We start from the raw sequence: 144,179 nt of genomic DNA on the forward strand, positions 1-144,179 counted from the left end.
GATTGTAAGCCACTCTGAGTCTCTGATTCAGAGAGAAGGGCAGGGTATAACTCTGCAGTCTTCTTCTTACTGTGTCATAACACTGTAGCAATCTACTTAATTTTGATTAAAAAAAAAACATGCAAAAGCCTTCTGGTAAAGGTAGGGGTGGCGGGCACAAGGGGATAGGGAGGAAATTGTGGCAGATACATGGACACTTCTTTGCCACAACAGAGAATAATCTCCATGTGGACACAGGCTTAGTAAAGTGGGCATTCCCATACAGAAAAAGGATGTTCATGCAGAGATGCCCTTTCTCTCTCCTTGAAATGGATAAGAAATGAATAAGAGAATAAGAACATATATGAATCAGAGTACATGTGTAGCTCTAAACTGGAGTACTGCCTGCAATTATAAGAACTGTGTGTCATTTCCCACAGCTGGCTACAGGAAATGGATGGCCTTGGCTACCTTTGGATTGCTCCCATTACAATGTAATAACACTTCCTATGTGTTTAAAATTGAATGTTGGATTGTAAGCTTACTGTCTGAGCACTGTGATCTGACGTACAGTCAGAGAAAGCATGTGGTATAGTTCTCCTGTGACTGTGCTTATTCAGAATGAAGGCAAGGTTGCTTATTTAAATGTGCCTCCATATTAAAACAAACAAACCCTAACACATTAGGGAGTAGGTTGAGTAGGAATCCCTTCCTAGTGTTCTAACTTTCCACATGAAGAAATTTCTTGATGATGAATTGAGAGAATTCAGAAACACATGAACCACACCTTTATCTGACACAGTACAGGTCTAAGGTAACTAAAACATGCACTTTTATAAACATGTAGACTCGCTTAGTGTCCTTTCTGTAATCTGCCCATACTTTCCATACCTCTGATTAAAAAGTCATAGATGAGGCTGGAGGAAGAAGATTGAAGATTTGTGTGTCTGGAATCATTATTTGAAGCACCTCTCTCAGCCTTTAGGCTGGATTAGATTCTAGCCTGCTCAGTATAAAATAGTACATTTCTTAGGTGGTGCAGTAGAACTATCCGCTTCTACAAATTGATTGCTTTAATGATGGCATATACTTCTAGACCAATATTGTATTGTAACTGCATTTTTAAAGAAAAGTGGTTTAATTTTGTAGTTTTACTTGTGACTTGACAATAAGCAGCTAGTATTTGAAGCCAGTGTGTGTAAACACAGTTCCCTTTTTTTCAGAATCCTCCATACATAAAAGCAGGGCGTTTTTGTAGGAAAAGCCCAGCAGGAACTCATTTGCATGAGGCCACACACCCTGACACCAAGTCAGCTGGAACTGCATTCCTGTGCATTCCTGCTCAAAAAAAAGCCCTGTGTAAAAGGATTATAATATCTTCAACTTAATTTTGTAGTATATATGTTCTATTTAATGTTTAAACAGCCCTGCTGGCTGGCAGGAAATGATACTTTTTCCCATTAAACTAAGTCTTCTGTATGACCAGCATTGAAGGTTTGTGTTTTCATTTCCATGCTGGTGGCTTGCAGTCCATAATTCGATATCTGGCAGGGTTAGTCTAAGGAACAGATTTAACTCTTCCCTATATTAAGGCTCCATCTAATGCAAAGGTTTCCTTATTTGGTTTTTAATAACCATTGTTGATGTTCTCCAGGGGGAACTAGCATAACAGTTATGTGAGAAAATAAAAAGCTTAAAGGCTACAGGTTTTATATATTGTTTACCCCTAAAGGGGAAAATTGTATGTGTCTGTTTGGTGCACATGGTCAGTATACAGGTTGAAAAGCTTGGCTCATCAGGAAATTACCAAATTGCTTTTCTGAAATAAAAAAATCCAGATTTGTTTAATTGTTTTTCCATCCCTTTCATATTTTTCACTCTTCATCCCTGATTGGCTTTTACTTTGCGTGCTCCTGCAATGAGCATGCATGCTCCTGATTGACTTTTACCATGCATACTCCTGCAATGTGTTTATTTCTGACATTCACGATTCATATCTGCTTGCAGCCCTGAGATTGCAGTCCTGAGTAGAGTATTACGATGTGGGGCTTCTCAGACTCTTGTCCTCACTCCTGCCCTCTGCCTCTGCTCAGATAAAATAGATACCTATAACTTTCCCTCTGCAGAGGACATTTGAGTGCAAACCACCTGAGGAGTAAGATTAACCCATCTCTTCTCTCTGTCAATCCTGTGTTCAAAACTGCAGCCCGCTGACTAAGCTGTTTGTTTTGGTTGGCAAGGTAAAGATATTCATAACCTAAAATAAGGACAATCCTACCCGATTTAAGTTGTTTCTTTAAAATTTCCATTGATTTCATTGGAAGAATCAAGCATATACCTAAATCTTTTATCTTAAAGTCAGTGTGATTTGACATTGGCTAGATTGTGCATAGTTCTAAGTTTTTGTTCTTTAAAGTCCTTTTCAAAAGTTTTTTAAAAAAACTTTTCCCCTTCTACTTGGAAAGGAAAGATTCTAATACCATTCTGCATACTTCACTTATTTTCAGAAGTCTTCTCGCCCAGCTATGCGTCTGTTTCTCTATGGAAGCGGTAGTTCAAGACAGGAAGCCAGATAACATTCTGCTCTGATAAGGGTGCACATTGTCTCATGGAGGCGGCTGGAGGCACTCAGTAAGGTTTAATAGATACAAAATCAGGAGTGATACAAGTAGTGCACAGGATCATGTGGGCGCAAAAGTTTTCATCGTGGAAACTTCATAGATCAGATTATTTCTGCTGTGTGGTAGATGGAGAACACATTTAATAAATAACACATTTAATAAAGTTAATTGATTCGCTGTCCAGGAATATATGATCCTGCCTACCCCCAAATATGTGGGCAGGTGCATTGCATTCATAACGTTGCTCTACTAGTTCAGGTTATAAGTTGCTCTCTATCAAACAAAACAGCCAACTTGTGATTACTGTATCAAACATTTCCTGTTTCCTAGTTGCATCCTAGCAAATCTGAGTAATTATTCCAGGACCTCTTCATTCATGCATACTAAAATGTTTCCTGTGTTTTGATGGTTTTCATAGCTTTCTTCTAGGGCTGTAATTTTTAATTAGCTACAGCTTTAGTTGATTAATCAGTGGCAATGAAAAACTAAACATTGGGACCAAGAATTAAGGGCATCCTTATTTTTGAGGGTAGGAAAAGTAGCTAAGAATAAATAGTACCTAAGGATGTATAGTAGCTTTTGGTGTTATTTTTGTTTGCTTGTTTATTGACTCTCACTTTACACAGCCTTCAGGATATCACAAAGGCTTGTAGTATTGTTCTGAACTTTAAGAAGTTTGTTGTATCTAGTCTCCCAAAGAGCAAATACCGTATTTTGGATACTCACTGTGATCAGTTGGCTAAGATACTTTGTGAACAAAAGCATATAACATATCACATGATCTGACTTGGCCACTGCATTAACTAGAGAAGTTTTGTATGTTTCTTGTTGGCCAGATTTTATGGATTCTTTTTAGTTTGTACAACCTGAGGATGTAGATGGAATACTTGGAACATTATTAAAGTCTGCCACATGGTTTTTTGGACCACTGTCTCTCATGGTTAATTAATTCTGCAAGAGGAGTTATGTGAAAGGTACCATCAATGCATTCTTGGTTGGAAGAGACAATTCATCCATCTCTTGAAGAGGCAGACTTTTATTGGGGGGGGATCAATTCTAGATCCATCTGATTTGAATAACTATAGGGCATTATCAGGTCTGCACCTTTTGAGCAAAGTCTTGGAGAAGATAGCGGCCATGTAGATCCAGGCATTTCCAGAGGATCCCTTTCAGTCTGGCTTTCAACCAGATCATGGCACAAAATAGCTATGATCACCTTGCCTTAATGGATGATCTCTGCTGGTCCTCTAATGAGGAATGTGTCCCTGTTGGGTTTCCTGGAATTTGCTGAGTTTCGATACCATAGACTCAGCATCCTTTTTTACTGCCTGGCAGAGATGGACATGACTGTGCTATATTGGTTTTGGTCCTTTTAGGAATGTACGTTTCAGAAGGTGGTGCTGGGGATGATCCCTTAGCCATTGGCCTATGAGGTTCCTGTGCTTTTTAACATCTGCATGAAACAACTGGGAGAGATCATCCAGTAATTTGGTTTGCCACCAGCATGCAGATGACACTTGATATTTTCTTTCTCTCTTACCTTCCTTTCCTTCAAGATTCTGTGAACATTTAAACAAGTGCCTGGATATTGTGCAAGACAGTTAACAAACTGAAATGAGATCTAGAAGAGCTGGGGGTAGGGAGTAAAAACTGGTCTGAGAATAAATGTTCAACTTGCATCGTGTTTGAGGTTGTAGTGCTTCCTTAGAAAAAGAGCAAGCTCACATTTTGGGCATGCTGTTGGATGCTCAGGTGATAGAAATAGTTAGGTGTGCACTTTTCCTGGCTTAGGTCAGTTAGCCTGCTGTGGCCTCCTTTGGAAAAGGTGGACACGGCCATTGCCAAATGTCCTGCTTAATGTCCAGGTTGAAAGACTGTAATGCACTGTATGAGGAGATGCCTTTTAGGACCATCTAGAACTTTCAGCCAGCTCAGTAAGCAGTGGCTAGAGCACTTACAGGGACTGGCTGAATTGAGCATATTACTGTCTTCTATCTTGTCCCAATTCTATAGGCTGTCAGTCTGATTCCAGGGCCAATATAAACTGCTGGTGTTAACTTTTAAAGCTTTAAATGGCTTGAGTTCAGGGTGTCTGATGGGTCCCCTTCATCCATGCATAATGGCTCTCACTCTGAAGTCAGCTGAGGAAGCCTTAATGTAGGAACCCAGTCTGAGAAACTGCAGTAGAAACCAACATGGCGGTTTTCTTTACAACTGTCCCTGTTCTTTGGAACTTGCTCTTCTCTGCTCTGTGAACATCAGATGAAAACTTGTTTAACCCACAGGGGCTTTGTCAGTTAAATTTGTCCCTAATGCTTGTAAGTTTTTAATGGCTGCTATTTATCTTAACTTTGTGTAGATTTTAGTATTGTAGCTTTGAAAATTTATTTTTATAACATTAGTAAGCCACTTTCTATTTAATAAAGGAATGGATAATGTGGACTTTGAGGCACTATCATACCAAATTGCATCCAGCAACTTTCACATTGAAATCTCTAGGATTTAAAAGGATTAATCTGTCCCTAATGCTTGTAAGTTTTTAATGGCTGCTATCTGGCAGGGGCAGATTGGTCGTTAAAGCCACCAGAAAATTCCTGGTGGGCTGATGACCTTGGAGGGAACTCCCACTCTAGTCTCAGGGTGGCCCCCATGATCTTGCTGCCACAAGATGGTGGCCCCCTGCCACCTGTAAGGTGAGAGTGGGCTGCAACCTCAGGCCATCATCCCCTCTCTAGGTAAAGTGCCCCCGGAGTTGCCACCGTTACTTTCACTGTAAGCCAGGGGCATCAGCCTCATGCAAGGTGGCAAGAGAGCCTGTCTTCCTCCTCCTCCCCCTGTTTGAGGGGGCAGAGCCATTTTGGCCTCCCAGTCTGCTCCTGAACATTGGCTCGATTCTCTTCCAACACTTGCTGTAGAAATCAAAGGCAGTAAATATATTTTACTTTCATTTTTGTTCCCCAGCTTCTCCCCATCCCCCATTTCTTTCTTCTCTACCAGCTTACAGTTGGATAGATGCCTTGGGACTTTGCTTGGACTTTACCTTTGCACCTGTCCTTATTTGCATGCAAAAACCCCAGTTGCTTCACTTGCCTTGTCAAAGTACAGGGTGTGAGCACAACCTTATCAAAAGCTGTGTCCTGTTCGGACAAGTTGCCTTGCCTTGGCAAAAATCCACAGGGTGGAGTGGTTGGGAGGAGACAGAAAAGTAAAACCTTGAGGCTTGTTAATGCAGAGAGAGGGTGGAATGTTTGCTTACTGGATCATGGGTAATTATTTAGCTTCAGATTACATACAGCCTAAATAGTTTTTCTACCTATATAAAAGCATCTGATTCAAAATAATTTATCTGAAAATGTGGTCTCATAATTTCTCATCTTTCTCCATTTTCTGAGTTGCTGTTATTAATTTAATCTTACCCTTGTTGAATTACATAAATCCCATTCTAAGAATGAGAGTAGGTGCTAAGGTGAGGGCCAAAATCTATCACTGGGATATCACATATCCATTGATTTCTTGCTTCCAGTTGCTTTTACAGCTTCTTGGATCAGTACTTGTTTCTTTTTATTTACTGTCAAAGTATATGAATTCCCCACCACCACCACCAAATATTCACTTGGAAGGAGACAACAGATTTTGAACTTGAGGTTCGCTTATATTTTAATATGATGCAGGAAAGAAAGCAGATCTAAGGAGCTGACATTTGGGTAGGGGATAAGAAAAGAGCATTGGTGGTTGACTTCATTTTAAAAACTGTTTTTACATGACAGCCATAATGGGTAAGAGCTGTTAGTAGTGGAGTTGGAGTTCTTTATATACTATATATACAGAAATCAGGAACAGAAGCTTAATCTGCTTAATAAACACTTAAATACTCATTAGGAAATCTGTTCAGGCCGGAGTGCATTCCAAATAAGAATCCCCCCTTTGGATAATAGTCTTCATAAAATCCCTCCCAATAGGTTGCCAGCTGCAGTTTGGGAAATACCTGGAGATTTGGAGGGGTGGGGCCTGAGGAGGGAAGGATTTGGGGAGGAGATACTTCAATGGGATATAATGCCATAGAGTCTACCTAGGGGAGGGACGGTGGCTCAGTGGTAGAGCATCTGCTTGGGAAGCTGAAGGTCCCAGGTTCAATCCCTGGCATCTCCAAAAAAGGGTCCAGGCAAATAGGTGTGAAAAACCTCAGCTTGAGACCCTGGAGAGCTGCTGCCAGTCTGAGAAGACAATACTGACTTTGATGGACCAAGGGTCTGATTCAGTATAAGGCAGCTTCATATGTTCCAAAGTGACCCTCTTCTCCAGGGGAACAGATCTCTTTTGCATGGAGATCAGTAGTAATCCCAGGAGATCTCCAGCCACCACCTGAGATTCCTAATAAACCCTGTGAACTCTGTGTCACATATTAGAAATATAGAAATTGGGTTCCTCTTATGCAGCCATTTGAACTGAAGGAAAATATATTGAAATGCTCTCCAGAAAAGGCAATTTTGACTGGTCAGCCTCCTCTTGTGGAATGTTACAAAACCTATGGACTTCACTTATGAACATTTAGTACTTTTTGTTGGGAACACAGTGGGATTTGTTACTAGTATTTGCATATTCTTATGTACTTAACTTTGTATTTGTGAGCATATTTCAGCATTATTCTATTAAATCAGATTGTTTTGCCACCAACCTGATTTCTAATTTGATTGTACCTTTAAATATAGTGTTTGTTATGATATTACTTGTGATGGTTTCTGCTTGGTGGTTTTTCTTATCTTTGTATCACCTAGAAGTTGGCACTGGCAGCCGTATCTCCCAGATACCCATAGATGTAAGGAGTAGTGTTTTGTTCAAACTGGCATTCTATAGATATAATCCTATTTCCATAGCCACAGAGTTAGTCTTTGTAGCTGGCCTGATTATGGAAATCTCAAAGGGAGGATATTCATGGAGTATCAGTTCAGCCAATATACTCTTCCACATAATGTTTGCATGCAAGTAAAGTCAGGTGGGATCACCTGTTAGTCTTTTGCTTGTGTGAACCAGCCCCAAGCCGAGAGAATATGCCTGATTAGTAAAACAGAAAACCAAAGCTGAGGTGCAAGACTTACTCCAGCTCAAGTGGTTAAAACTCAAAGACCAGAAGTGCAAAAGTTCAGAATTCTCTTCGGCAGTGAAATATGGCTAGTCATTTGTTTGGCTGGCTAGTCGTTAGAAAATCTTCTGTGCCAAAGCAAAACATCAGCCATCCACATGGTAAAGTTTTGATCAGCACTGGAAATCTTGAAAAGTATCAGAGCTTTTTTTGTAGCAGGAACTCCTTCGCATATTAGGCCACACGCCCCTGATGTCGCCAATCCTCCTGGAGTTTATAGGAGGCCCTACACTAACAGGCTTGTAAACTCTTGGAAGATTGGCTATATCAGGGGTGCGGGGCCTAATATGCAAAAGAGTTCCTGCTAAAAAAAAAAAAAAGCCCTGAAAAGTATTAACATTGTGGAGTCAGTAGGAAAGAAATGAAAGTCACATTCTGTCGATATCTGTTCTAGTTCTTCCCTTTGCTGTATCCCTCACATACATTCCTTACTTTTGGCTGCGTCTCTCAAGAGATTATTTCTTACACAGATGAGGAGGTGATACATGTTTTAACAAGATACATCCTTTGACAAGAGATGGGAACTTGTGTATATGCAGAGCCTGCATCATGCATATATATGCATGAGTTACCATCTGTATAAGTTCCCATATGTATATACGGTAAGTTTCCATCTCTTAGTAAAAGATATTAGAAAACAGAAAATTAGGAAACAAACAGAATTAGGAAAATAATTCCTTGAGTTTCTGGAGAGCTGGTGTCAATCACTGTACTCATTGCTACGCTAGATGGACAGCTGACGCCCGATTCATGTGCGGCATTGCATGCTCAGTGCCTGCTGAACTGAAAAGATCAGACAAAGCATAAATTGATAATGAAACGTCTGACTTCATGTGCTAAGATGTAACAGATTTCAGAGATACCTTGTGATACAAGGGTTCTTTTTCACATTTATTGAGAATTGAACAGATTTTCTGATTTTCCATTTAAGCAAAGATGGTAAAAGGTAAAGGTAGTCTCACTGGGCAAGTGCCAAGTCATTACTGACCCATGGGATGACATTACATCACAATGTTTTATTAGCAGACTTTTTGTTACATAGTGGTTTGCCATTGCCTTTTCCAGTCATCTACACTTTCTCCCCAGCAAGCTGGGTACTCATTTTACCAACCTTGGAAGGATGGAAGGCTGAGTCAACCTTGAACCACGTACCTGAACCTGACTTCTGTCAGGATCAAATTCAGGTCATGAGCAGAGCTTGGACTACAATACTGCAGTTTACCATTCTGAGCCACGAGGCTCAAAAAGATGGTAAACTTCTCTTGGTGTACTTGAAGTAGTTTTACTGCAGCTGTCTATACTAGATCATGTGATAAGGTCCTTCTGGAGAAGAATCTGAGCAACATTATTGCCATCAGAATTTCAATTGTATGTTATTTTACGGTAAAACCTTGAAATATGTTTATATTATTGTAACATTTCCATCTCTCACCTTGCAAATCCACTCATGCATCCTCCAATCTGATAGGGACTGGGTTGCTATTTTACTAGTGTTACATAATGTAGCACGGCGCTCAGCATTGGTGTTATGCTTGCAACCTACATGGCACTTGCGGATATTGAGTGAAAATGAAAAGAATCAAAAAGCAGTGTTACTGCTGAAGTCATTTGTTCATAGTGAAATCTACTGGCAAGGCAAGTACAATTGTTTTTTTTAGATATATTACTGGCGCCATCTATGGATAGAAATGGAATGTGTCCGTTTTAGCTGTTAACATTGTTTAGGACAGGATTGTTTAAACTTCAGCACTTGGGAGCCCTGCAAAAAGATATCATGAATCAGAACACCGCATCAGAATTTCTTATTGAGTTGCATGTTTTGGAACTTAACTTGAATTCGATATTTAAGAACGAGCTGATCTGTTCGTTCTGGAAAATGTCACTTTCAGTTTGAAAAGCCTTGGTCTTGGCTTTTTATAATTCAGTAAGTTGGTTCAGAGGTCTTAGATTTCCAGCTTCTTTTAAATTGTCTTTGTTTCTAAGACTTTAGCATTTATTGCCATTGTGTCTTCATACTTAATAAGAGTCAGGCTCAAAAGTATACCTAAAAACAGGGCTTTCTTTAAAAAAAAAAAAAGCAGGAACTCCTTTGTATATTAGGCCACACGCCCTGATGTAGTCAATCTCCAAGTTTACAGGGCTGTTATTACAGGGCCTACTGTAAGCTCTTGGAGGATTGGCTACATCAGGGGTGTGTGGCTAATATGTAAAGGAGTTCCTGCTACGAAAAAAGCCCTGCTTAAAAATAAAACCAAGAGGTTTTAGATGTTAAAAAGAGCGATGGGCCACAAAGCCATAGTTCTCTGACTTGTATGCAAGCTGTAGGTCAAATGTTGCTAACGTCTGGCCTAACATATGCAAAACATTCACTGGCACTCCAACAGTGAATCCATGGCTAAATATTGCATGTTTCCATGACTGCATATAGCTATGTAACGCAGATGAAAAAGAACATTGGTAGCAAGTGTTTACATAACCAATTTCCACTGTTACTTCATAATAGGTGTTACTTCCAGGAGCTTTTTGGGACTGGAAGATAATCCACGTTCTAGAACTGAGCCTTTGTCTGAACTGAACCATGGAGGGCTGTCCTTTGCTTCTTAACAGAGCATCTCCCTAAAGAATTCTTTCACTTTTGCACACTGTGAAGGAAGCACTCTATAGCAAGTTCCTCCCACCGCAACCTTTTTCCTACGACTGGAAGCCCCTGTTTACAAGTATCTCACCATTGTTATGTATGTAAATACTTGACTTATGGCAACCCTAACAATGGACATTCAAGGAAGGGGAGAAGCAGAAGTTAGTTTGCCATTGCCTTTCTATGCAGAGTCTTCCTTAGTGGTCTCCCATCCAAGCGCTGACCCTGCTTAGCTTCTGAAATCTGATGAGATGGAGCTGTAGCATGTAGTTTTCCCTCCTTCTCACCACTGTTGCCAGAGAGTAAACAGAGTAGGCAGCATGGAGAGGATGAGTGCTAGGAATCCTCACAAGTACTCTGGTTCTGTTTGTTTGTTTGCTTGCTTAGATACTACTTTGGAGTGACATTTACATAATGCATATTGTTGGAACTCTTTGTCTAGGGCAGTGATGTTCTGTATTTTTGGTGCTTGGGGGGCACAGTGGAAAGGCTTCTAGTGTCCTGGCCCCACTGGTGGACCTCCTGATGGCACTTGGGTTTTTTTGCCACACTCACAGAATGTTGAACTGGACCATTGGCCTGATCCAGCATGGCTTCTCTTATGTTCTTAATTCATAAAGACAAACACCCACCGGTATACTGTCATTAGGATTGCTATGTGTACTTTAGGGCTAAACCAGACATGACTCTCTGAGTTTTGTGAAGGGAAGTCCCCATGTTATTCCCCTTTTAAATAAGATTGGGCTTCTGGGTATGGGGGAAAGGGCAGTTTAAGTGTCCGCCACCATTTCCCCTACCTGAATTTAAAGGCATATGCTAAAGACATTTGTCTCTCTTCTCTAACAAGTATAATTGTGTAGATACCACCCAATGTCAGTTTAGTGTCCAGAAGTGTTAAGGAACGCATCTCGGATATGGGTAAAGTTTTCTATTGGCAATGCATTAGTAGTAGTAGTAATAATGGTAATACATCACTATCATGAAAGCCTCTATAAAATGGCCCTATGGCCCTCCATAGAGTCATTTCAGGTCAGTGAAATGGTGGGTGGGTGGGGAGAGCAAGCCTTTTTCTCACTTGCAGTCCCAATCTGAATAAGGCTTGTGTGTGGGCTGTTTAAAGGTGGGGAAACCATACAATGTCGCATCTGCTTTTGCTTGGAGACTTCCATCTATCTCAAATTTGGGGTCTCCTCATGATCCTGTGACACAGATGAAACTTTTCTTCAGCAATCATCTGTTTTAAAAAAGCATTGAGAGAATCTAGCTAGGTAATGGCTGAAAATCTTCCAACATTCAGACTTCACAAGAATTTACAGGGCCCTATCTATTTAACAAGATTTGACATGTGAATAAAAATCCTTCTGACTTCCAATATATTTGTAAAGTAGTAGAATTAGCCTCCCCAAATAAATAAGAATATTGTAATAAGGCACTATACTAAACCAAAGGTTCCTGTTGCTTTGGAACACCATTCCGTTTTCCTTGGGTATTTTTTACCCTTTCACTCTTGACAGGTATGGCAACTGTTCTGAGATATTTACAAGACTTCAGTTTTATATTACAAATTAGCTTTTGCTGGGCAACATATAAAAGCAGCTTTTCCCTTGTGAACTAAATTGGAAGGCTGATGGCACAGTTGCTACAAACACCATTGCAGAGTTGTTCTACATAATTAAATATTTTGAGAAATAATTGCAACATCCGTTTTGGGGACTGATTAGCATTCTGTTTACTGATACTTTCCTAATGAGTTCCTGTTCAACTTACTTTTTTTTAAAAGAGACATATTCTAATTTTTATTAGGAATAAATGTTACTGATAATTGTACTTCCGTCACCTCCTGAACCCAACTCACTTTGTTTGTTTGTTCGTTCGTTGTATTTGATTTATAGCCCATCCCAAATGGGCTCTGAGCAGGTAACAACAATCAATAATACAAAATTAAAATCAGATTCATAAATAAAACAATATAACGCTCTAAAAACAAACTCTAATTCTGCAGTTCGTGGTATCAGTTGCCTCCACATTTCTGTATATCAGAGTCAGTAAAGCAATGTGTAAACTACAGATTTGTAAGATTTGTCACTTAACATGAACAATGTCCTGGTTCTTTAAGGTTTATGTATCATAGCAGCCCTTAATAGAGCATGAACTGTATAGGGAATCCTTTCTTTTTTCATGCACTGCACTGTAAAAATAAATATAATTAGGCCTAAGATGTCTATTGAAGTAGTGAGGTTGTGCCAAGGGAGTCAGGTTAAACTATCAAGTATATGATTTAATTGGCATGTTAGGATTTTTTTTAATGAAACAAAAGACCAGTGGCACATTATTTAGCCTGTCTTTTATAACAGGCAGCTATTCTTTTGAACAATCTCTATATTTGTGTCCAAAATGCATTGTGATAATTTCATCTTGTCTGTATTCATGCTCATTTTACTTTTTTGGAATTGAGTCGCAGAGTTCTCCAAGTGAGTTCCTTGCTCAAGTGTATCATAGAATACAGACTTCTAATAAAACTTCTATTACACAGATAATTTTAGATGCCTCTTATATCGTGTTCCAGGTTAGGGGCTCTATCTGAGAAGCATGTCAGACATAAATAAAGGATGCAGAGGCTTTCATGATAGTGATGTATTACTATTATTACTACTACTAATGCATTGCCAACAGAAAACTTTACCCATATCCAAGATGTGTTCCTCAACACTTCTGGACACTAAACTGACACTTGGGTGGTATCTGCACAATTATACTTGTTAGAGAAGAGAGACAAATGTCTTTAGCATATGCCTTTAAATGCAAATAGTAACATCTGAAGAGGGTCAGCTTAAAAAAATTGGAGAGATTTAACATATTGGTGGAGGAGTCTTCTTAGATAAATAAGTTTAAAACAGATTCAGGTGGGTAGCTGTGTTGGTCTGAAACAGTCGAACAAAATTTGAGTCCAGTGGCAACTTTAAGACCAACGAAGTTTGATACGATATGAGCTTTCATGGGCATTTACAAGGCTCTTTTTGTAGCAGGAACTCCTTTGCATATTAGGCCACACACCCCTGATGTAGCCAATCCTCCTGGAGCTTACAGTAGGCCCTGTACTAAGAGCCCTGCAAACTCTTGGCTACATCAGGGGTGTGTGGCCTAATATGCAAAGGATGTCCAGCTACAAAAAGAGCCCTGCTGCATTTTGCACACTTTAGATAAATTGAAATGGAAGTTACCAGTTGATACATATAACTAGAGGATGAGCAGCAAATCAGCATACAACATAACAAAGATATTTTAACAGATACAAGCATGAAAGTTCATACCTTAAATAAAAGGTATGTTGGCCTTAAAGGTGCCACTGGACTCAAACTTTGTTCTAAATTGTATGTTTTTGTAAGATTCTCTGTTTTAAAGCGGGTTACAATTTTATTTTTTGTTGTGATTACATCTTGAATTACAAGCTATTGTGTTATTGCCCTAAGTTGCCTGATACTTTGTGATACCACGATTCACAAAGATAGTTACCCAAGAGTGTTTGAGAACAGAGAATGAGTATCATGTTTGAACTTGCAGAGTTCAAATGAATGCAGTGTTGTGGCACACTTTTGAGAACAAGTGTAGCTTAGTTTAAGCTGTAAGCAAGGAAATTCCTGGGTGAAATTTCACAAACTCTAATGCCATCAGTATGCCATTATCTCAGTTTGAGGCCTTTCTGCCCTCTGCCCCTTATATAGAGAGAATACTGACGCACCTTTATAAAGCTTGTTCTTTGAATTATTAGAATATTTGTAAGAGATTTGATGTGCTATGTTGTTACTGCTTTTTCATAAACGTAATAAAAATTCTCTTGCTTTTTCTTATTTTTTAGGGTCTTGGACAACAGCAGCACAAGTAGAGCTAGTTGATTAAGAAGATGTTAATGTTTGACCCCATCCCAATCAAGCAAGAAGCCATGGAGCCTGTTCCAGTGGTCAGTCTTTATAAAAGTTGACATGGATTATGTTGTAGTCCAATGCACAGCAGGGACATGAGGCAGAAAATGTTTTCAGTGCTTTATTTTTCTAAAGTAAATCTTCCGTTTTGAAACGTTCATTGTTTCATAAAAGTAGTGAATGATATCATTGCCAACATAATACAAAGCTAACTTGATAAGTTTCAAAACTGAAAATAAATATTTCAGGTGATGATCCCTGGGTATTGTGTGAATGAGTACATGCATGTTATTTGTAAATAGGATATTGGGAGTGGGAGAAATAAAACCATCAATGCATACTACAGTCCAAATGTCACCCCTCCTCCCGCATAGTACAAAGGATATTATTTTTCCAATCTGATATGGGACTACCAAGTAAAGCCAAGTAATGCCACAGAGAGTGATAATGACACACAGAGATCCCCCACAGATCTCCATGGAAGAGAGTTAAACTCTGTTAAAATAGAGTGGACAAGCACATCTATGGCATATCATGCACAGTTCTTTGGGGTGTGATAAAATTAGTGTCAGCAATTCCCTTTGTTGTTTTTTTTCTCAAGTTTATGCATTTTTTTTATTATTAATTAATTTATTTATTATATTCAATGTATAGGCCGCCCTTCCCTGCAAGCAGGGCTCAGGGCAGCTAACTACACCTCTGTCTATTTTACGGTTATGTTGCTGTAACATGTAGATCAAATTGGATGGCAAGAGGGGAAATACTGGATGGTTGTGCACTGAATTAACACTGCTGGAAAGCAGATAACTCAATAATTGTTTTTGTAATATCAATAGTCAGATGAGGATCAAAGATGGTAGAGATAGGCATGAGAAATATAGATCCTGGGCATGAAAACCACCAGCAGTTCCTGTCGATTGACAGTATAAAGAACAAGGGTATATATGAGGGATGAACAAAGTAAACATCCCAGTACTTTTTAAAGTACCTCTAGCCGTTTTAGGACTAACACAAATTTCAAGGCAAACTTTTTCACATATTCTGAGCTCAGTTATAGAATCATCTAGATTTGGTCCCTTAAAAATTCTTCTACTTTGTATTGTTGGCAGTGATATCCATTCGCTGTTATTAATTTTATGAAACAATGAACATTTCAAAACAGATTTTTTTTTATTTTAGAAATGCAAGGGAAGTGCAAGACCTGACCTGGATATCTCCAGCTAGCCCTTTCTCATCAGATCTTGAAAGCTCTTTGGGGTGTGATAAAATTAGTGTCAGCAATTTCCTGTGCCTTTGGTGTTTTTCTTAAATTTATGCAATATAAGGGAAGTACAAAACCTGACCTGCATAGCTCAGGCTAGCCCTGTCTCATCAGATCTTGAAAGCTAACCAGGGTCAGCCCCGGTTATCACTTGGATGGAGGACACCAAGGAAGTCTAGGGTTGCGGCACAGAGGCAGGCGATGGCAAACCACCTCTAAGCATCTCTTGCCTCGAAAACCCCACAGGGTTGCCATAGGTCAGCTGTGACTTGACAGCAAAAAAGAGGGGGAAGTACATGCCATATTCTGTTCATAATTTGTATAAGTATTATGTCAGCAAAAATAATTTCCATACAACAGTCCGAATTCATTTGAGTATAACGCTCAAACCATACTTGATATTTCCGCCCCCTCCCAATAATGTATTTCTGTTTTAAGTCTTTTTGGTTTTTGTTTTGGGTTTTTTTTGCCTTTGGAACATAAATTAGCATGAGGCGCTTTTAAGAAATCACTAAGGCAGAATAACAGATCGTGTTGTATTTAGGACATCAGAAATTATTCTAGTTCATTTTTTTTTTTTTACTGGAAAGCCCACATTGCTGGTAATGCTCAATGATGCCGTTTTTCTGAATTTCGTAAGAAGCAAGAACTGTTTTACATCTTGAAAAGCAGTTACTATTCTTCAGACCCAGAACCATTAGTTAGGCAATTAGCATAGTAAGCTTTTTTTCTCCCTGACTAAGACTCTTTAGCTGCTTTTGCAGACAGGAGTTTAAAGGGTCACCATTTCCCAGCATGAAGATGAAGTGATGGAGAAAGCTGTGCAGCTTTTCAGGACACAGGGCCTTTGTGGGCAAAAAAGTGACTTAGTGCCAGGGCTTTTTTTGTAGCAGGAACTCCTTTGCATATTAGGCCACGCACCCCCTGATATAGCCAATTCTCCAAGAGCTTACAGGGCTACTGTAAACTCTTGGAGGACTGGCTACATCAGGGGTATGTGGCCTAATATGCAGTGGAGTTCCTGCTTCAAAAAAAGCCCTGCTTGGCACTATACCTGCTAAGCCAGTAAATTATAAAACCTTTTTCTGTGTTTGATGCTGTTTGCCTCATCTCTGCTTCCCATGTTTTTGTCACACATCAGTTTTTGAGAACTTACAGCAAAGCTTACATGCAAATTACTGGAAGGAAGAAGTTCCTTAGCACTTTTTAAGGAAATAAGCCGAAATCTAGGAAGGTCCTGGGATGAATCTGGCTCTGCAAACCTGTTTGCTTTGTTTGCCTCTGTGTAGTTTGGGGGGGAGAGATTAGACGACTGTATTCAAAAGCTTTTTGGTAATGAGGTTATAAAATTAGATCATCTCTGTGTTTGAGGAGTTGATTTTCCTACCAACAGTGGTTGCAGAATATGTAAGGATTGCTTTCAAAGGCCTAGAAACAAAGTTGTCGAGGATATTATTCTTCATAACATTTGTTAGGTCTCCAGAAAACAGTAGACAGTTTTTTAAAAACTTTATTGAAGAAACATTTGGAATATATTAATCTGTTTCTTGACCCAAACTGATTGTGACCCATGAGTCTTTGACTACTAAATCATTGGCAGTGTAGACAATTTGTGTGTGGCTGTATTTTGAATCAGAGGAAGGGAACAGAGAAAAGAGCGTGGTATCTGTGTGAGTGAGGATTCAGACAGTATAGGAGTTATCTTTGTGAGGGTTTTGGCCAGAGTATGTGTTAGTAAGAATATTCATGCAAATGAGTAAGTTTGTGTAGGATCGTGTGTCTGTTTAATCTTCAGTTTCATCTACACTTGCTTCAGTTTAACCTACATCTTAGCTGCCAAAGGCTAACAATAAATAAAAACTTTAAAAACACACAGATAAAAATTGCAGAATAGAAGTTGTAAAAAAAACAAAATAAAAATAAAAATCCTTTTAAAGTACGATATAGTCACTACTTTCTTTCTTGAGCCTCAGATACCTGGTGGAACAAAAGTGGCCTTGTTCTGCTTTAGAAATATTAAAGCAGAGAGAGTTCAAGAAATCTTGTGAGGGAACTAGAACTCAGACCTACCACTTTGAAAAACCCTATGCTTAAATTTGCCAACAACCTGGAGGGAAAATGCCTTCTCCCTTTAACAGAGGCTCAGTGGGATGTTATTTACTTCCATGCCATGAAAAGCTTCAGCTGTCCATTTCCACACATCAAGCCTCTGTTAAAAGAACAAGTTGCTTTTTTTTTCTCCAGATTTGTCACAGGGAAGATTGTCAACAGTCTAATTTTCACAGTGCTGCAACTTTGAGCATGGCAGGAATTGCCTAATAAAGGAGAAGATGGTCTGTGAGGCACTTTGAGGGACGTGAACATCAGTGCATGCAGTGCAGCTATCTGTATTATACACTCCTAGTTTAGAAAAATGAAAGGTTTGCCCGTGACTAGTGCAGGTTATTACATTTGAAGCCCTGTCAAGAATTTGCTTGCAGCTTTTCTTTAACAGTTATTCAGCAGGGATTAAAAGATTATGGGAGGTTTTGGCAGACAGCTCTCTGTGCTGCTACCTTTGTTTCTTGCATCACCTTGATAAACTGCTTTCCCTGATTATCTGATATTAAACACAACTTGCTTGGAAGCACATCCTGTCTGATTTGCAAGGAGCTTTCTTTCAGGTTTTTTCACATTTATAAAAGTGCAGAGACCTATTTACAACACTTTTGTAACTTTGAAGGACCAAAACTCTTAGAAGGATTTATATTGTGGAAGGAAAACAGACAACCTGCCCCCCCCCCCCTGTAGTGTACATGAATTTGCATTGTTGTGTTACTTTAAAGGAACAAGGAGGAAGAGTTGGGGGCTTCATAAATGTTACAGTACAAATCAGAAATTAGAAAAGACCTCTAGCCTAAGGAACTGTTCTCCAGCTTAAGTGACTCATTCTCCAACAAAGGAGCCACTTAAATTGAGGGAAGACTTTTTTAAGATTAGAAGAAGGCTTTAGTTTTAAGCCAGGAGGGATATAAATAGTTAAATAAATAAACTTTGCTCATTGGAGTGATAAGATATGGGCAGAGCTTTTTGTGTAGAAAAAGCCCAGTGAGGACTCATTTGCATATTAGGACACCCCCATGTCACCGTTTTGGCACAGGAATTTATTTGCAGATTAGGCCACACCCCTGACACCAAGCTAGCTGAAACTGCATTCCTGCTCAAAATAAACTCTGGATATGGGTATGACCCACACCTATCAATAAAAGTGGGGGGGGGGGAACCAGGTTGCTGTGTTATGGGGTGTGGTTTTAAAGGAATTATCACACTTTCACAATAGGAGATTACACCCAGGGAATTTTGTCATCTTTCCATTGGGCCATTCAGTTGTGGAACAGTGTTACTACCCATATGAGTGATAACTACTATATAGCAGATGTAGTTATAGTGTTGTCTGATCCTATTCATTGCGTTCAACGTGAAACAGTAAATGTAGTGCTTTTAGGTTAAAGTAGCCCATTTTCCTATGACAGAGATGTTAGCAACTAAGGGTTTGCTACTTTAATAAAATACAGCAGTATGCCTCTGCAGTATGAAGTGTTCTATTTTTTAAAAAAAAACTCAAAAAACCCCAGGGCTTTTTATTGTTTGTAGAGAGTCTGCATAAATCTTCCCTGGATGGAGTTGATAAATTACAGGAGGATGGTGAAGTTGAGAGAAGAGACATTGATTCTTCTGGCTGCAATATTTGAACAGTAAAGGTGTTTTCACATGGACAGTGCTATACTTAATGGGTGACATCCATTAGCCACATGGGAAGGAAAAGATACCACTAATTCACCATCTATGAGCTCTTAATGATAACTTTTTCATCATCACATTTTTTGATAGCAAGTTACATCACATTGGCTGTTTTCCAAGTATGGCTATATACCCACAGTATTCCAGTGTATTTCTCTTTTAGGATAGTGTATCAGAATAATGTTTTTTTATTGACATACTCAAACAAGAGATATTGGCTGTTTATCTCATTACATATACTAAACCCATCTTCCACTATATTTTCATGTATTTTTTTTCTAATGGCAAACTAGGATGATGTATATATTTATGTTACATGTTAAAAGGTAAATTAGTTGGACAGGAAAAACTTCTGGGAAAGAAATGCCCTCATTCTGACCCAGGCTTATTAGCAATAGAATAATTAACAGACATTCTCGCATTCTGACATGTTACTGTTTTATTGGTTTTCCACGCTAATGCAACCCAGATCAAAGGTTTTCTGGATTTGTTAATTTTTTTTTAAAGGTAAAGGTACTCACAACTAAAGAAAGGGAAAGATGCAAACACCAGTCGTTTCTCTGGGGTGACGTTGCTTTCACAATGTTTTTAATGCAGACTTTTTTATGGGGTAGTTTGCCATTGCCTTCCCCAGTCATCTACACTTTCCCCCCAGCAAACTGGGTACTCATTTTACCGACCTCGGAAGGATGGAAGGCTGAGTCAACCTCAAGCCAGCTTCCTGAACCCAGCTTCCGCCAGGATCAAACTCAGGTGGTGAGCAGAGTTTAGGATTGCAGTACTGCCGCTTTACCACTCTGCGCCACGGGGCTCTTATTTTACTATTCTGCTATTGGATTTTAACTTTGTACCACTTTGCATTCTAACCCCCACCAGCTATATGTAGCTCTGCTTACTGTACTTCATTCCTCCTCTGAAGAAGTGTGCATATACACGAAAGCTTACATTCTGAATAAAAGTTTGTTGGTCTTAAAGGTGCTACTTGACTTCTGTTAAATACAATAAAGTGCCAATAAAGTTCTGTAAAGTGCCAATGGTGGTAGTTGGAAAATATTCTCAAGTCACTGCCAAGTTATGGCAACCCCATACGGTTTTCAAGGCAAAAGACAAACAGGGGTGGTTTGCCATTGCTTCCCTCCTGTAGCAAACCCAGAGTTCTGGGTGGTCTCCCATCCAAGTAATAACCAGGGCCAACCTTGCATTGCTTCTGTGATTGGATAAGATTGGGATAGTCCAGGCCAGGTCATGGCAAGGTACTGATACAAGATATCACTCATTCCTAAATGCTGCAATTGAATGTATAGGTTGTACATCCATGCCTTATTTACCACGGCTGACCTTTGCTGCACATGCAGTTACTTAGGGCAACAGATAACCAGAGCACAGTCCAAGAGATACATCCCAGCAACCCTTGTGGTGTCCCAGAAGATGGTAAGATGGATCTCTTGGAATGACTTGTGCCAGCCTTGAGAGCTGGTGGATGCTTTTTGCTGTCAATGATTAACCTCTCTTCATATGCAGAAGCCTTGATCATTCAGAACTGAAATAATTATCAGTTCCTTACCTCATAATTCTTTGGGCCTTGACAGGAACAAGATTACAAATGGCATATGTTATGGAGGGGGTAGCACTGAACTTCTTTGAACTTCTTGAACAAACATTTGGCAGTGTTTACTTGAATAAAGTTCATTTAAGTATCACTTCTACATATCGTAGTATAATGTAATAGATAACTGCTATATTAAAGGGAAGAACTGTGGCTCAACGGTAAGAGTCTCTGTTTGGCATGTGGAAGGTCTCAGGTTCAACTGGCATCTCCAGTTAAAAGGACCACGCAGTAGGTGATGAGAAAGACCCCTCTGCCTGAGATCCTGAAGAGCCACTGCCAGTATGTGTAGAGAGTACTGACCTTGACGGACCAAGGGTCTGATTCAGTACAAGGTGGATTCTTGTGTACGTCATTAGTAAAAGTTAAAGCAGTAGCAAGTATGTATGATGTGAGAGAAGCTATTTTGCCTGAGCAGGCAACTGTACAGTCCAGGGTCATAGTATATGGTAGGGGTAGTCAAATTTGCTTAATGTAAGAGCCACATAGAATAAACATCAGATGTTTGAGAGCCACAAGACATAAACATCAGATTTGGAAGGAAGGAAGGATTTGACATGTACAACTCCTGACAGATCTCTATGGATTGAGGTGTTTCTTCAGCACATGTAGACCAGATGTGGCCAAACTTGCTTACGTGAGAGCCACGTGGAATAAATATCAGATGTTTTTTGAGAGTTGCAAGACATGAAAGTCAGATGTTTTAGAGCAGGGAGGGAGGGAGAAGGGAAAGGTGGGAAGAAAGCAACATTAACTTTAAATGCCTTCTCCAAGCCAGCTAATGAGACAGTGGGGGCTTTGAGAGCCATACAGTGTGTGTGAAAGAGGCACATGTGGCGTGGCTCCCGAGCCACAGTTTGGCCACCCGTGCTATATGGCAAATACTTCTTCAGGGTGTTGCCTCACATTACTGTTCCATGCAGCTTGCCTGGCAGCCAGAAACTTCGGGGAAAGGTTTGTGAGTTTTCTTCAGGGACAAACTGTTCTAGAGCAGGTGTTGTGCCACCTGCCTCATGTCTTCAGAACCAGCTACTTCACAGTAGCATTAGACCAGATGATTGCAGTGCTCACCATCATGTCTGCCTTTTGTAACAGAACATTCTATCCTACAATAAGATCAAATCTTGAAATCTGGCATAAACTGTGAACACAAGGGACCGGGGCTGGCCATGCAAAAGGAACCTGTAAGGGTGGCCAAACTGTGGCTCGGAAGCCACATGTGGCTCTTTCACATATATTTCATGGTTCTCAAAGCTCCCACCACCCTGTTGGCCGACTTGGAGAGACATTTCTCTCTTTAAATCGCTTCTCCAAACCAAGCCAGCCGGCAGCTTGGAGAATGCATTTAAAGTTCAACATCTTTATCAATGATTTGGATGAAGGAATAGAGGGAATGCTTATTAAATTTGCAGATGATACTAAATTGGAAGGGGTTGCAAACACAGAAGAAGACAGAAACAGGATGACCTTGACAGGCTGGAAAACTGGGCTAAAATCAATAAAATGATTGTTAACAGGGATAAATATAAAGTTCTGCATTTAGGTAGGAAAAATCCAATGCATGTTTATAGGATGGGGAAGACTTGTCTTAGCAGTAGTATGTGCAAAAAGGATCTACAGGTCCTAGTGGATCATACGCTGAACATAAGTCAACAGTGGCTAAAAAGGCAAATGCAATTTTGGGCTGTATCAGCAGAAGGATAGTGTCCAGATCACGTGATGTGATGGTATCGCTTTACTCTGCTCTGGTAAGACCTCACCTGGAGTATTGTGTTCAGTTTTGGGCACCACATTTTAAGAAGGATATAGACAAGCTGGAACGGGTCTGGAGGAGGGCAACAAAGATGGTGAGGGGTCTGGAGACCAAGTCCTATGAGGAGAGGTTGAAGGAGCTGCAGATGTTTAGTTTGGAGAGGAGGCGGCTGAAAGGTGATATGATCACCATCTTCAAGTACTTGTAGGGCTGTCATATAGAGGATGGTGTGGAATTGTTTTCTGTGGCCCCAGAAGGTAGGGCCAGAACCAATGGGTTGAAATTAAATCAAAAGAGTTTCCGGCTCAACATAAGGAAGAACTTCCTGATCGTTAGAGCGATTCCTCAGTGGAACAAGCTTCCTCGGGAGCTGGTGGGCTTTCCTTCCTTAGAGGTTTTTAAACAGAGGATAGATGACCATCTGACAGCAATGAAGATCCTGTGAATTTAGGGGAATGTGTTCGTGAGTTTCCTGCATTGTGCAGGGGGTTGGACTAGATGACCCCGGAGGTCCCTTCCAACTCTATGATTCTAAGTTAAAATTGCTTTCTTTCCACCTCTCTCCCCCAATCTATTTTCCTCCTTTCCCTTCCCTTCCTCCAATATCTGATGTTTATTCTGTGTGGCTTTTACGCTAAGCAAGTTTGGCCACCCCTGGTGTAGGGCAGCATGATACCACAAAATCAAAATTCCTTAGGTGTAACCTGCTCTTTGTTTAAAAGTGTAACCTGCTCTTTGCATCAGTCTGTAAAAACTTCATAGAGGTGATCCTACCAGAATCAGTAGGTAAATAAATGTAACTGCATTCAGTATATGAGTTTGTGCCTTTTTCATGACCTGGGTTTTCATTTCATCATTACTTTCTCCCCTGTTCTCTCCTCTTTCACAGTCATTCAACAATACTTGGGACCACATGAAGTCCAACAAATATGGTGTCATCTATTCTACCCCAAATATGATGCCCAATAAATTCTACCCAATTCCAGATGGCCTGTGCAATGGAGTCCAAGTAGAACCTGTTGATCTCACAATAAACAAGCGGAGCTCACCACCTTCGACTGGAAGTTCTCCTTCCTCGCTGAAATACCAGCCTGTACATAAGAGAGCCTCACCTGGATTAAATCTGCCCTCACCCAGCCCACCTATGAAAAAATTGACACCTCCCGGGATACAGCCTTTCACTGTACCATTAACTATCCCACCAGTAATGGCAGCTCTTTCACGCCATGGACTTCAGCGCTCTGGGATACTTCCAGTTATACAGCCAGTCGTAGTGCAGCCTGTACTTCAGCCTTTCATGTATCCTTCTCAGCTCCAGCAGTCGATTATGGTATCCACAGTTTTTTCAGACGAGCTGGAAAATCCAAGTAGTGTGCCAGGTCAGTATGTGTCTTGTGGATTTTCCCATCTCTTGTGATTTAACATTTGCAACTCCTGACAGATTTCTATGGGTTGAGGCATTTCTTCAGATTATGTAGACCAGAGGTGGCCAAACTTGGTTAAGAGACACATAGAATAAATGTCAGATGTTTGAGAGCTGCAAGGCACGAAAGTCAGATGTTTGAGGGAAGGAAGAGGGGGGAGAGAGAGGTGGAATGAAAGCAACTTTAACTTTAAATGCATTCTCCAAGCTGCTGGCTGCCCTGGCTTGGAGAAGTGATTTAAAGAGGCAGATGCCTTCTCCAAGCCAGCCATTGGGGTGTTGGGGGCTTTGAGAGCCACAGAATATGTGTGAAAGAGCCACAGGCTCCCGAACCATACTTTGGCAACCCCTGATGTAGACTGAGATAAAGCAATGCAATTGTGTTTCAGTTAAAATTATCATAAACTTATTGAGACAAATGTTCTGTGTTGCTTCTTTTAGTGGGTTTACAGTGGCAGTCCCCTGCAGAGTTACTCCAATCTAATCCAGTGGGTTGAAACTGGAGAACTTTCAGGGCAATCCTAAAAAAAAGTTGCTCTAGTTAAAGCCCATTGATTTCATACATTAAAAGCCCATCAGTTACTGGAGTAACTGCTGAAAATTGTACTGATAGCATTGGACTTAAACTGGAACAGGAAAGGAAAGGTCCCCTGTGCAAGCACCAGTCGTTTCCGACTCTGGGGTGACGCTTTCACGTTTTCACAGCAGACTTTTTACAGGGTGGTTTGCCATTGCCTTTCCCAGTCATCTACACTTCTCCCCCCCCCCCCCCCCAGCAAGCTGGGTACTCATTTTACCGACCTCGGAAGGATGGAAGGCTGAGTCAACCTTGAGCCGGCTACCTGAAAACCCAGCTTCTGCCAGGGATCGAACTCAGGTCGTGAGTAGAGCTTAGGACTGCAGTACTGCAGCTTTAACACTCTACATCACAACCCTGGTTCAAATTTCTGCTCTGCTGTGACGCTTACTATGTGACTTTTGAGGGACACTTACCTCTGTCTAACCTACATCATGGAGCTGTGAAGATAAGTAGTATTGGCAGGGGTTGGGTGGGGCTGTGTACATTGCATTAGGCTCCTTGAAAAGAAGAGAAAGACAAAAATATAAAAAATGCACAAAAATTATTAGTCCATAAAGATATTCAGTGGTTTCTGTCACACTGCTAGCCTGAAGTATAGGGATGAGGGAGAATAACCTCTTTTCCAACTGGAAGAGAGGTTATTCTTCCTCATCCCCATACTTCAGGCTAAAGCATCTAACAAGATTCTTCCTTGCCCCAGGTGACCAAAGAGACTGGTTGTTTTTATTTGTTTATCTTTAGTGCAACATAGATGTTATAGATTTCTATAAACAGGGAAAATATCTTGTTTTCACATTTGAAATTCTGTAGATGTAAAAACTTGTTTGCTTTTTATTCATTGATTTCCCCCTGTAGTGCCTGTTATTGAATCTTATGAGAAGCCAGCATTAAAGAAACTAATAAAAGTAGAACCAGGCATGGAATCCCTTGGGAATGACTATTATTCTGAACAAATGTCCCCTCCGTTGATGACCTCATTGTCACCCCCTCAGGCTATGCTTCAGGAGTAAGTAACAAGAGTTCTTAAAATACTTCTCTTGGATGAAATCATGAAACTTGTTTCCTTGTTGTGAACTGCACCCAAACTAGGAGGGCTACCGATTGAGTGTATCTGAAGGAAGGGATATACCAGTTAAGAATAGCAAAAAGTGTTGAACCCACTTAAATGTTTTAAGGAGAGGGGCTTTGAGTCGAGGCCCCCTTCAAATATTTTTGAGTATGAACAGGGCTTTTTTTGTAGCAGGATCTCCTTTGCATATTAGGCCACACACCCCTGATGTAGCCAGACCTCCTAGACTTTACAGTAGGCCCTGTGCTAAGAGCCCTGTAAGCTCTTGGGGGATTGGCTACGTCAGTGGGGTGCAGCCTAATATGCAAAGGAGTTCCTGCTACAAAAAAAGCCCTGAGTATGAGAGACATTCTCCCATACTTTTTAAATGCTTGGGCCATATTTCCCCATTATTTCTGCATTGTGATATTTACCAAAAAAACACTCCTTGATACTAGTGCTACATGTTGCAGCAGTAATGGGGAAGTGGAGATCCATTTGACTGGCTTAGCTCCTGTGATTTCCTTCTTTCCATACCTGCTTAAATGATTGCACAATTCAGCTGTTTGAACAGGGCTGCCCCATTTAAAATCTTCTGTCTTGCAGAAATAGTACAATACTGTTCTCGAACTTGGCTTTGCCTTTGGACGAATACAGAAAACAAAGGCATGACTTGTTGCTACCTAATTAGAAAGACTGAGGAGCTGCAATCACTGCCTTTCCCTTAAATAGTTACTATACTACTACTAATATGTATGTTTAGTGATTGCCACCAAGAATGAAAGCTGGAATTGTTTGCTCCCATTCATCTACACCCCCAGCATACAAATGCATTTAGAGAAACATCAATAGACAGTTGAAAATCGAATGTGCCGCATAGGTTGAAACCTTCTCTTTGGTGTTCTTTGCAGGAGGCACAATTTAATACAGGACAGCATCATAGCATAAGCATTTGGGAGCATGAGAGTGGTTAAAGGCTACACAATGATTTTACAGAATGTTGCTTATTTATTAAGTTTGATTTTTAAGCCACCCTTTCCTGTAGAACAGGGCTCAGGGCAGTATAAAACATATACATAATAAAATCATATTAAAAAGACATAAGAACATAAGAGAAGCCATGTTGAATCAGGACAGTGGCCCATCCAGTCCAACATTCTGTCACACAGTGGCCAAAAAACCCACGTGCCGTCAGGAGGTCCACCAGTGGGGTTAGAAGCCCTCCCAGTGCCCCCCCAAGCACCAAGAATATAGAGCATCACTGCCCCAGACAGATAAAAGCATGCTATAAATACAGCAATAATAACCTATAACCAGTGAGATAGCGATAGAACTGCCAAAACATGCCGCTGCCGCATGGGAAAAACAGGAGTACCAGCCAGATACTGTTCTCAACTGTTGCTGTTCTCAACCAAACGCCAAACGACCATTTTTGCCTTGCATGCCCTGCAAAACTGCATTAAGTCCCGGAGGGTAGAGAGTTCCATCAGGTTGGGGCCATGTTAATGTGTTATTAATATTTTTGTTGTTCAGTCGCGTAGTTGAGTCCGACTCTTTGTGACTCCTCCGAAGTCTGCTCAAATTTGTGTTAGTTACATCAGTAACGTTGTTCAGGAAATTCTTAATTGGTTTCTATCAATACATATTAATGTATGTGTGCTCATACTCAAGCAGCTGGGTAAACAAAGCTGAACTCCCGTGGAAGATGGCTTCCATGTATTTTGAATGAGTAAACCCTATGTGTGATATGGAGCTTGTACACTTTTTTTTGGCACATGATGTATATTCAATGATGAAGCATAAAATGTCATTCATTTTAACTATTCCTTTAACTGTCACCTCAGACTACACTCAATAACATCTAAGGAAGCAAGAGAAAAGGATCTTTTTGGTCACAGCACTCCAGTTATGGAATGCCTTTCCCTTATCTGTTCTCCTGGTACTGAGCTTGTTAAGCTTTCAGTGCTGGGTGAAGGCTTATTTACTCCTTGTTTTTTGTAATATTATTGATTGGCTTTTAATGTATGCTTATATTTTTATCTCATATATCTTGTGATGTGTTTAACTGCCTCGTGAGCTTGTAATAGCATTGGTACTGGAGGCAGATTTTTTAAAAAACAAAATCAATTTTAATAATATAATCCAGTCTTAAAACACCCTGTCTTGTAAGAGCTATCGGTTTCTATCGAATTTGTGTTTTAAGACTGATCCATGTAAATCTTTCCATTCCTTAAATTGTACCTCTCACCTGCCAAGTACCTTTCAGGGCACGGGCGAGAAAACTCTATTTACGAAAGCCAGAGAGCCAAATTCAGACATCCTGTGGGTGGGACACATTCACATTCAGTCTAAGCTCTACTTTTAGGAATTGACATCAGTGGTGAAAGGAGGCCGCACCCTTGTGCCAGCCCCAGACAGGAAATTCTTAATTGGCTTCTAAAGGAGCGGATGAACCATTCATCTCCTTGAGTTCAGCTTTTCAAGGCAAAATAAGTGATGGTGATGGATTTATTAATGTCTTATTTGCTTCCATTTAAATGTTACTCCTTTAAGCAGCATAGAAATATGTAAATAAAAATGGTGAAAAGTTCGCTGGAAGCGCTGAGAATCTGGAAAAAACTAAACATGGTTGTCTGGGAAACAGAACCCTGATCTTAAAAACAAATGAAAAATCCTAGCATGCTGTGAAAAATGTCTTTTGGTTTTGTTCATTCCGCAGAATGAATAAAACCCCCAGCAGGGAAGGAAGCCAAAATATTACCACTAAAGTCCATGAAATTTGCTAAGCTGGCCTGAATTTTTCCACATGCATGTAATGTTGTTCATGCTGCCAGAAGACAGAAGGGTATTGAATAAAAAGCTCTGCAGTGCACCATGAGGGAAGCTAAAAATATTTTATTTCTGAACTGTAACTGTAACTTCTTGCAGGAATCACCCTTCTGTGATAGTTCAGCATGGAAAGAGACCTTTACCTGTGGAGTCTCCAGATACACAAAGGAAGCGTAGAATACACAGATGCGATTATGAAGGCTGCAACAAAGTTTACACTAAAAGTTCCCATCTCAAAGCTCATAGGAGAACACATACAGGTACGTAGTAAGTCCTTATGACTCCTTTCTCTCAGGAACTTTGATTCTGATAAATGCACAGCCCAAACTAACTCTGTTAGTTTGTTTGAATGCTGGCTTACAGTCTTTCTGAGAACTTCGATCTAGTCTACCTGATAGCCTCATCAAGTGCAGTTTTCTGTTCTCATGTAACAAATTCATTCAGAAGGGTCACCATCAAAGGTGGAATTCTAGCAGGAGCTCCTTTGCATATTAGTCCACACACCCCTGATGTAGCCAATCCTCCAGGAGCTTACAAAAAAAAAACCTTGTAAGCTCCTGGAGGATTGGCTACATCAGGGGTGTGTGGCCTAATATGCAGAGAAGCTGACGCTAAAATTCCACCACTGGTCACCATGTGCACTTAGCGTGTTGAGTGGTTGACTTGCCACCTTAAAAATCCATCTCATGAACCCCATTGTGATTTTTTGTGATCTTTTTGGCCTTATGGTGCTTAGAATGTTTCTGTTGTACACCTAAGAATGCGCTTTTAGTACCCTGTTTCCCTGAAAATAAGACCTACCCAAAAAATAAGCCCTAGCAGGATTTCTATGCATTTGTTAAAAATAAGCCCTACCCCGATAATAAGACCTAGTGATGGGCGTGGCTGGGCAGCGTTTCTGCATAGCCACGCCATGCATTTTGGTGCGGAGTGGTAAGGAAGACTGAAATACCTGGAAAGTTATGACAATGTTCCAGAAGATGACTTAACTGTATTTGAATAAATGTAGATTGTTGTATCATATTTAATAAAAAATAAGACATCCCCTGAAAATAAGCCCTAGTGTGTCTTCTTGAGAAAAAACAAATATAAGACAGTGTCTTATTTTCGGGGAAACACGGTATCTGTTTGTCATTGACCTCTTGATTAGGAATGGCGCAAACCAATTCACAAACTAAAGTTCATCACGGATTTGGGCTGGTTCGTGGTCTGCAAAGCCATGTTCATGAACTTCCACAAATTTTGATGCAGTTTGTGAAGAACAGAAAGCAGGAGGTTAAATGGCTCTGAGCCATTTACACCCCTGCTTTCCACTCTTCACAAAAAAACAGCTGAATGGCAGGTGCTCCCCACTACTCAGCTGTCTAGGGTAAATGTCTTGGAACCATTTAAACCACTGCTTTAAGTTCCTGCAAAAAGCCACAAGGAGCAGAAAGTGAGGATTTAAATGGTTCTGAGCCATTTCACCCCCATTTCTGCTGTCTGCAAAAAGCTTTGGCCAGTAGAAAGTAGGAGGTGAAATGCTTCCCAGCCGTTTCACCCCTTTCCTTTTGTTTTGCCACCAAAAGCCAAAACAAGCAGAAAGCAGGGGGTGAAACGGCTCAGAGCCATTTAAATCCCTACTTTCTGCTCCCCATGGCTTTTCACTTGAAGCCATTTAAACCCCTTTGTTTCCTACCACTTTTGTTTCCTGCCATTTATTCTTGAGGGCTGATCAAAGCCACCGAGTAATATACCGTCTTTCAGTTTGCAAAAATATATTATAAGGATTGTGTACAACACATAATAAACAATGCAATAATGATAAGAGGCCGGCGGTGCTAGGGCCTTATAAAATAACGGAAACCCCAAGGGGCCAAAAAACCCTATCCCCAAATGAATAGATATAAGTCCAAACTGAAAGATTAAAGCAGGAGTCAAACAGCACCTTTTAAGACCAACAAAGTTAAAGGTACTGCTTGACTCCTGCTTTGTTGTACTACTTCAGACCAACACGGCTGCCCACTTGGATCTATCTCCCTGAAAGACTGGAGACAGTCATTCTCCTTGGCTTCTACAGCTTCCTTTTGATAGTGGTGACTCATGGAACTTCTGAAACTCCAGAAGAGCAGGAAAAGGGCAAAACATGTTGCAAAGCAAAAAGTTTTTAAAAATCCTTTACACCACATAATGCATACAATTGTTTGCAGCAGTCCGATACTCTGGGTGTGTATTCTGCGCAGACCACGCATTAATCTATCAGTTCTCTTTAGGATCAGATTGGACTGGAACAAAGTCATGCTGAAGTGTTGAGACAGTGCCTGCATTGCATTGCTGCTGTGTCAATGCTTTATGTGTAGGGCTGTATGAAGGAGAGGAGTAGGCTGCTCGGTGTGTTGGATGCTGAGGCCTCTGTAGCCTACAAATGCTGCATGGGCCATCACAGATACATATGAATCATTCCTAATTGTGAATGGAGGGTTAGGGGCTCTGTTTGGCATAGTGATGTAGAGCCAGTTTGGTGGTCAAGTATACGGAATCTTATCTGGGAGAACCGGGTTCGATTCCCCACTCCTGCACATGCACCTGCTGAGTCAGTCACAAAGTTCTCGCAGAGCTGTTCCTCTCAAGAGCAGTTTCTGTCAGAGCTCTGTCAGCCCCACCCACCTCACAGGGTGTCTGTTGTGGGGAGCGGAAGGGAAAGGAGATGGTAAGCTGCTCTGAGACTCCTTAGGGTAGTGAAGGGTGGGGTATCAATCCCATCTCTTTTTCTTTGAGTAGTGGGCAGCTGAAGCCCTTCTGATTTGCTGTTCAAGCTGCTGATGTTGAAATTGCCCTACAGAACTGTGAGGTGTTGTTTTGGGAACTGTATGCAATTATAATTGCTAGGAATGGTCTTGCTGAAGTAAAAAGGTAAAGGTAGTCCCCTGTGCAAGCACCAGTCATTTCCGACTCTGGGGTGACTTCGCATCACATTTTCACGGCAGATTTTTTACGGGGTGGTTTGCCATTGCCTTCCCCGGTCATCTACACTTTCCCCTCAGCAAGCTGGGTACTCATTTTCCCAACCTCAGAAGGATGGAAGGCTGAGTCAACCTTGAGCCAGCTACCTGAACCCAGCTTCCACCAGGATTGAACTCAGGTCATGAGCAGAGAGCTCAGACAGCAGTACTGCAGCTTTTACCACTCTGCACCATGGAAGTACTGAAGCCCCTAAAGAAAGTTCTAGAATAACCAAGGATGGCTTGATCTACTCTTTAACTCTTCAGTCTTATTGCTGCCCAAAATCCTGCTCCATCTTTATCGCACTCTGCTTCTTATTGGTAACGCATGGAACAATTTGTCAGCTTTTTTAAAAAAACAACTCTTTTTTTCATTCTCAGGTGAAAAGCCTTACAAATGCACTTGGGAAGGTTGCACATGGAAGTTTGCTCGCTCTGATGAACTAACGCGGCACTTCCGGAAACATACCGGCATCAAACCTTTCCAGTGTCCGGACTGTGACCGTAGCTTCTCTCGCTCTGACCACCTTGCCCTTCATAGGAAACGCCATATGCTAGTCTGAATCTCTCCACCTTCGGCTGCCTTCATACTTCCTTTTTATTTTAAACCTGTGCGTTTTAATTTAGATTCAGCGGGCCTGAATCTCTCTGGATTTATAGCACCAAAATCTTCCCTATGGTCAGTAAGCAACATTTGCTTAATCCTTTGTCCTTGCCATGGATCAGACCTAAAGAATGTGAACACTTCCCCCTCCCCCGAGGGATGCTAAACAAACCCTTCCTGCCAGCAAGTAAATTAAATTTCTGGAAGACTTTAAGGGATCTTGTAATCAAGCTGGTCAGTTTTCGCCATTTAATCAGCCAGCATTTATTGATCAAATAGTCACTGTTATTGGAATTGCCAGCCTGCTAGTCCTTGCCAGAGACTCTGTGTCCCTGTAAAGGACGCGTGTCTCCTTTTAATGCTCAGCAATGCAATGAATGGACCCTCTCCAACTCGATTGGTTACAGAAGCATGTTCCACAAGACACTTTTTTGGATGCTGGGGGGGAAAAACCAAAATCCTCAAGTTTGAAAGCGAATGAAAAGTTCTTGACTGATGAGTGGTTGCTAATCAGCAGAAATGTTGTCTGTGCATAATGTTGTACATCCCGACCAAGATTGCCTCTCTTTTGTTTTGTGGTGTTGCATAAATGTTTTGCCTGGATATAGTAGATTCATTGAGCAAACACTTATGAGTGTGTTTTGCGTGCAACTGTATGAATAGAACACACATGGTACTTCTGTGATGTGGCATTCCATAAAAATGCAATAATCTACCTCACTGAGGAGGTGTGGTAGGTATATTATTTTCTCATCACTCCTCTGTGTTTCCTTTCGTCTTTCATCTGCTAATAGTTGAGCAACCATTTCAGCAAAACGAACCAAACCAGATCACTGTTAGAAATTAATTGTCTTGAGACACTACCATATTTACAAGCGTGTGTTTGGGGGTGGGGGGGGGATGTTGACTGAAGCACTTCTGTACAGCTCAAAATTTGTCAGATATCAAAAATTGAAAAGGTACCCTTCTTAGACTTTCTTTTGTGTGCGTGTGTGTATATATGTGTGTTGGCCTGACATGCCAAATTCAGCAGGGATATCTTTACAAAGCTCCATACATGTTTTGTAATGGAAAGTTTAAGTTCCCAGTATTCTTTGTTCAAGACATATGGAAAGATACACCAGACATCCAGAAGGGTTGATAATAAAGATATTCTCTATCCTATCCAAGGAAAGATTTCCATGAGCTTTTTTGGTAATGCTATCAAGAAAGAAAACTCGTTCAGTTCGTTGTGACTCTCCATTGTCATCTGTGAGCTCTTGCTGAAATCCTTCCAGTTTTTATATTCTTAAAAAAAGAAGCAGGAAAATGGAGGCCAGCACCAAACAAACAAAAGATGAGGAGACCTCAGAACATGTTTGGAAAACATTTATTGAAATCAAATGCAATTCAGGTAAAATAGCTTTTCTTCAGGGAAATTCAGATTATTCAATATGGTCATTATGTAGCACTTCCTTTACTGCTTTTTGATCTCTGGGTTGAGAAATAATCTGTGTCCTGGCATTTTCCAAGAGCACATCTTCTCTTCTTTCTTCATACCGTAAAATCAATTTAAAAGATTAATTAACTGCCCTAGTACCGCTTAACTCCAATTGAAATTAGCACAAATAAGATTTTATCTTTGGCTGGATTGCATCCTCTTTTTTTTTCTTTTGTGCCAAATTGATATGTAACAGGAGTGCCAAACTTGCTTAACATAAGAGCCATCAGATGTTTGAGAGCCACAAGACATGAATGTCGGATGCTTGAGAGCCGGAAGGAAGGAAAATGGGGGAGGCAGAACTGGAAAGAAATCAACTTTAACTTTAAATGCATTCTCCAAGCCACTGGCTGGCTTGGTTTGGAAAAGTGATTTAAAGAGAGACATGCCTTCTCCAAGCCAGATGATGGAGGGGGTGGAGCTTTGAGAGCCACACAATATGTGTGAAAGAGCCACATGTGGCTCCCAAGCTGCAGTTTGGCCATCCCTGATCTATAATTTCTGAAATGGCAATCTCTGTATAAAAATCAAGGATGACTTCGAACTGGTTTGCATTCCTTCAGCAAAGTCTGTCTGAATCCTGGAGGGAAATTAGCTGCAGGAAATTGCCAAGAAGAGATTGATGTGGCAGAAACCTGAGGCACTGCAGAATATGGGATTCATAAATATTTGTTGTAGCACATGGCAGTGAGAACACCTTCTGCAAATTGTGCTGCTTTTTAAGAAAAAGAATGAATGCCAGTTTATCTTCCTTGTAATTTAAAGGGAAGGGGGGGGGAATTCCTCAGAATGTTTCAGATCCTCAAGTTTAAAACAAATTAGAAACTTCACCTTATTGGATACTGAGGTGCTTCTGATATAAATTTCCCTTCTCTGCCATAGAAATTAACTGGATACAGCAAAGGAGCTGTTTTCTGGCTCCGTACTCACTGACTGACTTGCTTTTTCTTCAATGCACCTATGGGCACACATGGATGTTTCAGTCTAAGAGAATTGGAAATTGTTTTAGCGGAGCACTTGGATGTTACAAGAACAAGCACTTCAGTGCCAAGTCTGATTAGCATTTCCAACAACGGTTAAAACTGTCCTAGAATAACAGAAAGCTAGTTCTTAATGCAAGCCAATTCCACAACAATTGAATGGCGCAGAGCCCTATTTCGCTTACTGTATTGCCAGATAACTCTGGAGAACACATTATTTTATGTTGTGTTGGTATACTTAAATTTCTCTGTTGCTAACATGGAAAAAAATTGAATGAGAAAGTTCAAGTTCTCTTACAACATGGGAGCAGGAGAGGTTGGTTGAGCAGGGGGAGATCACGCCAGGCTCTAAACTGAAGCCTTTTGGGTTTTTCTAAAATATGAAAATGTCTTTTAAGTCAACACTGAAACATAGTGATTGAAATACTAGGTCCCAGCACCTAGTATGAGGATCTGTTGACATCCTCCCAATTGCCATTGACAAATCCTGAATATTGTCTATTTGTGGCAGAACTGGATGTTTTCTTCTCCGTGACATTCCAATGGCTTGGCTCCTGTCTATATTTTTGTAACAAGGGGTTGTGTGATTTTTAATGATCTCCCCTCCCACAAGAAACTACCGGTTCTCCAGGTGTTTCTAAACATACATTCATTTCCTGTGCTTAAAAATATTTTCAATGCATTTTCATATTTTTCCTATATAAGTATTTTCAGTTTATGCCAGGAGATGTCAGGAGGAAAGTTTGTCCTGAAATTCTAAATGGCTCCATCAGATTTATCTATCTGTTTCCGCTTAAAAATAATTTCCAAAAAGCGAAAGGTGAAGAGTAAAACTGAAATGCAGTACAATGCCCCATTTTTGGCGGCTTATTAGGCAACTTATGAAAATGAATTGCTATTTAAATAACTATAGGCAAATCATAGGATTCCACATTATGTGTATACGGTTTCATGTATGCTCATAGAGGTAGTCACACATTTTTGGAGACAACAGTTTTGCATCAACATAAGTGGGGTACTCCTTCCTAAATATTTTGAAGAATGCTGCTTTAGCCCATAGAGTAGTTTCAGTGTGACCAGTCAATAGCACCTGTGCAGTGAGACTTTTGATTGGCCCCCCCACTCACCCCCTCTGGTTTGGATCATTGTTTTGTTTAAATTACTGCTGCCCAGACTGTATTTATAACTCCCCTCTGGTTCAAAAATGGGCAAGTGTTCACGAAATACATAACCCAGAGCCAATGCACGTGTGTGGAATTAGTAGTGTCATTCCTTAGAACCTTGTTCATGTATTATATTTACTTCAAATTAAGTACATAAACACAGTGTTAAAACATAACAGTAGCTAAAGTAAATCTAGAAAAGAGTTTACGATCTTGAACCTGCAGGACACAGTTTCAACGCTGGGTTTCACAGACCAAGGCTGCGTTGTACCGGAGCAATGGTGTCGCTTCCTATAGATAGCAGCTCTTGACAATTCAGAGTATACCTTCACTATCGCTTTAATACTGTGGCTCTGAAAGATAGAGAACAGTCACCTTTTAAGGCAAGTAGTTACAGCCAGGGCTTTTTTTTGTAGCAGGAACTCCTTTGCATATTAGGCCACACGCCCCTGATGTAGCCAATCCTGGAGTTTACAGTAGGTCCTGTAATAAGAGCTCTGGAAGCTCTTGGAAAATTGGCTTCATCAAGGGGTGTGTGGCCTAATATGCAAAGGAGTTCCTGCTACAAAAAAAGCTCCAGTTATAGCACATGGTCAAACTTTTTCCTGGTGCCTCCCAGCCCAGATAACTAGCATGCTACTTGAATAACTAGGAAAGCAGTCCCATGTACACCAATTACCTGGGTGTCAATCTTCCACCCTAGCCTGTGAAAACTGTGTGTTTGTCCCAGAAGAAGCAAAGTTTCTGCCATTACCTGTCCTACCTAATGGCCCTTCAGGAGACCTCTTGCCAAGGAGAGCAGAAAGCCATCATTTAAAGGGGTGTGTTTGAGCAACATGTTTGTTTTTATTCTGTTCAATTAGCAACAAGCGAAAATGACCTACTTGCATTAGGGGAAGGTCCAAAGATTGTAAAGGAAGTCTTGTGTTAGAGTTTTGTCTCACAAACCTGGTGCACTAAGTAATCTTGCGTTCTACAGAATGCAACTTCTAGATTCTCACTTTGTTGAAAATGCTCCATTAAATAGGAATAGGATGAGGATTGTTCCTTTTGAAGAGAGATTGTTTGGAGTGAGGCTGATATTTCTAGAACGTGGTTTTAATCATGCACTGTAATTCTGCAAACAGAAAACCCAAACTGTCTGATGCCAAAATCTTGACCTGTTTTGTTTTGTGTTTTGTCCGTGAGGCTTAGGGAACTGTAGATGAATGCAAATCCTTTGCTTTTAAACAGAATTGCAAAAAAAAAAATATTTTACATATTATCTGAAAAGGGCTACAATAATTTCCATTATGTTTTACAGGTATTAGCACTTTCTTGCTATTTATGTACCTTAAATGTTAGAGGGTCAAAATAATCTTCCTGCTTAGCGTATCTTTAAAAAGTTCACCTGCAGATGTAGCAGGGACATTGCATTTACCCTAATACTTGTATAAAAACTATGCAGACTTTTAAAAATAAAGTGTAATATATTTTATAAGCTAATAATGATGGGGTAATTAAAGGTTTCTAGTGTGCATTCCTATCATTTGCAGATACTGAAACATTTTGGCAATCTTTCTCACTAAAGATGTGAATGTTCAATGTACCTTCACTGTTTCTACTTTTGGTAGTCCAATGGGAATTCAGTAATGACATTTTGTCATGTCAAACTGTGAACATAAATTTGTACTGTACAGTTCTCATGTTATATATAATATACTATATGTATTATACTTGTTAATAAAACAAGACACATAGTAATATCAACATCTAGTTAAGATTATCTATCAAAACTTAACCCATAGACATTTTCTTTAAAAATAAAAACTGATAAAAAAAAAATAAGTTGATCTCGAGTTAGATCGGATAGCTTTTAAGAGAGCGAGAAGTGATAGGAAAGAAGCGTTGTCACCTCCAATTGAGAAGTCCATGCCTTTTTACCATGCTAGAGTCTTTGGCAGCCTTCGCTTGAAAGGCCCTTCCTATTTTGTCTGTTCTTGGAAGCTAAGTAGGGTGAGTACTTGGGTAGGAGACCACCAAGGAAAGTTCAGGGTTGCTATCAATGTTCCCTCGAAGCTGAGTGTGAGCTAACTCACAGTTTTTTAGCCTCCAGCTCACACATTTTTGTCTTTGCTCAGGAAAAATGGTCCCAGAGCAAACGAATGTATGCAGTAGCTCACAGCTTTAACACCAGTAGCTCACAAAGTAGAATTTTTGCTCACAAGACTCCACAGCTTAGAAGAAACGGTTGCTACACAGAGGAAAGTAATGGAAACCATCCCATTCTCTTGCCTTGAAAATCTTAGAGTCACCGTAAATTGGCTGATACTCGAGCACAGTTTTCACCACCAGAGTCTCTGGTCAGCCTCTTGGCAATGTGTGCCCTAGAGACACCAAGTCTGATCCCAGTGAGACCCATGTGTACAAGCTGGCTTTTGCAAGCGTACCGTTTACTGGGTCAGGAACCATGCATTAAATCCGCTGCATAATCAGATAGGCATCCAAATGCAGATGGTATTCATAGACTCCCTAACTTGTATTCGGATGCACATTTAACAAAGCATGTAAATGCACATTCACACTTGTCCATGTAAAGATTTTTTCCCTATTGACTAGAAATGCATCAGGGTACTTGTCTGCATTTAATTATTAACACTGTATTTCCAAACAAACATGAGTACACATAACAATAATTTCTGCTGAATGCAACAAGTTTGTGTCTTCATAACAATCATTTATTCTGCCTCTTATCAAAATGAACAATCAGATTTCCATTGTTTTGCAGTACTAATCTTTGCAGCCCCCAACAGATAAAGAAGGACTCATGACAGGAAGAAAGAAACTGAAAATTTATTTACTTCATATGTACCCTGATTTTTCCACCAATGGGGACCTGAGGCAGCTTACATCATTTTGTCCTTTGTTTTATCCTTACAACAGCCTTATAAGGTAAGGGTAGGCAAGGAGAGTGTGATTGGCCAAAGGTCGCCCAGCAAGTGTCCATGGCATGAATGGGGATTCAAGCCCAGACCTCCCAGATACAAATGCAACACTTTTAACCACTTCTAAAAAGAAGTTTGGTCTTGAGCTTGTGGGATGATTGGAGAGTATGTGGTGGTAACACATAGCTGAAGCTAAGCATGAACATTATTGCCAACTAAATTGTATAGAATTGTGAGCGCTGCCCCATATAAGAATGTAATTTAAGTGTCATAATTTTTATAAGTATGTTTAGTCTGAAAAAAAACCCCAAAGGAGTCAAAATTTGATTCTGTTACAAGCATCAAAACAATCTAGTATATTTTCCTCTTTCAGTCTCCAGAGGTGTGACTTATTCAGAATGCAACTGGGGAATGATGTGTTGTTCACCATTTTTAAAACCACATTTAGAAATCTAGCAGCAGGAGCCTTGAACCTTTCTCCACAGTGTTATCATGAGCAAGGAGTTTCCAATAGGACGGTATCAGATTTGTAATCTCCTGCTTGAATTCTGAAATGGTACAATCCAAGGAGGGCCCACAAGTAGGGATGGCTTTAAAATAGGATTAGATTCATGGCCCATCAATGGCTATTAGACATGGTGAGCCTTTTCACATTACCTTTTTTAAACTGGATGGTGTTCATTCTTGTCCCATCAGTCAGTAAACCAATACGGGGACGGGGCTTTCAGACAGCGCTTTTTCTTCCAGTAGTGAGCTGTCTCTGAAGCGCTGTGTCAATTCAAATTGCACTTCTTTCCATTTTCCACCCATTTTTTGCCGTGCATGATCTTCCTCAGGGAGGTGGGGGGGGGAGACTTTCTATTGGGAGCAACTATGGGGCTGAAACTGGGCCACAAATCAATGGAATAGCACTACCATTGGGTTGCCTGGCAATTCAATGCCATTGTATTCCCAGTAGAATGTTAAAAAAGAGAGAGAGCACACACCCAGTGAAAAAGGGTGCAAAAAAAAAAGTCATTCCAGGAAGCACTATGGGGCATGTTACACAGCCCACTGTAGTAGTTCAGATCCAGAAGAGGAGGTTGAAAACAGGACAGAAGTAGTCTTTGTCAAGAATGCCTCAGGTATGCCTCAATGACAGGAAGCAACTGGGATCGTGTGAACAGGTAAATATATTCCAGTAGCAGTTGCTGTAACATCTGTCTGAAATGATGGGGGGGGGGGGAGAATGTTGCTATACTGGAATAGATAGGCTGTCTGAACTGCTTTGGTGACTGTGAGGAACATCCATAGTCCAAGGCTGTGAATCTGAATTCCAGCACTAGGAAGCAACATCAGGGGGAGACATTGGCCTCTCTAGGCCTTGTATGCTTGTCCTTCAGGGGAATGGGTTGGCCAACATGTGAAACAATTCTGTAGACTAGATGGACCACAGTTCTGATCCAGCAGGGCCTTTCTAAAGGCCCAGGAGGACAGTATTGTGTCTTAAATCTCAACATAAATTTTAGCTGAAGCTAAACATGAACATTAAAAGAAAAAAGGTAGTCCCTTGTGCAAGCACCAGTCGTTTCCGACTCTGGGGTGACATTGCTTTCACAATGTTTTCACGACAGATTTTTTACAGGGTGGTTTGCCATTGCCTTCCTCAGTCATCTACACTTTCCCCCCAGCAAGTTGGGTACTCATTTTACCGACCTCAGAAGGATGGAAGGCTGAGTCAACCTCGAGCCGGCTACCTGAACCAGCTTCCGCTGGGATAGAACTCAGGTTGTGAGCAGAGCTTAGAACTGCAAGTACTGCAGCTTTACCACTCTGTGCCACAAAGCTTTTAGCATGAACTTTATTGCCAACTAAATTGGATAGCATTGGGAGCACTGCCCCATATGAAAATGCAATTTAAGCGTCATAATTTTTTATAAGTATGTTTAGTCTTGGGAAAAAAAACAAAGGAGTCAAAACTTGTTGGTTCTGTTTCAAGCATCAAAACAATCCAGTATATTTCCCTCTTTTTGCCTCCAGAGGAGTGACTTATTCAGAATGCAACTGGGGAATGATGTGGTGTTCACCATTTTAAAGCCACATTTAGAAATCTAGCAGCAGGAGCCTTGAACCTTTCTCCACCCCTCTTATTATGAGCAACGAGTTTCCAATAGGACAGTATCAATTTGTAATCCCCTGCTTGAATTCTAAAATGGTACAATCCTACTTGCAATATGCATTTCCCTTTCTGAACAAAGTTCTACAAGTGGGAACCTGCAAGGACTTGTGGGGTGAATTCCCCTTTCCTCCACTATTTCCTCTTCCCTCTTCCTTGAAAGTGTCCATATCCCCTACTCATTTCCAACCACCCTACCTTTATCTTCTCCCCATCTTATGTTTTTCCGCTATTCTGTCACTCTTTACCATGACAAATTGTGATCCAGTTGTACAGTACTAGTTGCCAGGGGCCGGCCCACTCGCATAGTGGGAGCCAGCAAGGACTTGGACACCCATTTAACCATCTCAACTTGCCCAGTCCTTGGACTGTCTTCTGCGGTCCCTTTAAAGGTTAAAGGGACTGCAGTAGAAGCCTGACAAACAGCTGAGAGGTGGGAGCAATCTCCTCCCGCCTCCAGGGCCGGCCCTGCCACTAGGCAAATTAGGCAATTGCCTAGGGCGCTGGCCTTCTGGGGCGCCAAATTGGGAACCTCCTACGTGACTCAGTGACATTATCAGTGCAGGGGGGGGGGGGCGTGCCAGAAGTTAACCTTGCCTATGGTGTCAGACAACCTAGGACTGGCCCTGCCGGCATCTCTGCTATTTTGGGATCTACCAATAATTCTCAAATATATCCAGGATTCCGCCCCCCCCCCCCCCCAATTTTTCCCAAGAAAACTCAGATACATTCCAGAAGCAGAAATATACCCCCAAAATACCAATAAGGTATTTTTCTGGTATATTTTTGGCTCAGGTAAATCTGAATGCACACTCCAGTTTAAGATGTAACAGTAGGGGCTCTAACTAGGGTTGCCAATCCCCAGGTGGGGGCAGGAGATCCCCTGGTTTGGAGGCCCTCTGCCCACTTCAGGGTCATCAGAAAGCGGGGGACGGGGGGAAGGAAATGTCTTTTGGGCACTCCATTATTCCCTATGGAGGTTCATTCCTATAGGGTATAATGAATTGATCTGCTGTTATCTAGGGCTCTGGAGGGGCTACTTTTTGAGGTAGAGGCACTACAATTTCAGCACAGCACCTGGTGCCTCTCCTCAAAACACTCTCCAAGTTTCAAAAAGATTGGACCAGGGGGTCCAATTTTATGAGCCCCCAAAGAAGGCACCCCTACATTATTTCCAAATGGAGGAAAGGCACTTAAAAGGTATGTGGCCCCTTTAACTGTGATGGCCAGAACTCCTTTTGGAGTTCAATTGTACTTGCCACAACCTTGCTCCTGGCTCCACCCCCAAAGTCCCCAGATATTTCTTGAATTTGACTTGGCAACCCTAGCTCTAACAGTAGGGGCTCCCTGCTCTTATGGCCCTGTTGGTGCCTGAACCAGTTCACAGGTCTTGGGACCCTTTCCCCCTCTATCTGATTAAAGAAATCAGCCTCTGTAACCACTCATAACCTCTGCGAAATGATTTGTGGCATAATCAACACAGAGCAGTGTTTGCCGGAGATTTATGGCCTGTTTTCTTAAAAGTATAATTAAAGAGTGTTGAAAAATGTTATGCAATTTCACCCTAGTAATCAACTTGTTGGTGCTGTTCCCTTAAAATCTCCTTAACGCTGGCACTGAAGAATGCTGTTGTGCTGAGTCCACGGCAGGGTTATATAAGGCCTTAAGAGAGATCAACTACTTTTTTGGAATACTAAATGCAAAATTTTCCTTAGGAAAAAAGTTTTGGGTGCGGCTCTTGTTCTAGGTTAAGGGTGGAAAGGTATTGGATATCTTCTGTATGTGTACTGAGTTTGTAACCTGGCACCAGTGTTGAAAAGATGAATTTTGATACTTCCTGCTTGTAGAATCCAGAAACGATGAGAGAGAAACTAAGGAAACTGAGTGAGAACAATTCTTAGCAGGTCTGTTCAGAAGTATGACCCATTTTACTCCCAGGAAAGTGTTGGATTTCAGCCTTTGGGTCTGCTCTGCAATGGCAGTTTGCATTTCTTACAGCTTTCCATGCATGTTTAATTCCTAACCTGGGCTTTTTTTGTAGCAGGAACTCCTTTGCATATTAGGCTATACCCCCCGATGTAGCCAATCCTCCAAAAGCTTACAGTGGGCCCTGTAAGAAGAGCCTTGTAAACTCTTGGAGGATTGGCTACATCAGGAAGTTGTGGCCTAATATGTAAAGGAGTTCCTGCTACAAAAAAAGCCCTGCTCCTAAGGCAATAGATTTTTTTTATATAAAATAAATATATTCTCCAAACAAATAAGAACGTTATGGGTAAGCACAAAACCAAATATGGAATTTTAAGATAAGTGACTAAGATAATAATCAGATTACAATTGCAGCAGATCTATAGGATATACATGACTTGGAACTTTATCCGTTAAAATTATATAATTTGAAAAGAGCAACCAAATTGCTGGAAAGTCAGAATTATACTCAGCAATTCCTCTATATTGATTATGGTACAAAATCTTTTCCATAACAAAAAATCTCCAGATATAATCAAACCACAAAGAAATCGATGGTGGTGAGTTACATGTCCACCTAGAAGCTATATCAGCTCGTGCTGCTAGTAAAAATTCTTTTGTTGTTGTTTTAGTTACACTGACATCAATCCATAAAGAAAGTAAGAGTAATTCAGGTTGTTTAGGTATTTGTTTCATAGTTATGGAATAAATGTGTTCTATGACAGAATCCCAAAAATTTTATCACAAGCCCACCAGCAATAAAAAAATTATGCTTGAGGCCCACAAAGCTTCCAACATTTTGGACTTATCTGATTAATATATCGTTAATGCAGTGGAGACTGATACATCTAGTAAGAATTTTAAAAGATTGCATTTGCTATTTTTGGATTTGGTTTTAAGAGTTGAGGAGGTCCAAATTTGTTGCCAATGATCAGCTGTAAATTCCATCTTACACTCCTGTTCCCATTTTTTTAAAAATAATGAAATAAGACCATCGATAAAATGGGACCTACTGCAGTCATATTACATCGGTAAACTGGATTTTTCTTCCTCTAAAGGAGAAGCACAGTGATTAGAGAAAAACCTGCCGGACTGCTGAGTGAACTGGGAAATGTTTAAATTATAAAAGGGAGAACGCACAGTAGGGAGGAAGGTCAGGAGTTAAAGTCAAGGAGCCTTTAGAATGGAAATTAGGGCTCCTTTAAGACTTATGTGTGAACTCTTAACAAATGCATTTCCCCCTCAATTATGGATTGTGAAATGGTTAGTGAACACAAAAACGTGTACTTTACAGCCCTGTAATACTCTGGGAAGCTTAATTATTAGGGGGATGTAATTGTAATTGCCTAACTGTATGAATTTTAATTAATGATCCTGTTTGCATATTTTAAAGTATTTTTGTTGCTTTCAGATGATGCACACATTACAGCAGGCATCCTCCCTCCTGTAGGCAATAGAAAGCTTCCAAAATCATACTGACTATCTGTATCCATTCTTAACTCCTTGTATTCAAAATCATTTAAGAAACCAGGTTTTTTGTTTGTTCAATTGGTTTTGCCCTCAAGTTACAGCTGATTTATGGCAACTTGGTGAGGTTTTCAAGGCAAGAGACATTGGCGGGGGGGGGGGGGGGGAGATCACCTGCATCCCATTTTTTGAGTGGGGTGCCATTTTTTGGTTTTGCCCTCACTCAAAAAATATGTAGATCTGATGCAGTGTTCATTTTTATCTCGTGCTTTCTCCAGTTTCCTTGTGCTTTCTGACTGAGCAAGTCATCCAATTTCCAAGTTACCAGAAAAGTAGAAAGGTCCTGGTGTAGTACTCACCACCAGATGGCACCAAATTTCTATTAAAATATTTCATTTGGCCTGCGTGTACACACACGTTAACCAGAGGTTGAAAAAAAAAACATTGTATGTCGAAATATCAAGGTCAATTCCACCCTCCCCCAAAAAAATTATATTAAAGAAGAATCTTTAAGCAAATTGTAAACATTAAAAACTGTGTATCTGGTGTAGATACATATTGGTAGGTACCTTCCCCAAGTGCCAAACATCTTTTGTAAAGTTACACTTAAACACATGGGGATGCCACAGATTTACAAGCATCCTTCCTATGACTGGGTCCATTATTACTATCAAGTACAGGTACACTAAACTTGTTTCAGCTGTGAGGCTTCATCAGTGGTTTAAGTTTGTACAATGCACACCATGCAGTTGTTAAAATGCAGCATGCCTGACCAAAGCACAGAACATCCAGGTGTTAAAACATTTACACGAAATAGATGAATCCCCACCTTGCCATAGAAATTTGCTGGATGCTCTTGGCCTAGACACACATTCTCAGTTTAACTTACTGTGCAGGGTTGTTGTAAATGGAGGAGAGGTAGGGTTGCCAGCCTCCAAGTGTGGCCTGGAGATCTCCCGCTTTTCCAACTGATCTCCAGCTGGCAGAGATCATCTCCCCTGGAGAAAATGGCTGCTTTGAAGGGTGGACTCTAGGGCATACGTACCATGTGGAGGCCCCTCCCCTCCCCAAATCCCGCCCTCTCTTGGATCTGCCCCAAAGTCTCCAGGTACCTCCCAAGCCAGACCTGGCAACCCCAAGGACAGGAGAATGGTGAGCTGCTTTGGGTCCCCATTGGGAAGACAGGTTTGGGAACAGCAAAAGATGAGATGGCTAGACAGCGTTACTGATGTAACTAACACGCATTTGAGCAGACTTTGGAGGATGGTGAAAGACAGGAGGGCCTGGCGTGACTTTGTCCATGAGGTCGCAGAGAGTTGGACTCAACTGTGCAACTGAACAACAAAAGACTGTTTTAGTGCAACAGTAAGGTTGCCAGGTCCCCCTCAGCCTCTGGTGGGGGTTTGACGTCACTCAGAAATGATGTCATAGTGCCAGTGACATCATGTGCCAGCTGCTCTAGGAGCATCTGGAAAAACTCTATCGTTTTCTCGGACGCTCTAGCAATTTGGGAGGAAATTTCGTACCATAGAGTTTTACTCCCACCCCCTCTAGGCTAGTTTTCCCTCCAAAACTGCCATTCCTAAACAGGCTTCTCTCTGCCCTCTAGGCCGCACTAAGCCTCAGTTCATGATACCACATAGAATAAAAGTCATGTGTTTGAGAACTGCAAGACATGAACATCAGACATAGGAATGAAGGAAGGAAGGAAGGAAGGAAGATAGGGGAGGGGGGGGGGGGAAAGCAGCTTTAACTTCAAATGCATTCTGCAAGCTGCCAGCTAGCTTGACTTGGATAAGTGATTTAAATAGACAAATGCCTTCTCCAAACCAGCTGATTGGGGGGGGGGGTTGTTTGAGAGCCACACAATATGAGTGCAAGAGTCACATGTGGCTCCTGAGCCGGAGTTTGGCCACCCTGGTCTGGGACTTTTCAGTTTAGAAAAGAGATGACAAAGGCGGGGGCGGGGGGACGTGATAGAGGTTTATAAAATTATGCATGGGCTGAAAAGAAAAAAATTATGCATGGGGTGGAAAGGGTTGACAAAGAGAAATGTTTCTCCCTCTCCCAAAACACTAGAACTTGAGGGCATCCATTAATTTGCACAGAAAATGTTTTGTAACGAATGCTCCAACATTCCATGCTATTTAAATGCTTTTATTCCTTTGTAATAAAAAATCCTTATGTTACTTAATAGAATTTTTCAGTTGAAAATTGACTTTATATCTGCAACTCAGCTATTTCTATGCTAGATGAATACAGTTTAACATTAATAGCTGCCCTAAGATTTGTCCAGAAAAGTCCCTGCTTGCTCTTCTCCGTCGGCCATTCCAAGTAGGTCCTCTTGGCCATGAGAGCTTTCAGTTTGTAATACTTTGCAGGGATGATGTAGGGTGGGATCGGTTCCAGCAAGAGGAGGATTAAACTGTTGTTGTTTTCTTGGAATAGCTTGTGATGGGCAAAGTAGAGCTCATAATGACACCACTCGCTCTGCACAAAATTGGGAGACAACACAAAGATGGACCTGTAACTTTTCTCAATGCAGTCGATGATATTCTCCACAATGCTCTTGCCTGCAATGAAGTTCCTTCATGTTGGCAGATCCGGATGGAGCCATCCTCCTTCTCCAGGTTTGGAATCAAGACGTTCTTCACCCAGTGAGAATCATGCTCACTGTACGAGATAAAGGCATGGAATTCCATATTATCAAAAACTTCTTCAGGATTATTTTTCCAAATCTGTGTTTCACTTGAGTCACTGCCACGACATCTTCAAATACCAAGGGATGTCCAGATAGATGCATAAGAAGGAAATGATAGCTGCCAAGACCACTGTAATAACTAGAACTACGGCAACCAAAAGTGTTGTGTTGCAGTCAAGTTCAGAGACATGAAAATTCTGTAACTGGATTCCTCGTACATCTTCTGGGTATGCACATAGATAAGACCCTGGCCAGCCAAACAATACCACCAATCCTTGTTTTTGAAGATCAATGAATTCTCTTATTTCACAGGAGCACATGAAGGGATTGTGCTCTGCTTTTACTTCCATAATGTTTTGACAGGCCTGGTAGAACTGGGAAGAGGGTGTGATGATTGAATTCATTTCTGTATTCAGTAATCTCAGACTCCTAAACTGACCACATCCAGGCAGATCAGTTAACCTATTGGAAGCCAAATTCAGCTCTTGCAGAGCTCTGAGTTCAACAGCCATGTTGGGGATACTTGAAATTTGATTGTTCTGTAGATCAAGCTTTTGGATGTTGACTGGCAAACAGTGGAAGACCGAATCGGACAACAGGTTGGATGACAAATTCAGTTCAACCAGATTTTCACCCCAGTGGCACCCCTTCTCATGGACTTCATGTTGCAATAAATTGTGGCTCATGTCCAGATATTTCAGAGACTTCATGTGGCTGGTCATTAAACTCACTTTGGTAAATTCTTTAAATTGATTCACTTGTAGAACAAGTTTTTCGAGAAGATTTAGGGTATTGCACCCTTCAAAAAGCGAGTCTGTTATAGAATTATGAGCAAAACTTAAATAGGTAAAATGACTGGGCTTCAATGGGCAAAGCATATGCACTGCATTTGCATTGGAAAGAGTAAAGGCTGAAATGTTCATCTCTGCAAATAATCTGTATATACTGGCTTGGCGAAATAAGTGTTCCTCGATCTTTACATTTTTAATTGTGAAAGATCTTAGTGAAGTTTTAGCGTAATCAGGAACTTTAAAATATTGCGCTAACTGTGAAATTCCGAGGTGATATACATTGAAATGCTCAATGGTGGTATTCCGAACGTTCTGAACAAGAGAAACAAAATTAATCAAGGTTGTTTTCATATGACTCAGCGTTAAATTTCGCAGCCTTACATTTTTGTTGAGTTTACGCAAAAGGGCGTTCAAGTCAGTGACATGACTGTCTTGCATATCTGATAGTTCTAATCGTATTGTAGTAGTGAGGTCTAGATTCAAGACAATATGGAATTCATTTGGGGGGAGAGTGACCTGAAGGTTCGTTGCGTTGAATGCTAGTAAATTTTCAGCTTCATATTCAGAAAGGTCTTTCAGATCCAAGAACAGAGTATCCAGTTGTAAGCGAGCAAGAACACTGGAATCTGACTTCTGTATTCTTTTAGCGCTAAGGGCGAGAGATTCCAGCTTTGACATTTTGCCAAATTCAGACAACATGGCCATGGATAGGTTGCTGTTGTAAGAGAGATTTAAGTGACTGAGGCGTGTACTAGGATGGCATGAAACAGACCACAATTTGTTATGGGATAAATCTAAGTATTCTAAATTCTTGTTGTACTGGAAGATGCTGAAATCGAGGTCTCTGATAAAATTATGAGCCAGCTTTAGTATGCGTAGTCCGGAAAGGTAATTAAAATCAGAGGTTTTCAGTTCTGAGATACTGTTTTGTGACAAATCCAACTCCACTGTTTCTGCTGGGATATTTTTAGGAACAGCATCTAGCAACCTCTTTGAACAGTCTCTTGTATATCTGTTTTTTTCAGAAGGAAGCACTGTATGGTGAAGGGATATTGTGAAGATACAAACACAGAGGAAATTATTGGTTCTAAAGCTTCTTGGCTCTGCCATTGGCTAATAAGTCTTTAAAAGGGCTTATCGGAGTTCTTGGTTGTCTTTATCAGCCAGTCAGTCCTGTAAAACGAATGCACATCTAAATATTAAGGACAGTAACAGAAATAATACCTATACAAAATGCCTTTTATTCTTTTATTTTAATGACATTTGAATTAGAATGAAAGACACTTCAAGTATTTAGGAGAAGAACTGAGTTAAGTATCTATTAGGCATATATAGAAAATAAAAGATTGTACATTGCACATATGGTTCATGGAGTTTAAGATCTTTGGCTTGGATTCTGTGAGACATCGGAAGAAGGCAACGATGGTTGCAGATTAGGCAAGGACACGAACCGGACTACAATTTGTGGTAAAGATGGCCAATTCTTAGTTTGTTATGAATCAGTTTGGCAAATAGTGCTGTGCACGAAATAAAAATGAGTTTTTGGCAACTTTTGTCATTATCAGCAGGGGATCCTCCTTGCGCGCTGCAATGTGCCTGGCATGATGTCATCACCCAAAAGTGACGTTATCGTGCTGGGCCCGTAGCCAAGGGGATGCTCTATCACTTGGGGAAGAACTCTATGGCTATCATAGAGCTTTTCCCCAAGTGATAGAATGTCCTCCCAGTGATGCGCCCAGAACAATAACGTCATTTCCAGGTGACATCATCGCACTGGGTATGTTGCAGCATGCCTATGTTTTCTAACCCTCTTGGAGGCCATTCCATACCTTCCCAAACTGAACAACGAACTATTAATTGTTAGGGAAATTTAAAAAATGAACCCAATTGAACCATGAAATCAGGTGAACCAATAAACCATGAAATGAAACGAACCACCATTTTCGTGTTTTATGCCCATCCCTACTGCAAATGTTTCCTGCAGTCTGCCTCTCCCCCCAGTCCTTTCCAATAAGTCATCAAATCTCAACTGACTCATGGTGATCTCATCCACTGGGCAGGGCCAGATCTGGGGGGAGCAGAGGGGGCACTTGCCCTGGGCACTGACGGAGGGGGGGGACGCACCAAATTGGGTACGGAGTCCATTCTATTCTATGGGCCCATAAGACTGAATAAGGGGGCTTCATTTTTTAATTCCCCCCCCCCCAAAAAAAACCCACATGTAGATCCAGTCCTGCTACTGGGCACTCCAAGCAAGAGATGAGCAGAGGTGGTTTGCCATTACATTCCCCTGTATAGGAACCCGAGTCTTCCTTGGTAGTCTCCCATCCAATTACTGACCATGGTCAATGCTGCTTAGCTCCCAAGCTCAGATGATCCCAGGCCAACCTGGGCTATTCAAGCTACTACTAGGAGAGCCAGTTTGGTGTAGTGGTTAAGTGTGCGGACTCTTATCTGGGAGAACCGGGTTTGATTCCCCACTCCTCCACTTGCACCTGCTGGAATGGCCTTGGGTCAGCCATAGCTCTGGCAGAGGTTGCCCTTGAAAGGGCAGCTGCTGTGAGAGCCCTCTCCAGCCCCACCCACCTCACAGGGTGTCTGTTGTGGGGGAGGAAGGTAAAGGAGATTGTGAGCCGCTCTGAGACACTTTGGAGTGAAGGGCGGGATATAAATCCAATATCTTCTTCTTCTTCTTCTTCTAGAGAGACGATTAGACAGATTCATGGTGAAATAAGTCTATTAAGTGGCTACTAGCCATGATAACTAAAGGGAGTCTCCACATCCGGAGGCAGTAAACCTCTGAATACCAGGGTCAGGAGGCAACATCAAGGGAAGGCCTTGACCTCTGTGCCCTGCTGTTGGCACTCCAAACTGATTGGCCACTGTGTGAGACAGAATGTCGGGCTAGATTTACCACTGGTCTGATCCAATAGGTCTCTTCTTATAAGATTCTGGAGTGCAAACCTGCCTGAGCATTTATTATCCCTACAATTCTACATCTGCAATTATTACTGTCGACCTAGATAGCCACATTTACTTCCATCTCTGGAATGAGGCCTGCACCTCAGGAAAGCTTTCAGCTTACCCATTCTTCCAGGGGCAGCTGTTTCAAAGTGGAAACTACCTGGCAACTAAATTACCTACCCCCTCTAGCCAGGGACCTGCCTACTATTCTGAAACATGAGGTGGGTGTCATATTCAGCCAGGGCCGGTGCTAAGCTTTCTGGCGCCCTAGGTGAATCACCCACTAGCGCCCCCCCCCCCCCCATTGTTAAAAAATATAGGGAAAATGAAGAGCTCCAAACCTGAAACTTTTCACATTTTTAATTTACTTATTTTTAATTTATTTTTTTTTTAAAAATGTGATATGTTATTTAAAAAATTGTGAGAATAAGTGCTTGCTGGCCACACCAGGAAAGAGAGTGGCGGGATAGGATGAGGTGGGAGACCAAGTCGCATATTGGGGAGAGGGGGCTTGGTTTTGTTGAGGGCAGTTTGATGATGGGAGAAGACAAGGTGACAGTGGTCAGGAGCCAGAGCAATGCGTCTGGGAGGGGGCACCCAGTGGTGCCACCTAGGTCAGGTGGCGCCCTAGGTGACTGCCTACTTTGCCTACTCCCATGCACTGGCCCTGTATTCAGCAGAGCCCCACAGGCATGTCTATGAGTCACAGGGAGCTCCTGAACCACTGATTATCACTGCCCTAGTCTTCAGTTTAGCTAATAGGCAAAGATGTTTCCTCAGTAGGCACTAATAGCTAAAAATGCCTGTTCAGTTGGGTTTTTTAATGATTTGTTGCTCCTAAATTGGTTTTTATTTGGTATTTTTGATGCTATAGCGTGGAGAAAAAATAGTCAGAAACTGCTTGGGGTATGGTTAAACTGAGAGCCAGTTTGGTGCAGTGGTTAAGTGTGCGGACTCTTATCTGGGAGAACCGGGTTTGATTCCCCACTCCTCCACTTGCACCTGCTGGAATGGCCTTGGGTCAGCCATAGCTCCCACAGAGTTGTCCTTCAAAGGGCAGCTTCTGGGAGACTTCTCTCAGACCCACCTACCTCACAGGGTGTTTATTTGGGGGGAAAAGCAGTCCTCCCACAATTTCCTCCCACATTTAAGCCGCTCTGAGATTCATCATCATCATCTTCTTAAAATCTTTCCAACCGGCAAGGGGCCTGGGGAAATCATCGCTTACACCTCACAGCATCTCAGACTCCACAGATTCTCCACAGGGTGGCGATCGGAGGATGATCATCCCAGAGGCATCCACTTAATTGTGGGGTGCCTCAGTGGGCGGTGCTTTCCCCGATGTTTAATATCTATATGCGCCCCCTTGCCCAGATTGTCAGGAGGTTTGGCCTGGGTTGCCATCAGTACGCAGATGACACCCAGCTTTATCTGCTGATGGATGGCCAGCCTGCCTCCGCCCCAGAAAAATTGGCCCCGGCGTTACAAGCCATGGTAGAGTGGCTCAGGCTGAGTTGTCTGAAGCTGAATGCAACGAAGACAGAAGTCCTTTGCCTGAGTCACGGTGGCCTGGGAAGGGAAATCCCTCTACCAGCCTTTGATGGGGCGCCACTGATATCGGTGCCTAAAGTCAAGAGCTTGGGGGTGCTACTGGAGCCCACATTTGCTATGGAGGCCCAGATATCAGCCACTGCAAGATCTGCCTTTTTCCATCTTAGGCGGGCACGACAGTTGGCACCCTTCCTAGAGCACAGCGACTTAGCAACAGTGATTCATGCAACAGTCACCTCGAGACTAGACTACTGTAATGCCCTCTACATGAGGCTGCCCATGTCTCGAATCCGGAAGCTGCAGCTGGTGCAGAATGCTGCAGCCAGGCTGTTACTGGGTCTCTCTATTCGGGATCATGTACAGCCGGGGTTGCAGAGGCTGCAATGGCTGCCAATAGTGTTCCAGATTCGCTACAAGGTGCTGGTTATTACCTTTAAAGCCCTATATGGCCGAGGACCTGTCTACCTTAGGGACCGTCTCTCCCCATACATTCCCCTGAGGGTACTTAGATCTGGATCACAAAACCTATTAGAAATCCCCAGGCCAAGAAAAGCGAGATTGAAGGCTACCAGAGAACGAGCCTTCTCTATTGCTGCCCCCCACTGGTGGAACCAACTCCCAGATGATGTTAGAGCCTTGCGGGATCTTGCCCAATTCCGCAAGGCCTACAAAACAACATTATTTCGAATGGCCTTCAACTAAAGTACAGAGTTGCTCAACATCATGGTATGGAACTTAGCACCAAAACTGCTGTTTTAAAATTGTTTTAATATTTTAAATTGTAATTGTTTAATTTTAACTGATCTTATTGTAATTGTTTTTACTGCTTTATGGTTTTATTGTACTATTGTTGACATTCAATGTTGTTAGCCGCCCTGAGCCTGCTTCGGCAGAGAGGGTGGGATATAAATACGAAAAATAAATAAATAAATTCTATAGTATAAGCTCGAAGGAGTTGTAAGAATCACTTCACATCCCTCTTTCCCCCTTTAACTAACTATGTTTCTCTCAGTGACTTTCATCATATTCAGTTCTTATTATACTTTTTTTGTTGTTTTCTTTTGGTTAATTTGTTGTTTTCTTTTGGTTAATTTACAGAAAACTGGACCATTTGGGTATCTGTATGAAAAGTATAAATGCCATCATTTATTAAAACAGACACTTCAGATCTACCTAGGGATGAAACTGTGACCTGATTTACCCAGTATGGAAGACAGGAAAAAAAATAAAAGTTGATTTTAAAAATGTAAACAAGAGCAAGATCTTATTACCTGGGCACAGGAACAAATTTAGTCGTTTTCTTCCAGAAGAGTAGATTGCCCTTGGAACACAAACCCTGCTGGTGGAACAAAATTCCTCGCTTAATAAAAATGAGCTGTTGGATCTAAACCAGTATGTAGACCTATATGAAGCTCCTAGGAAACAGGTAGGATAATATTCTAGCATGACACACTTATGTTCTTGAACATCTGGAATTATTTTTCCAACATCAAGCCCTAAAAGTGTAGTCTGTTTAGCTGAGCTGAAACAGAGGCAGCAAAGGAGACAAGTGCCTGAGGACCAAACTCCATCATGACACTATTCCAACAGATGTGGGCAGTTTCCACACAGGGATGTTCCTCTAGATAGCATGCAGTTCATATGGAAGCTTCTATACCAGGGGTGGCCAAACTTACTTAACGTAAGAGCCACACAGAATAAACATCAGATGTTTGAGAGCCACAAGTCATGAATGTCAGATGTTTAAGAGCCAGGAAGACAAGACAGGAAGGAAGGAAAAGTGGAAAGAAAGCAAATAGATGGGGGGAGGCAGAGGTGGAAAGAAAGCAACTTTAACTTTAAATGCATTCTCCAAGTTGCTGGCTGGCTTGGCTTAGTGAAATGATTTAAAGAGAGAAATGTCTTCTCCAAGCCAGCTGATAGGGCGGTGGGAGCCAAATGGGGGTTCCTGGGGGCTGAGGATCTTAGGGGACATCACTAGCCCAGCCATTACATCTTTGCACTGGCTTTAACCCTCCCTCTGCCAGGTTTCAGCTGTTTAGCAAGAAGTTTCTGACATCTGTGTCTCTGACTTTATACTGAGTTCAGCCATAAAAGATGGGCAAGTATATGCAATTTTTTCGCAATCAGCAATAGCAGTCATGTTCACTATAAAGGAAGCGCACCATTGGCCAAAGACATTTGCAACTTTATTTTATAAATGTTTCAGCCCCAGGTCCCCCCATATGTCTAAAGGCAAATCTTGGCACCAACCTTATGCCTTCCAAAGCAACAGCAAAAGAAAATGATTTCCTTGACAACTGCACAACTATTAGCTCAAAAGCCAAGTTAGAATTTCCCCCAGCAGTGAAATCGTTTTCTTTCCAATCAAATGTAGATTTGAAAAGACAGCAAGCACAGATTAAAGAAACAAGGAAAGTATTGGGGGAGGGGCGGCTCAGTGGTAGAGCATCTGCTTGGTAAGCAGAAGGTTCCAGGTTCAACCCCGGCATCTCCAACAAAAAAGGGTCCAGGCAAATAGGCATAAAAACCTCAGTTTGAGACCCTGGAGAGCCGCTGCCAGTCTGAGTAGACAACATTGACTTTGATGGACTGAGGGTCTGATTCAGTATAAGGCAGCTTCATATGTTCATTTGGCAAGATTACAAGATTCTGTGAAACTAACACACAAAAGCAGAACTTGGTTACCTGAGCTAACAATAAACTGTAGTTTTACAAGAAACTAGTGGCAGTACTTCCTCCTTAGATTTAAAAAAAAAACTGTCACCACAAAGCTTGATTGCTGTAGTTATCTTCTCCAAAATACTGTAAGTACTTGCTGATATATCTGAATTTAAACACATTAAGCACATTCAAAAACAGCAGAAAAGGGGGAAGAATAGGCAGGAAACAGGACGTTTCTTCATGTAAGAAGAAGAAGAAGAAATTGGATTTATATCCCGCCCCCCACTCCGAAGAGTCTCAGAGCGGCTCACAATCTCCTTTATCTTCCTCCCCCACAACAGACACCCTGTGAGGTGGGTGGGGCTAGATGCTGAATTATGCAGAAAGTTCTACAGTTGCTACTGTTAACTGGAAGATGTGGGAAAGGGGAAGAAAATATTGGGAGGAAGTTGGCAAGGGGAATAAAAGCCCTCTGAAGGGAAAACAAGCACCAAAGAAAAAACTGCCTCTCATCTTTTTACCTGCTCCGCTGTGAGGGAAAGGGCGCCTTCCTCTTCAGTCACAGGCTAGTCAAAACACCCAGGCACAGAAAAGAAACAGGCCACCGGCTGACCTGACTGCTCAGCCGTTCTTGACGGGAATGAGGAGCTGTTCCTGGCCTGGTTGTATGTAGTGGGAGGGCCAGACAGAAACAGCCCTTCCTCTGCCCGCCCTCCTCCTGCCCGCTCCAAATAATTTGATGCTGGCTTGGTCTTTGTTTTTTGGCTTCAAGCATGTCGAAGTTGTTTTCACTGGCTTAAAAAAGAAAACTTCCTGAGTTTCAGTTTCTTTTTCTTCACAGTAATAGGCCTGTCAGTGTAACGCTGGATTTTAATAATCAAGGCCTCATTTTTTCCATTTCCTTCTCCTGCCATCTGTACCCTCAAAACACTTAGTTCTGTATTTCTGCTCAAAACAAGAGGCACTTCAAGGGGTTTTGTTTAGGAGTACAGGAAACAAAAGGAACCAAAAATACCCAGAGCTGTTTATCTCAAAGCAATGCCCCTTTGGAATTCCATGCAGCCAGTAGTACAACAGATACTTTGCTAAAGGCAGCTATCCTAAACACACTTACTAGAATGTAACACCCACACTATGAACTCAATAGGGTTGCCAATCCCCAGTTAGGGGTGAAGGATCCCCTGGTTTGGAGGTCCTTCTCCTTGCTTCAGGGTTACCAGAAGGTGGGGGGGTTGAATGTCCATGGGGCGATCCATTATACTAATAAAGACCAGTCCCCTTAGGGCAGGGGTGTCAAACATGCAGTCCAGGGGACAATTCAGGCCCCCGGAGGGCTCCTATCAGGCCCCCCGAGCAACTAGCTGTTGTCTGCTGTCTTCTCCTTCTCTCTTGCTTCCTTCTGCATCACAGCTTGCTTTGCCAGGCTTGCTCAATTGCACAGGAGCTACAGAGCAAAGCCTCTATGTTCTCCATTGGCTGAGGCTCCTCCCCCTCCCGGTTCCCTGGGGAAGGAAGGAAAGAGGCAGAGCTTCCTTTGCTCAGTTCCTTGGATCCCATGGGATATATAAAAAGAAAGCACCTTTAAGACCAACGAGTGCTAATGTTTTAAGCATGTTTTAGTTTAAGGGTTTTTTTAAAAAAAAATCTTTAATTGTTTGTCTGGGTCCTTTATAAAGTTTATATCTCAGCTACCTAATCTTAAATAGAAACACATACATAGCTCGGCCCAACATGGTATGGCTCTGCAGGACAAGGCCTAATTTAGGTCTGATCAAGCCCTCAGAACAAATGACTTTGACACCCCTGCCTTAGGGTATAATGGAGAATCAATCCATGGGAATTGGGCTTGGGGGGTTGAGATAGAGGCACTAAATTTTCAGCATAGCATATGATGCCTCTCCCCAACCCACTAATCTCCCCCCCCCCCCGTTTCAAAAAGATTGGAGCAGGAGTCATGTTCTATGAGTTCCAAAAGGTGTCTCCATCTCCATTTTTTTCCCCATGAAGGGAAAGCATTTAAAAGGAGTGTGGTCCCTTTAAATGTTATGGCCAGAACTCCCTTCAGAGTTCAATCATGCTTGTCACAACATTGCTCCTGGCTCCACCCCAAAGTCTCCAGGCTCCACCCCCAAAGTCCCCAGATATTTCCTGAGTAGGACATGGCAACCCTAATAGGACTTTTTCTGCATAAACCTGCATAGGATCAGGCTACAAGTTTAATTGAAAGTAGCTGGAACTTAAGTGATGTCCTGTCTAATTTATTCCCTTGTTTTCACTGGGGACTTGGTCATGACTAGCCCTATGTGGTCTGGGGCAAGGTCAGTTTCCATGTGCGGGCCCTAGAAAAAGGAGTATAACCAGGCCCTCTTTCCCCTTTGAAATGGCCCCCCTTTTCTCCAACCACGCCCCTTCCATTTGGCCCCTCCCTTTTCTTCAACCATGCCCTTTTCCATTTTGATCTGCTTTCTACGGCAAACAGAAATCATGCCCAATTGTGCTGTCTTAGTTACTTTTATTTTGTATAAAACCAGAGAGAACACATCTCTCACAATTTTATTTGGTGGACATGCAATCAAATGGTATCATTTGTATAAAAGCAATAAAAACATCTGCTTGGAGGAACCTCAGTTTCCAGGTCTGTGGAGAAGGTTCTCCACTTGTCACCGAAGGTGAGAAGACCAAGACACATCTGTTCAAAATGCTTAAGGAACTGATGGATCCTAACATACTGAAGACATTCACTTGGAAAAATCAGGTCGAAAGAAGGGAACTTAATTTCGTCACTGGACACTGGGTTGAAGGAGCCATAAATTAACCAACAGAAGAAAACAAAATTTATTTTTTAATACTGAGAAATGTATCATTCGTTTTAAACAATGAGTTACATCTTTGTTACAACTAGTTTAATCCTTCAACAAATGCCACAATCCAAATCTTAAATTGTTGGTTTTATACATATGCACTGTTTCTAAAATTAATTTTAGAATTATTTAACTGTTGATTGCCTTGAGGGCCTTAACTGGGCACAAAGATAGCCAAGTATATTTTTGCCTGTGTGTACCCTAATGATCAAGATCTGTACCACGAGAAATCACCTCTAATGCATTGACTGGCTCTGGCCGCTGCAACAAAACTGATTTGACAGCATCAGCAGCCCCATGGCACAGAGTGGTATGCTGCTGTCCAAGATCTGCTCATGACCCGAGTTCAATCCCGGCAGAAGCTCGGTTCAGGTAGCCAGCTCAAGGTTGGCTCAGTCTTCCATCCTTTCAAGGTCAGTAAAATGAGTATCCAGCTTGCTGGGAGTAAAGTGTAGATGACTGGGCAAGGCAATGGCAAACCGGCAAACCACCCCATAACAACAACAAAAAAAGTCTGCTGTGAAAATGTTGTGATACAACATCACCCCAGAGTCAGAAACGACTGGTGCTTGCACAGGGGACTTTACCTTTATCACTGTGAGAGATGATGGTAAGGTGCTCATTATGAGAAGAGAACAGATGGAAGGAAATGGGCAGTGTGATCACAATTTGACATCCACTGACCATTAGATACTACCAGCCTAGGTGGACTAGAGTGGTCAGTTTCATGAACACTGCAGGCAGAACTGTGAGGAATTTTGTCTGATCTTTCCTGATCCTCAAGTGTACAAAAAATAGAGCATAGCTAGGCATTAAGTGAGGACTGAACTCCCTGCTGACTTGCATCTTCTCTTGTCAAATGTGTCACCAATAACATCTAGAACAATAAATATGTGATGTGACATAGTCTTTTCCATGATTTCCACGCCCTTTGCAACTGGCAACCAACTAATTACAACAGGTAGTAAAACAGTGAACACAATATTCCTATCATAGATTTCTTTTCGTGGACATTATCAGACAGATCCAAAGGGTAAGATGGGCCCACACATGAAAAGGAGGGTCCAGGAGAACCCATACCAGACTGCAAACTCATTACCAGGACTACAGTCTAGGTATGTCATTTCAAAAATGTTACAACCGACAAGGCTGTATGTAGGGAATGCAGCCAGGAAAAAGAACATGTCACAAATGTGGATCAGACCTTGAAGACTCTATATAGCTCCAAGGCAGATCACTGCCTTTTGTATGTCATACAACTTCATTTGAACTATATGACACTGACAGATATCTTGCTTAAAGGTACAAGGTCTCTGTTCTTGAGATTGCATGCAAAATCTGTAGTAAGGCTGTCAAGTACCTGAGTCCTGAAATATGATCTTAGCATGCTGGTTAGTCCATTTGAGGTTGGTTTCTTTTGTTTGTTTTACCCCTTTCCCCTTCACCTTCCTTTTCTGGGAAGTTAGTTCACTCTGTGCATTCTATAAAATGAGCTCTTTTGAACTCTATCAGTGTGTATTTTCTGTGTAGGGAGCTTATTATGCAGCCTTTTATTTTGATCATATTGTGTTGTCGTTGTATCTACCTTTTGAACTTTGCCGGCCTGAATTTGATCTTAGGATAATGGTATAGATGTGTTATATGGGTTTTTGTCTGGGGGGAGGGGGATTTAAAGGGTTAAGTATTTTGTGAATATTTGACTGCCCTTGTATATCATATTTAAAAGTTTAATTTAAGAGAATGTAAAAAAACCTGTTAAATGTATATATGACTTTTTCCTGTTTTAATCGGAATTTCATTTCATAGAAATTAGAAAAAGAACTTTCATAAAAAAGACTTATTCATTTTCTGGAAGCCTAATATGAATAGCTGCCCTAAGATTTGCCCAGAAAAGTCCCTGCTTGCTCTTCTCCGTCGGCCATTCCAAGTAGGTCCTCTTGGCCATGAGAGCTTTCAGTTTGTAATACTTTGCAGGGATGATGTAGGGTGGGATCGGTTCCAGCAAGAGGAGGATTAAACTGTTGTTGTTTTCTTGGAATAGCTTGTGATGGGCAAAGTAGAGCTCATAATGACACCACTCGCTCTGCACAAAATTGGGAGACAACACAAAGATGGACCTGTAACTTTTCTCAATGCAGTCGATGATATTCTCCACAATGCTCTTGCCTGCAATGAAGTTCCTTTCATGTTGGCAGATCCGGATGGAGCCATCCTCCTTCTCCAGGTTTGGAATCAAGACGTTCTTCACCCAGTCAGAATCATGCTTACTGTATGAGATAAAGGCATGGAATTCCATATTATCAAAAACTTCTTCAGGATTATTTTTCCAAATCCTGTGTTTCACTTGAGTCCACTGCCACATCATCTTCAAATACCAAGGGATGTCCAGATAGATGCATAAGAAGGAAATGATAGCTGCCAGGACCACTGTAATAACTAGAACTACGGCAACCAAAAGTGTTGTATTGCAGACTAGTTCAGAAACATGAAAATCCTGTAACTGGAGTCCTCGTATGTCTTCTGGGTATTCACATAGATAAGACTCTGGCCAGCCAACCAATACCACCAATCCTTGTTTTCTAATATCAATGAATTCTCTTATTTCACAGGAACACATGAAGGGATTGTGCTCTGCTTTTACTTCTCTAATGCTCTGACAGGTCTGGTAGAACTGGGAAGTAGGTGTGAATATTGAATTCGTTTCTGTATTCAGTAATCTCAGACTCCTAAACTGACCACATCCAGGCAGATCAGTTAACCTATTGGAAGCCAAATTCAGCTCTTGCAGAGCTCTGAGTTCAACAGCCATGTTAGGGATACTTGAAATTTGATTGTTCTGTAGATCAAGCTTTTGGATGTTGACTGGCAAACAGTGGAAGACCGAATCGGACAACACGTTGGATGACAAATTCAGTTCAACCAGATTTTCACCCCATTGGCACCTTTTCTCATGGACTTCATGTTGCAATAAATTGTGGCTCAGGTCCAAATGTTTCAGAGACTTCATGTGACGAGCCATTAAACTCATTTTCATTAGACGTGTAAGCTGATTTCCTGACAGAATAAGTGTTTCAAGGAGTGTCAAATTATTGCAGTTTTCGAAAACTGTATCTGTTAAAGTATTATAAGAAAAACACAGGTAAGTGAAATGACTCGGTTTGGAAGGGCAAAGCATGTGTATCAGCTTTGCACCAGAAATGGTCAAGGCTGTGATGTTCATCTCTGAAAATATCCTATACATGTACTGGGGATCAGCTTTAATGGTAACAATTACAGTGTCTTTAATTTCTAATGATTTAAGAGATGTTTTGGTATGATTAAAATTGTTTTTATTAGTGGCATCCATCCAAGCAGCATTAGAGATAACTAAATGTTCAACAGTTGTTCCCCATGCGGCCTGCAGAACGTCGATGAAATCCTCCCAGGAACTCTGCATTTTGTTCAGTGTCAGGTTTAGTAATCTTCCACTTCTACTGAGTTTCAGCAGGAACATTCTTAACTCGCTGACTTGCTCATCATGGATGTTGAACAGTTCTAAACTTTCTGTACCGCTGAGTTCTAGATCTGTGAGAATATGGAAATCTCTACGGGGGTGGAATACAATTTGGATGGTCTTTATGTTGAACACTGTAATACTTGCAGCTTTGTATTCGGAGAGGTCTTCTAGACTCAGGAAGAGAGTATCCAGTTGTAAATGACCAAGTGCACTGAGATCTGATCCCTGCAGCCTTTTAGCACTGAGACCAAGATACTGTAGTTTTGGCATGTCAGTCTTGGAGCATATGGGCATGTCTGTATAACTATTGTAAGTGAGATCCAGACGCAGGAGACTTAGCATAGCATGACAGGAAAGGGTCTGTAACCTGTTGTGTGATAAATCCAGGTGTTCCAAGTTTCCATTGTATTGGAAGACACTGAAGTCAAGCTCACGGATGACATTACGAGACAAGTTTAAGACCTGCAGTCTCAAAATAGAACTGAAATCTGAAATCTGCAGTTCAGAGATATTATTCTGTGATAAATCCAGCACTGTTGTCTCTGCTGGAAGGTTCTTAGGAACTTTATTAAGAAAATGGTTCGAAAGGATGGCAGACGATCCAGTTTCCTCTGATGGCTGAGTATTATTCCAGATGGCTATTATTAAGAAGAAAACAGTACAGGAGTTCCTAGTAACTGGGCTTCTTGCTTTAGCCATAATGCATGAGCTTTCTTCAAATAAACTTAGCGATGACTTTCATCTCTCTGTATCAGCCACCGCCCTGTAAATAGAAGTTGCATTAGAAGTTTATATAGTAGCATTCACCTTTTCAGAAACAGTTTTTCCGGATACAGGAAGGGACCATAGCATATTTTGGTACCAGGTAGCCTGATTTTGTAAGAACTTGGAAGATTGAAGGGTTAGTTCTGGTTAGTACTTGGATGGGAGGCCGCTCAGCTGCTGATAACAGATGGGTACTTTGGGGTGGATCAGCGGTGTCCCAAATTAGGCTGGCTCAAAAAGAACTGTCCCGGACCCTCCACACTCTCCAGCACGAGGTGGCCCTATTCCGTCTGCAAGGCGGCTTGGCGTGATCAGACTGGGGAGAGTGTCTCAGAAGTTGGACTGCTCTTTTTTTACTTCCCCAACGAGTCAAGCGCTCATGTGCTCAAGTACTCTGGGCAGTTATTTAAAAAAAAAAAGAAGAAGCTGGAAGCGGCTTGGGCGGCTTTGCCCAGAAAAGCTTCTGATTGCTTATTTGAGATATGAGTAGCTCTGTAGATTAAAATAACATTTCAGCAACAGTGTTGGTTTTTACTTCTTTCTGATTGCTCTTTCCCAGTGTAATTTTTAACATTTACTTCTCTTTTGCACTTGGGCTTCCTGTGTGTGTGGCTGGCTATGCAAATTTCTGCCAGCACCAGTATATCATAACTAGAGGAAGTCCTACGCATTTCCCTTTCTAATTTTGCTGAACAGCTTGTAAGTTTGGCACTGATTGAGGAGAAGTAAACTTACACACATTACACACAGGTGAGTAGCTATGTTGAAGAAGCAGAACAAAGTTTAAGTCCAGTGGCACCTTTACGGCCAACAAGGTTTTATTAAAGGTATAAGCTTTCGTGCACACACACACACTTCTTCATATACAATGATGGAAATTACCAGTCCATATGTATAGATAGAGGGTGAGAACAGTAAATTAGCATACAGCATAACAAAGACGTTTAACAGATTCAAACACGAAACAGGAACAACTAGTTTATATGGTTATCATTTGTCTGAGTTTCATTCTGGGAGAAAACATACTGAAGGAAATAAATAAGGGTGGAATTCTAGCAGGAGCTCCTTTGCATATTAGGCCAGAGACCCCTGATATAGCCAATCCTCCAAGAGCTTACAAAAAGAGCCTTGTAAGCTCTTGGAGGATTGGCTACATCAGGGGTGTTGTGGCCTAATATGCAAAGGAGCTCCTGCTAGAATTCCACCCCCGGAAATAAATATGTCAAAACTAGGGAATGATTGGGCAGATTTATCTTTAATTGTGGAATGCTGAGAGTAATTAACTAAGACCCTGTCATCACCAAGCATGGAGGTAACTTTATGGCATCTTCTTTGAAGTGAGGTGATTGCTTCAAAGAAGAAGATGCTGTAAGGTTGCATCTGTGCTTGATGTTGGAATTATGTATCTGTTCTGTATGTTCTTTGCAATGCTCTAAAGTTCCAGTCATTATAGGGTTAACACTGTGCCCGATTCCCTATTGTCTGCATGACCCAGCAAGAAGATACTGACTGCTGTCAATCAAAATCTAGAAGCGGGAAAACTGGTTTATTTGTTTTTATTATTACTATTTTAATTACATTAAATTTCTATCTCGCTCTCTCCGCAAGCGGACTCAGAGCGGCTTACAGCATTCATTTTCACAAGTTAAAAACCAATAAAACATAATTACAATTTTAAATTTTTTTTAAAAAACCATTTCATGGTGCTGTATTGCTACGATGTACAATATAGACAGGTTCTTCTTTTCAGACGATGATCACCAAGTACTCTATATGATGTTCAGAAGTCTCCCTATTTATAAGGGAAACAAAGTTGGGGACCTCTGAAGTAATGTACAGCCCAGTTTTCTTTCTACTGTTTACATTCAATTATCACTGTCATTGCAGCTCTTTGGTCCGTTAGTCAGGTGACTTCCTTTGTTCAGACAGAGAGGTCAAGGAGAAGGGGGAAGTATCCTCTGTTAAGCATGTGTTCTTCAGTGTGTTAGGATGTAGTTCTTAGAGTTTGTTATTTTCACCTCCCAGTACCCTTTCCCTGTAGTAATAAATATGTTTTTTGCTTTCTTGTTAAATGCCTCTCAATGATTATTTGATCCAGTGATCCATCGAACTGTTTGAGATATAGCAATTGATTTTTCAAACAGAATTCCCTACACTTGAGAGGAGATGGATGGAATATAATGGCAGGGTCTCAGTTAATTAACGGCCCCGTGGCGCAGAGTGGTAAAGCAGCAGTACCGCAGTACTGTGGTCTGAACTCTCTGCTCATGACCTGAGTTCAATTCCAGCGGAAGCTGGATTCAGGTAGCTGGCCCAAGGTTGACTCAGCCTTCCATCCTTCCAAGGTCGGTAAAATGAGTACCCAGCTTGCTGGGGGGAAAGTGTAAAAGACTGGAGAAGGAAATGGGAAACCACCCTGTAAAAAGTCTGCCATGAAACGTTGTGAAAGCAACGTCACCCCAGAGTCGGAAATGACTGGTGTTTGCACAGGAGACCTTTCCTTTCTCTCAGTTAATTATTCTCAGCATTCCACAATTCCACACATTTGTCCATTCCATCTGACATATTTCCTTCACTATGTTTCCCCCCTCAGAATTAAACCCAAACAAATTATAACCATATAAACTAAGCTTGTTATTCCCGTTTGGTCCTTGAATCTGTTAAACACCTTCATTATGCTGTATGCCAGGGCTTTTTTGCTAGCAGGAACTCTTTTGCATATTAGGCCACACATCCTGATGTAGCTAATCTTCCAAGACATAAGAACATAAGAGAAACCATGTTGGATCAGGCCAATGGCCCATCCTGTCCAACACTCTGTGTCACACAGTTGCCAAACCTTACAGGGCTCTTACTACAGGGCCTACTGTAAGCTCCAGGAAGATTGGCTACATCAGGGGTGTGTGGCCTAATATGCAAAGGAGTTCCTGTTACAAAAAAAGCCCTGCTGTAGGCTAATTTATTGCTCTCACCCTCTACCAGTATGGACTGGTAATTTCCATTTCATTGTATGTGAAGAAGGGTGCATGCACATGTAAGCTTATACCTTGAATAAAATTGTGTTGGTCTTAAAGGTGCCACTGAATTCAAACTTGTTCCACGCATCACACATGTAAGAGAAGGGAGACAGAGCTAGGCAGAGTGTGTTGTTCCCAACATTGCAAGAGGCAAAGTTGGGTGTATCCTCCCTCTTGTGAGGCTGGGTGCATCCTTTGCTATGCCATACTGTGAACTATTTCTAAATGCGACACAACTGTCCACCAACCAGTTAAATGTGTCTAGGTTTTCAAACATATGAACTGTTTGTTTTACTTTCATTTTGGGGCTCTTTCTTTCTTTCCAACATTTTTGGGCCCCTTCTTATCTTATAAGATCCTTTTTATTCCAGCACAAACTTTTCTGAACTAGAGCACAGATGCTTAGGTTGTAATGAAATTTTGTTCAGTATCTGGTCTCAGGAAGGTACAGGAGACAATCTAAGATTCCTGGGCTCCAGGTGGTGTTGGGAGATCTCCTAGGATTACAACTGATCACTAGGTGACAGAAATCAGTTCCCCTAGATAAAATGGCTGCTTAGGAAGATGGCCTGTACGACACTATACCCCACTGAAGTTCCTCCCCAAACCTGTCCTCCACAGGCTCAACCCCTGAACCTCCAGATATTTCCCAACCCAGAGCTGGTGACCCTAAGACATGGGCGTCAAACTCATTTGTTATGAGGGCCAGGTCTGACATAAATGAGACCTTGCTGGGCCGGTCCATGTTGGGCCAGGCCATGAGTTTACCTATTTAACAGTAGATAGCAGAGATATAAACTTTATAAAAGATACAGACAAACACAATATTTGTGTGTGTGTGTGTGTGTGTATATATATACATACATATATATATATACACACACACACACACACACAAACTTAAAACATTCTTAAAATGTTAGCACTCATTGGTCTTAAAAGTGCTTTCTTTGTATTTCTCCCGGGGAATCCAGGGAAGTGGACAAAGGAAGCTCTGGCTCTTTCCTTCCTTCCCCAGAGAACCAGGAGGAGAAGGAGCCTCAGCCAATAGAAGGAAGAAACCTTGGCTCAGTAGCTCTGCTGTACAATTGAGAGAGTCTGGAAAAACAAGCTCTGCCTCCCATGCTTCCTCCCCAAGGGAGGAGCCTCAGCCAATGGAGAGAAAGAGGTTTTGTTCTATAGCTCCTGTGTGATTGAGCAAGCCTTTCAAAGCAAACTGTTATGAAGAAGAATTGCAGATTTATACCCCGCCCTTTTCTCTGAATCAGAGACTCAGAGTGGCTTACAATGTCCTATATCTTCTCCCCCCACAACAGACACACTGTGAGGTGGGTGGGGCTGAGAGGGCTCTCACAGCAGCTGCCCTTTCAAGGACAACTTCTGCCAGAGCTATGGCTGACCCAAGGCCAATCCAGCAGAATTATGCAGAAGGAAGCGAGACAGAGGGAGAAGGAAGCAGATGACAGCTAGTTGTTTGAGGGCCTGATAGAAGTCCTCCGGGGGCCTGATATTTGACACCCCTGCCCTAAGACAATCTGAAGTTGACACCTTAAAAAACTTGCAAGTGCAGTATCTCATTTTGATCCCAAAAAGTCAAAATGTTCCATAAGAGATGCCTGGGCATTAGTGGGGAAAGGAGAAAATGAGCTGGTTTACCTAAAGTTCAGGTGTGCAGGTACATGTGGCTCTTTTACACATATTGTGTGGCTCTTGAAGCCCTCACTACTCCATCAGCCAATTTGGAAAGGGCATTTCTCTCTTTAAATCACTTCTCTAAACCAAGCCAGCCAAAGGCTTGGAGAATGCATTTGAAGTAAAAGTTGCTTTCTTTCCACCTCTCTCTCTCTCCCCCAATCTATTTTCCTTCCTTCCTTCCTGTTCTCAAACATCTAATGTTCACGTCTTGTAGCTCTCAAACATCGGATGTTTATACTATGTGGCCCTTACCTTACGCAAGTTTGGCTACCCCAGGTGGAGAACAAAAGAAAGCAAAGTCCCTCCCCTCCCATACCTCACCCTCCTCAAGCTCCATCTCCAAAACTTCCAGATATTTCCCAATTAGGGTTGCCAATCCCCAGGTGGGGGCAGGGAATCCCCCGGTTTGGAGGCTCTCCCCCCACTTCACGGTCATCAGAAAGCGGGGGGCATGAGGGAAATGTCTACTGGGCACTCCATTATTGCCTATGGAGACCAATTCCCATAGGGTATAACGGAGAATTAATCTGCAGCTATCTGGGGCGCTGGGGGGGCGTGTTGTGTTTTGAGATAGAGGCACCATATTTTCAGTATAACATCCGGTGCCTCTCCTCAAAACACCCTCCCAACTTTCAAAAAGATTGGACTAGAGGGTCCAATTCTATTACCCTCAAAAGAAGGTGCCCCTATCCTTCATTATTTCCAATGGAGGGAAGGCATTTAAAAGGTTTGCGGTCCCTTTCAATGTGATGGCCAGAACTCCCTTTGGAGTTCAATGATGCTTGTCACACCCTTGCTCCTGGCCCCACCCCCAAAGTTTCCTGGCCCTACCCCCAAACTCCCCAGATATATATTGAATTGGACTTGGCAACCCTATATACCATGGGTGGCCAACCGTCGCGCTCCAGATGTTTTTTTTTTGCCTACAACTCCCATCAGCCCCAGCCATTGGTCATGCTGGCTGGGGCTGATGGGAGTTGTAGGCAAAAAAACACCTGGAGAGCGACCGTTGGCCACCCCTGCTATATGCTGCAGGGACTAGAGGTCATTTGTGGGTGGGCAGGGACGCAGCCCCGCAGAAAAACCATCAGCAGTGACGCGGAGCGCCGCCTCCTGCTCCTCTTTCCCGCGAGTGGGGGAGAAGGGCCCCGAAGGCCTTTTTTGCGCTTCCCGCCTTTTCCCCCTCTTCTCGCCCAAGTTTGCCATCAACACTCACGAGGCGAAGGCGAGGCCGACATCATCGTAGCGGGCACAGCTGGAGGACCTGCTGCTGCTGCGGGCGGGAATAAGTTTCAAGGGCTGAGGAGAAGGGCCGGGCATCGACCGGCGAGGCCCGCCCCTCTCGGCGCTTCCCTCCCGCCTCTCCAGCCTGTGCCGACGTGGCCGGGCGGAAAGAGGAAAGTGCAGCCGCCGCCGGGGCCAGGGGACGGGCTCAGCCTCAGCTGCTCTCTGCGGTAATGTGGCTTCTTCTTGTTCCCCTTTTTCTGGCGCTTCTGACCTGAGGGGGGAGAGAGACGCTTCAGGGGGAAAGCTCCCTCTTTCCCGCAAACAGAAGCTTCGTTTTCCCTCCACACTTCTTAAAAACCGGGTCAAAGCAAAACCCTGTTGCTTCCCTCCCTCCCCTTTAGGCGTATTGATGTAAACAGAGATTGGAGTGGGTCACAAAGATCAGTGTTCCCTCTAAGCTGCGGAGTCTTTTGAGCAAAAAATTCTACTTTGTGAGCTACTGGCATTAAAGTTGTGAGCTAGTGCATAAATTATTGTGCTCTGGGGTCGTCCTTCCTGAGCTAAGACTAAAATGTGTGAGCTGGAGGCTAAAAATCTGCGAGCTAGCTCACGCTAACTCAGCTTAGAGGAAACATTGGTCACAACCAGTGTTACCTCTAAGCTGCAGGGTCTTGTGAGCAAAAATTATGCTCCCAAAGGGTCCCAGCTCCCAGGTGTAGTTTCTGCCACGAAAAAAGTTTCTTATTTGGGCGGTCCGCTGGAATATTGCAATCCTGGACAAATTGCTCCAGTCTGAACCCAGTGATATCGGTGCATGAGAATCATTTTGAAACGAATGTAATAAATGTTTTTGTAGGTCATTCTTGTCTCTTCTCAGGAGACTTTGTTGGAATGCAGCAAGTTAAAATTCTAAACTTGTGAGGGAGGCAGAGAAGAATAAAGAGTGTATTGCTGGGTGGTTCGCACAGGGATCTGTTTGTCTAGGATCCTTGACATGCATATACATTTTTAAAAACTCTCACATTTTAATGTGTATATGTATCAGATATTGCTATTGAGTACTTTGGAAGAAATTTATTTTAAGACCTAGCTACGTCAGCAGATGTCACCCTAGTTCAAGGAGTTGGGTTTATTGATTTATGGTTGTTCAAAAGTATATGTCCCAAGGCGATGTCTGTAAATATGTTTGGTTTTCTTATTTAACTGTTTTCTTGCTGGTGAATAAGAACGTGCTAACCTGTGCGACTTTTTGTGGTGATATTTTTATTTTGGGGTGAATTGAGCCAGGACGTAAATAATAAAAATAAATCTCAAAGATTTCTGTTTTGAAGCAGGCGGAGTTCCAGATTGTGGTTTGATAAGCTTTCTGTCAAAATAATTGATAATATTATTATAGTGACTGACTATATTAGATCAGTTCATTGCATAGAATCTGTTTCAGTTTGCATAATATGTTCATGTTTTCCAAAGCTATGCTATGCTGTTGTGTTCATTTGCTGTTGAAGGTAATGAAAATACCAGACAGTGTTATAATAGGAGGACTGACAAGTACAGCTAATTTGTCAGGTGACATCAGGTTCCCTGTGCATTGTTAAAGTTTTTCAGTCGCAGGATGCTGATTTTTAAGTCACATTCTTCAACTGCATATAGCAGGGGTGGCCAACGGTAGCTCTCCAGATGTTTTTTGCCTACAACTCCCATCAGCCCCAGTCAGCATGGCCGGGGCTGGGGGCTGATGGGAGTTGTAGGCAAAAAACATCTGGAGAGCTACCGTTGGCCACCCCTGGTATATAGCAAACTAAACTGATTATTTTAAGCCGTGTTGCCTTGGGTATCTAAACCTTTAACTTCCTTTAAATCATACCAGGAAAGTAGACCAAATTATATGGACATCATCTCATTAATAAGTATCTGTCAAATGTCTATTGTAACCATAAGGCTACCAGCTCTGAGTTTAGAAATTCCTGAAGGTTTTTGAGATGGAGTCTGGGGATGGCGGAGTTTGGTGAAGGGAGGGACTACAGCAAGGTGTGATGCCACAGAAGTCTACCTTCGAAAGCACCCATTTTAAATGGGGCAACTGTTCTCTGTTGCCTAGAGCTCATTTGCAGATCTCCAGCCGCTGCCTGAAGGTTGGTAAGATGAACCATGGTGTATCTGTCCTTAAGCTCTCAGATTCCTTACCCAAGGCATCTCAAGGCATTGAGATTTCCCATGCAAGGTCTCTCTCATTTAGTTCTTACTTGTCTTCTGCAAGTCTGATTTTTTTTTAAAGGGTGCTTATATCCAGGGCTTTTTTTGTAGCAGGAACTCCTTTGCATATTAGGCCACACACTGTTGATGTCACCAGTCCTCCAAGAGCTTTCAGTAGGCCCTGTAATAAGAGTTCTGTAAGCTCTTGGAGGATTAGCTACATACGAGGGGTGTGGCCTAAAATGCAAAGGAGTTCCTACTACAAAAAAAGCCCTGTTTCATAATATATAGACTGGGAAAAGCAATATTACATAAAGCGCGTGGTGTTGTATTTTTCATACAGACTAGTGTTTCTGTGATGACTGGCAACTGACTGAAAAATTAAGCAGAAGTCCAGCAGCACCTTTAAAAAACCCAAGATTTATTTTGACAAAGCTTGTTTCAATAGATGCATTTGATAAAGTAAGCTTGTAGCGGGATTAATTTTGTTAGTCTTTTAAGGTGCTGCAGGATTCTGCTGCAACAAATGCAATGTAGTAAGAACTCTCTTGCCTCAAGCCCACATCTTACTGATTGTTCCAGTTCTGAGCATGACAAAGGATCAGAGAATGACAAAGAGATATTCAGTGAAATAATGCAGCCCCGTAGCCCTCTTCGGTTGTTACAATTTTGGCGCTCCTACCTTACTTACCAAGCAGGTACACTATGTGTGATCCTGTTAATAACAATATTTGCCATTTTGTATGATGATGATGATGAAGGAGGGGGAGGAGAGGAGACTGGATTTATACCCTGCCCTTCACTCAGAATCTCATAGTGGCTTACTATTCCCTTCCCACAACAGACACCCTGTGAAGTATGTGAGGCTGAGAGAGCTCTACTGCTCTTGAGCAGAACAGCTCTGAGAGAGTTATGAGATAATTATACCAGGGGTCTCTCCAGGAGTTGCATGTGGAGGAGTGGGTAATCAAACCCAGTTCTCCCAGATAAGAGTCGTGCACTTCACCACTACACCAAACTGGCTCTCTAAATCTTTGCAATGTGAATAGGGCAATGTGTATATTTTCCTGCTTCAGTACACGCAATCAAACCGAATTTATTGAGGCGTATGTTTGTATGTTCCAAAGCTGGAGAATACACATGCTGCCTGTGTTCACACAAAATAGTCAATGTGCATATTGAGAGTATCGCATGTACCGCACTATTTTTATTAAGCAAAGCAGGAATAGCAAAATTGTAACAAATGAAAAGGGTCTGTATGATTTTGAAGGTTCCTGTTTAGCCTGAGGTAGTAAAATACATTATAAGTTCCAGTAACCTTCAATTGCAAGAAAAAGAATTAGTTTTCATATGTTTAAATTGCATATTACATTTCTTTCTTTCTTGTTTGTATGCAGAATTTTAAAAATGTCTGGCGATACTCAAGATGCAACAATTAAAGAGGAAAACAGAGAAATACTGGAACCAAGAAGTAACATTTCAGCCTTTGCCACAGAGATACAGAGAGAAATACACAGAGAAACAGTAGTACCATCGCATCATGAAAAGGAAGTTTCTGAATGCTCAGGCAACAGACAGGAAGGGGACTTGGCCACATCGGGGCATCCTTTGAATGAGGAATGCTGTAGCGAAGACATAGCCGAGATTGATCCTGGTGAATGCAGCGAGACTGTCAGCCTCCAACCAGAACCTGAATCTGAAATACTGAACGAACAGAGTTGCCCAGTAAGAAACGCTCTTCACTTCCTTCCAGAAATATTACCCCTGTTAATATATCTGTTCTACAATGCAGTCAAAAGAGTGTCTTAAATAAGATGTTTCTGCAGATTCCTTAGGGTGATGGCACTGTACTGAGTTTTTATCCATACACCTTACAGAGGGAGTGCATTTGGCATAGGTTTTCTGTATTCCTGCTGCAGCTTCATCCTTAGTTCCACTCTTATAATCAGTGGTGGACTGGGTCTAAAAATATTGGTTGCCAAGAGACATAGGGGGCCCGCCCACAACTATAAGGTGATCATTTAATTTTTGTAAGAAATAAATAAAATTTTAAAAAAATACGTGAGTGGAAAAAAGGTACAGTTAAAACTTTTTGGTACAATATATATATTAGTAATTACAGTGTACATACATTGTACATATCACTGGCAGTATACACTAGATATTAAATGTAAATACAGATTGCATTTTCTCCAGAGGAGCCGGTCTCTGCCAGCTGGAGATCAGTTGTAAAAGCGGGAGATCTCCAGGCCCCACCTGGAGGCTGGCAACCCTAAATACAACGTAAATTTTAGTTGCATTACAGTAAAAATACTGGAACTTCTACTATATTTTCAAGCAACTAAAAGGTCATTAACATTTTTAACATATTGCCTAATCTTTAAGGGGGCCCACTGCCATCGGGCAAGCTGACACCCTGGCCAGTCTGCAACTGCTTATAATGTATCAATGCCTGCCTCCATTATTCTTTGCCTGATGCTTGCAGGATACAAGCGTATGTGTGCAAAGCATATTACCAGTGCTCCTGATGAATGGGGCTCTTGACCAGTGTTCCCCCTCTAAGCTAAATTAGTGTGAGCTAGCTCACAGATTTCTAGCCTCCAGCTCACAGATTTTTGTCTTAACTCAGGAAGGATGACCGCAGAGTACACTAATTTATGCAGTAGCTTACAATTTTAATGCCAGTAGTGCACAACTTAAATGCCAGTAGTTCACAAAGTAGAATTTTTGCTCACAAGAGTCTGCAGCTAAAGAGGGAACATTGCTTTTGACCACATAAGCTTATGCCACAGTAAGTCCATTTGTCTTTAAAGTGCCACAGACACCTTTGATTTTGTTGTAACAGATTTAACATGGCTGCCCTTCTGGAATATATTAGAGTATTATTTAGTAATGTGATTCATCACCCCCTCCCTGACCATTTCAGATGGCCTGCACACCCACACCTTTGATTGCAGAAAGAAACAGCACCATATAGCATGTCAGAGGAATGTGCAGTTCCATCTTTTAGTGAGAGTGGCATTATTTAAAAAGAAGTTCAAATGGAAACAACAAACTATGCTTTTGTTCTTACAATGTGTTCACATAATATTGCATTCTTCTAAGCGTGGGGTTATTGTACGCTTTTAGTTTCTGGGTAGAAACAAATGTTTGGGAGTATGTAATAGCTGCTATTTCTGCCTGTCAGCATTCAAATATTGCTTTGTTAAGGATGTGGGGGAAAATACATCTAAAACTGCTCTCTTTTTTTGCATTCCTTATCACATGAAAGCAGAATTCCAGCAGCCTTTGGGAACTACCCAGAAATGCATTCCCCCCAAAAAACAAGGGGCAGTCTGTCACACACCATAACATGAATAGGTTCTGTTATTGTTTGAGCTGCAAGAAGACAGATTGATCAGAAGCAAAAGCATGCTTATTTTGGTTGGTCGTAAAAGCTTTAGAAGGGTGGCAATCTGCTTAAGAATACACTGTTGATAATTTTAGAATTCATAACCACCAGAGAAATCAAATCAATTTCTAAACCTAGGTCTTTTCATCACTGTTAATAATACTAAAGTAACAAAGTACACTCAGAATAACGAACATGAGGTAGAAATCCCTAAGTATGGAAGTAAGGCAACACAGCATACTTTGAACTAATGTTCCCTAATGTGTCACCTGCAGGCATAGTGCCCACCAATGATTTTCCTGACACAAATTTGCTCGTTCCCCAAAGCAAGTGGGTTTCCTGTACCTCCTAGTAGTAAGAGATCCTTCAGAAGAACCCGTAATCCTTTGTGACTGTAATGAGCTACATCCATTTAGAAACAGCTGCCTCTGTTATAGTTGCTTGGATTGCAGCTTTGTCCCAGCATACCATGGCAGCCATCTTGTTATTGCTTCCTCTGGTGGCCATTTTGTGGTGGCACCCATTCAGCATTCTCAACATGCCAAAAGTGCTCACAGGCTTAATGAGATTGGAGACCCATGCTCTGAATCATGTGGTGCCTCTATCTCAAAAAACAGCCCCCCTCCAGACCCCCAGATACCCATGGTTCAATTCTCCATTATACTAGGAATCGGTCTCCATAGGAAATAATGCCCAGCAGACATCCCCCCTCCCCCGCTTTCTGATGACCCTGAAGCAGAGGAGGGCCTCCAAACCTCACCTGGGGATTGGCAACCCTAATTGGCAACAATCAAGTTGTGAGTGACTGTTGAAGCCTAAGGATAGTGCAGTATTCTGTGGTGTACGAGTGGCGTTCTCCTTCCCTTTGTGCTTCTCAGCTTGTTGCTGTGATCTGAGGAGGCAAGTCAGGTATGAAAGGATGTGGAGGCTTGTTGTTTTGGGTTTTGTTTTTTTTAAAACCAGTGCATTTCTGAGAGCCAGTTTGGTGTAGTAGTTAAGTGTGAGGACTCTTATCTGGGAGAACCGAGTTTGATTCCCCACTCCTCTACTTGCAGTTGCTGGGATGACCTTGGGTCAGCCATAGCTCTTGCAGAGGTTGTCCTTGAAAGGGCAGCTGCTGTGAGAGCTCTCTCAGCCCTACCCACCTCACAGGATGTCTGTTGTGGGAAAAGAAGATAAAGGAGATTGTAAGCCACTCTGAGACTCTGATTCAGAGAGAAGGGCGGGGTATAAAGCTGCAGTCATCATTATCTCTGTGCAAAAAACTACCTCTGCCACTCTTGATTGCACAGTGGTTTTGCTTTGTATATAACTATATATGCCCCCCAGAGAGCAGCTGTGTGGGCTACAATTTAAACCAAGAGCAGCCTAAAGACTTGGCTTTTCTATAGATGATTGATTAGATTTGCCTATATGTTAAAAGTTCCTTGAGACTTTGAATTTGGACCCAGGTGAAAGCATTTAATTGATAGCATCATTTTTGCTTGGGCCTATAATAATAAAACCATACTAGCAGTCGTTGCTTTTTTTGCCAGTCAGCAAAATGAAATAAATTTTCAGTAATACTTCCTTTAGTTAATTCTTCATGTTAGAAGGCAGGCTGAAAAGATGCATGATGGATTTTGGACGAAGGAGATGCAGGACAGTAACTGGAAGAGAAAATGATTTATTCTGTCCTGACAGGAGATAAAGAGAATCATACACATAAATAATTAATTTTTTTCTAATAGGGTGATGACTTCGCAGGACAAAATGTTCAATACACTGTATAACTGAGGTCATAAAGTATATGAAGGTTGACAAGGCAGCAAGATTTTTTAGCCCAGTACAGTAGTTTCAGTATCCTAATGCCGTTCTGGATTTCATAGCTTCAGAGAACATTTTCCACAATGGTTTTCTGCCAGGGATCTCTAGTCTGTCCTCCAAGCCAACTGGGTCTCACTATTGCCCCACATATCACAGAACAGTGATTTGCCCATGTGGTGACCAGCAGTGCGCTTCTTGGTGTCAAGGTGTCAAGTTGCTTCTTCCTCAAAGCAAAGGACCAGTCCTGGCTTCCCACTACCTCACCGGAGCAGGAGATTCCCAGGGTCTGCAGGGAGCATTCATGTGGAAATACCTGTCTCCATCCCTGGAGACCTAGATGCATGTCCAGTGGCACTGGCTCTTCTACTGCAGACCAACATGGCTACCCACCTGAACCCACTCTTGGAGGATGCTTGTCTTAGAACAGGGGTGGCAAAACTGCGGCTCAGGAGCCACATGTGGCTTTTTCACACATATTGTGTGGCTCTTGAAGCCCCCACCGCCCTCGGCCAGCTTGGAGAAAGCATTTGTCTCTTTAAATCACTTCTCCAAGCCAGCCAGTGGCTTGGAGAATGCATTTAAAGTTAAAGTTGCTTTCTTTCCACCTCTCTCTCCCCCATCTGTTTGCCTGCCTTCTTGTCCTGCAGCTCTCAAACATCTGACGTTCATGTCTTGTGGCTCTCAAACATCTGATGTTCATCCTATGTGGCTCTTGCATTTAGCAAGTTTGGCCACACCTGTCTTAGAACCTTCCAGCATTTTTTCTAATAGCCCTTCATACAGCCATTTTCATGTGGTACCTGTCAAAACCCCCTTGTCCCACAAGCAAACTTTGGGATGAAGAGCAAGAGCAAAATGCACAATACTGCGTAGCGAATCTTCTGTGCCCAGGGTAGCAACCCACCACCAGCCCCTCTAAGATAATCCTCAGATGAGAGACAGAGGGATCAAATCTGCAGCCCTATGGAGCGTTAAGCAAGTCATCCATGCAAGGTTGGACACTTGCAGGTTGAGTTCCACAGTGACTTGGTAGCTGTAGCCAAAATAAGCCAAGGTACACGGGAGTATAATTACTAAGGTTTATTAAAAGCAGTATGCAAAAGAATACAGATACAGAAGCAATGCAAAGCCAGGAAGAAAATAATAAAACTTAGTAACGGTCCTACAATACTTGTTCAAGCTTTAGTCTTATGCAGGCCTTGAATTCAGCAGGAGCTCACAGGAGCTGAACCTTTCTGAGGGTTCCCTCTCTTCCTCCCCACCTACCTACCTTGTCCATTGAATAGTAGGTGCAGCTGCAAAGCAATCCCTGGATGAGCTCCACCACCTATTTTTCTACAGAATGGCCCCTGGCCCTAAGACCAAGATGTTACCTGGTCAGACTGAAGGGATAGAGTCACAGTCAAGCAGCTTACCCCACCCAGGGTTCCTTGTGCTAATGAGATGGAATGTGAAAATGAAATTCCCTCTGAGACTCTGGTCTTGGAGCTCTCCGGCACGTGTTCTCCTTCAGTGGGGGAAGTCATTCAGACTGGTTAGGTAAAGCCTCCTCTTACTCCAGACAGGGTTATGCAAATTTTGTGTGACTCTCCTGTTTAACCCTGCTGCTCCAGCATCTTGCTAGTGCCTAGTTCCATTTTGTTAGATACCTTAGAGTTGGCTCTTACTTCTCCTTTGGGGAAAAATCTTCAGCAAATGTTGAGAATGGAAAAGAATCAGATTCTAAGGACGCCTCTAAAAAGGTAAAGGTAGTCCCCCGTGCAAGCACCAGTCGTTTCCAACTCTGGGGTGACGTCGCATTATGACATTTTCACAGCAGACTTTTTATGGGGTGGTTTGTCATTGCCTTCCCCAGTCATCTACACTTTCCCCCCAGCAAGCTGGGTACTCATTTTATCAACCTTGGAAATATGGAAGGCTGAGTCATCCTTGAGCCAGCTACCTGAACCCAGCTTCTGCTGGGATCAAACTCAGGTCATAAGCAAAGAGCTCAGACTGCAGTATTGTAGACGCTTTTGAAGAAGGTTATTCCCACCTTGAACTACACAGTTGGCAGAGAAACCAGTACCCCTTCAACAGCATTTTCAGGGAGTTTACTCCATCCTTCTAATTGTTCCTAAAAAAATGGGCAATCCTAAACCTGCAGTCTGTGAATACAGAAACGGAAATTTCATATGGAAGCACTATGATCAGTTCTCCAAATTTTGCAGCAGAATGATTACTTTTCCAGATCTCAAAGAAACTTACCTGCATGTGCCTATTCATCACTCTTCCAGGCAGTTCCTCTATTTTGTCTACAAGGATCAGCATTACCAATACAAGGCACTTCCATTTGACTGTTCTTCCTTCCCAAGGGTGTTCTCCAAGGTTATGGTGATGCTTATAGTCATTCTCAGACAGCAGAGGATCAGTGGCGGACTGGCTAGGGTGCCAGCTTGCCCGATGGCAAGTGGGCCCCTGATGAAGTGGGCCCCCTTAAACATTAGACAATATGTTAAAAAATGTTAATGTCCTTTTAGTAGCTTGAAAATATAATAGAAGTTCCAATATTATTACTGTAGAGCAACTAAAATTTACATTGTATTTAGGGTTGCCAGCCTCCAGGTGAGGCCTGGGGATCTTCTGCTTTTACAACTGATCTCCAGCTGGCAGAGATCAGCTCCCCTGGAGAAAATGCAATCTGCACTTACATTTAGTATCTATTGCATACTGCCAGTAAAATGTACTATATGCATACACTGAACTTACTAATATGTGTATATATGTATATATAAAGGTAAAGGTAGTCCCCTGTGCAAGCACCAATCTTTCCGACTCTGGGGTGACGTTGCTTTCACAATGTTTTCACAGCAGACTTTTTACGGGGTGGTTTGCTATTGCCTTGCCCAGTCATCTACACTTTCATCCCAGAAAGCTGGGTGGTCATTACCGACCTCGGAAGGATGGAAGGCTGAGTCAGCCTTGAGTCAGCTACCTTTTTCCACATGTATTTTTTGAAAAATTTATTTATTTCTAATAAAAATTAAATGATAGCTTTATAGTTGTGGGTGGGCCCCATTTGTCTCCTGGCAACCAGTATTTTTAGTCCCAGTCTGCCACTGCAGAGGATAGATACTTACCCCTACTTGGATGACAACCTTATCAGGGTTCAGGATTTGGAGATGCCCGTCAGCAACACTGCTACTTTCTGGAGGTTACAAGTCATTACAGGACTCCTATAATAGACCTATTCACCTCATCAAACAACAGGTACCTATCAAGGTACTTCAAAGGTCAAGAGCAAGGATGCTCTTTATCACCAGTGGCTATTTGGGCTTCTGTTTCAAAACAGCCATACAAAATTTGCAAAGCCCTGCTTGCAGTGAAAGGAGGTGTGACCTAACCATTTTAAATGACTTTGCCCCACTGAAGAGAAGAAGCCAGGAAATCTGCTGTTTTGATCTCATCAGGGCTTTTTTTTTTTTAACAGAAATGCACAGGAACACAGTTCCGGCTGGTTTGGCACCAAGGGGTGTGGCCTAATATGCAAATGAGCTTCCGCTGGGCTTTTTCTACAAAAAAGTCCTATGCTAAACATATGAAGTCCTATGCTATGATGTCAGGAGGTGTGGCCTAATATGAAAGTGAGTTCCTGCTGGGCTTTTTCTACAAAAAAGACCCTGGATCTCATTCACACCTGTGCCTGACTCCATCTCATCCCTTATCTTTCTGGAAACTGCAAGTCAGCATGGCATTAATTTCCCGGAGAGAAACATTCAGTAAATTGACTAGGCCCAAAATTTTGAAAAGCTGAGAAATAGCTAGATAAGGCCAGTTTCTTGACAGTACCCAGTACTCTTTCTCAGACTAAAATAGGAGTCAAGTTGCACCTTTAAGACCAACTTAATTTTATTCAGAACGCAAGCTCTAAGCACACTTCATCAGATGAGGAATCCGGTACAGTGAGCAAATCCACACATAGCTGGTAGTCAGTGGCTCAGAATGCATACTGGTACAAATTTAAGATCCAATGGCAGTATAGTAAAATTATCTGGTAGGAAGTGTTTTAGAATGCAAAATGGTACAAATTTAAGATTCAAATTTAAGATTTAATAACAGAACAGTAAAATTAACAAATTGAGCAAACCTTTGATCTGAGTAGCATGAGCATTTTCTCGTCTGATGAAGTATACTTGGAGAGCACACAAAAGCTTATGTTCTGAATAAAATTAAGTTGGTCTTAAAGGTGCAACTTGACTCCTATTTTGTTCTACTATTTGAGACCAACACGACTGTACTTGGATCTATCTTTCTCAGACAGATTGCCCAGAGACTTAACAAAATTGAGGACCCTTGCTGTAGAACATAACTGACACTCTTCTTTGTGCTTTAGGAATTGGCAAATTATCCTTCAGGAAAGCTAATCAGCCGTTACTGAGCTTTCATGAAGAACCTGCTGTTTAAATTCAGACAAATCCCAGGTTCCCTAGAACACCAATTGAAGAACACTGCTCTGATGTGGAGCTGGTTAATTATCAAAGCACTTAAGATATAAAAAGTGTAGCCCAATATCCTGAAACTATCTTTTGCAAAGAATTTGCTTGTGGTAGTGTATGCTTTCGATACGTACAGAATTTTCCATTCAAAAGTGAACTTCACAGCACCATACATTGTTAGATTTTATGTAGTACAATGATTGTTGCCACTGCTAATATATACTGTTAAAAGAACAGAAAATAACTATATTTCCAATTACATCCCTTTACTCAGGTGGGTATGTGTTTCTTGCACAGGTGAAAAGTGTTGCAACTTTGACCTCTATGTAAATAGACAATGGAAACAACCCATTCTAGCAAGTTAAAAAGTGACAGTTTCTGGATTAACAGGCAGCAGTAGAGGGTGCATTTCAACAGATTGTGACACTCCTCTTCATGTCCAAAACTGGACCATACATCCGATGATTCAAATTGACACAAACAAAATCTTAAGCCATAATAAATTGGATGGTTTCTACGGCATTACTGGCTGCTTCATTTCTACATTGATTTTAAACTAATGTTTCTCCAGGTATCAGTAGCTGCTATCTGAATAATGTGAATCTCTCTCCCCCTCCCCTCCCTGTAGGATGTGGATTCACCACCTAAAGGGAGCAGATGGACAACTTGGGGATCGTGGGGCAGGTCCCTACTTTCAACAGCATCTGCCACAGTTGTTAAGTATCTAGAACAGTAAAGCTGTTATATAGTAAAGCTGTTGTGAGCTGCCCTGAGCCTGCTTGTGCGGGGAGGGCGGGATACAAATAAAAAGTATTATTATTATTATATAAAATACTTGAAAGTAGTTGCTTTGTCTATCTGCATGGCATGAACAAACCCTTGGTGCCAAGGTTCTTGATCCAAGCTCATGGTGCTGTGCACTGTTTCAGTTCCTCAGCTGGCAAGCTAGTATCCAAAGTACACTTATTGTGCGGAAGATGCGTGTATGGGAGGCACTAGACCAGGGGTATTAAACATGCAGCCTGGGGGCCGAATCAGGCTCCCGGAGGGCTCCTATCAGGCCCCCGAGCAACTGGCTGTCATGTGCTTCCTTCTCCCTCTCTCTTGCTTCCTTCTGCATCACAGCTTGCCTTGCCAGGCTTTTTTAATCACACAGAAGCTACAGAGCAAAGCCTCTGTTTTCTCCATTGGCTGAGGCTTCTCACTTGGGGAGGAAGCGGGGAAAGGCAGAGCTTATTTTTCCAGGCTCTCTCAATTGCACAGCAGAGCTACTGAGCCAAGCCTCTCTTCCTTCCCCCTCCTGGCCCCGGAAAGAAGGAAGGAGCCAGCGCTTCCTTTGCCCAGTTCCCTGGATCCCATGGGAGAGATACAAAGAAAGCATCTTTAATACCAACAAGTGCTAACATTTTAAGCATGTTTTAAGTTTTTTTTAAAAAAACATTTTTGTTTGTCTGTATCTTTTATAAAGTTTATATTAAATTATTCTTAATAGAGCGATAGGGAGTTTTTCTTCAGTGTTGTCTTACAGATCTAGATGCATGCTTTTAAAATCGCTGACAGGTCACAAGATTGAATTTTGGGGGCATAATGCATCACCAACACATATTTGTTGATAATCGACTTAGCAGCAAATACGCACATACATGCATATTTTCTCTGAAAATAAAAGTGTGCCTGGGAAGTTAGAAATCTTTTTTTAAAAAACGCAAAACCCAAGGAGACAAATAATAAAAGGGGAGGTGAAGGCTGGAGAGAACCATTTTCCCCCCCCTGGAAAAAAATCCTTAATAAAAAGAACTCCCTCTTACAATATTTTGGATGCTTTTGTTTTTGCCGCAGGGAGGTACACCGTGTTGGCAGCTAGGAGTTTATTGTACAGGAAATCCAAAGTTGTATCAGTATTGCAGAAGTGTGTGTGTGTGTCTGAATCCTGTGATTAATTAAGGATTTGTGATTGTTCTAATTACATATTGATTTGACTGTAATACATTGTCAGAATCTCAACAATTTATAAAAGAAGGGTATGGCTCAGTGAGAACAAGTAATTGAAATTGCTATTATATTATCTTTCCAAAGCGTATTCAAAAAATGCAGAATGTGAGCAACGGATATGAAATGATGAGCTCAGAACTATCCGTTAGCTAAATTAAGACCCACAAAGCAGGTCAGTGCAAGCAATAAAATGATTATGAATTTGCTGAGGTTAATTAGAAGCAATTAAATCCCTAGGAGGCTGCTGCAAAGATCTGGAAGAAGTGAAGCGGCATCTTTCAAAGGAGATAGAAAGCATTTCACAATAATTAAGTGTTAAACAGATTCTGAGAGAATCCAAAATCGTTTCATAAGACAGGAGAGCAGGCAAAACCCTTGGGGGGAAGAGACATATTTCTATGGCAGATTACAGACTTTGCATTCAAAAAGGTCTAGAATGCAATTTCTCCAGTTAAAAGAATCTTACATATCAGGGCTGAGGAAAACTTTTCTCTCCGGAGACACCCACAACTAAAGCCCGTTTTTCCATCATAGTGACTTTGTCTCCACGAATATTGGGGTTATGCCAGCAATATGTACTGCCAGTTTCAATTATGGCACAGTGTTGGCATAAATATATGACTGCAGCTTAGCTTCTCTTGCTGCAATTGAATTTAGTAGCAATTTTGTCAATACTCAGTGTCAGTGGTCACAAGTCAGGGATAGGATTGCACTGTCAGTATAGCAGCACATTCATTTCAAGTCTTGAGCAGTTTATTAGTCTGCCCGTTCAGAGACTTCTCAACTTGGCTGCTTTTTGTTTTTTTCCCTGAGACACATTTCTGTTCTTCTGTGTAATTTCTCAATGGTGCTGTTTCACACTACTGGGACATCTTATGTAGCTTTATGGTCCCTGGCAAATAGTTATTATTGAATTCATAGAGTATCTTATGAGTACTTTAGCTAGCGATCATAGAATCTTGAAACAGAACGTTCCTTCTCATCCATAGTCCTTTGTTTGCCTCTTAATCTAATTCGATATCCCTGAAGGATAAAAATGTAAATAGTTTGTTCCAGGTAATAGCAATCTATTTTACCACAGTGGCAGTAACTCATAAAGTACTTGTTTATATTTTATTTTATAGGAAAGGAAAGGTCCCCTCTGCAAGCACCAGTCGTTTCCGATTCTGGGGTGACATTGCTTTCACAATGTTTTCACGGCAGACTTTTTACGGGGTGGTTTGCCATTGCCTTACCCAGTCTTTTACACTTCCTCCTCACCAAGCTGGGTACTCATTTTACCGACCTCGGAAGGATGGAAGGCTGAGTCAACCTTGGGCCAGCTACCTGAATCAGACTTGATCTCAGGTCGTGAGCAGAGAGTTCAGATCACAGTACTGCAGTACAGCTGCTTTACCACTCTGCGCCACAGGGCCTCTTCACTCAATTAACCATGTCCTGCTGATAGCAGTAAAAAGTGTGATCTAGCCAAAGTCAGGCTTAACTCTCACTTTCTTATTGAGACAAAGAGATGTACAAAATAGAAAATATGAACAATTTTTAAGTTTGGTATTGATAATGTCCCCTTAGCTGATTCACTCCTGACAATGTGATTTATTGGCCAATAATGCTAAGTAGCAACCAGTTAAGAAAAGCATTTGTAAGCTGTGATCACACACACTAAATAATGCACTTTCAATCCACTTTCAGTGCATTTTCTGTCTGGATTTTGCCAGTTCACACAGTAAAATCCAGTTGGAAAGTGCACTGAAAGTGGATTGAAAGAGCATTATTTAGTGTGTGATTGCAGCCCTACAGTGCTTTATAAAGGTGTCTGGGAAAATTAAAATTTGTCATTTAGCAGAATAAAGTATAGTGGGATAAACAGTTATTGTGATTTTGGGGTCTGTACAAATGTTGGTAACCCCAGTTGATGAATGTATTCCACAGAATAAAAACAAGACAGAGGCATAGAAATAGCATTAAGGAACAGCTTAAAGGGATGTTTCTAAAATGGTCCTCAAGTTAGAAGCAGACCAGAAAAACAGTATTAAAAAAATAGCATCCTTCAGTATTACTCTGGGTAAAAAGAAATGTTTTCGACCGGCATCTAAAGAAGACTATGGTAGAACCAGGCACACTGAGGGGGTGGTGCCACTACCAAAAAAACCAAGAAAGCCCTGTTTCTTGTTGCTGCTCAGCTCCAGGTCTTTCTTTGTAGCAGGAACTTCTTTGCATATTAGGCCACACACCCCTGATGTAGCCAGTCTTCCTGGAGCTTACACTAGGCCCTGTAAGAAGAGCCCTGTAAGTCTTGGAGGATTGGCTACATTAGAGGTCTGTGGCCTAATATGCAAAGGAGCTCCTGCTACGAAAAAAGCCATGCCCACCTCACTTCTGCAGGCAGAGTATTTGGGAACAAAAAAGTTCTTTCCCTGGACAGAAAAGCGTAATCAGAAAAGTTCTGATTAAAACAGCAATACCCTTCGCACCATCAAACAGGGCTTTAAAGCAGATTACAAACAGCATGTAACGAAGAATCGGCATAGTACAAAAACAGTTAAAACCAAGATGGTAAAGTCACAGCCACAGTAAGAAATGGTATATCTCTTCAATAACAGAGTACCTTACCTATTTTGTTTGTCTCATATTTACTGTAAAGAAATATATACGGAACTATGGGCTGTATTAATTCTACTGCAGGGCAAGGATTTACAGCAGTTAAGGAAAAAGCAGCTACCCTTGGACTTCATGGCCCTTCTCCTGACCCCTCTGATGATCCTCCTCTTGACACAGATGAAAGCTCCGTCACAGGTACTAAGTAGTGTGTTTAATACATCACAATCACAATGGCAGGTGTGAGATTTGTTATGTTGTTCCATTATATAAACTTCATATCTATTTGCATTTGGCTTAGCTGTTGTTGTTTTTGCCTTTAAGACTCTGAGGAGATGATGCAGGAAACCTCCTTAGACAACACACCCTTGTCTTCATCTCCTTCAGGCTCCCGTGGAGTGTTTTCTACCCTCTCTAGTGCAGTGCAGAATACTGTAAGTACCTCTAATTAAAGGGAGAGTGCAATATACCCAGGCAAAGACGAGTTCTAGGGAAATCTGAGTTTTAATCAAATGACTTGATTAGGCAGAGACCCTATGAGAGCCTTCCCTGGCTGTCTAATCAGGCCCCAGCTGGTTTATGGAGCAAGAAGGAAATAAGCGGTGTCACAAATCCTGTATTGGAACTGATCCAAAGTATGGTGTACTGGAACTGTTAGACAACGTAGGCTGGTCTTCTAAACATTACAGAAGCAGCCCAAAAAGAGTTGACAGCTGCAGTGTATCATTAACAGGTACCATATGAAAACACAGGTCTGGGTATGTGACATGTCTTTCAGTAAAAAATATTCCAATAATAATTTAAGAATATAATTAAAAGAATAATCTCCAAAAGTCCTACTAAAAAGGATGTGCAAATTCTTCTGTGTCTAAAGGACATATAATGAAAATATGTTTCATAACTTTGCTTCAAATGCACTTAATGTTACTGCACTCTGATTTAGCTTTAAAAAAAACCCTAGAAATCAATGGACTTCCTTTTACATGTCCACAAGGGCTGTTCCAGTGCCCCCTTCCCATACATTAAGTTATATTCCCTGAAATTTATTCTTGATGGACATGGGACCATTTGTAGCAGCATTCTGTGTAGTCAGGGCTTTTTTTTAATAGCAGGAACTAATATGCAAAGGAGCTCCTGCTACAAAAGAAGCCCTGGTTGTAGTAATATCTAATGAAGAACTGGCAGAGGTTTTTTTTTTCATACAAAATGAAATCTGTCATACCATACTGACATTCAAGATGGTCTTTTAATTTATACATTAAATTATTTATGATCCATTTGATCCAAGAATTTCCTCATATTTTACAAGACTGGGGTAGACAGCACCCTGTCTGCAGATGAGACTGAGAACCAGCATGAAGTAATCAGACTCGGAGATGGGCGACCCAGGTTAAAATCCTCACTCTGCTGTAGAAGTTTGGTGAATGACCTTGGTTCAATCACTCACTTCCTGCCTAAGCTACCTTACCTGGTTGCTGTGAGGATAAATGGAAAAAAATGTTATAAACTACTTTGTGTCACTGCTGGGGAATAAAAGGTAAAGGTAGTCCCCCTGTGCAAGCACCTTGTGACGTTTTCACGGCAGACTTTTTACAGGGTGGTGAGCAGAGCTTGGACTGTAGTACTGCAGCTTACCGCTCTGGGCCACGGGGCTCTTATCTTATCAAGAGCCAGTTTAGTGTAGTGGTTAAGTGTGCAGAGTCTTATCTGGGAGAATCATATTTGATTCCCCACTCCTCCACTTGCACCTGCTGGAATGGCCTTGGGCGGCCGTAGCTCTGGCAGAGGTTGTCCTTGAAAGGGCAGCTGCTGTGAGAGCCCTCTCAGCCCCACCCACCTCACAGGGTGTCTGCTGTGGGGGAGGAAGGTAAAGGAGATTGTGAGCCACTCTGAGACACTGAAATTTGGAGTGGAGGGTGGGATATAAATCCAGTATCAACATCTTCTTCTTGTGAGTATTCCCATGGGGAATAGTGGGATATAAATAAAGAACTGAAGAGTGCTATGCACAGTAGCAAGAATCAGTATTTGTGAAGTGGATTCTTACCATTATGACACCATGAGTTTTACGGTTAGGAAGTGACCACTTAATTTTCAGCTTTGGAGCAAAAATTCACCACCTGCTAAAGCAATCCTTTTTATGTCAACTCAAACCTACCTTACGGTCATCTTTGGAGTGCAGCTGCATTCAGGCCGATCTGACTTCCCTATACAGAGCAACAGCTGCTGGGGCTCTGTTGTGATTGATTGTGTGTTATGAAGGCTTCAGGCTCACCCAGAGATTCATGAACTCCCAAAGCTTGTGAGCAGCAATACAAGCTGTCAGGTCTGAGAGTAATTCAGATGCTTGTATAAGGACCTACTGACATTATGTGTATGCAAGGCAGGTGAGTAACCATCCTTGCCAACCTAAGGGCAAGCCAAGCAGTTTATTGTGCAGAGCAGCTGCTTGCCCACAGGTTTCTCCCACATCAGCTATTATGATTTATAATCAGAACATTTGCTGTGCCGGTTAACCTGGTTCAAAGGTGGCGCTGTGTCTCCTTCTCTCACACTCTTCATGGTTTCCTGCTAGTCTTGAGAGCCAATGAGTGATTAAGAGAAGAAGACCTCAGATTTATACCCTGCCCTTTTCTCTGAATCAGAGTCTCAGAGCGCTTACTATCACCTTTCCCTTCCTCTCTCCACAACAGACACCCTGTGAGATAGGTGGGGCTGAGAGAGCTCTCCCAGAAGCTGCCCTTTCAAGGACAACTTCTGCAAGAGCTGTGGCTGATCCAAGGCGATTCCAGCAGCTGCAAGTGGAAGAGTGGAGAATCAAACCCGGTTCTCCCAGATAAGAGTCTGTGCACTTAACCGCTATACCAAACTGGCTCTCATAACCTGAGAGCAGTGGACTCTTATCTTGGGAACTGGGTTTGATTCCCCACAGCTCCACATGAAGCCTGCTGGGTGACCTTGGACCAGTTCCAGTTCTCTGAGAACTCTCTCAGCCCCACCTTCCTCATAAGGTGCCCATTGTGGGGCAAGCAAGCAAGGGAAGGCGATTGTAAACCCCTTTGAGGCTCCTTAAGGTAGATAAAAACAGAATATAAAAACCTACTTTTCTTTTTAATTGAAGAGGCCCAGAATACAGTTTTTATTAAAAAAAAAAATTCTCCTCACTACCCTCAATTACAGTGCATGCTTCAGTGTGGTATCATGCAGACAGAAATAAATGGGACTTATTTATTTCCATGTAAACATGTTTGAGGTGGTGATGCTAATTACTAAGAATATTGTTCTCTCTTTGAGCAGGGTAAGAGTGTCTTGACTGGTGGACTTGGTGCTTTGGAATTCATTGGCAAGAAAACTATGAACGTCCTGGCAGAAAGCGATCCTGGATTTAAGAAGACCAAAACACTGATGGAAAGAACCGTTTCCTTATCTCAGGTGACGACACGGACTTAGAAAGTGACTTTGTTTACTAAAATATGTACACCCAGCCTTATCCTTGCTGCTCATTCATTAGCAATGACAGTACTAGTAAGAAAACCACTTGGTTGTTTCTGAATCACAAATCTAAATCTCAGCCATTGTCAGGGACTTGTACCTGACATTGGGTCCCCATTGTGGAAACAGGTGGGTTATAAATGAAGTTTAAAATAATGAAACATTTTAACAAAATTTTCAACCCTAGCAGTGATAGGCTTCATACACATTTCTTCCACCCAGAATGAATTAGCAAACCCTCTTATGCCAGGGGCATCAAATCCATTTGTTATGAGGGCCAGATCTGACAAATAAAACTTTGTCGGGCTGGGCCATGTCAGGCCGGGCCAAGTGTGTTCCTATTTTAGATTAGGCAGCAGAAATATAATCTTTATAAAGGACATGGACAAACACAGAATTTTTTTTTTAAACCTTAAAATAAAACATGATCAAAATATTAGCACTCGTTGGTCTTAAAGGTGCTTTCTTTGTATCTCCCAGGGGATCCAGGGAACTGGGCAATGGAAGCTCTGGCTCTTTCCTCCCTTCCCCAGGGGACCAGGATGGGGAGGAGCCTCAGCCAATAGAAGGCCGCTGTGTGACACAGAATGTTGGACTGGATGGGCCATTGGCCTGATCTAACATGGCTTCTCTTATGTTCTTATGTTCTTAAGGAAGAGAGGCTTGGCTCAGTAATTGCTCCAATGGAGAAAATAGAGGCTTTGCCCTGTAGCTCCTGTCCGATTGAGCACGCCTTGCAAAGCAAACTGTTATGCAGAAGGAAGCAAAAAAGAGGGGAAAGGAAGCAGATGACAGCCAGTTGCTTGGGGGCCTGATAAGAGCCCTCTGGGGGCCTGATTTGACCCCCGGGCTGGTGTTTGACACCTCTGCTCTTGTACTTTGCCTGACAGTCCATCCTTCAGGGCTGTTGCAGAAGGCTTCTGATCTTTAGGAGAACAGAGCAGGTAACAACCTCTGGGTATGGGCAGCAGGACCGATCCTGCCTCAGAGCCCCACATAGATGATCATCTGTCTTAATTGGGAAATCAGAAATACAGAAGTACTTGAGTTCATTATTTTATCATAAATTTAATGTAAAATACTTTGATTTTAGGTTGAATAGCTATTTGCAGCAGAACAAAATCAGTAACTGCTGAACAAGCAGCATCTTTGGGTTTGTCAGAACAATATCACAGCATGATTAGAGAAAAGGAAGGGCTGTGGCTCAGGGAAAGAGTCTCAGCTTTGCATGCAGAAAGTCCCAGCTTCGATCTCCACTTGATAGGACCAGGCAGTAGTTGATATGAAAGACTTCTGCCTGAGACCCTGGAGAGCCTCTGCCAGTCTGAGTAGACAGTACTGACCTCTATGGACCAAGGGCCCATTCAGTATAAGGCAGCTTCATGTCCATTGAAGGCTTTTCCCCCCTAGTGAGTTCCTTTTTTGCCAGTGCAGTTACTAATCATTACTAATCCTTTTTTGATAGTGCAGTTACTAATCAGCAAGAAGCAGACTGTAGCAACCATGCAGCTGAGATAAGAGCGGAGATCCTGATCTCCAGAATGAATCGCTTGAAGCCGACTGACCTTTAAAAAAAAAAAGAATAAAGCAAATTTCCATGGAGGAACTGGAATTATGTGCAGTTTTACAGCAAAAAAGTTGAAATACATGAAAGAATTTAATTCTCCATTTGCTGTGTTTCAGCTATGCTTTGTTCCAGATTAAAGAGTGAGCAAGCAGAGAAAGCAATGTTTGACTTAAATCCCACCAAACATTGTCTCCTGACAGAAGGACTTCTATCAGGGATGTGAAGCTTCCATTTTGCTTCCCCCTCCCATTACAGCCAGAATGCCCCTGCCCCAGAGGATTGTTCCTGGGGGGGCTGGGGACAAGCATGAAGGGATAGAAAAAGCTCAGTAGTTGAAGCAGGAGGTTCACCTTCACAACCCACATGGAGGCCATGGTATGGTGATGTGCCTCTAGTTAAAACTGGGGTTCAGAATCCGTATTTTAAAGGAGAACAGTCTTCCAGGAAGATTGCCTCCCAACGCATAATTGAAATTAACAGGGCAAAGTCAAAACACGTACACTTATCCTCACACATTCAATGCTTTTTATTTTTTGCTCTCCTTGTAAACAGAAATTTAAATTTGTGATCTGTGCCTAATGTTGCATTTGACAGTACAAGCAGCTTTACAGACAAGGCTGCTTATACGTAGTCGCCACTATGGAGGAAAACCATACAGAGAATCCAGGTTAAAATGCATTACAGGAAATATTTTAGCAAAAACGAAGAACCATTTTTCACCTCTGTCGGTATGATCTTCCCTCCCCAATTTTATTATCATTGCCTAGAGGAGATGAGTCTGATGGTTATAAAATCTGTTGTGCAGCCAATAAGCTGGCAACTGTGATCTATGTTTCTGCAGCTGTTGCGGGAAGCGAAAGAGAAAGAGAAGCAGAGACTCGCCCAACAAGTCACATTTGAACGGACAGCACACTACGGGCTGCTTTTTGATGAGTTTCAAGGTCTGTCTCATTTGGAAGCTCTGGAAATTCTGTCTAATGAAAGTGAAGCCAAGGTACTGTATATAGACTGCATAAATCATGGTAACAAGAATGACTACTGGAGCATATTTTTCAAGAACTGCTCCCTATAATATAGAAATCCTGCCTCTGATAACCTCCCTTATACCACAGAGGAGCCAAGGATTTTAATTTGACTTTGTATTCTCCACTAGCCTATAGCCTTAACTTTTTTGTAAAATGTATCCACTGTGTCCCACACCAACCTCTGTCAAGGAGCTGATACCCATATTTCAGCTCTTTCTTGCTCTGCTTATTCCTTTTGTGAGCAGATTCTTGTTTTTAACAAAATTAAAACTTCCCAATGAAACAGCTTAGGCTAGCCTGATCTCAGATCTCAAAAGCTAAGCAGGCTCAGCCCCGGCTAGTATTTGGATGGGAGACCTCTAAGGAATACCAGGGTCATGATGTGGAGGCAGGCAATGGCAAACCATCCCTAAATGTCTCTTGCCTTGAAAACCCTGTAGTGTTGCTGTGAGTCAGCTGTGATTTGATGGCACTTTCCACCACCACCAATGAAATACCCTGTTTTCCACCTCAATCAATAACTCCCGCCCTCCAACCACACACATGCAACCTAGTCTCCACGGGCTTACCCACCCTTTTCCTACCCACTTTCTAAACTGCAGGCTGTTCATTTATCTAGCTGGTATTAAACAGCATAAAACTTCTCCCCCCGCTCATTATCTTCATCCCATCAGACATTCTGAAAGAGATGAAGAAACAAAGAAAGAGAATATACACTGCCAGCCCTGCCCTCCAATTATGTTTACTAACAACACACTGGTATTTGTACTTTACAGTTTTCCACAAATTTCTAGGTAAAACGGCACTTGAAGGGGGTGCTCTTGAGTTCCCCCTAAGTGTGCACCATTCCCATTTGCTTATTTTTAAAAAAAAAATTACAATTGGAAATGCCGAGCAGCTAGTAGATCATAGCAATACATTGTCCAAATGTTATTGCACTGTATTGATCTAGCAATAACCATCTTTCTTTTTTTTTTAAAGCCCTCCACTAATGTGGTGGGGGAAGATGGCAGCCATAAGAGACTGAGGCAAAGAAAATGGTCTCAGCGTGGGCAGAGCATTCAGAAATACTCACCTTTCCACCTATGCGGCATGCAATGGTGGTTTGCAGTCTTTCCATAAAGACAGTACCCAACCAAGTTTGCCTTAACTAAATTGCAGCCTTCAGGTTCAAACCTGTAAATTGTTGGTGTAGCAAGCACAGATTCTAGTGGGTGCCATATTGTGGCAGGATGATTAAAGGTTTGGAACACTTTCCCTATGAAGAAAGGTTAAAACGCTTGGGGCTCTTTAGCTTGGAGAAACGTTGATTGCGGGGTGACATGATAGAGGTTTACAAGATTATGCATGGGATGGAGAAAGTAGAGAAAGAAGTACTTTTCTCCCTTTCTCACAATACAAGAACTCGTGGGCATTCAATGAAATTGCTGTGCAGTCAGGTTAAAACGGATAAAAGGAAGTACTTCTTCACCCAAAGGGTGGTTAACATGTGGAATTCACTGCCACAGAAGGTGGCGGCGGCTACAAGCATAGCCATCTTTAAGAGGGGATTGGATAAAAATATGGAGCAGAGGTCCATCAATGGCTATTAGCCACAGCGTGTTTGTGTGTGTATACACACACACATATATTGGCCACTGTGTGACACAGAGTGTTGGACGGGTAGGCCATTGGCCTGATCCAACATGCCTTCTCTTATGTTCTTAGGATGGCACTGCAGTCAGAACCTGAATGTTGTATTGGCATTGATATGGATGAAGCAGGCACTCCCAGATGTTGTGCTGCCGTTTTATTTATTGTTATTGTTTGCCTTTCTTACAGAGACTCAAGGCAGAATACACAGTTTAGATCAGTGCAACCAATAGGATGAAATGTCTGATAAGCAATATAATAGGATAGGAACTGCAGAAATCTGAACAAAACATAATTGTTAAATGTGATGTGTTAAGCAATAAATGGTATTACATAGAGCAGGGATGTCGAACATGCAGTTAGGGGGCCAAATTAGACCCCTGGAGGGCTCCTATCAGGCCCCCGAGCAACCGACTGTCATCTACTTCCTTCTCCCTCTCTTTTGTTTCCTTCTGCATAGCAGCTTTCTTTGCCAGCCAGGCTTGCTCAATCGCACAGGAGCTACAGAGCAAAACCTCTGTTTTCTCCATTGACTGAGGCTCCTCCCTTGGGGAGGAAGGGGAGAGGAATAGTTTGCTTTGTCAGGCTCTCTCAGTTGCATAGCAGAGCTACTGAGCCAAGCCTCTCTTCCTTCTATTGGCTGAGGCTGCCCCTCCCTATTCCCCTGTGGAAGGAAGGAGAGCCAGAGTTTCCTTTGCCCAATGCCCTGGATCCCATGGGAAATCCAGCCCTCATAACAGATGTGTTTGACACCCCTGACATAGAGCATAACACTGTTCCTAAGTACAGACATGAACAGAGACGTGTTGTTAACAGGGAAGAGTAGTTGGTCGCTGCACCATCATAAAAGACTTTTTAGCCGATTCAGATCCAGAGATGGTGCTGGTGGAAAGTGCAGCCAAGTTGTAGTTGACTTACAGCAACTCTGTAGGGTTTTCAAGACGAGATGTTCAGAGATGATTTGTCATTGCCTGCCTCTTTAAAGCAACTCTGAAATTCCTTGGTGGTCTCCCATCCAAGTACTAACCAGGACCGACCCTACTTAGCTTCCAAATCCAGATCAAATCCAGAGTATAGCTGAAAGGAAATAATATGTTTTCTGCTGAAGGCTGATTATGAATCATAGATATTCAACTCTTAGCTCTTTGGAGAAAAGTAAGTTGTGGCAAAATGAAATATTTGACACAAATGCACCACCGTTAATAACATGGCAATAAGGTCTTGCCACTGGACTGCAATCAGCTGTACATTAAAGTGTGGGCCGACCTGGCTAACTTTTCTCAGAGATGATACCACCGTAGCTATCTTGGTATGTTTGTTTGTTTGTTTATTTATTTAATGACTTATATCCCGCCCTTCCCAACAAGCGGCTCAGGGCGGCTCACAACGCAAGAATCTGACATAAATACATTTTAAGCATAAAAACATTTAAATTTTAAACATTAAACCATTTAAAACATTTAGAACATTGGGGATAGCAGACATCTAATGTAACTACGCTCAGTATCTTGTATCAGCTAGTCATAGGCCAGCCGGAAGAGGGTTGTCTTACAGGCCCTGCGGAACTGGGCGAGGTCCCGCAGGGCCCTCACCTCTTCCGGCAGCTGATTCCACCAGGAGGGGGCCACAATAGAAAAGGCCCGGTCCCTTGTAGATTTTAAGCGGGCTTCCTTTGGCCCGGGGATAACCAGGAGGTTTTGAGTTCCTGATCTCAGTACTCTCTGGGGAACATGTGGGAAGAGACGGTCCTTCAGGTAGGCAGGTCCTAGGCCATATAGGGCTTTAAAGGTAATAACCAGCACCTTGTACCGGACTCAGTAAGCTATCGGCAGCCAGTGCAGATCTCGGAGTCCCGGCCGGATGTGCTCCCTTCTTGGGAGCCCCAACAACAGCCGGGCCGCGGCATTCTGCACCAGCTGCAGCTTTCGGGTTTGGCACAAAGGCAGCCCCATGTAGAGAGCATTACAGTAGTCCAACCTCAAGGTGACCGTGGCATGGATCACTGTTGCTAGATCGTCGCGTTCCAGGAAGGGGGCCAACTGCCTTGCCCGTCTAAGATGAAAGAATGCGGACTTGGCAGTGGCTGCTATCTGAGCCTCCATCGTTAAGGAGGACTCCAATAGTACCCCCAGGCTCTTGACCTTGTCCGCCGCTATCAGCGGCGCACCCTCAAAAGCTGGTAGGGGGATTTCCCTCCCTGGGCCCCGACGACCCAAGCAAAGGACCTCTGTCTTCGCCGGATTTAGCTTCAGCCCGCTCAGCCTGAGCCACCCAGCCACTTCCTGTAATGCCCGGTCTAGATTTTCTGGGGCAGAGACTGGTCGGCCGTCCATAAGTAGATAGAGCTGGGTGTCATCAGCATACTGGTGGCAACCCAGCCCATACCTTCGAGCAATCTGGGCAAGGGGACGCATGTTCAGTCACAACCACCCACATTTTCCTTTGGTAAGAATAGTTATTACTTCTTATTTCAGGTACAGTCATATTTAGCATCCCTTGAAGGGGAGGAGTTGGAAACAGCCAAGAATGCTTTGATTGCTATTAAGACCATCTTCCTTTCAGAAGAATCAAACAATGAGGATGATAAAACAAAAACAGGTATTACTGCATTAGTACAGCATAAAGAGATCTACATGTTTAAGTCAAAACAACAAACAGTGTGGTCCTATGCAGAGCTACTGCAGTGTAAGCCAACCAGTTTAATTTCTGCATAGTTATTCCAGTGTAAATCATTTGGTGTCTTAGTAACAAGTTGTAAAGGAATTTACATGTGCATACTGGTATTTAAGTAGGATAAGTAGAAATCAAGAGGTTTGATAGGGAACCAGATTTATAAGTCATGCATTTATTGATTCTAGTTTAAAACTTAGGTGGCCCAAGGGTGGCTCACGGACAACATCTGGCATTCTTTGGTTTTGTCTGGCCCTTTCTGTTCCTCCACATCAGGGTTGGCCAAACTTGCTTAACATAAGAGCCACACAGAATAAACGTCAGAGGTTTGAAGCCGCAAGGCATGAACTTCAGATGTTTGAGAGCAGGTAGGCATGCAGGCAAATAGATGGGTGGAAGGAGGTGGAGGTGAAAAGAAAGCAACTTGAACTTTAAATGTATTCTCCAAGCTGCTGGTTGGTTTGGCAAAGTGATTTAATGAGACAAATGCCTTATCTAGTCTGGTCGACAGGGTGGGTGGCGACTTTGAGAGCCACACAATATGTGTGAAACAGCCACGTGTGGCTCCCAAGCCACAGTTTGGCCACCCCTGTCCCACATCTTAATGTAGACTTTTTAGGTAGCACATCTTACTTAGAAAACACCCATCCCAGAGGGTAATGCTATCTCAGAACTCTGGTAATAAAATGGAACTGCAGTTTGTATTTCACTACAGAGGATAGAATGGAATGATCTCTGGAGTTCTGTGATCAGTTGTGTTACTGATACTATTATGCATTTATTTATTTGTTTTTGCTGCAGCAGACACAGGAGATGAGTTTGTAACTAAACTTACAGAACTGCTGTTCGAACTACATATTGCAGCCACTCCCGACAAGCTAAACAAGGTGGGTGACTTTGTTTCATAGCTTGATGCAAAAGTTGAGAGCATATTGATGAAGAAGAGCTAAAACAGCAAAACAGAGAAGCATTTGTTGAAATAAGCTCTGACTCAGGAAAACTTATGCTGGAATAAATTCTGTTCATCTGTAAGGTACCACTGGACTCACATTTTATCTTTGGATTTTAGTTTCACTTTTTGCATACAATGCACTAGCTCAGGGGTGTCAAACTCATTTGTTATGAGGGCCAGATCTGACCTTGTTGGGCCCGGGCCATGTCGGGCCAGGGTGGGCCATGCCAGGCCAGGCCATGTGTGTACCTGTTTAGGATTAAGTAGCAGAGATAGAAACCTTATAAAGGACAAAGAAAAACACAATTAAATATTTTTTTAAACCCCTAACATGCTTAAAATATTATCACTTGTTGGTCTTAAAGGTGCTTTCTTTGTATTTCTCCTATGGGATCCAGGCAAAGGAAGCTGTGGCTCTTTCTTTCCTTCCCCAGGGGACTAGGGGAGAGCCTCAGTCAATAGAAGGAAGAGAGACTTGGCTCAGTAGCTCTGCTATGCAATTGAGAGAGCCTGGAAAAACAAGCTTTGCCTTCTCCTCTTCCTCCCCAAGGGAGGAGCCTCAGCCAATGGAGAAAACAGAGGTTTTGCTCTGTAGCTCCTGTGTGATTGAGCAAGCCTTGTTAAGCTATGCAGAAGGAAGCAAGAGAGAAGGAGAAGGTAGCAGACAACAGCCAGTTACTCGGGAGCCTGATTCGGCCCCCAGGCCACATGTTTGACACCCTTGCACTAGTGCAAAATGTAAAATTGGTTCTGTATACAGAAATACATTTTTGATCCAATTCACTGTCCATAATGTAAAAAAATACAGTGAAAGTTTAGGAGGAAGAGCTCCAGGGGGTGGAATGCGCATGCTCTAGAGGAAGAAGCCTTGGCTCATCCCTCTCCGAGACAAGAGGTTAGGACCGAAGGAATGTAAATAGTGTAATGTAAATAGTGTGATTACGGGGAAATAAATAACTTGCAGAGTAGTTAAAGAAGCAAAAGGCGTGTTGAGTCGAGAAATAGCAGTCAGAAGTAGGGAGTATTGTGTTAGTAAGATAAAGGTGTACGGGCGGTGATTAACAGCTCAGAAATGGCTGCCACAACAGTTAAACAGCTTTCAGAACAGATGGCACAATTTCAGGAGGAAGAGCTCCAGGTACACATTTCTAATCCATTGGATCTGAAAAGAACATGTAATTCTTTATGCCATTCCTTATGGTTGTCTTACAGGCTAGAAAGAAAGCTTATAATTGCTTGGAAGAAGCCAGTCTCCCCACATCCATAGAAATTCATGAGCATCCAGAAGAGAATGCTAAAGAGGAAGGAGAAAAAGAAAGTGAAGAAGAGCCTCAAATGGAAGAATCTGAAAACAGAGAAGGAAAAACCCCAAAAACTGTAGAGGCGAGATTACCTTCCATACTATTTTGCTATTACATGTGTATAATTTCATTACTTAGTTAAGGTAAAGATAGTCCCCTGTGCAAGCACCAGTCATTTCCGACTCTGGGGTGACGTCGCATCACGACGTTTTCACAGCAGACTTTTTACAGGTTGGTTTGCCATTGCCTTCCCCTGTCATCTACACTGTCCCCCCCCCCCCCCCAGCAAGCTGGGTACTCATTTTACCAACCTTGGAAGGATGGAAGGCTAAATCAACCTTGAGCCATCTACCTAAACCCAGCTTCCGCTGGGATTGAACTCAGATCATGAGCAGAGAGTTTGACTGCAGTACTGCAGCTTTATCACTCTGCGCCATGGGGCTCTTTTAGTTAAGTTAGTTAAATAATATTTGTGTGTTGATATTTGTAAATGATAACTGTCCCTTGCCACCCTGGTACATTAGTTGGTTCAGTACCTAAAGCTGCCTTACAGTGAATCAGCCCATCAAGGTCAGAACTGTCTACTCAGAGTAGTAGCCAACCATTAGAAATATAAAACATTCATATACTGGTGACAACCCAGCCTAGATCTGCAGTTGTCTTCATGAGTGGTTCCATGTAGACATTAAAAAGCATGGGGAGCAAGAAAGAATCTTTCAGGACTCCAGAGATTAAGGAGCTGAACATTAGTTGCTCCCAGCCTATGAACCCTACCTTTCAAGTAGGACGAAAACCACCACAAAGCAGTGTCTCCCAGTTCCAACCCCAAAAGGTAGTCCAGAAGATACCACAATCAATTGTGACTGTTCATTCTAGACCAGGAGTGGCCAAACTTGCTTAACATAAGAGCCACGTAGAATAGATGTCAGATGTTTGAGAGCCACAAGCCATGAATGTCAGATGTTTGAGAGCTGGAAGGCAGGCAGAGAAATAGATGGGGAAGGGAGGAGTTAGGGAGAGGTGGAAAGAAAGCAACTTTAAATTCATTCTCCAAGCCGCTGGCTGGCTTGGCTTAGAGAAGTGGTTTAAACAGACAAATGTCTTCTCCAAGCTGGACAACAGGGCAGTGGGAGCTTCGAGAGCCAAGCAATATGTGTGAAAGAGCCACATGTGGCTCCTGAGCCACAGTTTGCCCACTCCCATTCTAGACTGATGCCCCAGTTGTTCATTATTTACTAAATATTGGCAGCTTCTAAGATGCCTATAATAAAGGTTAATACTCAAGTCTGTTAGCACCATAAAGACAAAAAAAAATCCAGTCTCTAAGGTGCTACTAGACTTGAGTTTTGTTCTGCTATGTGATTACCCATCTTAAAGATTCTGTGAGCCATGAAGGAATTTCTGATGGATGCTAGTTTGATACCGGAACAACATAACATTTAAGTGTTTGGGCTGGAAGGGCTCAGAAATATGAAGAGACACGATCTTTTTATTAAAAGGGCTTTTCATAGAGGGGTAGGACTTGGACCTGCTGGCTCTAAGACTCATTGTTGAACTAATGTATGAAATAAAAGCACTTTTATTTATTCAAAAGAGTGATTTGAACTTCAGGGAGGGGGAGGGGTGGAGAGAGCCTAACCTGAAAAAGTGTCATTTGCTACTTCAGCCAGAATTGATAAGGAGCTCTGTGGTTTGGGGTTTTTAAAAACCAGGGCCTTTTTTGTAACAGGAACTCCTTTGCATATTAGGCCTCACAAACCTGATGTAGCCAATCCTCCAAGAGCTTACAGCAGGCCCTGTACTAAGAGCCCTGTAAGCTCTAAGAGGATTGGCTACATCAGGGATGTGTGACAAAAGAGTTCCTGCTACCAAAAAAGCCTTGTTAAAAATTAAGTTAAAACAGCAAGTGCATAACCAATTATATTTTCTGAACATGCTTGCACTGGTATTTCTGTTGTGCTCCATTTTAGTTCCCCCCTAACATTTATAACTGCTATCCTTTTGCTTTTCAATCCAGGAAGTGTACATGTTGTCTATTGAGAGTCTTGCTGAGGTGACAGCCCGTTGCATTGAGCAGCTTCACAAGCTAGCAGAATTGATTCTTCATGGCCAAGAAGTGGAGAAGCCTGCACTGGATCAGGCAAAAGTTCTAACAAAGTGGGTATAACCCTGTTCTCGTTCTTTCTGTCCTCGAGTAAGTGGTTGTGTAAACTCTTCCCTCGGGAAGCTCAGTGGCAGAAGCCTCTTGAAGGCGTGACCTTTTCTCTTGAACATCTGCACTGTTACGGTATCTCTTGCATCGCTAAGGCATCACACTGCTATAGTTGCTGACTTGTTCCATCGTAAGCGTTTTTATAATGGCACATCCAAGTGTGGGGTTTGCCATAACCTGGTAGCTGCTGCGGGGTGAGGGAGACACTAATGGTTGGCTGATGAAAAACTGACCCCTTTAGGACTTCCCCGGCTGATCAGCAGCATGGGGGCAGACTCCTTGGGGCTGCCTGGCTGGTTGGCAGCATGGGGTGGGAAAGAGGCATCCACTCCTGGTCTCCTGCAAGGGTGATTCTCCTCATGAGACAATGAGGAGCAACAAGGGAGTGTGCAGCCTGTGAAATTGCCTTTAACACTTGGAAGGGACAGGCCAATGATAATGTACCATTCTCTTGCTCCTGAACTCAGAGGAGGAACAGCAGAGAGAGGTCCAAGAGACCTTCACCTTCACACTTTCCCTTTGAAGGAGAGGAGGGCCTAACTGTTAAGAGGTTTCTGCTTGGAACAGCAATTTTATATCCCGAACAGTTCAATGGATCGTTGTATCGAAATGAGATTGAGAACCATTTAGTATAAAAGCAAAACATAACTTTATTTCTGCAGGAATGGGGAACTGGGATGGAAAACAGTGAAGCACTAAGAGCTACATCCTATCTCTATGAAAGGCACATGGCTAAGAGTGGGTACTCCCTCTTTCTTCTTGACCTCTGCCTACCTAGACAAAGAAGTCACCTGACTAACTGACCAAAAGCACAAACAAACAGTCTTTTCCCCAGGATTTCCATTGTTTGGTAGGAAGCCAAGATCCTCTTCCTAGGTCAGGCGGACAGTAGAGAAACAGGTGAACAGTATTAACCCTATAATGACTGGAACTTAGAACACTGCAAATTCCAACACTAATGGGGGGGGGGACTGCTAAGGAGCAAGTGGTCATCTGACTGTTCCTCCCACATAGCACAGTAAGTCTTTGAATCACAAACCTGTCCTAGACACTACTTCAAATTTACATCAGTTGTGTCCCCTGGCGCATGCAAATGTATGTCAGTGAGATGCTAAAGATTTTCTTTGGGATCCCCCAGGCCCTCTCTCACAAACCTACCCTTCCCAAGAACTATAAGCCCACTTTATGTCTGCAGTTATGAACATGCTCAGAGTTTGACATGTACTTTTGTACAAACTGCCTTTCATTTCAGTGAGGCTTGTACAGAAATTCTTGACTAAATTAGACCCAGTGTAGCATTTCTTTTGCAGCAAAAGTGACTTTTTTAGTCTTTCTGTGCCACTAGTTTCCATAGCAGTAACTGATTGCTTGTGTTCTCTTATATGCCCTTGATACTTAAAAGAATGCAGTACATGGTACATGTTGATTAAAAGAGTAATAGTTAATTTGTATTTATCTACATTTTAGTGAAATGTACGCATGAGTAAAAATATTCAACAGTCTGCTCGCAGTGGTGGGCATATAGGCATATTAATGGTGTTCTCATTCTTTCTTGAACAGTTTAACAAGTGCCATGTGCAATGAAGTGTTATCCTTATCAACAAAATTTTCTGATTTATTAACTGCCACTGGGGTAAGTAGCTGCATAATTTCTTTTATCCTCATTTTTCTTTTTTACTATGAAAGTGTTTCCTGGTTGAGTGAAGGGCCCAGCAAACAAGGAAATGGCAGTGAAATTCAAAGCAAAGTTATGTTTAGGACTGCAGTATGCTTAGGATTGCAGATATACTGGTTCATTGAGGGTCCAGTATAGAGAAACATCTTTCATTACAGACTATGTACATAGCAATAGCCAATGATTTGTTTTAGTGGCTGTAGTAACTTGGTGTCCCCTACCAGACTGTGGTAAATACAGTTCTTGGGATTCTCCCTGTTCATCCCACCCCCCCTTGCTTAAAATGCCTTTTGCATTTTACACAGCCAGTATCTGCAGCCATTTACTATATTTCAGGATACTTCATTCTTATAAATTAGTTGGGTTGGTCGTTAATAGATTGATGGTTCTCTTTGAAAGAGCTGAACAAGGTGCAGTGCACTCCAGTTTGAATGGTCGTACCCAGAGCTTTTTTGGTAGAAAAAGCCCAGCAGGAACTCATTTGCATATCAGGCCACACCCCTGACATCACCATTGTTTCACGCAGGTTTTTTGTAGAAAAGGCCCAGCAGGAACTCATTTGCATATTAGGCCACACCCCCTGATGTCACGCCAGCCAGAACTGCGTTCCTGTGCGTTCCTTCCCCCCCCCCCCCCCAAAAAAAAAAAAAAAAAAAAAAAAAGCAGCCTTGGTCATACCTTAAATACACATCTGCTGTACCATGGAATTTTCTGTCCTCTGAACTAGCTTTGTGAAATGGAATATTTGTTCTGCTCTAAGGAGCCTTATATTCCTTAAGGTTCTTGAGGACTTTCAAGTGGAAAGACAGTCTTGAAGTACACAAAATAAACAAATATATTGGCTCCTTAGTGGAATTTTTTGCAGTCCTCAAGAGCATCTTAACAACCATTGACATCTCCTCCAGAGCTATTTGCATTCACAAATCGTATTTTTTTTAACATAACGAAGACATAATAAAGGCACCACAAGGTGATCTTAGTATCTGTAGTGATGGTGGCTGATATTCATTGTATCCCAGCAAAGTACTGAACACCAGCATACACACAAGCAGAGAAGACAGTTTGTTAGTGGTGCTGTTTGCACTGAGGGCAGAAGTAGATGCTGCTATGAGAAGGAAACTTGGCTTTAGCAAAGATCTTGTGCCATGCTTCTGGAGAACTGACAAGGATTCCTGTGGTTTATGGCAACTGTTCTCAAGCTGTGGGTTGGGACCAGGGGTGGAATTCTAGCAGGAACTCCTTTGCATGTTAGGCCACACCTCCCTGATGCAGCCAATCCTCCAAGAGCTTACAAGGCTCTTTTTTGTAAGCTTTTTGAGAATTGGCTACATCAGGGAGGTGTGGCCTAATATGCAATGGAGATCCTGCTAGAATTCCACCCCTGGTTGGGACCCAAATGTGGGCCATGAGTCTCTCATATAGATAAGTCACACAAAGTTGCTTTTTACTGAGCCAGGCGGTTGGTCTACCAAGGTCAGTATTGTCAGCTCTAACCAGCTGCGCAGTCTCAAGTTGAGGTCTTTCCCATTATCTGCTACCTATTCCTTGTAATTAGAGATTCTAGGGATTAAAACTGGGACTGTCTGTACACAAGAGCAGGTGCTCCTGCTAGAATTCCACCACTGGTTGGGACCCAAATGTGGGCCATGACTCTCTCATATAGATAAGTCACACAAAGTTGCTTTTTACTGAGCCAGACGGTTGGTCTACCAAGGTCAGTCTCAAGTTGAGGTCTTTCCCATTATCTGCTACCTATTCCTTGTAATTGGAGATTCTAGGGATTAAAACTGGGACTGTCTGTATGCAAAAGCAGGTGCTCCATGCAGAACAGTGATCTGGCAGTGTTAGTAATCTGACAGTGGCTATCTGGTGTCTCAGATCAAAATGTTTCACTGCCTACTACTGGAGGTGCTGTGGAATGAACCTGGGACCTTCTGCATGCAAATCAGATGCTCCACCAGACGGCCACAACCCCTCAGGAGGGGGAGGGGGAGGTGCAAGGGTGAGCTGGGAGAGAAGACTTTGGAAAGATTAGTTGCAAATTTGGCAAAATGGCCATGAAAATAGTACAGTGTTAACTAATGTGAGATTCCTATATTTAATTTCAGGGAGGAGGAAAGTAGTGAGGACTAACTTTGCAAGTGGGTCTGACTTCAAATGGTTTGAGAACCACTGGGAAATGGGAAAATGTAGCTATGGTGCAGTGAACTCATAAGTTTCTGTTAGATCCCATAAGAACAAGGGACTTAATTAGAAAATAGTGTAAGAAGAGGGGCATGACAGGTATTTGTCCCTTGTTCAGCATAGATCTTTAGGCAATACAGTGTGGTCACTGGAGACTCCTTCATCAAAGTAAAATCCTGCTGGCTAGGCAGTATGCATCCAGTGATGACTGGTGCTCTGGGCTTGTTTTCCTGCTTTTCATATCTCCAGACACTACTGCAGGGTGGTCTTATAATATTGAGTTACTCCATAATGGGCATGCCCAGTTAATGTTGGTCAGGGGTGGAATTCTAGCAGGAGCTCCTTTGCATATTAGTTCACACATCCCTGATGTAGCCAGTCCTCCAAGAGCTTACAAGGCTCTTTTTGTAAGCTCTTGGAGGATTGGCTACATCAGGGGTGTGTGGCCTAATGTGCAGAGGAGCTCCTGCTGGAATTCCACCCCTGATGTTGGTGCTTAGTTGTCAAACAGAGCTGTTTCCTGGTTTAGTGCTTTTATTTTTTCCATTTGTTGCTTGCCTGTGCAACTGAACAAGCAGATTCACATCCTTTTGTCTGACAACTTGGGCATCCCACTCATGATACTTACCATACAAGGATGTGTGCAAATCAAGTGGAACTGATTAAATAAAGTTACCTAGTGTCAAGTTCCCACTGTCCCTTCAATAAAGATAACTCTCCATGGAATTGGATAAGTGTTTATTGTAAGGCGGGATGCACTGACACTGACCTGTTGCCAAGCAGTGTCGAAAGTAATGCACATCAGTACAGGACCAGGTTATATACCCTTGCAATAGTTGTTAAAAACGCTCCCGGTCCCAGGGCGCGAAGACAGTTCAAATTTAGTGGCTACAGGTCACACACATTCACTACCAAGCTTTCACCTAAACATCCAAAGGAGGGATAACGATCTTGATAACAAGAAGTTTCCCAGCTCCTAGAAAGCCAAGCTGGTTAACTTTTGTTTCTGCCAGAGACTAAGCATTCTACTCACACATTCCAGAGACTACATCAAAGAAGCACAGATAATACATTGGAACTTGACACCTAGTGAGGTCAAACCATGTCAAGATGTGACAGGTCAGTTGTGCAGCAAGATTGGGTTGCTGTGTATTTAAACAGATGTGAGGCAGGACCAGCACTGGATTGAGGAAAGGGCAGGTCAGACTAGAGTAGAAAAGCTGATGAAGGATTTTCAAAGCCAGCACTGGAAGTCAAGATAGATGAAGACCACTCTCATACTTTCAGGAACTAAATTTATTTATTCAGTTCATTTGTACCCTGCCTTTCTCCCCAGCTGAGTCCGAGATAAGCTAACAGAATTCTGCTCTCCTCCAGCATTCTGCTTATCCTTACAACAACCCTATGAAGTAGGTTAGGCCGAGAGAGTGTGACTACCCCAAGTTCTCCTAGTCAGCTACCATGGCATATGTGGAGATTTGAACCCAGGTCTCCCAGATACTAGCCTTCCAGTGTTAATGTTGGAAGTTACGCTGTTTTTTTGTCCTATAAACATGTCTTCCAAAGCTTCTAGTCTGGGTCTCCCAGATACTACTCCGACTAACCACTGCAGCACAGTAGCTCTTAAACTAATGCTTCCCATCACATATGGGCTATCCCAGGAAAACGTGCGAAGTGGAGCAGTAAAAATTATTGGAAATAATATTTCCAGTGTGAAATCTCAGCTTGCTTCCTTTCTGCTTGTTGATGGAATTTTAAACATTGTGCTGTTGGCCTTTTTTTATCTCCCTTGCATCACTCGGCATCTTTTCAGAGTTATTTCAAAAAGTATAATTTAATCATACTGCTGTCGTTTTAAATAATTTATGATGGCAGCAAGTTATAGGAATTTGTCTATTTCTGCATTTCTTTAGCATGTGTTATCATATTTCTCCCAGGCAGTCTTGATAAATATTTATAGCAAACCTAAAAATTTCACTGTGAAATATTAATCTGATCCAACTTCAAAACTAAGTGTCTTACATGAATGTTAGTTTTGACCTTGGTGCTTCTGGATTTCATCAGTTTTGCTTGATATAATCATATAGAATTTCAAATGATTCATCTGTGACATAGTATGTTTGTAGCAAACAAGTCTATCTGTGCCCAGCTATGAACAGGACTGGAAGCAGCTGAGAACAGGTTGGTTTTTGCAGTGCAATCCCTAAGCAGAATCGCATACTACTTCTAAGCCTATTGAGTTCAGTTGACTTAGAAGGGTATAACTATACATAAAAAGGTAAAGGTAATGCAAGCAGCAGTCATTTCCAACTCTGGGGTGATGTTGCATCACAATATTTTCATGGCAGACTTTTTATGGGGAGGTTTGCCATTGCCTTCCCCAGTCATCTACACTTTACCCGCAGCAAGCTGGGTACTCAATCTATTGACCTCAAAAGGATGGAAGGCTGAGTCAACCTTGAGCCGGCTACCTGAACTCAGCTTCCGCCGGGATCAAACTCAGGTCATGAGCAGAGCTTGGACTGCAGTACTGCAGCTTGCCACTCTGTGCCACAGGGTTCCTTATAACTATACCTAGGGTTGACCTAATAGGAGCAGTCCCCAGCAGGACTACTCAGAATCTTCTTCAGGTCTATTCAGTGGGCCTTACTCCCAGGAAAGTATTATTAGCATTCCAGTGTTAGTGTTGGAAGTTATGCTGTCTCTCTGTCCCAGGGCTTTTTTTGCAGAAAAAGCCCAGCAGGAACTCATTTTGCACATTACGCCACACCCCCTGGTGCCAAAACAGCTGGAACTGTGTGTTCCTGCTCAAAAAAAACCCTGCTTTGTCCTATAAGTGTGTCTCCCAAGGTCAAGATATGCAGCTGTACTCAGAAGTAAATCCCATGTTAGTCAGTGGGGTTTACTCCCAGGAAGGTGTTCTTAGGGTTGTACTGGTAGAGCTGAAATGTTTGCAGAGCTTCTGAAAAACTCCCAGTAAGATACAGGCAGCAGATATTTATATTTTTAAAAGCTGAGTATGTGTCTCTGAGTACATCATATAAAATGAAAGTAATCCCTCAGTCCTGTTGAAGTCGGTGGCCTTGCCGCATTCTTATATGGGCTGAGACAGATAAATTTTTTTCCAGATGTACAATTAATTTATTTTAAGACTGATAACAAGGCCAAGGAATAGAGGTAAGAGGACCATATAAACGGGTGGATTTAGAGTAGATGAGGTTCCCCAGATTAATAGCTTCTCTGCAGAAGTTCTACACAGTTCAGATATTCAATAACTATCTTGTAACTCTGGCCTTGTCATGACAAGTCAGCAATTATTCAGGAACGGTAAGTGTCTCTTTTCTTTATGGCTATAGATTTCCTTCACACTCTGTGCACTAACCATTGATTCTATCCGTCAATATTGTTTAATAGGCAATCATTTCTTTTTTTGTTTTGGAGGTGTGGGGTTCTTTACTGAGTCACCCTTGGAGGTATATGTGTGTGTGTGTATAGAGCTCTCTCAGCCCTACCTTCCTCACAGGGTGTCTGTTGTGGGGGGAGAAGATATAAGAGATTGTAAGCCTCTCTGAGACTCTGATACAGAGAGAAGGGCAGGGTATAAATCTGCAGTCTTCTTCAAAGTATATACAAAGTGTGTGTGTGTATGTATATACACACACACACACACACACACCCCAGAATAAAAAAGGGGCATGTACTAGACTTTATTAATTACTGACTTTGAAGAAGACTGCAGATTTATACCCCGCCCTTCTCTCTGAATCAGAGTCTCAGAGAGGCTTACAATCTCTTATATCTTCTCCCCCCACAACAGACACCCTGTGAGATGGGTGGGGCTGAGAGAGCTCTTACAGCAGCTGCCCTTTCTAGGACAACTTCTGCAAGAGCTATGGCTAACCCAAGGCCATTCCAGGAGCTGCAAATGGAAGAGTGGGGAATCAAATCCAGTTCTCCCAGATAAGAGTCTGCACACTTAGCCACTGCACCAAACTGGCGATGCTGTTACTTTTATTGCCACTACCTATTTTCTTTTTCACTCTCGCTTTCATATCTGTTTTACAATCGCTCATCTTCAGGGCTGGGTTAATAATTGGTATCATTTATTTAGTTATTTGTATAGTGCCCTCAAGGTGTGTGGTTCTTTACTGAGTCACAACAGAAGGCAGGCTCCAGCCCTGAGAAGCTTACAGTCATAAAAATTTGACATAGGGCAAGCAATAGTAGAATAGTAGTAGAAAAGGAGAACATAAACAGAGGAAGAATGTACTTCCATTCAGTTACAAGGAACTGTTGGGATATTTTGTTAACATAGCAGAGTTTGCCCAGTCATAGAAGTGTGATATTGAGTGCACTAAATAAATATCCCTAGAAGTGTATTGCTAAAAGGAAAAGTTACATTTATTCAAGTAGATTCAGTTTGCAGTTGAAGTGTAATCTAAAGAGAACTTTCCCTATCAGAAGTGGACAGCTAACTCCAGCATCATGTGTATGGAAGTATGAGGGCATTGCTTCTACAGCAGAGACCTGTAGAGATGTGACTCCATGCAGAGCCATGGGAAGAATGGGGGAGAACAAAGGATAAAGAGAAAGAGGAGGGGTCAGATGGCAGTTCTCAGGCAAAGAGAGAAACATTGCATTCAAGGATAACATTTATGCACACTTAAGAGTGATGTAGTGTATTCCAGTGCCCAGGTATGCTGCGTCATTCTCTCCAACAGGACCAATTGTGTACATGTCCTCTTTATGCATTGCTTTTTTTATATAACATAACCTCTTTATGCATTGCTGCAAGGTTCCCCAACCATGTCACCCACTGACACCTTCCCAGACACCCAACAGGCGTTTTTAGAAAGTGGCTAGGGCTTTTGCCCATCAAAGATTCTGATTGGTTGTATGGACTAAAAGACATCCTGTTAAATAGCACTTCTGCCTGAAATGTTGAAGCGTTACTATTAGGGTTATATGCTACCTCACTCCCAGTAATAGTTATAACATGAGTTATTGGTTTTCCTCGGTTCTTGGGTGTGTGGTGCCTGGTTCAGATCACAACTGTGGTGTGTTGGTTGTTTTGACTGCTGGTTTGTTATGTCCGTTAGTTGATCTTGAAGCCCTCCAGGATCCTGATGCCTATATTCCGATTGGCTGTTCTTTTAGAACCAGCCAATTGGGACGTGAGGCATTTCTCTCAAGAAATGCAAATGAAGGGTCCTGGAGAGACCAATAGGGTGGATTGCTGCCCACATAAGGGGGCGTGTTTCACTCAGGCCAAATGAATACAAGGAGTCGTGTTGCCTCTTTGTGTTCAGTTCTGCTCTCGTTTAGTAAACATTCTTGCTTACCTCAAGCTGGCTGAACTCACTATATAATAATGACTGTGGAGCATGTGGAGAAGAGGGTTTCAAATTCCTTCCCCATGTCACTTTTCTGAGCCTCCAACATTCCATGCTATTTGGCTCATTAGGCTACCTGAGGAGAGAGTTAGATCAGGAAAATGGTACAGGATGGGGAGAATGAGTAAAGTTAATTTCCCAGGACCAAGCTCCGATGCGTTGGGAAAGCAGAGAAATGAGCCAGCAGCTGAGGTCAGAAGCCGAGGGATTGATTGAAGCCAGAAACAACAGAAAGAAGTGACAGCAACCCTTCTGAGAAAGCCACTGCAACAATGGACTGCCAGTCATAGTAGGAACAAGAGACAGAGAGCTTACGGAAAGTGGAGTGCTGGGGAAGAAATCTGCTGCTGTATCCAGAAGTATCAGCAAAATTTAATTCTAGCTCTTTCTTTTGGTTGTGCCCACTGCCCCCAAAATAGGGGGAGATTATTGTTCTGCTGAAAGATATTGTATTCTGTTGAAAGCAGTGGAACTTTAGTTCCAATTAAATGGTCCCATTCATTTCAACTCTGGACTGGGCCCGTGGCTTAGAAAGCATCGTTGACTCCCCCTGACACCGTTTTCTTAGAAAATGATCCTTTCTGTAAGAGTCTGTCGCATTTATTTTATTTTTCCCAGTACTAATAAAAAGTGTGTTGTATGTTTTATCTTGAACATACGTGTATTTATTGCCATAGTGCCTTCAGAACGTTAGCCATTATTGTTTTCTTAGCATAGTTCTAGGAGTAAACCTTGTCCATATTTTCATTTTAAACAGAGCGACAAAAAAGCTGAGGTCCTTAACCCAATGGTCAATAGTGTACTATTAGAGGTAAGCATATATATGAGAAATCACTATGCAGTCATTTTCAAACGAGGCTACGCATGCATTTATGTGTCTACAAAGTGCCATAAAACCAAATGGTTATATCAATGTAATTCTGTGCTGTTTCATAAACAGCATTGCTTCGCATGTCTCCCAACCATCTGCGAAAGTTTAATCATAGTGCTCTTATTCCACTTCCTGAGGCTTTTTAGGAATGTTTTAAAAATAAAAGTGAAATGCATCTTCTCAGCTAATGTATGAAAAAAGTGGGCAAACGAATGATTTACATTAAATTCTGCAAGTTTGTTTTGCTTTCTTGTTCAAAAATACATAGCACTAGTACTGGTACTGAGTAGTCTTTCTCTGTTCATAAAAAAGAATCATATCTTTTCTCTGAACAGTCACTTCCAGCTTGCCCTTCCTTCAAAAAGCTAACTGTCCTTTCTGAGTTAAATATTCACGCGAGCTCTTGTGGAAGTCCCCTGATTTTATTTATTTAAGTTATTCATTTAAATAATGTATATTCCACCTTTCTGCCTAATCATGGCCACCAAGGCAGCTAACAATTAAGCAATATAATAACATTCTAAAACTGATTTAAAACTAGAAGTATTGTGTGTGTGTGTGTGTGTGGCTTTTTTTGTAGAAAAAAGCCCAGCAGGAACTCATTTGCATATTAGGCCACACACCCTGATGCCAGGCCAGCCAGAACTGTATTCCTGTGCGTTGCTGCTCAAAAAAAAAGCCACACACACCAGAAGTGAAGAGAGGGAGAGAGAGTGTGTGTATCACACATTTCAGTGCAGATTGCACAGGATATGATGTTGGAGGTGTGGAAGCTAGCCCAAAGCTGTTTTCTTCACACACCCTTCCCATTCTTTTTCTTCATCTTGAAACCTGTAGTGCTTCACTTCAGTGTACAGGATTCAGACAACACATGAATTAGAGCACCCACTGCAACAGCACCCAAACCAACATATTCCTTGCATGTGGTGGAAGTTGCATTTTCTCAGCAGTCAACCACTATCTGAAGTTGCTGGAAAAATGTCTTGTATGCAGCTACGTGGTCACTTGCAGAAGCATCTGCCCTGTGTAATGTGTTTCTGCAAGTTTCCCTTGAAATCCCTGATCTCAGACAATGCAGTCTTTCCACCCTTCTTGACTCTGCAATATTTTGAACATTTTATTGGTTATTCCAGATTTATTTTTCCCTCTTTTTAAGGCTGATTGGTTCTGTGTTGCTCTAATAGGAGTGTTGATTTTCATCTTGCTTTAATTTTTAACACTCTAGTAAACATTAATAGGATTACCTTCCGCAGCATTGTCTCACCATTTTCAGGTCTGTATGCTCCATGTCTGCTAAAGCAGCAAACATACCCAGTTAAAGAACAAAAAACAAATCCTGGCAAAACAGATGATACCTATGCTGTTTTCTACACTGTGGCCAGGGCTTTTTTTTTTTTTTTTGTAGCAGGAACTCCTTTTCATATTAGGCCACATCCCTCTGATGTAGCCAATCCTTCAAGAGCTTAGAGGGCTCTTCTTACAGGGCCTACTGTAAGTTCTTGGAGGATCAGCTACATCAGGGTTGTGTGGCCTAATATGCAAAGGAGTTTCTGCTACAAAAAAAGCCCTGACTGGCAATCCATGTTTTTTTCTGTCACCTAGCACAAGAATTTATTCTGCTAGACCTAAATGGGCTAGTGTTATTTTAACACAGTCTTGAAATGCCAACAGATAATTCCAGATTTAATCCTCGATAATTCCCTTCAAGGATTTGCATGTAACTACAGAATAATTTTTATGCATAAATAAACACTTTACTTGTCTCTTCAGTGTCAATTCATGGTTAGATGGAAAATGTTTGGCAGAAATTTAAACTTCTCATGTGTCTCACAGCACCTTAAAGATTAACATGTATCAGGACATAAACTTGTGTGACCCCCATTTGCATGAATCTGTAACCTGGGTTGGCAGTTAAATGTATATGTCAGTATAAAAATTAGTCATTTTCCTGTCTCTAGTCATAGCATCAATCACAGCAGTATTTCACTGTATATTTTAATTTTTTGTGAATATATTTCCTTATATGATGGTGTTTATGTAGCAGGAAAAGCCCTGCGTTATCCATTTAATAGCGGATCGTACTTCAAACGAGGTCTGAGGCGAAATCAGGAAACAGCAAAGCTTTATTTAACGTGCACATGGGCCCTGTACACGGGCTCAGACCAAAGTGGGCATCTGAGCAAAAACATTGGGGCACACAGGCCCTATATACTTTCTACATTTGCATAGGCATTATATTTTCAGGAACTGAGGAAACTTGATGACATTAAAATAGAACTCTGCTGACATTAAATTACTGAAGACCTTCAGTACATCCTCTAGTGTGGAACCCTAACCACCAACCACAAGCCAGCACCATCTGTGCTTCACCGGCGTTTCACTGCAACCCGTTGCTGGTTTTGTTTGTATTAACTTCCCTGTTCTTGTTCATTCTTCTTCTGCATTAAGGCTATTTTTGCACCTATCTTCCAGCTTCTGCTTTCAGCTCTAGCTAAAGCATTTCCTTATAGCAAACTGTGAGGAACCAATAACTAGGCAAATCAGACATGTCTTTGTAAGCCTATCTTTATTGATCCCTGATTCCTAATACAGTCCTTTTCCTAATACATCCCTGATTCCTAATACATTTCTTTTCCATACATCTAAATACTCTTCCCAATATTTCCTTCTTGACCTCCTGCCACAGACTGTATCACAATATTGGATTTATGCATCAAATTTAAGAACCCTTTTTCTTAAATTTACCAGTGATGATAGCTGCAGTGGTGCTCTCAGCAAAGATGTAGCATATATATAGATATTTATGTGGACACACACATACATGGATACTTAGATATACATATATGTGTGTGGAAACTGTCCCAACGAGGGTCATCAAAGAAACATGAAATGAGATTTGTGTTTGCTGTGTTTCTCCCAATGATTGTTAATTGGTGGCACTGCCCTAATTTGAAAGCGGTTTCCACTTATTTCAAGATGAGCAATGTTAGACCATTAATGAGATGAGGATGACAATAATAACAATATGTTGCTGACAGGTATTTTCTTTTCCCTTTAGGGCTGTAACAGCACCACTTACATACAGGATGCCTTCCAATTATTGCTTCCAGTTCTCCAAACGTCTCATATCCAGACTGTTTGAAATTACAGCAGTGACCATCTCCCGCTTAAAATAACCATCAGCCTAATCTCTTGGTTGTATTTGTAGCCCAAAAATAAAGCTGATAGGCCATGAAGGAGCCATGTAGGAACACGAAATGCAATTTTGCACATCAGATAACACTTTTGTATTTCGCTAAAACTGTTTAAATGCATTATTACTGCATCTTTTTTTCCAGTCCATTGCATTAATTTAAGGTAAAACCATGTTTATTTCAGTTGTGTATTTACTTTAATCACTGCTGTAGTAAATAACTTACATTCTAATTTGAAAATTTGCACTGGCCTGTTTGCCTGCATCACATGCTGGTCCAGGGCTGGTGCTAAGGTTCTGCCGCTCAAGGCAGACACCTGCACAGCGCCCCCCTAGCTCCATTAAGAAATTAAATCGTGCGTGTGCAAAGTGTGCAGCCCAAGGACGTCAAAAGTGACCTCATCAAACACTCCTGCAAGGAGCGCAGTACTCAAGCCCCGGCCCCGCTCAGGCTTCTTGCTTCGCAGGAAGCCTGGTTGGGGGTGGGGAGAGCTGCCCCTTGTGTATTGTGCTCCTGCAAGGAGTGCGGTATGCAAGCCCTAGGCCCAGCTCATCAGGGGAGAGAGGGAACGCCCAATGGTACACCCCATGTGGGGTGGCACCCTAGACAGCCACCTATTCTGCCTACTCCCATGCACTGGCTCTGTGCTGGTCCATAGTTCACATAAAGCATTTACTTCCTCCTGGCAGAATCTGAGGACTGAGGAGGCTGTAGAGCAAGGGTGGCCAAACTTGCTTAATGTCAGAGCCACATAGAATAAATGTCAGATGTTTGAGAGCCACAAGACATTAATGCCAGATGTTTGAGAGCCACAAGTCAAGAAGGAAGAAGGCAAATAGAGGGGGGAGGGAGGTGGAGATGGAAAGAAAGCAACTTTAACTTTAAATGCATTCTCCAAACCACCAGCTGGCTTGATTTGGAGAAGTGATTTAAAGAGACAAATACCTTTTCCAAGTTGGCCAATGGGGCAGTGGGGGCTTTGAGAGCCACACAATACATGTGAAAGAGGCACATACGGCTCCCAAGATATGGGCCACCCCTGCTGTAGAGTAAGACAATTTAAAAAGCCCAAGTGAGGCAATTTAATCTGTCTTCTGCACATGGAAATATATGCATGCAAGCAAGGAAAGGAAAAATATGGCAGAGAACTAATTTTTTTCTGAGAAGTTTAAAAGCACTTTTCCTTTGTTTTAGAGCTAAACATTTTAACTTCAACTTGAACTCAGGAAGCTCCCTTAGAGGTCGCTAAATAGAATCACTAAATAAATCACTCGTCTAGCAAGATCAGTACCATCTTCTCTCAGGTACAGTCTTTCCCATTACCTGAACCTTTTTGCTGACGATGTCAGGGATTGTACCAGGGACCTTCTGTGTGCAAACAGATGCTCTGCCGTCCTTAAGCTATGGCCAATACACAAAATGTGAGCACAGATCTAACCAAACAATGTTTGTGTCTTCACAATACCATGAATAATTACAGTATTTTGTTTGCAGATCATTGTCTACAGAGAAAAGCCATAAATTAGTTATACTGTCCAGAGACTAGCATAAATCAGTGATGTCATTGGGTTATGTCCCCGTCTGATCTCTGAGGGCCAGTGCCAGTGCACCATAGTGGCATCTGTGCTTCCTGGTTTGGTTCAAACTTCCACCATTGCCACTTAATGACAATTGCAATATGTAAATGGCCACCACCAACATTCTCTCTAAGGTGCAGAGTCTTTTGAGCAAAAATTCTACTTTGTGAGCTACTGGCATTAAAGTTCTTCTCTGTGAGCTACTGGCATTAAAGTTGTGGGCTACTGCATAAATTAGTTTGCTCTGGGATCATCTTTCTTGAGCTAAGACAAAAATGTGTGAGCTGGAGGCTAAAAATCTGTGAGCTAGCTCACGCTAACTCAGCCTAGAGGGAACATTGGCCACTACATGACTCAGTCTACTCGTCCCCACACATACTTCCAAGGCTTTTTTTTGTAGCAGGAACTCCTTTGCATATTAGGCCACACACCCCTGATGTAGCCAGTCCTCCTGGAGCTTACAGTAGGCCTTGTACTAAGAACCATGTAAGCTCTTGGAGGATTGGCTACATCAGGCTGTCTGACCTAATATGCAAAGGAGTTCCTGCTACAAAAAAAGCCCTGCATACTTCCATTGCTGTTCTCCACTTCAGAGTTTTGAGATGGGAAATGCTGGTGTAGGCACAGCAGTGGTGAATGCTCGTCTGTAGCATAATGCTACTCTCATAAACCTTTTAAGATTATTTAGCCAGACCATTTATTTATAATAGAAAGTTGTAGCTCTGGTTTCAGGAAGACGACGATCAAGAAAAGGTAATGGTTTGCAGGGCATCATATAATATTCAGCCTTCCATTAATCTCATTTTTAAAAGAACTCTAATTTTGTTAAAAACATAAAATAGAGCTGTTGAGCATGAAGGTATCACAATTAGGCTTTTGCTACAAAATTAATCATATTTCCCATTTGCTTGGAAATAATCCCTTCTGTTTTTATGAGCTCCTTCAGTACAGAACATACAGAGTTAATCCTCTGAAAGAACCACCAGAAGGAGCAAAGAAAATGGATTGCCTTAATAGGGGTGATCTTTTAACTAAAGGATTTTGCAGGAATGCATTGTAGGCTTTGGGGGATGTTTTTAAGAGATGGTAAGAGAATTGTTTGAAACAGTGGATTGCTTACTTTCTACAGATTTTGCCAAAATGACTTCAATTATACATGTAGCGGGCTACTTTCATCCTTTAGGGAAATAAGTGAGTAAGCTGCTACTAAACAAAATGCAGAGCAAATTTTCCCACCATTTGATACCTAAAACATAATTTCTGTTACTCTATGAACTATGCAGTCTAGGTGATAAAGGTAAAGGTAGTCCCTTGTCAAGCACCAGTCGTTTCTGACTCTGGGGTGACGTCACATCACGTTTTAATGGCACTTTCTTATGGGGTGGTTTGCCATTGCCTTCCCCAGTCATCTCCACTTTCCCCCCAGCAAGCTGGGTACTCATTTTACCGACCTCGGAAGGATGGAAGGCTGAGTCAACCTTGAGCCAGCTGCCTGAACCCAGTTTCCGCCAGGATCAAACTCAGGTCGTGAGCAGAGCTTGGACTGCAATACTGCAGCCTTCCATTCATCTCATTTACCACTCTGTGGCACGGGGCAATAAATATTATTAAAAGCAACCACTCATAGTGCTTTTATTGCACTATATACAGCCATTCATAACTGGACTATTGTGCAGACCAGCCATTATGCAATGAAAGCGCAATGCACTGATTTGGCAAGTCATGTGAAATGAGAGAGGAAGCACCAAACCCACAGTCTCCTGCAGATCCCTAAACCCTCATTTATCTTATGGCTCTGCTGTCAAAGGCATCATTAGGCCGATAGGCACAACTCATAAAACTTTAAGGTAATTAGCAAAATTCCCATTTGCGTAAAGATCCCAAACTTGGTCTTTTGATTTTAGCCTTTGTTCGTGGTTTATTCCTTGAATGGTCTACTAAAGCCATACTGGAAGACAATCTCTGCTCATTTTCAGTTCACTTGCAAATTCTTGCCCCAACTATTTCATTTCAAAAATCTTGCAGAAAAAGCAATTCTGCACTTGTTTTATAGGAAAACCAGGTTTTGGCTTATTAACTGATATTTTGCTCTATATCTTACTTTTCCTGCTTACGAGGTTCAGAAGTGTTCTTACGCATCTTTTCACTTTCACTGAGATTCTGCAGCCTTGGTTCACTTCGTTTTTTAAAAAATGTTAATTGGCTTGCTCTACACGAAAAGAAGAAATATTAAGATACTTTGAAATGTACAGGTATCCTGGGGTTGGCCATAATAAATAATGCTACCTGTCTGCCTGAGGTAGGACATTTAGGCGGGGAAGGCCCTAGACTGTCTGGCACTTCAGGCAAGGCTAACTTCTGGCGTGTCCCCCCCGCCCCATACTGATAATGTCACCGAGTCACATGGGGGGCACCCAATTCAGCACCCCCAGAATGCCAATTGCTTTGTTTGCATAGCAGCAGGACCAACCCTGCTTTTAGGGAATGCAAGAGAAGAGCACACCTGGATGCCTCTGGGGCTGGCAGGTGAGGGTACCTGTGTCTGGAGTTCAAGCCAAAAGAAAGTGGAAGGCAGGGCTATTCTAGTAGGTGAATCAGATGCAAGTGAAAAAAGACAGATTGCTGAATTTGTTGTTGGTCAGTCGCACAGTCGAGTCTGACTCTCTGCGACCCCATGGACAAAGTCACGCCAAGCCCTCCTGTCTTCCACCATTCTCCGAAGTCTGCTCAAATTTGTGTTGGTTACATCAGTAACGCTGTCCAGCTATTTCATCTTTTGTCGTCCCCTTCTTTTGCTTTCTGTTTTCCCAGAATCAGGATCTTCTCCAGGGAGTGCTCCCTTCTCATTTGGTGGCCAAAGTATTTCAGCTTCAGCATCTGACCTTCCAGGGAACAGTCGGGGTTGATTTCCCTTAGGATTGCTGAATAGGATGCATTATAAAGCTTGCATAGTGTGTGCTGCAGGGGTGTATAAGGGGCAGTGAAGTGGCCATGAAGAAATATTTGGGGGATTCCTTGATGGGTGGAGGAAATCATTTGGCTGGTGAGAACCACTCCCAGGTGTGGTCAGCTGCTGACCCTCCTGCACATTCTATGCCACAGGTTCTAGTGTTGGATGAGTGCTATAAAATGTCCTCTTGTAGTCTGAGGCCAGAAGAAAGACAGGTGGCAAATGCAGGCATTCTTCAATAGACCCAGATATAGTCTCTCCAGAGAAGTTTTTTCTGCTGTACTAAGGGGAAAGGGCTGCCCAAGTTTTTGCCACTTGTGAAGCATAAATCCTAACCGTTGTAGAGTTGGCAGTCAAACATCACAGGATGTCCCTGGGCCATGTGTTAGATAGGAATGAGTGAGCAACAGAAACCCATTTGGAACCAGGGAATTAGGCTCATTTGTAAGTGTTACAGGGAGAGTCATGGTGCAGGCAGAGGAAATTGAAAGAGGGAGGTTTGCTCCAAAGGCAACAAGTCAGGATGGGAAAAGAATAAGGACCAAACTATAATGCAATTTTTAATCAGTCAAGTATGAGGAATTATTGTAAGCCATACTGTTTATGGCTTTTTTAATTTTTAAAAAATGCTATTTCAAATTGAGTTTTCCAGAGTCAAAACAATCTGGGAGTTGGGTTGCACCAGTTAGCAAAGTGGGGCAAATACCCCCCCCCCCCCGCACAGTAGTTTTTTGGCTCAGGAAAATTTGTGTTTGGGAAAGCAGGAGTTCCTCTTCCCCCAGCCCCATGCTGTTGTCCTGAGTCATTCCCCACAGTTGCTGTGCCTACAAGTTGGATGCAACTTATTAAAAATTGTATAATGCAGTTTGGTCCTAAACCACCAGATACGCTAGACCCAGGAGCTCCAGCACCCAATATGAGGAAGAAGGTGCTGTAATACCTTGCCTAGGGATTCTAAATTCCTGCTGCTAAGTCCCTAATTAACCCCATCCATTTCAGAAAGGATAAGTTATATGCATATTATTAGGATAAGTTAAATGCATATCACTCATATTGTAAAGATTTAATTTATTTGCTTTCTTTTATTCTCGTATTTACCTTATTCATATATATATATAAAAGCTCTCTGTTGTGCCTTACGCCCATCACAATACAATATGGGCAATTTATAAGAATTTTATAAAACGAAATTCACATTGTTTATGGCACAAATCAACTGGGGAAAGCCCAAATGGGGAAGCTGTTTTTACTAAATTGAAAAACCAAACATTTCTTTTTCTACTTGTAATAAATTATTGGAAGCCGTAACTGTCTGTGATTCATTTATTTTTAATTCATTCTGTTTTTCCAAGTGAATTTCAACATCAACTTTTTACACCATCAGGATCTTTAGCACATTATCAACCAGGCCTGCACAGCTCATGACTCACCAAGGGAGGAATCCTAAGGAGATGATCTACTCAGCATCCTACTGGTCTGTACAGTGGAGCTTACTCCCAATAAAGTGTTCCTAGCAGGGCTTTTTTTGTAGGAAAAATCCCAGCAGGAACTTATTTGCATATTAGGCCACATCCCTGATGTTGCTATTGTTTCAGACAGGGCTTTTTTAAAAGAAACAGCCCAGCAGGAATTCATTTGCATATTAGGCCACACCCCCTGACATCACCATTGTTTCACGGGGCTTTTTTTGCAGGAAAAGCTCAGCTTGAACTCATTTGCATATTAGGCCACGCCCCGAAACACCAAGCCAGCCGGAACCACATTCCTCTGCATTCCTGCTCAAAAAAAGCCCTGGTTCTTAAAAATTCTGCACTTAAAATTCTAAGGTGAGATTCAACCAACGTTTCTTCTGGTGTAAAAAGGGAAGGTGGGATCTACTTTCTCCACCAAAATGCTGTGCTAGGGATTATGGGGCCTTCATGGATAAAGCCAAGTGGGACAAGGGCTGTCGTAAAGAGGGAAACTCTACAAGGTTGGACTAAAAAACTGGTTGGATCCGACCCCAGAGATGTGCATAGAAGCTCTTACTGGCCACAGTTGAAAAAGCTTATTAGGTACTAGTAACAAAACACAACTAAAGTTTGAGTCCCATGGCACCTTTAAGACCAACATAGTTTTATTCTGGGTATAAGCTTTTGTGGGCACATAACAATGACATCCAAAAGATTTCCCACTGTTTTCATAAGAAAATTAAAATGCAGAAACAACCATTTAAACCTTGCCCTAAATTTGTTTAATGAATACGTTAAAAACGTTTTTAAAAACTGAATGTGCACCATGTTCCTTATGAAATTTTAAATGGATGGAGATGGGATATACAGGAATGAGGGAAGCAATTTTCCAAAGCTGGAAGGAAAAGCCATATAAATGGAAGGGACTGATGTTATGAAGTATTAATAGGATGCTAAATTGCTACATATCAAATTTGCAATGGGCAGTTTACAATCTGTTCATCCTGATGGATTTAGCACGGGGGAGTCTGAAGCCCTGGCTCGGCAATTTCTGTCTGCCGCTGGAAATTTATGGTGGAAATGGAGCCACAAATAATGTGTCAGTGCAGAATGAATTTGGGACCCAGCTCTGCCCAAACAGCTCCATTATGTACTCAGGAGCAGTAATGAATCAAAGGCAAGGGGAAGTTGCTGTTGAGATAATGAGTTTGAATACTAATGGCTTCGGCGGGTGTAAAAATAGGATTGCAATTTATCAGGCATTACCAAATCCATTTGGTGTCTCTAAGGAGCTTTTTTTAAAAAATAAAAATAAAAGATTTTATAGTTTTACAGCCAAGTTTGTGTAGTCCTGCATTTTACCCTAGTATTCTAAGAGCTGCAGGCAAAAACTCTAATGGGGAAATTTGAACGGCCATGATACGAAGCATATGAGTTGGACTGTTGGTCTGTCTAGGACAGCATTATCTATTGACTGGCCGAGATGACACCATTAAGTGAGAATGATCTTTTCCAACAGAGATCCTATAATTGGAGATGACGAGAACTGAACCCGGGATATTCTGAATGATCTCTTCCAGTGAGCGCCAGCCCCCTCCAGATGACATGGAACTGTCACACCTTGAGGCCAATCCAGAGATCCTGAAACGAACTGCAGGTGCTGATAATGTATGGGAATGAGAGTGTTGAAAATGTCTCCTCTCAGATTATTAGATCAATGCAGAGTAAGGGTTACTCCATTGCACAATTTACATGTAAAACAAAAATCCATGCACATGGAGACTCTGCGTTTACACTGGGCTCCAAATGTTAGTTATGAGGGGGAACCTATTTTTTTTCTACCACTATACAGTTTTATGGGCTATCACTATAATCCACTTACCAAGTGAATTTGGTGTGTTGAGTTAGTAGCTTGCTATCTCAAGAATCCACCTCAATAATATCATGATGGTTTCCCATCATCTTTTTGGCCTATAGCCAGATTCTGGAGGTTAGCATTATATTCTCTGAGAAGGAGGCATTCACTATTGACTGGCCATAGAGTTCTGATTCCAAACCAACTGAAAGGACAGGAAATATCTTTGCCATTTGTGTCTATGGTTCTTTCAAAATACCGACAACTGCAGCCAGGGCTGGATTAACAATTAGGCAAATTAGGCACTGGCCTATGGGCCCCCACACCTTTAGGGGCCCCAGGCTGGCTCCCCACACCCTGTTTCCTCCCTTCTTGCAGCCCTCACAGCCTGTACGCACAGCCAGAAACTGAGCTGCTCTTTGCCCGACTTGCCTGGTGAGGCTGCTGGCGTTGTCTCCAAGTTTGCCTCTCTCTACTTCTCCCCCACAGCTTTGCCAAAGGGGCTTTTGAGAAGGTGCCTGCAGGCTGCAGCAGGGGCCATGGACAGCGGGACGGGTGCTCCAACTCTGAGATAATTTGCGAGGGGGCCCTCGAGATTTTGACTGCCTAGGGGCCTCTACAGGTTTTAATCCAGCACTGACTACAACTTCCTTTAGAGGCCTTGCAATGTTTTATTGCAATGGTTTATTGCAAGCAGTTTATTGCAGTGGTTTATTGCAAGCAGTTTTTAAAAAGCAGGAATGCACATGAACACAGTTCTGGCTGGCTTGGTGTCAGGGGGTGTGGCCTAATATGCAAATGAGTTCCCTGCTGGGCTTTTTCTACAAAAAAAGTCCTGGGTTTGTGGGATAAGAAACCTCCACAGCTCCTATAAAAAGGGTTTTTTTACATTTACAAATAATGCTGAGTAATGTTTTCAACAATCAAAACTCATGCCAAAGTCTCTTGCCAGACATCACATCACCAGTTAAGAATGCAGTAAGTATATTGTTTAGATGAGGCCTCATTCACCATTGCAAGCCATGGTTTTACGGAGCAGTCGTCCAGTGATGCATATGCATATCTGAATCAGCTCTGTGAAACTTCAAAGTAAAAGGGCATCGGCTGTTCATGGAGGTAAGATAATAGATAAGTTAATATTAATGTCAACGATCCTATCAATGTGACCCAATTAAACATACCTGATTTGCATGCCCAGATATGTACACTTTTCCCATTACAACTGTCACATTTAAATTAAGCAGTGCCATTTAAATTAATCAAAACACAGCATGTCCTTTGAGCACATAAAAAAACTTCCAAGGATAATTCCTCGTAACATTTAAGAATATCCAAATGCTGAATTAATTAAACTGAGATGCATATATAATTTATCACTGTTGAAGGATATAATATAACTTTGGTCTGGCTATTGTCAAAAGCTGATAGCGTTATGATAATATAAATGAGAACTAGTTTGATGAAGTGTTTAAAGTGTCAGGCTACAGTCCGGGAGACCCACATTCAAATCCTCTCTTTGTCACTGAAAATGGATGGATGGCCTTGGGCCTGTCACATACTCTCAGCCAATATGCAGATGTCACCCAGCTCTATCTATTGATGGGTGCCCGATCTGGCTGCGTCCCAGACAACTTAGGCCTGGCATTACAAGCCGTAACATCTTGACTCAGGCTGAGTCGACTGAAGTTGAATCCGACGAAGATGGAGGTTCTCTATCTGAGCCACAGTGGCCCAGGAAGAGAGATCCCCTTGCCGGTTTTTGATGGGGTGCCACTACTTTCGACCCCAAAGGTCAAGAGCCTAGGAGTGCTCCTGGAGTCCTCCTTGTCTATGGAGGCCCAGGTAGCAACCATTGTCAAGTCTGCCTTTTTCCATCTGCGGTGGGTACGACAGTTGGCCCCTTTTCTGGAGCACTGCAACTTAGCAATGGTGATCCATGCTACGGTCAGTTCGAGAATAGACTACTGTAATGCCCTCTACATGGGGCTGCCCTTGACTCTGACTCAGAGACTACAGCTAGTGCAGAATGCTGCAGCATAGTTGTTAATGGGACTCCCGAGATGGGAGCACATTCAACCAGTGCTGAAAGAGCTGCACTGGCTGCCTATTGTGTTCTGAGTCCATTCCAAAGTGCTGGTATTGACCTTTAAAGCCCTATATGGTCGAGGACCTGTCTATCTAAGGGACCGCCTTTCCCCATATGTTCCCCAGAGAGCATTGCGTTCTGGAACTAAAAATCTATTGTCCATCCCCAGACCAAGGGAGGCCAGACTGGGCATTACGTAGGCCAGGGCCTTCTCAGTGGCAGCACCAATGCTGTGGAATGCACTCCCTGAGGCCATAAGAGCTCTGCGGGATCTCTCCCAATTCCGCAGAGCTTGTAAAACTGAACTTTTTAAACAAGCCTATAACAACTAGGGGAGAAGGCTGTTGCTTTTATGCTACTGGGCAACTCCACCAGAAGGACCACCAACAGATAAATTGTATACTCTGTATAGCACCGATACTTTGTTTTAAATTATAATTGACTGTCTTATTGTTTTATATTTGAAATTGAGATGTTGGTTTTTATATGATTGTTATCCGCCCTGAGTCCATTGGAATGAGCGGGATATAAATGGAAAGTAAGTAAATAAATAAAAATAAAATAAGCCTACCTCACTGGGGTTTTGTGAAGAGAAAAAAATGGAGAAAGGGAGAACAGTGTAAAACACTTTGAGTCACCATTGGGAGGCAAGGTGGGTTATAGATAAATAAAATAGGTTTTATGTTTCACAGCCGGAGTTCGTTGGTTGTTGTAGATTTTCCAGGCTGTGTGGTCATGGTCTTGGCATTGTGAAACCTGACGTTTTGCCAGCAACTGTGACTGGCATCCTCAGAGGTGAACGCAGAAAACTGGAGTTCTCTGTGGATCAAATTGAGAAGAAAATGGTAGGCATTTCTAGTCTCCCTACCCCACCTGCCTGAGTAGATATGAATTACCTGCCTACCATTTTCTTCTCAATTTGACCCAGAGAGAACTTCAGTTTTCTGGGTTATACCTCTGAGGATGCCAGCCACAGTTGCTGGCAAAACCTCAGGTCTCACAATGCATACAACCCAGAAAATCTACAACAACCAAAACAGGTTTTACTTTGACAAGAATCAATGGTCTTCCCTTGGCGGTTTTGGAGGGCAGATATAATAGAGTATCCAGTATTGCAATGTATCAAGAGTTTCATGCAAAGACCCTTTTGTCAAGGAGCCTTGCCATTTGTGTATTTCTGTATGCTGAAATACCCTTGTGTTTTGAGAATGGGGAAGGGTGCCTCTTGCTTTCTTGGCTCTGCCTTTGCTTTGTCCATTGTAACAGTCACAAGCATCCATTTATGCCCTGTGGAAGGGAGTGAAGCTGCTGTCTCAAGGCCACTTTATTTCATCCCAGAGACAGTTCTCACTGCTTAATATTTAGGGAATGGGAATGGAAGGTGTCGGTGGGAACCAGTTTGTTCTGCTTTACGTGGACTTTTTTGCATGGTTAATTTTGGCAGGCTGCATAAGGGCCTCAGATAAGATATAAGTACTGGCCACCCCCAAAGGTGAGCCAGTTCTGACCCAGACATGGATTGCTACTGTTTCTATCTATCAATAAACCCAGCTTTCTGACTACACTGGAAGTCTTCTTTATTTGAGGATAGTCCCAGAGTTCACACCTCCTGGCAGCTGCACTCAGATTGGCTGCTCTTGCTGAGGCAGCCAATCAGGAAATAACCAGTTGATTGAATCATGCAAACATTTAATGCAAATGAAGGATTCTGAGTGCCTGTTTTCTATTGGACTGTTTAAATGTTGGAGGTGTGTTTGGGGTGGAGTTTATGAACATATAGTTGTGGCTTGCCATGCACATGTTACAGTGTGTTCTCACTAAACACACTCTCCCTCTCCATCCATTTGCCTTCCTTCCTCCCTCCCCTTCCCCTCCCTCCCTCCTTCCTTCCCTTCCCTTCCTGTCTTGCAACTCTCGAACATCTGACATTTATTTTATGTGGCTCTTACGTTAAACAAGTTTGGCCACCCCTGCTCTACTAGAACATGCAGAAGATGTTCATATGATAAAATCAAAACTATTGAACATATGATTATAGAGTGCCCTATATTTAATGAGTTGGCTAATTTGGTCACCCCTTTACTTAAAAATATGGAATTGCTGAGTGTGTGAGCCACGACTGCTGGGACTGAATCCGACGCAGAAATTTTGAAAAATTTTGAAGAAACTGAATGCTCTATATGATTTTTTTTGTATATGATCTTGAACTAGATTCCTTGGTTTCTGCAGTGGGACTCTCCCTAATGAATGGAATTGTATTCTACTGTGTTATGTGGCATCTCTGATTATTAATTGATTTTGATATATAAGAACCATGTTTTTTGAATATCATTTATTTATTTATTGTGCACAGTTGTTTTTTTCTTTTGAGAGGTAGGCAGAGGCAAGAGCAGAGGTGGCCAAACTTGCTTAACATAAGAGCCATTTAGAATAAATGTCAGATGTTTGAGAACTGGAAGGAAGCCAAATAGATGGGGGAGGAAGGGAGAGAGAGAGAGGAGGAAAGAATGCAACTTTAAATGCACTCTCCAAGCTGCTGGCCAATGGGGTGGTGGGGGCTTCAAGAGCCACACAATATGTGTGAAAGCCACAGTTTGGCCACCTCTGGGCAAAAGGAAGATGGTGTAGGCTGTAGCAGAGGTTAACCCCCAGCCCCATTCTGCCACCTTAGACCATCACTTCACTGTTATAGGCACAGCCCTAGAAAGAGGCATGATTTCCTGTTCCTTTGTTTTTAAAATATTCTGCTATTATGGTCTTTTGTCGTTGGGATTTTTTGCAACTCTAAATGTACCAAACATTCTTTTTAATCATAAAAGAGCAGCTTATTTACACTATAAACCAAAGATTTAGAACAGAGTCTACATCCCCTCTCTTCCTCCAGGGTGGCTGCACACGTATAGAAAATTAAATTGAGAACATTCTTCATTGAGACAGTTAAAATCAATAATCAGGAACGAGTGAAGGAAAGAGTCATGACCCTGTGCTTAAGAAAACACGCCTGTTCTGTAATCCCGAACTGCTGCCTCTTAAAATTATCAACAGTTTTTCTGCATCCAAAAGCAATGGTTTACTACTCTGTTCACTTATGCTTAATTGGGTCTCAGTGGCGCTCTGTCATTTATCGCAATAGACAATGCAGATGATTCTGGAAAAAGAATTAATAGATGTTTTCTAGTAGTTTTTACTTCAAACAATACAAATGAGAGTAATGAGGATCCAAAATGAGTCAGGATAAATGGGAGGAGACTGCGACAGCCTTTCTCTGGACTATCACCCAGTGGTCTGCCTAGTCCGGGGCTCTGGACTTAGGGTTTACAGCTCCGGGTTGGGAAATATCTGAAGATGGCTTTTTTTGTAGCAGGAGCTCCTTAGCATCTCAGGCCACACACCCCTGATGTAACCAATCCTCCTGGAGCTTACAGTAGGCCCTGTAATGAGAGCCCTGTAAGCTCTTGGAGGATTGGCTACGTCAGGGGGGGTGTTGCTTAAGGAGTTCCTGCTACAAAAAAAAAATCCCTGTATGGAGATTCTGGGGGTATGAAGTATGAAATATGAATTTATTATTATAGTCATTTGACCATCTAGATTTTGGGGGTGGAGCCTGAGATGAGCGAGGTTTGGGAAGGGGAGAGATCTCATCAGTGTGTGTGTGAGTGTGTGTGTGCGTGTGCGTGTATACACACACACACCCCCCAATAAAGCTGACTGTTTAAAAAGCATGTTATTTACAGAGCCACACATAATTTTCACACCACAGTCAACAGCACTTGCCCATCTGATATCAAGTCCTCATTGCAAAGGGGGAGCTGCATTTGTCTCAGGACTTTTTTTGTAGCAGGAACTCTTTTGCATATTAGGCCTTACACCCCTGATGTAGCCAATCCTCCTGGAGCTTACAGTATGACTGATGATGATGACTGCAGGTTTATACCCCCGCCCTTCTCTCTGAATCAGAGACTCGGAGCAGCTTACAATCTCCTATATCTTCTCCTCCCATAACAGACACCCTGTGAGGTGGGTGGGGCTGAGAGGGCTGTCACAGCAGCTGCCCTTTCAAGGACAACTCCTACAACAGCTGTGGCTGACCCCAGGCCATTCCAGCAGCTGTAAGTGGAGGAGTGGGGGATCAAACCCGATTCTCCCAGATAAGAGTCCACGTATTTAACTATTACACCAAACTGGGTCTCCAGTAGGCCGTGTACTAAGAGCCCTGTAAGCTCTTGGAGGATTGGCTACATCAGGGGTGTGGGGCCTGATATGCAAAGGAGTTCTTGCTGCAAAATAGAGCAAACAAAGACCAGCAGCACCCTAAATGTTAACAATGAGCTTTTCTAATACCATAGCAATGACTTTGTAATGTGTCGATTCTCCCCTCTCCCCCCCCCCCCCACAGATCAAAAGAAATAATCTTTGCATTGCTATAAAAATGTTTTGTGTGCACCCTTTTTGTATCTAACTTGCTAACATTGTGCAATTTTGCATCATTTCGTGTGTCACATGAACGGTTACGCTTGGCTTCAGATCTGTTTTTTAGACTTCTGGTTGGAGCTACAATCCAAATCCTATTTCACTGTTTAGGGAATGCTCCGCCTTGTTGATTGCCTTGACTCACGGCGTAATCCACCATGATTCCCTGTGAGAGAGAGGGGCGGCAAACAACATAAATCAACTTGTAATTTTAAACACTGATGCTATGTTATAACCTTACTATGCAGCACTTCAGGATGCGTATCCAGCATACCTGACAAAACTCAGATGGAAATCTATTTTTTGCACATAGGCTGCCCTTGCCAGGTCTGAGTCCTTATTTCAACTTGTCCCCAGAAAGGTTACTGTCAATTATTCCGCTCCTTTCAAACAGAAGCTGACAACAGTGACCAAACATTTCAGAAGAGCGCTTGGCAACCTACAGAGTTTGAAAAGCCAAATGGTGGCAGCAAACATAGTTTACTTATGGCCAGAGGTCATTTCGTAGAAAAAGAGATGCCAGAGCTCATTTAAAAAAAAAAAAGTAGTCCCCTGTGCAAGCACCAGTCGTTTCAGACTCTGGGGTGACGTCACATCACGACGTTTTCATGACAGACTTTTTATGTGGTAGTTTGCCATTGCCTTCCCCAGTCATCTACGCTTCTTCCAGCCCCCCCCCCGCAAGCTGAATACTCATTTTACTGACCTCGGAAGGATGGAAGGCCAAGTCAACCTTGAGCCAGCTACTTGAACCCAGCTTCCACCGGAATTGAACAGGTCGTGAGCAGAGGGTTCCGACTGTAGTACTGCAGCTTTACCACTCTGTGCCACAGGGCACAACTCATTTGCGTATGCCACACACCCCAACATCATCAGAAGGTGTACTGAATTAGAATTGTCATAATGAAACCTTACACCCAATACTCCCTCTAAACAGTGGAGTTTTGTGAGCAAAGATTCTACTTTGTGAGCTGCTGGCATTAAAGTTGTGAGCTACTGCATAAATTATTGTGCTCTGGGGCCATTTTTTCCTGAGCTAAGACAAAAATGTGTGAGCCAGAGGCTAAAAAACTGTGAGCTAGCTCACACTAACTCAGCTTAGAAGAAACACTACACCCAAATTTCCATCTGTCTGCTTTATATGTTTTCGGTTATTCTCCCTTTTTTTGTGGAGGGAAAACATTTGAAAGTTTATCAAATCTTAGAGTTCAGCAAAATTCTCATGGGGGTTACAGTGTAGTCCAGAAGCAAGTATTTGGGGGGGGGGGGTAGAAAGAACACAATAAAATTTAGAGATTCTGGAGTTCTGTTCCTGTGAGCTCCTGCCCAAAATGAGACTTGCTTATGGCCAACAATTTATAATCTAACATTGGGCAGCAGGTTTTGAAAAATCTTCTATAGGCTGATGTGAGGGAAATAATGAAGACATGGCTACTGATTTTCCTGCCATGTCTTCATTATGGGCTATAGGGCCATATGAAGAACTGAATGTATGCTAAGCCATGTTGCAGATGGAGGTTGAAGGGCAATCTGGAAGACGGGGGAAGGCTGAGCTGTTCCGAAGCAGACTGACTGACACATCCAATTTGTAAAAGTAACGCTCTGCCACCTACGGCAATGACTACGTACAGTATTTCAAGCAGCGCATTACCTAATCTCCGCCGAGTCTGACATTTTATATTTCTGCATCAAAAAATTACTCCTGCTTCAAAGGCATATTTCTCTGTCCTTATTCTTCCTGATAACCTGTGATGCTTAATTTCACTGTAATAGAAGTCAGAGAAAATCCCTTCTCAGCTCCATTCTTCCTGAACTGCAAGATGGCACTGATTTGCAGAAAATATCCTTCAGAACCAGGCTGGATTGGGTCGTCACTTGAAGGGATCACGAGGGAAGGATTTGCAGTCTGATCCTGAATGTTTTCACTTGGAAGCAAATCCCACTAAAGCTCAGTAGGACTTGCTCTACAAAAAAAAAAAAATGCTCACCTATTTTCCATGTCAGTTTGGCCTCTTCCTGTAGATTCCACCTTCCAAAGGAGCCATTTTCTCCAGAGGAACTCATCTCGATAACCTGGTTAAAAAAAAAAGGTAAAGGTAGTCCCCTGTGCAGGCACAAGTCGTTTCCGACTCTGGGGTGACGTCGCATCGCTTTCTCTGGGACTGAACTCAGGGCGTGAGCAGAGAGCTCCTACTGCAGTACTGCAGCTTTACCACTCTGCGCCACGGGGCTATTCAGTAACCCGGAGGCCAGTTGTAACCCTCCCGCCACCACCAGGAGACTAGCAACTGTCTTGTGGCAGACCTTTGTAGTTATAATAAAATTGCCTGCTGTTTTTGTACCTTCACGGGATCATAGGGTTGCCAGCTGGCCTGGAGGAAAATTACCTGCCCCTGTAACAGGTTTAATGGGAGGTTATTTACATCCATGTCATAAAAGGGTTCAAATCAACTGCACGTTTTTACCCATTCAGCCTCTGTTAAAGGGACAAGGATTTTTTTTCCCCCTCCAGCCCAATAGATAATGCTACTAAGTTCTTTTTTAAAGGCTATGGTTCTGTGATCTACTACCTGCTGCATGTCTCCTGAGTAGGTTTACCAGTCTCCAGGTGGGGCCTGGAGATCTCCCGCTTTTACAACTGATCTCCAGCTGGCAGAGATCAGCACCCCAAGAGAAAATGGCTGCTTGGAAGGGGGGACTCTGGCATCGCACCATGCTGAGGCCCCTCCCCTCCCCAACCCCCACCCTCTCCAAGATCCACCCCCAAAGTCTCCAGGTATTTTCCAACCCAGGCCTGGCAATCCTACTCCCGAGTCATGTTCACCTTTAGGCTTGAACATTTCAAATGATATTACTAGTCCCATTAAAAGTATTTTTATTTGTGTCATTCATTCAATAGGACCACTAGTGCCCTGTAACAAATACGTGCTGGATTTCCTTCCTGAGTACATTCCATCAACAATTCATTTGCATTTCAAAACAAGACTCATTAGAAGGATCATTAGCCGATCCTACCCATTCTTTTCCCCCTGGGAGCTCCTCTGCTGTCAAAAAATAGTCGTCAGCAAGATAACCAACATGCAGATCAGGCTGCTGTATTCCAGGAGGAAAAAAACCAAGGGTCAGGATTTGTACTCAAGTGTTTCAGGGGCGTAGAAGGTTTAACGGACTCAAAGATGAGTTTATTGATCTGTCTCACTGCCCTGGAACAATATTGATTGTATTTTCTTCCCATTTAACTGATGCCGAGACATATTTTCGAGTTAATTATCCCTGTTACCCTGGCCGGAAGGCAGATACTATATGCTTTAGATACACAATGCACAGACTTAAGCCGTCCATTTTAATGATGAATGATCAAAGCACTGTCATTATTCAGGCTAAAGTTTCATTTTTTTGTGTTTTGGGATGATTCATGATGGTGAAAAGGCTACCATTGGAAAAAGTGCCTCTGTGACTGGTCTGAAAAATGGGGATGGTGTAAAGCAGGGGTGTCGAACTCATTTCTTATGGGGGCCAGATCTGACATAAATGAGACCTTGTTGAGCCAGGCCATGTGTGTCATAAAATGTAATGCCAGGAAGTAGAGATACAAGGACCCAGAGGTGCTTTCTTTGTATCTCTCTTGTGGGATCAAGGGAACTGGGCAAAGGAGGCTCTGGCTCTTTCCCTTGCTCCCCAGGGGATGAGGAGGGGGAGGAACCTCAGTCAATAGAAGGAAGAGGGTATTAGCTCAGTAGCACTGCTGTGTGATTGAGAGAGCCTGGTAAAGCAAGCTCTCCCTCCCCACCCTTCCTCCCAAGGGAGGAGCCTCAGCCAATGGAGAAAATAGCGGCTTTGCTCTGTAACTCCTGTGCGATTGAGCAAGCCTAGCAAAGCAAGATGTGATGAAGAAGGAAGGAAGCAAAAGGGAGAAGGAAGCAGACTTGCTTGAGGGCCTGACAGGAGCCCTCCAAGGGCCTGTTTTGGCCCTCAGGCTACATGTTTGACACCCCTGTGATGGCCCAGAGGGATACGGGAGGTGGAGGCAGTCAAATTATGTTGTGATTTCTTTTCATAGGGGTTCTGGATAGGGTTGCCAGGTCTGACTCCAGAATATATGGGGACTTTGGGGGGGGGGGGAGCCAGAAGACTTTGCGGGTGGAGCCAGGAGCAAGGGTATAACAAGCACAACTGAACTCCAAAGGGAGTTCTGCCAATCACGTTTAAAGGGACTATACCCTTTAAATGCTTTCCCTCCATTTGGAAATAATGAAGGATGGGGCACCTTCTTTTGGGGTTCATGGACCCCTTGGTCCAATATTTTTGAAACTTGCAGGGGGGGGGGTTGTGCTACCCTGAAAACTTGGTGCATCTACTCCAAAAAAAGTAAATTGGCAACCCAGTAAGGGAGGGCGACAAAAATCATTGTATCTGTGGCAGCTCTTGGCAGATCTGATTTGGGCCTTCTCAGTTTTTAAAAATACTTTAAATACTGTATTTTAATAATCACTATATTGCTGCAAATTCATCTCAGCACACAATTTAAAACAGGACTCAATTCAGGAGGCTGAAGTTAGTTCCCCTGTTCCCAGTTCCTTATTTGTGACTTACTCATAAATTCAGCCAAAGAATACTGAGGAGAGAAGCTCTGAACCCCCAAAATAAGGATTGGACCACCATAAATCATACAGCCCCACATTCAGGGGACTGTCCTCTTTGAGGGGATATATGCTGTTTCCTGGTCCAAAGTGTAGTTCTTGTGCCAGCTGCTCCAAAGTGAATTCTGGGGTATCTTCTCTAGGGCATGCTTCATTCATGCAAAGCAGTTGCTAACCTGACAAAGTTAAGCTGCCCTACAGTCAGACCAATAGGTCTACCAAGCTCAGTATTGTGCATACAAGTGGCTGCAAGGTTTCAGGCAGAGAAAGGTCACACCTGAGATTCTTTTCACTGTAGATATCAGGGACTGACCCTGGGACTTTCTGCATAGAATTCGTGTGCTCTAATACTACACCATAACTCCTCCCCATGCTGGGTCCACGTTGGGCCTCGTGGCTAAAAATGCCTCCCAACAAGTTTCAAAGAGAAAAGGCACTTGCAAAAATCCTGGTTGAACTCCATTCTTGCAAGGATTAGCTCTGTCCTCACAGAGACTTCCTGTCCATCCAAGGCTTCCTTGGATAATAGGGTTGCCAAGTCCCCCATGGTTGGTACCACAGAGTTCCCCCTCAAATCGCTAGAGTGTCCCCACAGGAAACCAGAGTTTCCTGTGAATTCCTAGAGCATGCCCTCACGAGGTGCCCAGTGCAATACATCACTTCTGAGCACTGCACATGCTGCGCAGCAACAAGACTCTTTGGGGGACGGGGATCCCCCCCGGTGGCCTCCTCCCTGCTGGTGGGTTGGGGCCTGTGAAACCGGAGGATCCCCCACCCCTAGCAGAAACTTGGCAGTCCTATAGGATAACCATGACCCTCTCAGTTGCACAGTTTAGTGGAAAAGTCAGTGATGAAGAATTAACTGTCTTTGGGGAAAGCTGATCTTCTGATTTTCAAATCAAGGAGGCATTGGAAAAACTTCTGAGAATACTTGTATGTAGCTTGAAGGTCTCTGGCTCAGATACTACCAGAAGAACAGAGATGCTCAAAAGGCTTCTTCTACTCTACAGAAATGTGTGAGAACACGTACTTGATTGATTCTAAGCAGTCATCCAAGGGAACATTCAACGGGGCCTCATATCTGTGAAATGAAGTACAGAAGTTCATTTTAGATAGGATAAGAAAATGGAGCTGTCTCATACTTTCGGGTACAATTTATAACACATATGCTCCTGGACTGGTACTGAACATAAAGATAAAGGAGGCAGATGATTTAGTATGTCTTTAAGCTGTAAATGTCTGATCTTATTTTCATTTGAATTGGTAAATTACCCTCATAAAATTCTTTGGGGTGTGTACTTGGCTACATTTAAAAAATACGCTTACTTCTCTTATCCAGTGGAACGGCTGTAGAATAAAAATTTGGACTTAGAGCGCTGAGTTCTGGCTCAAGGAGCCCATTTCCCCTTTTCCTTTGGGTGGAAGCCAGTCTTACCACCATCACCTCTCTCTCCTCTTCTGGTCAGATCATCCCTGATGCTGTAAGAAGGCTTCTGAACACCATAAAAATGATCTGCAAATAGACTTGTCTAGAAGCCACATTATCTGATCCCACTAATAACTGGGCCTAACCTAGGTTTACCTTTTGCTTAGCAAGTTTTGGCCATGCTTCTAATCTTATCCATTTTTTTTGTGCTGACAATTTTTTTCCAAACAGCTACTCTTAACCCATTGCATGGCACATGCACCCTGTAGTTGACCATTCAGATTATTGCTGTGTGGTAACCACAGAGCGGACAGTTGGGCAGCATCCTTTTCTAAAAGAAAATTTTGCACATGCACAGAAGTGTGTATTTGAAGCACCACTCCTTTTTGACAACTCAGCAACCCCTCTGCCAAGTACTGTGAGAGAAATTCCTCCGCTAGAGGAATAATGTGATATGACTTGGAGTAAAGTTCCAAGGTTGGGATCGTGGTTGCTGATATGGGAGCCCAACTAGGGACAATTTCCACCACTGTCCCACCCCAAGAAACAGGACAAAGGGTTTGTTACTTGAATTTGTCACTCAAAAACAACTACACCCTGAGGGCTCCCAATCCCAACAAAATATTGTAGTGCAGAAATGCACTAGTGGTGTTTCACAACCTCAGCACAAGGATCCAACGATGTGCACATCACGAACTTTTTTAAAAGAACGAAAACGGAACAGAATGTTCAGATTTCCCAAACAGCTTGAGCTTGCAACAGAGAGTTCAGACATCTGGAATTGCGGAGTGAAACCACTTATATCCATAAACCCCAGACTTTCCCCAGCATTACAAAGCTAGCAATTGGACAGGGGTGACAACAGAGGGGGGATGACTGGGGAATGGGACACAGACAATGCTGTTTGAATGTGCCTTTTCAATCTGCAAGATAACAGCAATGACATCAGATCAAACCGCTCATCTGACCACACCCTTTGTCAAGCCAGGCCAAGTGTACTGTAAGATGTAATGCCAGGTAAAGGAGATATAAACTTTATTACAAATACAGGCAAACCGAATTAACAATAGGATTTTTTACTCAAAATACAAACATGCTTAAAACATTAATGCTCTTACAGTATTTCCTTAAAGTATCTCCCTGATGCCCACCCTCCCACTTCCATCGCCCCTTACTCAATAGGACTGAGACAGTATATACTGGGACAGAACAAGCAGGGGTGTCAAACATGCAGTTTTGGGGCCGAATCAGACCCTTGAGCAACTGACTGTCATCCGCTTCCTTATTCCGATATCTTGCTTCCTTCTGTGTAATACCATGCTTTGCAAGGCTTGCTCAATTGCCCAGCAGCTACAGAGGAAAACCTATTTTCTCCATTGGCTGAGGCTCCTCGCGCAGGAAGGGGAGAGTAATAGCTTGCTTTGCCAGGCTCTCTCAATTGCGCAGTGGAGCTACTGAGCCAAGGCTCTCTTCCTTCTATTGGCTGAGGCTCCTCCTCTACAGTCCCCTGGGGAAGGAAGAAAAGAGCCAGAGCTTCCTTTGCCCAGTTCCCTGGATCCCATGGGAGAAATACAAAGAAAGCATCTTTAAGACCAATGAGTGCTAACGTTTTAAGCATGTTTTAAGTTTATATATATATATATATATATATATATATATATATATATATATATATATATATATTTGTGTTTGTCTGTGATCTTTATAAAATTTGTATCGCTACCTAATCTTAAATAGGCACACACATGGCCCGGTCCAACATGGCTCAACCCAACATGGCCTGGCCCATCAAGGTCTCATTTATGTCAGATCCATCCCTCATAACAAATGAGTTCGACTCCCCTGGTATAAAAGGACGTAGCACACATAACACACAGCCTCTGTCATCTGGCAATAAAGGTAACAACCAGTTGCTTGCAGGCCGGATAAGAGCCCTGGACAGGCTGCTTTTGGCCCACAAGCTGTATGTTTGACACCCCTGTACAAGACCGGCATACTAGCACTCCAGAGCAAGCCAAGTATACAGAACTGAACTGTGAGAGTTTGGTTTTCCATCTCATGCATTCAAATCAGATTTGCAAGAGGGTGCTTTCAATATCGGCTAGTGCATGCAGAACGTAAGCGTCGTTTATTCTACATGTATCAGGATGATGAACAAACTGAAAAGGAGACATTATTTCCCTTCTCTGCCTGCTCAGCCCCAACCTCATTTATTCTCCTGTTAAACAGAAATAGCTCTGCTACAATCAATAGCATCATGATGGTTAGGCTAAACATGCCCATATTGTCCAAACCAGCCGTTTTGATAAATAAGGAGCTGATTAGTCTAATGGATGAAGTGGTTGGCCCATCAATGTATAATGAACAGAGCTGCCATTTCCCACCCCACCCCCTCTTCATTCTGATTCTTCACTGTGATTTTCATAAATCTGTAGCATCAGAGGATACTTTCAACATGCAATAGCAACCCAATGCTGTTATTTGTCCAGTGATAAAGCAACGGCGTTATTAGCTGGGGCGAATAAAGACAAAGGATTGCAGGGAGAGAGTGATCCCTTCCTTGGGGATGAAAGTAATGATCTCATAAATACCATCTTCCGATGTTAGCCAGCACTCTAAAACTTGCTGGCATAAATTGTGTTCCCGGGAGTGCTCAGCCAGACAGGAAGCTATTGACTCCTTTCCCAGCTAAGATTGAAATGACACGTTCCTGGGTTGTAGAGAGGAATTATTGGGAAGCTTGTGGCTCTCGGAGAAATTGACACAACAAGGCTATTGGTGAGTTGGCCAAGCTTGGACAGGCTAAAAACTACTTTCCCGTTAGCTGACTTGGTAATTGGGTTTTGTTTTGTCTTTGCCATTTAAAACTATTGCTTAAACTCAAGTTCAGGCTCGTGATAATCTATAAAAATAGATAAGGATTCTTCAGTGAAGCCACATTACATAGAATTTATGAAAGGGTTTGCCTTCCTGCAGTGATATCAATACCGCGCAGGGAGACAAGGAGGTATACTTTCCATCCAGTGCAGAAAAGGTATTGATTTTCTTTGAGAATGTTCTTGTTTGGATCCCTTTTGACAGTGTTGTGAGTTAAGCCCACGAGCAAGGTCGACCCTAATGGAGTGTTTGTCCTGATTCCATAGCTTGAACAATTAATTTTATTCTGAGATGCAGAACTGATGGGCACTTTGTGAGCCAATACACCATGTGGCCTCCAAACTGGAACAAGCCCGCCAATCGTGTGTGACGACCGTATTGTTTCCATGTCTCTCCCGTATTTGTTGCCTACCTAGGACTGAAAAAACATGGATGTTTTCAAGCTCTCGGCAGATCACAGTACTAAAGGTAGGGAGTTTTTTTTTCTGTAGGATTTCATTAGATGGAATCTAAGGTCACGTTGCTTTTGTCAGGCATGGATCAACCACCCTATTGTTCAAATGAGCAGTTTAGGACCTTTGGAAAATAAGAAACTTATTAGTCAAATGAATAAACGAGTGGGAGTCACGTAGATGTATAAGGGACAGAGTAGCGATTTCTTTTTCTTTTTTCCTGGTGGCTTCACAGTGATTCTCATAAATCTCTTAACATCAAAGGCGTCTTTTCACGCGTAATAATAACCAATGCTATCATGAGCTCAGTGATAAAACAGTGACATTATTAGCCGGGGCAACTAAAGATAAAGGGTTGAGAGATAGATTCCTTCCTTGGGGATTAAAAAAATGATCACATTAATACATCTTCTGATGTTAGGCAGAACTCTAAACCTTGCTAATATAAGGACTCTGCAGTTCAGGTTCACTGCAGAAGCCAAGATGTAGTTAATGCACTGGAAACTGTGGTTAATGGTGTCCCTGTGCAACTTGATAACAATTCTCTGTGTTGGTTTATTTTAGTCTCAGGATGCTATTGGAGCACAGTATGATCCTAGTTGTATGGAAGACTTTCAGTTGTTGAGGCATGGTGAAGTGGACAATATGCAGCCCACGTGGTCTGGGCTTGACCTTTGTGCCTCATGGCTGATAGTATCTAGCTGGGTCAGGTTGGCTAAATGAATCCAAGGGGGTTATAAACAGCTTCTTCAGTGATGGTTCCTCACCTGTGAAGTGCCTCCATTCTTGAGGCTCACCTGGATCTTCTTTACTATCTTTTAAGCACCAGGCCAAATATTTATCTTTATTCAGACTTTAAATCTGACTTTTTAGATGTTGTCTTATGGAGATCCAAATCTAAACTCCCACTCTGCCAAGGAAGATTTCTGGGTAACCCTGGGCCAGTTACATACTGTCAGCTTAACCTACCTAAAAAGTTAGTTCTGAAGATAAAATGAAGGAGATGAAAATGATGTAAACTATCTCTGGGTCTCCACTGGGAAAAGACTAGAAGTAGGGTATGAGTGAAGCCAATAAATAAATAAAAATTCCTGAATTTAGTTGTGCACATTAAGGAATAACTCAAATTATTGTCTGTTTCCTATCAATCAACAAAATGCTGATTAATCCATGGGTGGCACCTGGGTTTTTTGGCCACTGTGTGACACAGAGTGTTGGACTGGATGGGCCATTGGCCTAATCCAACATGGCTTCTTGTATGTTCTTAAAATTAAACTCTTAAAAGTCACACTGATTTCAAGCAATGGGCTGGATGGATCCCACCAACCATTCCACTAGTGAAAAAGAAAACAAGGCTTTGGCCACCAAAAAGGGCCCTGGATAGTCTAGGCAAACCCAGTCTCGTTAGATCTCAGAAGCTAAGCAGGGTCAACTCTTGAATTGGAGACCTCCTTGGAATACCAGCAGTTGGGAGGCAGGGGCAGGTTTTATTTATCCACCTCCCTGAATGTCCTCCATGTCCCCAGTAGGGGTCAGTCACTATGACTTTCAGGTGCAGACACACATATACACATACATACATAAATACAAAAATACCCCCGCAAAGGCTATGCTGAGGATTGTGGGACTTGCATGTCCAAGAGCCCTGTGGTATAGGGACGGGGACTAGAATAAGGAGGGGTGATGAGACTGGTAGGATCCAACCAAAACAGTTTGGTTGAGATTGAGTGATGGGGCTGTAAGAATCCAACTGAAACAGTTCTCCTGTCAATGAACACTTCAATTTGTTTTAAAAATTAAAATTGTTATGTTATCTACAAAAGTGGGGGGATTTTAATTTCATGAAATACTTTGTAGAAAACAGTTCTTACTTTCAGCTCACACACAAACACACACAAAAGAAGCCACACAATCTTCAATACAAACCATGGATTATATTTTTTAAAATATAACGCAGATGTCACAAAGCAGGAAATGAATTTCCCAATCTCATCCACCTGTCTGGCGATGCCATTCACATTTCCTGTGATATTTGAATGCCTTACGCATTTTGAAGATCAAGTCTTCAAAAGGCCAAGACATTTTGCTGCTATTTCTCCTCCCCCCGCCCCCCGCCCATCCCCAAGTTCTCCCTTTCAGGGAGAAGAAAAGCCAGCTGGCAATTGAACTTCATTGTGATCTGAAAGCTCCACATTATAAACAGTGCCGGTTCAGCAGTAAGGATGACAGAACAGCACTTGTGGTTATCTGCAGCTCCCAGCTAAAGCTTCTTGATGCATTCTAAGTGACATCCAAAGAAGACTGGGAAATTATTCTCTTAAGCAGGGCTTATGAAGGAAACCTGTTCATGCTTACAGACATCCACCTCTCTACCTTGTTTTGAAAATAATAAAGAAGCTGGTTCAAAGCAGATATGTTTTTAACAGAAATACTGTTTTTCCTTGCAAAGCACTGAGAAGTTGGCCTCTATAAATAAAGTCCAAACCTTCAGCCAATAACTTTGCCCCGCTGTTCCCTTTACATATGAAGGAACGGATTTGTATCAGCTAGGCAAAATTGGAAGAGCAAAGGCGGGCAAAGGCAGCTATTTCTCAGCTGTCAAATCAGTGTGGCAATAGTTCTCTGAAGCCTGAAATCCACTAAAAAACATTTGCTGGCCTAGGGTCCAAAAAAATCAAAGGAAACGGCACTAACCGAATGAAAAACAAGAAAATGAATCACTGAACATAAACTGGACGCTGGAAACTATCCATTAGATGCAGGCAACAAAAATGAACAGGCCATAGCAGCAGCCTCTCTCTTTTTTTCCCTCTTCTTTTCATTTGCCTCTACAAAACACCCGCGGAAACTGTCTTTAACTGATTATCCGAGGAACCAGCAAAAATCAATTGCCTGGCAGCAGCAGTATTTCTCTGCAACTTGATTGAAATTTTACCAGCTCCTTGGGGAATACTTTGAAATGGTTGCTTAAGGCAGCAAATTCCTTAGTGCAAGTTTTGTGTTATTTCCAAGTTTGATTTCCCATCTGATTTTCCCTTTCATAACTTGCTTGCAGCGTGAGCCTCTAGCTGCTGCGGAATACTGATACGGTCATTTTGGTCTTCTATCATTACTGCCATAAACCCGCAGCTCCTGTTTTCTTCTGCTAAGTTCTCTCTGCTGGCTGCAGAATTTCCAGCGTGGATCTCCACTACGTCCTTTCCCCCTATACTCCTTATTATCTTCATTTTGATACTGCGATATTGAAATGTTTATGGGATAAAATAAAGCCCTGTCTTTGTTCTAATAAACCTTTAGAACGAAGAATGAATAGGAAGCATTCAAGAAAACCTTATCTTCAGCGAGAAAGGCTATAATTTACTGCTTACTCTTCCATTCATCCACACAAACAGCAGGGAATCTAATTTTTTTTTAAAAATCAGGTCATGAATACTGAAGAGAACTGCAGTGTTTCGGTCTTCGTGTGTGAGATGGGATTTGTTTTGTCTAAATGACAGATTGAAAAAGCACAGTTTGGGTTCGAAGAATGATTTAGGATCAGTCAAGAGGCTTGCATTAGCCCAGTGGAATTTGATAGGGTTTTTTCCCTTTGAAAAGAAAACCACCATTCCATATCGCACTGCTTTTGAAACTTCCCTGAGTTTCAAACAAAAAGTCCATGAGGTATCAAGTAGGGTTACCTGCCTCCAGGTGAGGCCTGGAATTCTCAGAATTGTATCTCCAGACTACAGAGTAGGGTTTCCAGTCTCTCACCAGGGGGCAGGGTTTCCCCTGATTTTGGGACCTCCAACCCACCGCCACAGAACTGGCTGGCAGGGGAGCCCCGCCTCCAAAGAGCACCAGTGTGCCACAATGTGCCTGGTGTGAAGACATCACTCAGAAGTGACGTTATGGCACCGGGCACAACCTAGGGCTTCCAAGCCCCCAGGCCAGGTGGGGTTTCTCCCGTCCTGGAAGTTCCCAACCGCCAACCCACATTGAGCCGGCAGGGGAAGCCTTCTCCAACGTTGCTAGTGTGATGTCACTCGCAAGTTATGTCATCGTGCCAGCGACGTCACGTGCTGGCCGCTCTAGGTGTTTCTAGGAGAAAACTATGGTTTTCCTGGACACTCTTGCAATTTGGGAAGGAAAACTCTATGGTCCCAAATTGCTAGACTGTCTGGGAAAACCATAGAGTTTTCTCGAAAATGCCTAGAGCGGCCAGAGTGATACATTGCCGGCATGATGACATTACTTGTGGGTGATGTTATCTTGCCACATGCGCAAAGTATGTGCAAGAAAAATCCCCTGCCAGAGGCCACGGGGGACTTGGCAACTCTTGGAGGTACTCTAGCATTTGGGGGAAACCTCTGTGATAAATATAGAGGTTTTTTTCCAAAGTGCTAGAGTGTTCCCACCTCTGTGATGTGTCTAGCACTATAAAATCACTTCTGGGTGACATCATTGTGCTGCACATACAAAGTGCCTGAACTAGATTTCCCACCAGGAACCTGGTAAGACCCGGCTGTCGATGCGCGTAGAGAGACCAAGAGGGTGATGCTTAGCGACGCAAGAATGAAGGCTGTACACAGTAGCTGTAAAACCACTATATACATTTATTTACACCAACTCACTCTCCTGACTGACAAAACGCTCCGCTGCACTCCAACTCCTTTATCCCACAATCACCACTGTTGCTCTGTACATTTATACATGGGACAGCCAATCAGCAACTTGCTGTGACTCTGCTTGGCTGATGCAATCCTTCTGGCAGCCAGCCACCAGCTGTCAAGTAGATCATCTACTGCCTCTAGATCTACTTTCTGTTTTGCAGCACATGCTATAAGCTGTCTGTTTACACATAATAGTGACACCCCTCCTCAGGTTATAGCGGTGCTGCCATCCATCCATTACACCATTGTTTATACATATTGATTATTCCTTCACCAATATATTGATTATATACATTCCCATATATACATTACAGTTCAGTTACTGTTACATCCATTCTTCCTGGACACACACACATTTTTCTTCGCTTGCCAATTAACCTGCAAGCACATTGTTATCAGTTGGCACTCTGCCCAGACTGACCATATCTCCTCAGTTGGCTCTCTGCCCAGACTGAGCACTTGCCTTATCTTTTTTCTGGCTTGTTTCCCAGACTTGTTAGTAACATACATTACCATACCTTGGGGTGTAAAGGTGCACATACATTTCTTACAGACTTTTTACAGAACACAGCTTTTACATATAGCTCAACATTTGCAGTTTTGAAATTGTTACATCTCAGTCCAGTTTTTACAAACAATCATTTTCAGTTACAGCTTAATACATACATTCAAACAGTAAGTTTGTTTAACATTACAGCATTGTCTCTTGCCAGCACTTTACATTTGCACATTGCAACCTTTCTAATTCAGTTATTGCTTACAACCTTGCCTTCCAGGCTTTGCTCAGGTGTCTCCATCCTCTCCAAGAGACATTTCATTTAACAGCTCCAACACACTGGGATATGTTTTAGGATGGTCATCATATACATAAGTATAACCCCCTTCTTCCCTAGTGAAGGAAGTATCCACATGTACCTCTGGTGCACTTACACTGCTTTTTGGCTTTGCATCTGGCAAACTGTTTCCCTTGCCCAGATAATTCACATCAGTGTCAACACCATATCTTTTGGGCGGCACACCCTTATTTTCCCTCTGACCTCAACCGGCTCCCTTTTTACAGCCTCAGAAGTCTCTTGCTGTTGACTGCTGCCTGCTCTGCTGTCACTGTCTTCCTCCTGCTTCAGTGAGCTTTCTGGCTTTTGCCCCTCCTCACTTGTCAAAGACAGTTGCAGTTTATTATCTCCAGGCATTTCATTGGCATGAATCTTTAACCAGTTTTCATCCTCGCAAAACGAGGCAGACCTACTCAGCCTTATCAAATCATTACTGTCTACAAACCTCCAGGACTTCATGCCATTTTGGTACCCTATAAACACCAGCTTTCTGGCTTTGGGACCTCCCTTTCTTCTCTTATCCAGAGGGATGTTCACCCAAGCCTTTGAGCCAAATATTCTGAGGTGATCTAGGGATGGCTTTCTCCCATACAAAACCCTGTAGGGTATATCGTCTATAGCCTCTGTCCACAAACTGTTGGAAATATAACAGGACACCTTTAAGGCTTCACCCCAATATGCCTGCCTGAGACCACTATCTTGCAACAAAGCATGGCAAATACCTTGGAGTATTCCAGCTTTCCGTTCCACAATCCCATTTTCCCATGGAGAGGAAACATTGGCAACCCTGTGCTCTATGCCTTCTTGCCTCAAATAGTTGGCAAACTCTTTATTCAGGAACTCACCCCCCTGGTCAGTCTGAATTGCGGCAATCTTAGCATTCAACTGTTTCTGCACTCTCTTAGCCCAGTATTTGAAGGTGGCACAGACATCACTTTTGTGTTTAATGGCATATACCCATGCAAACCTGCTGTGGTCATCAACCAAAATTAAGGCAAATCTATTTTTAGAAACACTGGGTGCATACGGCCCCACCAGGTCGGCATGTACTAATTGGAGTGGTCTCTCCGACACACGTACACTCCTTCTGGTTGATGGAACTGCCCTTGATTTGGATTCTTTACAAACATTGCAATCTAAAAAGGCATTGCATTTGTCAACCTTCACTCCCTCTAGTATTTCTAGAGTTTTGTTTATTGTATTATAGCTGGCGTGGCCCAGCCTTCTATGCAGCCTGTGTATGCACCTGTTGTGTGGCTGCCTATTCCACACAGTATGAGCTTTTCCCACATTTTGCATGAGCTCATACACATTGGCTCTTAGAGTGCCTTTAGCCAGCTGTTTACCTTGTTTCAAAATTGCACAGCCCTGCTTATCAAATACTACGGTAAACCCAGCTTTTGCTAGAACAGAGACACTTAACAAGTTAGTTTCTAGCTCGGGGACACATAGTACATTTTCAAACCTGTGTTTAAGTCCCGGAAAATAGACTGCACCTTGGCAAAGAACACTAGCTTGTCTCCCATCAGCTAAGCTGACAGTCTTCTGCTCAGCTGGCTTGCAGTCTTCCAGCTCTTCTTCACAGCAGCAGAATATCTGAGTAGCCCCAGAATCCACAACCCAAGGCTGACTCTGCAGTCCCGGACCAGTTCTTACTAGAGTCACCTGGGGAGTCCTTGAAGACTGCTGCCGGCTCTTCCTCTGCTGCTGCTGAGGACAAAATCTTTGTAAATGTCCGAGCTGATTACACCGATAGCAGCGCCTCCTCCGCACCTGCAAGGCTTTTTCCTCCTCCTCGGCTCGCCAGCTGGAACCAGCCCCGACAGACCTCGGCTTCTCTTCTTCCTTGGCTTGAGTTTGCTCTCTCTTGCTTTCCAGCTGCCTCTGCTCTTCAGCCAGGAGTTTGCCGGTCACATAAGGCAAAGTTAGCTTGTCAGCATCCTGCCCTTCAAATGCTAACACCAGCATGTCATATCTCTCGTCCAGAGAGCTCAATAAGATGTACACCTTATCTTCGTCAGCCACGGCCTTCCCTCTTGCTTCAAGGTCTTGGAAACAATTAGACATACCGTCGAGGTGGTCCCTCATCGACTCCCCGGCCAGCATACGTTTCCTGTAGAGCCTCCTCCATAGGGATATCAGCGTGCCAGCTGACTTTTGCACATACACAGCCTTGAGAGCTTCCCAAGCCTCCTTTGCTTTCTGGTGCCCACGGACATGCACCAGCTGGTCGTCTGCAACACTTAGAATGATGTTGGCTA

At 42.4% G+C, this 144,179-nt stretch overlaps 4 protein-coding genes across 4 annotated transcripts; 2 read left to right on the forward strand and 2 right to left on the reverse strand.

Annotated features, from left to right (window-relative positions):
• Positions 1-14,232: 14,232 nt before the first annotated feature.
• On the forward strand, positions 14,233-33,332 carry KLF3 (KLF transcription factor 3). Its single transcript, XM_060246256.1, has 5 exons — positions 14,233-14,336; positions 23,588-24,077; positions 25,557-25,707; positions 28,678-28,838; positions 31,941-33,332. The coding sequence occupies exons 1-5, from the start codon at positions 14,280-14,282 to the stop codon at positions 32,120-32,122; spliced, it is 1,041 nt and encodes a 346-aa protein (XP_060102239.1). The 5' UTR covers positions 14,233-14,279; the 3' UTR covers positions 32,123-33,332.
• A 13,106-nt stretch (positions 33,333-46,438) lies between these two features.
• On the reverse strand, positions 46,439-68,236 carry LOC132576937 (toll-like receptor 1). Its single transcript, XM_060246253.1, is given in 5 exon segments — positions 46,439-46,888; positions 46,891-47,053; positions 47,055-48,962; positions 53,576-53,640; positions 68,019-68,236. Coding segments are annotated over 3 exon segments (2,379 nt in total). The 5' UTR covers positions 48,900-48,962; positions 53,576-53,640; positions 68,019-68,236; the 3' UTR covers positions 46,439-46,517.
• On the reverse strand, positions 59,592-62,061 carry LOC132576938 (toll-like receptor 6). The gene has a single exon (XM_060246254.1). It carries the CDS (start codon positions 62,022-62,024, stop codon positions 59,667-59,669), a length of 2,358 nt encoding a protein of 785 aa, XP_060102237.1. The 5' UTR covers positions 62,025-62,061; the 3' UTR covers positions 59,592-59,666.
• FAM114A1 (family with sequence similarity 114 member A1) lies at positions 67,829-112,889 on the forward strand. The gene is made up of 14 exons (XM_060247356.1): positions 67,829-68,256; positions 71,620-71,947; positions 80,523-80,609; positions 84,568-84,679; positions 84,806-84,915; positions 87,779-87,913; positions 90,382-90,534; positions 94,672-94,795; positions 95,669-95,754; positions 97,032-97,202; positions 99,138-99,277; positions 100,893-100,965; positions 109,342-109,395; positions 112,514-112,889. Exons 1-14 carry the CDS (start codon positions 67,829-67,831, stop codon positions 112,595-112,597), a joined length of 2,085 nt encoding a protein of 694 aa, XP_060103339.1. The 3' UTR covers positions 112,598-112,889.
• Positions 112,890-144,179: the final 31,290 nt, after the last annotated feature.

The sequence above is a fragment of the Heteronotia binoei genome, chromosome 9, assembly GCF_032191835.1.
Source record: "Heteronotia binoei isolate CCM8104 ecotype False Entrance Well chromosome 9, APGP_CSIRO_Hbin_v1, whole genome shotgun sequence".
Lineage (NCBI taxonomy): Eukaryota > Metazoa > Chordata > Lepidosauria > Squamata > Gekkonidae > Heteronotia > Heteronotia binoei.

Bases quoted from the DNA above. Each gene is read 5' to 3' on its own strand.
- KLF3 (XM_060246256.1), top strand. From the start codon at position 14,280: ATGTTAATGTTTGACCCCATCCCAATCAAGCAAGAAGCCATGGAGCCT. The intron at 14,337-23,587 runs GTCAGTCTTTAT...CCTCTTTCACAG, and splicing joins CCATGGAGCCTGTTCCAGTG to TCATTCAACAATACTTGGGA. The intron at 28,839-31,940 runs GTACGTAGTAAG...TTTCATTCTCAG, and splicing joins TCATAGGAGAACACATACAG to GTGAAAAGCCTTACAAATGC.
- LOC132576938 (XM_060246254.1), bottom strand. From the start codon at position 62,024: ATGGCTAAAGCAAGAAGCCCAGTTACTAGGAACTCCTGTACTGTTTTC.
- FAM114A1 (XM_060247356.1), top strand. From the start codon at position 67,829: ATGCTGCAGGGACTAGAGGTCATTTGTGGGTGGGCAGGGACGCAGCCC. The intron at 84,916-87,778 runs GTAAGTACCTCT...CTCTTTGAGCAG, and splicing joins CTAGTGCAGTGCAGAATACT to GGTAAGAGTGTCTTGACTGG. The intron at 97,203-99,137 runs GCGAGATTACCT...TTTTCAATCCAG, and splicing joins AAACCCCAAAAACTGTAGAG to GAAGTGTACATGTTGTCTAT.